The 144,179-nt window shown below is 37.3% G+C and overlaps 7 protein-coding genes and 2 long non-coding RNA genes across 10 annotated transcripts; 4 read left to right on the top strand and 5 right to left on the bottom strand.

The window, feature by feature from the left end:
* Window positions 1-24,641: 24,641 nt before the first annotated feature.
* mtap (methylthioadenosine phosphorylase) lies at window positions 24,642-35,338 on the bottom strand. The gene is made up of 8 exons (XM_051893720.1): window positions 35,199-35,338; window positions 32,955-33,041; window positions 32,677-32,735; window positions 32,140-32,307; window positions 27,931-28,033; window positions 27,602-27,841; window positions 25,152-25,274; window positions 24,642-25,003 (listed from the first exon to the last, which is right to left on the bottom strand). The coding sequence occupies exons 1-8, from the start codon at window positions 35,247-35,249 to the stop codon at window positions 24,965-24,967; spliced, it is 870 nt and encodes a 289-aa protein (XP_051749680.1). The 5' UTR covers window positions 35,250-35,338; the 3' UTR covers window positions 24,642-24,964.
* On the bottom strand, window positions 32,139-40,539 carry toporsa (topoisomerase I binding, arginine/serine-rich a). Its single transcript, XM_051893618.1, has 6 exons — window positions 39,853-40,539; window positions 39,684-39,746; window positions 35,199-39,066; window positions 32,955-33,041; window positions 32,677-32,735; window positions 32,139-32,307 (listed from the first exon to the last, which is right to left on the bottom strand). Exon 3 carries the CDS (start codon window positions 39,061-39,063, stop codon window positions 36,424-36,426), a length of 2,640 nt encoding a protein of 879 aa, XP_051749578.1. The 5' UTR covers window positions 39,064-39,066; window positions 39,684-39,746; window positions 39,853-40,539; the 3' UTR covers window positions 32,139-32,307; window positions 32,677-32,735; window positions 32,955-33,041; window positions 35,199-36,423.
* Window positions 40,540-41,466: 927 nt separating this feature from the next.
* ndufb6 (NADH:ubiquinone oxidoreductase subunit B) lies at window positions 41,467-46,489 on the bottom strand. The gene is made up of 4 exons (XM_051893798.1): window positions 46,194-46,489; window positions 45,933-46,025; window positions 41,866-41,910; window positions 41,467-41,618 (listed from the first exon to the last, which is right to left on the bottom strand). The coding sequence occupies exons 1-4, from the start codon at window positions 46,371-46,373 to the stop codon at window positions 41,547-41,549; spliced, it is 390 nt and encodes a 129-aa protein (XP_051749758.1). The 5' UTR covers window positions 46,374-46,489; the 3' UTR covers window positions 41,467-41,546.
* Window positions 46,490-47,395: 906 nt separating this feature from the next.
* Window positions 47,396-75,285, bottom strand: mxd4 (MAX dimerization protein 4). Its single transcript, XM_051893772.1, has 6 exons — window positions 75,005-75,285; window positions 74,479-74,578; window positions 72,546-72,575; window positions 59,877-59,991; window positions 52,499-52,658; window positions 47,396-51,846 (listed from the first exon to the last, which is right to left on the bottom strand). Exons 1-6 carry the CDS (start codon window positions 75,066-75,068, stop codon window positions 51,689-51,691), a joined length of 627 nt encoding a protein of 208 aa, XP_051749732.1. The 5' UTR covers window positions 75,069-75,285; the 3' UTR covers window positions 47,396-51,688.
* A 6,588-nt stretch (window positions 75,286-81,873) lies between these two features.
* On the top strand, window positions 81,874-102,966 carry pdcd4a (programmed cell death 4a). 2 transcript variants are annotated; one of them, XM_051893666.1, is made up of 12 exons: window positions 81,874-82,126; window positions 82,286-82,359; window positions 87,850-88,149; window positions 88,648-88,745; window positions 90,361-90,474; window positions 95,799-96,020; window positions 96,191-96,288; window positions 96,392-96,506; window positions 98,989-99,096; window positions 99,388-99,498; window positions 101,381-101,520; window positions 101,671-102,966. In XM_051893666.1, the coding sequence occupies exons 2-12, from the start codon at window positions 82,314-82,316 to the stop codon at window positions 101,720-101,722; spliced, it is 1,404 nt and encodes a 467-aa protein (XP_051749626.1). In that variant the 5' UTR covers window positions 81,874-82,126; window positions 82,286-82,313; the 3' UTR covers window positions 101,723-102,966. The 2 variants fall into 2 exon arrangements, with proteins under 2 accessions (XP_051749626.1, XP_051749635.1); XM_051893675.1 differs by lacking the exon at window positions 90,361-90,474.
* A 1,217-nt stretch (window positions 102,967-104,183) lies between these two features.
* gpank1 (G patch domain and ankyrin repeats 1) lies at window positions 104,184-113,417 on the top strand. The gene is made up of 5 exons (XM_051893688.1): window positions 104,184-104,333; window positions 104,558-104,812; window positions 105,946-106,220; window positions 107,041-107,156; window positions 112,661-113,417. Exons 2-5 carry the CDS (start codon window positions 104,620-104,622, stop codon window positions 113,109-113,111), a joined length of 1,035 nt encoding a protein of 344 aa, XP_051749648.1. The 5' UTR covers window positions 104,184-104,333; window positions 104,558-104,619; the 3' UTR covers window positions 113,112-113,417.
* A 2,845-nt stretch (window positions 113,418-116,262) lies between these two features.
* Window positions 116,263-119,398, bottom strand: LOC127512676 (uncharacterized). Its single transcript, XR_007930241.1, has 2 exons — window positions 116,956-119,398; window positions 116,263-116,866 (listed from the first exon to the last, which is right to left on the bottom strand). It is a non-coding gene; the product is annotated as an uncharacterized LOC127512676 (long non-coding RNA).
* Window positions 119,399-120,047: 649 nt separating this feature from the next.
* LOC127512666 (uncharacterized) lies at window positions 120,048-122,136 on the top strand. The gene is made up of 4 exons (XR_007930239.1): window positions 120,048-120,183; window positions 120,496-120,568; window positions 120,692-121,407; window positions 121,531-122,136. It is a non-coding gene; the product is annotated as an uncharacterized LOC127512666 (long non-coding RNA).
* A 1,272-nt stretch (window positions 122,137-123,408) lies between these two features.
* kcnip4b (potassium voltage-gated channel interacting protein 4b) lies at window positions 123,409-143,540 on the top strand. The gene is made up of 8 exons (XM_051893757.1): window positions 123,409-123,640; window positions 128,090-128,214; window positions 128,349-128,418; window positions 129,029-129,099; window positions 129,429-129,536; window positions 129,671-129,775; window positions 142,281-142,343; window positions 142,421-143,540. Exons 1-8 carry the CDS (start codon window positions 123,553-123,555, stop codon window positions 142,466-142,468), a joined length of 678 nt encoding a protein of 225 aa, XP_051749717.1. The 5' UTR covers window positions 123,409-123,552; the 3' UTR covers window positions 142,469-143,540.
* Window positions 143,541-144,179: the final 639 nt, after the last annotated feature.

The following is a 144,179-nucleotide window of genomic DNA, read 5'->3' as shown; positions in this document are numbered from 1 at the left end:
ACCCCCCCCCCCCCCCTCCTCATTGCTTCTGCTCTTACCTCACTACTAGCAAACATTACTGCCACAAACATACACACATACAAAAGGAAGACACTCATGCCAACAAAAACAAACAGATACTGTCATGTTTGAGCAACATGCTTCATATGAAACCAAAAACCCACAAAGATAAATACACAAACTTAAATGCATAGACATCTATCATTTTATCTTACACTAAAATTGTGAACTTAATACTTTGAAAGTCCAACCCGATGTTACAGGAAATCGTAACTAGATGAATTGGCTATTTCATATGAAAGTGTACAATGTGAATCATTTGTAAAAGTATGATTTTTAGAAAAACTTAAGCATCCCTAACAGTCACTGGGTAGATCATATGAAAAAGTATGAATGAGATTGTACGAATTTATAAGAATCAGCCACTAATTCACCAAAACGTTAGTTACAAATTGCTATGAGATTGTGTTGGAAAGTCTTGAATAAATAACATAATTAATGTCATTCAGATAGTATGAATTTGTGAAGAACAATTTATCACCCTCTAAGACTGTCTTGTTTTTGAGATTACTACCACTGCATTAATGAGTTGTGTTGAGTATTTTACCTGTAAACTGATACCAATAATTCATTCCTATTTGTTTCATAAATTAAAGGTGCATTCCATTTCATAATTACCATGATTACGAGATTATGACTTGTAAAAAGCGTTCACGTCCTTGTAGGACTTGTAATTACAACTTGTAATTTTTTGAGAGCTCCAATTTGTACCACGTGACCGCTGTACCTCCTGACCACTGCAGATTCAATTTGCCGTTGATCATGTTATAATTACAGTTATTACGTCATGGCGTGAACAAAGCATAACTTTATTAGCATTTAGAACTAGAATTTAACCTGTCACCCATTTTCGAGTGTAGAGCTGAACATAAATGTTTGTAATTCATGACTGCTTTGGAATACAGACATAAGGTTGGTCTCTTTTTTTAAAAGAAGTTCCAATTTTAAGTTCCTCACCTTCACTCAGTGTTTGTCCGGTCTTGTTTGAGTTAGCATTTGTTTCAAGAGTGTTTGCTGCTACCTTTTGTTATGTTGAACCCTGTGGATTATTATTAAAACTCATGTTGGAGCTTTATTCTTCTTCCTCGTCTGTCTGTGCAACACGTTGCTAACATTAATTTTTTTTAATTATTTTTTTTATACAGAACAATTCTCCCATCTTGTCGTCACCTGCCCCTATGATGATGAGACCCTCAAATCGCTGTTCAGGATCGGGGCCAACTACCACCACCCTGTAGACCTAGATAGCATCTGTCCCCAATCCAGGACACAGCCAGACCCAGAGCCCAGCCCACCACCACCCTCAACCGCGGAGAATTCACTAGAGCCAGAGCCTGAAGAGGAAGGGACAGCGCCGACCATCGCCTCCGGGGCAGCCCCGGAGCCGAAGTTCCAGAGTGAGTCTGACCAGGGTGTGAGCCAGCGACATTGTCCCACCGGCTCCCCCTTGGTCAGTCGTCACTCTACTTTCACCACAGACTTGGGAGCCTTCCGCTGTGCTCAGTCCTCCACTCCTATGGCTGCAACGGGTTCCTCCTTCCCTCCGGCTCCTTTGTCACACTGGCTCTGACTCACTTTTAGCTGTTTGTCATTTAGTTCATCACCATGTGTATTTAAGTTCCTCACCTTCACTCAGTGTTTGTCCGGTCTCGTTTGAATCAAGAGCGTTTGCTGCTACCTTTTGTTATGTTGTACCCTGTGGATTATTATTAAAACTTGTGTTGCAACTTTATTCTTCTTCCTCTTCTGTCTGAGCAACACGTTGCTGACAACAAAATTGGCTCTGTGTAGCTTCAGCTGTTACAGTTTAACCTACTCCATAGCCTGACGTGCAACTCTGTAGCTATGCACAGCACTTTGTAACAAGAGATCCTCCCCCAGGATGATACTGTAGCTTCGCATCCACTGGAAATACACAATCATGGACAACAACTAGTGTTTGCGATATGTGGCGTTGCATCAGCTTAGGGAAAAGAGGTTTAAGACTGGAAATCTGTTGAAAAATCAGTGAGTGAGATGCCCCTGTGAACATCTGACCTACCTCTCAGGATGACCTATCCATGATATATTTTGAGCGTTTAAGAGTTGGAGATATGGGTGTAGACTAGGTAAGGTTGAGTCCTTTATCACAATATCAACACATCATGATTACTTCCTACCTGACAAGATGTGCTACCTACATTTTTACACATTTACCCTGGTGGTAGTACATCTTGACAGGTTTTTCTATGCCTCATTCCAACATACCCAGTAAATATGGCATTTCTAACTACAGGTAGGTCATTCTAAGCAGGTAGATCGGATTTTCAGAACACTGTCACTGGTGTTTTGATAGCCATCAGAAATTGTCTGGTACTAAAACAATAGCTTGCACTATTAAAATTGCACCCTTACGCTTCTAAGAAGAACCTTTAACATCTATAGAAACTTTCCATTGCACAAAAGGTTCTTTATAGTGGAAAAAGTTTCTATAGATTAATAAAATGTTCTTTAAATTTGTTCTTTACACCATTACAAAAAAAATGGTTCTTTTAAGAACTGTTCACTGATCACTGTTCACTGTTCACTGTTCACTGTTCAAGTTCTTTGGGGAACCCAAAATGGTTCTTCTATATAACCTTTTGGAACTTTTATTATTAAGAGAGTATAATAAAAGAGTTCCACTGCTGAAAAATTCTTTTTCAGCAGGTGTTTTTTTCTGTCTCTGCCTGTGTATGTGTTCACTCATGTGCATACACACTAACAAAATAACCTTGTACTTTAAAAACAGTCCCTCTGTCTTTGGATGGCAAGTCACTGAGCACCTAATGGTAATTAAGGATTAAAACATTAGTCTATACATTTCCTGAAACCTGAAGGATCCCCCTACAGTCTTTTCCCACTACAACCTACTAATCACATCCCCTCCATGACTCACCAACCCCTTAAGCCTATTCCCACCATCACCACTCACCAGCTCCCTAGTCTAAGCCTCAGACAACATGAAACACACACACTCATAGACTGTTCACAGACCATCAGACACATACTGCAAACAAAAACACCAAGAGAACTTCAGAGATCATGACATCAAATCTTTGAAAGTTGTTTAGAGTATTAAGATACATATTATATTGTATATTCTGCAGTGTTTTTAGAGTTATGTCAGCAAAATAATTATTACTTGTATAATTATTACAGTCTACACACATTTTCCAATTATTTCTTCAGTGGTTTCTGTATATCCACTTGCAGAAACTATTGTGCCATTATTTGAATGTTGTAATTTCTTTGTTGGAGCCATCAATTTCAGATTTACCTGCCCCTTATATGTCATGTAAACTAACTTCCACTATCCGCTCTCTTTCATTGTTTCAATGTATGTCAGCCTGTAAATTCTGCTATCATTCTGCTATGCTATCACATATCATTTTCAAGAGAGAGAGGACTTTTGAGTGAACCTATTTCTTAATTACCACCTTACTGCCTGTACAGAAGCTCAGCAGTGCCTCTAGAGGTACAGTAAGTGAAGTCAGACACATTATTGAATGCTTTTCTGAAGAACACTTAGGGTACTGTGTCCAGTGCAAAAACACTTGATGGGCCCCCTGCCCCTCCACATCTTACCAGAACAAAGTTAAATACTTGTCAAAGGTGTCTAACTTTGTTCTGGTAATTAATTAATCCTAAATTTATAGATGAATTATAAATTTAGGATGAATTAATTAATCCATTAACCAATTGCTATTTAAATAACCGTAGCATTGTGAGGTGATATATTTATATAAAAATGTATCATGGTTTCCACAAAAAATATTAAGCAATACAACTGTTTTCAACATTGATAATAATAATAAATTAATAAATCAACATATTAGAATGATTTCTGAAGGATCATGTGACACTGAAGAGTGGAGTAATGGCTGATTAAAATTCAGCTTTGCCATTATAGAAATAAATTATATTTTAATTTCGATTATTTATTTTAATTTCAATCATTTTGAATTGTAATTATATTTGTTTTGATCAATTTTTTTTCAAAAACATTTTAAAAAAATCTTATACTTTAAATCTTAAATCTGATCCCAATCTTGATTTACGCAAATGAAAGCTCACCACATCGTAATTAATTGAAGCTTGCCAGAATGCAGAGAGGAGGAATGGAAGAAAGGTGAGGCCATTCACCTGAGACTAGTGCTATTACAAGCTAATGCATAATTAGACAGGTGCAGTGCAAGATCACTATGTCATCTTTATTAATGGCCTGCCATCTAGTGGCCAGCACAGGTACCACTGCATCCATACTGTGATTGCAATAACCAGTGTTTAGCAGTCTTTAAAAGGGATGGAGAGATTTGCTTATTTGACGGACATTTTATATTTAAAAAATTAGCAGATTATGTGCAAGGTGCAGTGTTTGACTGGACAATCTGGTAAGAGTATGACAGAGAGGAATGGACCAAATAAAAGAGAAGTACAGAGAATGTCAAAAATGTGCATAAGACTAAAACACAGACTGCCTTTTATGATTCACTGGGTTTAAATCTGATCTAGGTTTTACAGATTCTTTTTCTAGATGGGCAGATCAACCTTTGGACCAGTGGTCAAAGCCATTTTCAACTTGTTAGCATTCCACTGTACCACGTGTGGTACAAATACCATTCAAAAGAGACCTTAGGAATGCTAAGGGGTTAAAAAGATTAAAAGAACAGCATTCAACATCTTCAGACAAGTCAGCCCATTTGGCAGTTGTGGATCCCTGCATAGGCAATGTACACCATTTTATAAGTGTCTACTATGTACTAACATTTAATAATTTGATACAATGTTTTTACATACAATTACATCTGTAATTAATTTCTGTACACCCATAATGACACTGTCAACTCTACCTCTACTACTTAGATTACCCTTAAACCTAACCATATCATGCAGCCTGTCCCTAACCTTTATCATATCCCATCACAATAGCAGCAGTGTTTTTCAATATATAAAAAACATGAACACAACACATTGTACCAAACCATTTTTACATAGTAGTACAAGTACATAGTAATTAAAGACACCCTAATATAAAGTGGGAATGTAAAATGTACTCTTTTGCAAGTTTTTTTCACTCACATTTTTCAAGAAAATTCCACACATGGAATTTAGTAAAATCCCCTTTACTAAGTTAAAGGTACACTATGTTACTTTTGGCCCTCTAGCCGTTACAAACATTTCAGTTACTAACGTAACCTTGGTTCCCTGGCATAATGGGAACGAGTATTGCATCAGTTACTGATGCCCATGAGCAAAACTCTGTTTTTCTCAGAATACTGAATCCTGATTGGTTCATGTCAGTCTGTGCACCTGCAAAGACGGTGGCATTTCAGCCCAAGAAACAGGTGGGGCCGACTGCCTATTTATGTGACGCTGATTGCCATTTTCGTCCGATTTTTTTTTTTTTTTTTTTTTTTTTGACTGAGGAGCAGGAGCGTCGACTCGTGAGTGAACGTATTAGCAGGGCAAGGTACAAAGGTTACATTAGTAATCCAAACGTTCCCTTTCAATAAGGTTCACTCACATTGCATCAGTTACTGACACTTATGGGGAACGTAATTCAGTAGCGCCGTGCTACTAGTGCAGAACAGAATGTTGTGTAGCTAGCCCGTAGCCCGAGGCACTTGGTGACAAGGGTTACATGAGAGATAGGAACTTAAAGGTTTTTTCCCAGCAAGATGGGTTCAGCTCAGGAGCCGAAGCCCGTGGGGCATGACGGCACAAGAAAAACCCCAGAGGTTGGGGACTGGTTAAGTAATATAAGTAATATCTGTGCCTGAAGAGCAGGGATGCCCAAGTTGTAAAGCCTGGCAAAGGTGGACAGCGAGGACCAGCCGGACGCCGCACAGATATCAGCGATGGAAACTCCGCTAGACCAAGCCCAAGAGGAGGCCATTCCCCTATTGAGAGCAGAATCTGGGAAATGGATAGTGCTTAGCTGAATTCACCTCGGGTTTTGTCTTGGGCTGGGGCTAAGCAGGCGTGGAAGCTGGCTTGGTGTGCTGCAGAGTTGATGACGACTTAGGGCAACTAGAAGCAGCAGAAGAGCTGGCCTGGTGAGGGCAGACGAAGAGTAGTAATGGATGCGTGCTGAGCCCCTAACACTATAATAACTACAGCGTATTAGCACCAGTGACTTGCCCGCTCAATTGCGAGTTACTGTCATTACCATTAGTTACTACAGCCTACATTTTGCTAACTAGCTATGCCTTCGTCATGCATATTACCTGGATATTACCTGGATATTACCTGGTCCTTATTTAAATTTCCTAAAAACAATGATATGAAGAAGAGGTGGGTTAATTTTGTGAAAAGCCATCTTGATAGGGAGTTGACAATCACCACCAACACCCACCTCTGCAGTGATAATTTTACACCGGATATTTTAGAAACTTTCATCAGAGACAACTGGGATTCACTGATAATCTGCTGTTATTGGTGAATGGGGCTGAACCGACTATCTCCCGCCTCGGACTTCATGCTCCCGTCCAGCCGACAACCGATGATATGGGGCCGGACTGACTATCTCCCGTCCCGGCCTTCATTCTCCCGTCTCACGATGCCACAGTCGGCAGTACGTGCCCACCAATGAATGTAAGTTGCCTTTTGTGCTTATGTTATAATTAGTAGGTAGTCCTCAGTAACTCTTCTAAATTTTGCAACCCTCTAATGTGATTCTTTTGTTTATATGCATCAGTATGTTTAACTTATTATACAAGTTGAGAGAGATGGCATCTTTCTCACGTGTGGGTGTGGTTTCAGCGATGACAGTGGACACGCCCCCAGTGTTTGAGAGCAGAGAATACTGCTTATTTTTTCAAGATTTTGATTACTTATTTCATTTACTTGGCATTTTTTTAATCGTTCAAATTTGGCTGGCTGGTTAATAACACACTGTGGTGTGACAAACTCAGAACACATATTTTAATATTGCTTTACACGGACTTTAAAGAAAGCGATCCGCAAGTGCAGAAGCACGAGACTCATGCTCTTGCAGTGAGAACATCTGATGTCTGTAAGTGCAGCCTTGGCGTGGGCATGTCCCAGGCAAGCGATGCACTGGGAGTGCTTGTCCCAGGGAAGCAGGGGAGCCCTGCATGAGCCACACAAACGTCATTTAAAATGTGCTCTTTTTAAGTGGAATTTGCTCTTAAAGATTCACTGGATAGCCACAGAGGAGAAGCGCCGAGTCAGCTGCTTGAGGCTTGACAGCAAGCAGAAAGGCTTCTATCTTCTTCTTCTGCAAAGTGACTGAGGAGTTGATCTTCAAGCTTGAAGGAGAAAAATGCTGATGAAAATGGCAATCAGCACGACTTAAATAGGCAGTCGGTCCGCCTGTTTTTGCGGGCTGAAATGCCATTTGTCTGTGCAGGTGCACAGACGTGAACCAATCAGGCCATTCCCATACCAATCAGGCAATTCCCCATAAGCGTCCATAATTGAACCGTATTGAAAGGTAACAAAACTGCATGCATTTTGCGGAAGAACATTGATTTGATTGTGCTTCAGATATGCGTGACTGTGTGGATGAATATGGTATACTACTGCTCGTAAAATCATTTACTACAAGGCTTAAAGTCCCCCTGTAGTCAATAATTTTATCCCTTAAAACTCATCTTTGATCACCAAAATTACATATTTTAACTTTTTTCTGTGAAAAAAAATTTCTTCATGCCTTAAAATAGCTTCAATTTAACTCTACACCCTTACCTCATTTAGTATACGTGGATCAATGAATATGCAAATTAGTCCCGCCTCCTGTCGCTCATGCCAGCTTAGAGATTAACTCGCTCAATTTACTGAGGTTAATGCAGCACAATGCTATCGGTCTTTATAACATCGGACACATAACAGTAATTAACGTGATTAGCCTTTTGCTTGACTATGTTACAGACACCAGCGATTTTAAACCGCAGGTTTGAGACTGTCTTTTTTCACTGCAGTTTTAAGGAGAAAATACACAGCGATGGTGTTGACATATGAATTTGCACATGGTTTGTCTTAAAGCATATTAAAAACACCACATTGGAACTTTAAAATTTAAGATTAGAAACATTAAAAACTTGATTTTCACCACAGTCTTTAAGATATATAACCTGTTTAGATGGAAAGGATCTCAAGCTGACTAGCTGAAGATGTTACTGTAACTATACCCATTAATAGACATAGTACTTACTTGAAAAGAAAATATACTATCTCTGTATTTCAAAAATGTATTTAGTTACCACTTGGTAACTAAATACTTTTTTTTAGAATACAGAGATCGTATATTAAAAGTACATTTTAGTTCATATTTCATGGTGTCTCAAAATAGCACAGTTGAGTACACTTAGATGTTCTTAAGATTATCTTAAGAAGTACTAAAAAAGAATTTTTAGTATATTAAGTACAAAATTAGTGCAAGAAAATGGAGCACTTTAAGTACATTTATAGAAATTAACGTTTTTTTTCACCTGGGTAGTACTCACTGAAATGGGGTGAGACAGATTGCTGGCTTTCACATCCTTAGCCCTTGGATGATAGGAAATGGAAAAATCATAACGGGTGAAGGAAAGGGCCCATCTGGCCTTCTGGGGTTTGACCTTTATGCCTCATGGAGATATTCCAGATTACAAAGGTCAGTGAGCACAGTGAAGGGATATCAGGCCCGCTCCAGCCAATGCCTTCAATTCTTCCAAAGCTAATTTGATGGTGAGGAGCTCTCGAGTTCCGATGTTGTAATTCTGCTCCGCTGGGGTGAGTTTTCTGGAGAAAAAGGCACATGGATGGAGTTCTGAGGGCTGCCCCTGCTGCTGTGACAGATATTGATGCGTCCACCTCCACTACAAAAGGTTTGTTGGGATCTGTATGAACCAGGAGCGGTGTACAGCTGAAGGCTGTGTTCAGCCATGGTCCAGAACAACACTAAGATGTTGTTGATGTAAACCAGCACAAAGTGGTGAAGGTACTCCCTGAGCACCTCATTCATGTTGCCATGGAATACAGAGGGGGATTGACCAGCCCATACGGCATAATGCAATATTCGTAGTGGTTGCTGTAGGTGTCAAAAATGCAGCCTTCCACTCATCCCCCTCACATATCCAGATTAGGTTATAGGCACTTCTGAGGTCCAGCTTTGTGAAGACAGTTGCACCTCAGAGCTGTTCCAAAGCAGATGGGACGAGAAGGGGATACCAAAACTTTATGGTAATCTTGTTGAGAGCCTGATAATCAGTGCAAGGCTGGAAGCCTCCATCCTTCTTGGCCACAAAGAAAAAACTGGAAGCAGCAGGGGAAGTTAAAGGTTGGATATAGCCTTGCTGAAGAGCTTTTTCTATATACTTCTCTATAGCTTTCTGATGGAGAAAGGATACATTTTGCCACAGGGCACTGGCTCACCCGGAAAGGGCAGAAAACATCACTGAAGGGGGAGTCACAGGATAGTATGTCCATGGATTGTTGCTCTACAGGACTCTTGATGGAGGTGGACTTGAGGGAGAGAATTCTGGACTTGGGAGATCGTCAAGGAGGTTCAGGGAAACAGCCAGGAAAAAAAGTCCTTGCCCCACTTCAGGACTTCGCCACTTGACCAGGAGAGGATGGGATTATGTGTCACAAGCCAAGGATGCCCCAGTATAATTCCTATGGTGGAATTCTCTAGAACCAGGAGGCAAATGTTCTTTGTATGTAGCCTAACGATCTGGAGTTGGAAAGGTCCCACACAGTAATGAACATGGCCTCGGCCAAGCAGCTTTCCAGTCATGGATTGGACCTTGTACAGGATTGGGGCCTTTTTTGGAGCTGGAGTTGGTGGCAGAGGTGTTGCCAGCTGACCCACAGTTGAGGAGGGTGATAATATATCAACAGCAGTGAGTGTTGCCATGGTGGTGAGTGGAGGAGTACTAACATTGGGACTGGGTCAGCCTATGTTCCCGCTCGGCCAGAGAGAGGCAAGTGTGGTTAATCTGCATTAGTTCGTGGCCTGGTTTTTGGAGAGCTGCATAAAGCGCTCAAACCTGATGGAATCCTCATAAGCTGAGAGATGCAGCCACAGAGTCGGTTCCAATCCTTGGCGGTAGGTAGTTAAGAGCGAGCACAATGCACAATGCAACCTTGTGGATAAACTAATTATTGCAAAATAAAATTAAATTTGCATGTGCGTACTGCACATATCTTTCTAATGATTTACTGTTTGTCTAATGATTTCTTATGATTTACAGGTTGTCCAGATCACGGTTGAAAATACCATTACCAAGTGCCCGCGGGGGAGAGTGTGTCACACCACAGTGTTGGGTGCTCACTCTTCCTCGATGCCCTCAAGAAATTATATGTCTTGCTATCCCAGCAAGTTCTGTGTTACATGTTCAACAGTTTCTAACGGGATCCTGACCGAACTGCCCAAATACGGTGCCCACCTCCCTTCAGAGGGCATCAAGACATCTAATAGCCCCTCTAATCATGGGCATCCTCTCTCAACAAGTCTCCAATCGATAGTGTTCGGTTGTTCTGTTTTAGGACACCCAACAGACCAATCCCCCCAATTACAACATGAAGTTCATACAGGTTTGCTTTCGAGAACGAAGCATACTAGTATTGGGTTCTTCCTTTTGACCTAGCCTTATCACCTCACCCCTTCACAAAAGTGCATGGATGCGGTTCTGGCTCCTTTGCAACTCTAGGACATCTGTGGCCCTGGAAGGTTTATCAGAGGCCCTATTTGAACCCTTAGAGTCAGCCTCAGAGTAGTTACTGACTCTTTATGTAGCTCTTCTATTAGCAATTCACTTTGTTTAGAAGAGCAGGAGATCTGCAGGCCCTTTCAGAATACCCTTCTCCTGCTTGGATTTTGCACCCCAGTCCGGATTACATTCAAAACATGCTTGGTCAGTCCTCAAGGGGGCTGACTGTGTTCATTGTGAGCATTTCTCTATATGGCTTACTACTGATGTCTGGCTCTCTTCTCAAGGGATGGGAGTCAGGTTTCTGCACCCTGTGGTTCAGGTTCCATGTCTGCTAAGGCAGCACAGCAGCTTAGATCATAGGGATCACAGGTGACGTTGGAGGAGGAGCTTGAGACAGGTGTCAAAAGCCCTTTCTCTTTTTCTTGGGTATTCTATTAGGTGCCTGATCACAGCCTGAGGCAGAAGTGGTATGTCTGAAAGCTGAAAAATACTGCCTCCGCAGGGAGCATGCAGAAATAGGAAAGCAGCAAGGCACATCCTGAGATACCTTCATCTGATCGATTTTTGAAAACAGCATAGATGTTTCATTCGCTGCCTATGATATCCCACAATCATATGCTTTAAATTCTGTGAGATAAAATATAAGTTGAGATAAACAATCAAATTTGTTGCAGTTGGAGGTCAATTTGTGTGTAAATGTGTTTTTGAACTTTTTCAATCTTTTATTTTCTTTCTAGCGAGTAATTTTTTTAGTGATTAAATATTTGCTTAGCTATCACCAAAGCTCTCTCTATTTTGTTGTAGATCATCAGAACAAGATCTTCAGAAACCTGTCCGAAATCAGTTTCAGGTGGTATCTTTGTGCACAAATGCTGTCTCCGAAGTCATTGCCTGATAGGGCAGCAAGGCAACAAGTAAACAATGATCAGATATCTTATTGTAATTAGGGTTGGGTATCGAGAACTGGTTCCAAATTTCAAAGGCCGGGGCTTCGATACGCGCATTTCGATTCTGTTTATCGATTCCTGACTTTTTTCAGTCATTCTCGCACGGTGAACGGCAGTGAGCATTTTACAGTTTTATCTATCTGCTAGGACCTGCGACAAAGACCTTATCTCATCACGCACATACGCAGTTCATTACAATCGGCACTGACTTTTGCTTCAACACGGCATTAATCTGAAGGAATGCACCGTGTTTGGGGCCGTTCATATGTCGCGTCTAAAAACGCGTGGAAAGCGCGGCCGCGCCACTTTCTCCTCCTTTCCAAGGTGCTTTCGCTCCCGTGGCATCTGTCGTTGCTATGCAACCATGAACTGCGCTCTGCATGATGACGAGGAAGTATCAGCAAAGGATTAATTGATTTATAGCCCTTGCATTAGCTTTACTACTAGATATGGAGATGCGAAATAAAACCCTGCTGAGCTTTTGATGTTGTTACGGAAAGGCCGAAGCTGATCGGTTGGTTCTTGTCACATGACCTGTGGTGCGCTTGAGGCATTCTGAAAAGCATAGGTGCGCCTGGAAACATTTGAAAAAACGCGCCTACATTTGAAATGACGAACTTGTGCGTGCAAAAGACGCAATATGTGAACTCTAATAACTCTCCCAGCCGCGAGTCCTGAAGTACCAGATACAGCTAATATTAGCAATAGTGTCTCACACTCAGGTACAAAAACAGTTACAGCTTACTGGTTATAGCCTAAATGTGGAAAGAATAAAAGGTAAAAAAAAAAAAAAACATTATTCTTTAAGTATTTGCTCTTTTTATCTCTCCATAAAAAAAAATATTGGAATCGAGAATCGATAAGAACCGGATTCGATAAGCAGAATCAGAATCGGAATCGCTAAAATTAAAACGATACCCAACCCTAATTGTAATCATACAGAAAATATTATCAAAATTCTTGTGCATGTGCATGTTAGTGTACTAAGCTTATTTCTAGTACAAGTCGCTTCACATAATCATATGAATTTCATACTATATGGTAGTATGGTTGTGACTAAAATATCATTGGTCAGGTGCTCAAATGAAAAAAAATGTTTTTTTAAAAGAATGTTATGTATACTGTAGAACATTGTTTAATTACAACTATTAATATTAATATTAATATTGCCCTGCAGAGGTGGCACAGAAGCTGCATCTAAAGTGACATTTAGATGTATTTACACAGACTGTTTTTGGGGAACACAGTTTTACCCCATAAAGAGAGTGTCAGAGTTCGCAGGTTCTCCGACTCATTCTGTCTCTCTGTGTGTGCTTGTGGATGACTACTGTTGATTAGCTGATCAGCACCAGCTGGAGCTCATCAGGTTCCCTATTTAATGTCTGTGCTTTTTGCCCTGTATTGTCAGATCATTGGTGTTCTCGTGCTGTGTGTCTCCTGGCTGTGTTTGAGTCTCTCTTGCCTTGTTTATCATTGCAACCGTGCATTGACTACCGAGGGTTGAACAGCATCACGGTAAAGAATACTTATCCTTTGCTGTTGATGTCTTCAGCTTTCGAGCAGAAAGCTGAAGACTTTTTTCCATTTTCACAAAATTGGATCTATGCAATGCTTATCATTTGGTTCACATAAGGGAGAGGGATGAGTGAAAAACCGCGTTCAATACCCCTAGGGGGCACTTTGAATATCTTGTTATGCCTGTCCAACTCACCTGCGGTTTTCCAAGCTCTTGTTAATGATGTGCTGAGAGATATGGTTGATCAGTTCATATATGTCTACCTGGATGACATTTTGATATTTTCCTCTCCAGGAACATGTTCAGCACGTCAGGCGGATGCTCCAGAGGCTGCTCGAGAATGGGCTTTTTGTCAAGGCGGAGAAATGCGTTTTCCATGCACAGTCTGTTCCTTTTCTGGGGTTCATCATCTCATCTGAGGGAGTGTGCATGGATCCCCTCAAGGTTAAGGCTGTGGTGGATTGGCCAACTCCAGATTCCCGTAAGGCACTAAGAGGCTCGTTGTCTCTACACTCACATGGGAGATCAAATCGAAGGTCCGCACGGCCTTACAAGGGGTAATGCTTCTGTCTGTTTGCCCACTGAGTCGCTTATTTGTACCAGAGGAATTACGGTCCAACATTATTCTGGTGGGAATCCATGCCTTGTGACTTTCGGGGATTTGTTTTGGCCTGCTGTGTGTGTGCTCGTTGTAAGACTTCCAATCGACCCCCGGGGGGTTACTTCAACTGCTGTCTGTCCCTTTGAGACCCTGGTCCCACATCGTGCTCGTTTTTGTCACTGCCCTACCTCCTTCCCAAGGCAACATGGTCGTTTTGACCGTGGTGGACCGGTTCTCGAAGGCAGCTCATTTTTTCCCTTGCCTAAATTACCCTCTGCCAAGAAGACGGTGGTTACTGTCACTGACCATGTCTTTTGCATTCATGGCCTCCCAATGGACATGGTTTCTGACAGGGGACCCCAATTTGTTTCCAAATTTTGGAAGGAGCTTTGTCGGTAACTGGGGGCAAGGGTCAGTCTTTCTTCTGGTTTCCATTCTCAGAACAACGGTCAGACCAAACCAGCTAATCAGGACTTAGAAATAGTGTTGCAATGTTTGGTGTCTCGGAGTCCATCCTCCAGGAGCCAGCAATTCTCATGGGTTGAGTACGTGCATAACCTGTTACCAGTGTCGTCTGCAGGCCTCTCTCTCCATTTGAATGTAGTTTAGGGTACCAGCCACCTACAGGTGCTGGTCATATAATTAGAATATCGTCAAAAAGTTGATTTATTTCACTAATTCCATTCAAAAAGTGAAACTTGTATATTATATTCATTCATTACACACAGACTGATATATTTCAAATGTTTATTTCTTTTAATTTTGATGATTATAACTGACAACTTAGAATATTGTGAAAAGGTTCAATATTGAAGACACCTGGTGCCACACTCTAATCAGCTAATTAACTCAAAACACCTGCAAAGGCCTTTAAATGGTCTCTCAGTCTAGTTCTGTAGGCTACACAATCATGGGGAAGACTGCTGACTTGACAGTTGTCCAAAAGATGACCATTGACACCTTGCACATGGAGGGCAAGATACAAAAGGTCATTGCATAAGAGGCTGGCTGTTCACAGAGCTCTGTGTCCAAGCACATTAATAGAGAGGCGAAGAGAAGGAAAAGATGTGGTAGAAAAAAGTGTACAAGCAATAGGGATAACCGCACCCTGGAGAGGATTGTGAAACAAAACCCATTCAAAAATGTGGGGGAGATTCTCAAAGAGTGGACTGCAGCTGGAGTCAGTGCTTCAAGAACCACTACGCACAGATGTATGCAAGACATGGGTTTCAGCTGTTGCATTCCTTGTGTCAAGCCACTCTTGAACAACAGACAGCGTCAGAAGCATTTCGCTTGGGCTAAAGACAAAAAGGACTGGACTGCTGCTGAGTGGTCCAAAGTTATGTTCTCTGATGAAAGTAAATTTTGCATTTCCTTTGGAAATCAGGGTCCCAGAGCCTGGAGGAAGAGAGGAGAGGCACACAATCCACTTTGCTTGAGGTCTAGTGTAAAGTTTCCATAGTCAGTGATGGTTTGGGGTGCCATGTCATCTGCTGGTGTTGGTCCACTGTGTTTTCTGAGGTCCAAGGTCAACGCAGCCGTATACCAGGAAGTTTTAGAGCACTTCATGCTTCCTGCTGCTGACCAACTTTATGGAGATGCAGATTTCATTTTCCAACAGGACTTGGCACCTGCACACAGTGCCAAAGCTACCAGTACCTGGTTTAAGGACCATGCTATCCCTGTTCTTAATTGGCCAGCAAACTCGACTGACCTTAACCCCATAGAAAATCTATGGGGTATTGTGAAGAGGAAGATGCAATATGCCAGACCCAACAATGCAGAAGAGCTGAAGGCCACTATCAGAGCAACCTGGGCTCTTATAACACCTGAGCAGTGCCACAGACTGATCGACTCCATGCCACGCTGCATTGCTGCAGTAATTTAGGCAAAAGGAGCCCCAACTAAGTATTGAGTGCTGTACATGCTCATACTTTTCATGTTCATACTTTTCAGTTGGCCAAGATTTCTAAAAATCCTTTCTTTGTATTGGTCTTAAGTAATATTCTAATTTTCTGAGATACTGAATTTGGAATTTCCCTTAGTTGTCAGTTATAATCATCAAAATTAAAAGAAATAAACATTTGAAATATATCAGTCTGTGTGTAATGAATGAATGTAATATACAAGTTTCACTTTTTGAATGGAATTAGTGAAATAAATAAACTTTTTGATGATATTCTAATTATATGACCAGCACCTGTATTTTCCAGAGTCTGGAATCCGACGTCGTGGCCCCCTCTGCTCACGCCTTCATCCAGAGCTGCCGTCACACTTGGAGGAGAGCCCGACAGACTCTCCTTCAGGTGGGGGCGCGCACTAAGGCTCAGGCCGATCGCCACCGGTCAAAGCCTCCCGTCTACGTCATTGGTCAAAAAGTGTGGCTTCTTCTTCTAAGAACATTTCTCTCCACTCCTTTTGTAGTAAATTAGCTCCTAAATTTATTGTCCCCTTTACTGTCACTAAGATCCTTAGCCCAGTGGCAGTCCACCTCAAACTCCCTCCAGCGTACAGGAGAATTCATCCCGTTTTTCATGTCTCCAAACTGAAACCTGTTTTAACTCACCCATTAATCATTCACTTGTTCATCATTCCTGTTTGGATTATCTTCTTCAAGTCCGTTTGGATTTTCGCCCTGTTGGATTATTCTCTGAGAATAGGTAGCCCATTGTGGTCCTGGTGCTACCAAGAGAGACATTTACCACCAGCACCCATGACATCTGACATTTTCTGTCTTTTCTCTGCAAACAGTTTTCTAATAAACCGTGTTTTCTGCATTCGCAATTGTTTCCTCTTCACTTGACAGAGACCAATATGTTCAATCAATACCAGGAGTCAAATTTGAAGTTCACTTAGTTGACAGAGTTTACTGAACATAGGCTGTAGAAAATGATTAGGAGGATCCAGCATCGAACTATAACTTAGGACACCAGAAAAAAATACTTGTAGAAACTGTCAACTGATCTTCCATATTCCTATAAGTTCTAACAGGTTAACAGTACAGACAATTCTAGTAGCGTCCGAACATGGTGTTTGGTTCTTTACGCAGATATGGTTATTTAATGACAATATCTGTGACACAAGTAAACAACTGTCATAAGGGTCACAGGCGAGTCATAAATTGTGCTAAGAGACTTCATATACACTGCTGTTGATTCATCCTTGAGCCTATTTCTTTGACTTGGTCATATTCCTGTTATAACCCTTGCAAATACACCATTAGGTAAAACACAGATAATATCAGTATCAGAACAATACATCCACAAAGAGCAAACTTGATCTAATATAAACTTCTACTAATGACTTATTGTCACATTTGAACATTTTAAACTGTAAAAATGGCAAGTATGCATAGGCCTAAGTGTTCGTGAATACATGTGGTGCGTTATTGACCTTCATGACACTAGGCACAGTTGTTTTTGCATGTCTCATACAGCTAACATAAAAACAGCAAAGTAAAAATGAATAAGAAAAAAACATCAAAAAACTCTTGATTCATTTGACTGCATGATTGAATGAATTCATTACAAAACAAGTGCATATTTACTCTCTGGAAGCCAGGCTACACTGTTACTGCATTCCTAACATAGGTCAGACCCTCAGTCATTCTTAGAAACCAAATACAGACATTGCTCATTTCATTAATACCAGAATAGATTTAAGAAACCTGATTCCTTATACATAATTAAATAACAGATGAGGGGATTGTAAATTGTTTGATGCATTGTTTAATGCAGCTCAAAAGTGTAATGAATGCATTTACACTGCAATTACAATTGCATAAATAACGTTATGACGTGGATGCTGCTCCACAGGGCACTCAATTTGCTTGAGTTTGGAGACAAAGGAAGTCGATGCGGGGCAGGAGTCCACATTTTTAAAATATAAGTACAATGTAAAAATGTATGTACACAATAACTGCATTGTATCAAATGATTAATTTAAATGTAAGTACATAGTAGTTAAGGCCACCTAATATAAAGTGGGACCATATTTTATTATGCAAATCATTAGTGTTTTAGTATGTGAGTTAAAATTCTGTAATGTGATGTGGTCGCTACCAAAACATTACCATCACTACCGAAAATGTGCAGTCACGACCAAAACACGGGATGTTTTGTCAAAAATAAAGTATACTAAATTATCAAATAGGATGTTATTATAGTGGTTGGTTTAATGTATATTCAATCTAATGAATTCTTAACTTTGAAATCAGTATGATTAACTTTATGCCTTTTACAAAGTTTGGATTCAAAATACAAATCTCATAAATTACACTTGAAATATTGTTAAAATTGTAATTGTTATTGATTTGCCTGTGAAAACATTTTTTTTTTTTTTTTTTTTTTTTTTTTAAATAGCAAAAAATTTATTTACAAGGTAGATGTAAACAAAATCCTAATAGGTCAATATAACCCTTCTTATTAAATTATTTTTTTTCAGTAGTGACAAATTTGGAGGAAAAATATTCCAAAACTTTCTGAAAATGCAATATGAGAATTAACTGCACAATTATTAGAAATGTGTATGATATTATACAATTTGCATACATACATTTGTGGAAAAATACTTTTTTTTTTTTTTTCAAGACGTTTCCAACTCTGACTTTGAACCAATTCTGTAGAATGGCCCATATATAAATACAAACTAATTCTGTCATGATGCTGATGTATATCAGAAATGTTTTTTTTTTGTTTCATTTTTAGTTTTCCCTGTACTGTATTCTACAGCAGATGGGTAAGAAGGAGGGCAGTGTCTGAACGCTTTGTTCACAGACTGTTAAGCAGTGTGCATGTGACTGAATCACTTTCCGTCTGTCTCAAAATTCTCGGTAACACTTACTGCATATGGCCTAGTGCTGCTTCTCAAATGCTCACAAATACCCCATTGTTTCGAAACAACATCATGTTTATTTGTGGGTTTGTATGTATGTGTGTGTGTCAGAACAAGGCAGTACATGGCCGTTTCAAAGAATGGTCAGTGTCGAAAGAGGCCTGATCATTGGCACAAACACGAGCCAAGAAAGCTATATGTCACAACCAATAACGTGTACAACCTCAAGCCCTTCACTAGAAGCTATCCTGAGCTGTGACATGAAAATCAGCAGAAAGGGGCAATATTAATTCATTTTTTAAACTGTTAAGAGCCCTTCAAAATATGAATCAGGCACTATAAAACATCTACTTTAATATAATAAAATGTAAATGTTTCAGTGTTGCTTGCAAAAACTGCTTTGTCAGAATACCAATATTTCTGATTGTAGAAATATGCTTTTTTTCTGGTAGATGGAGTTATTATTACATCGATCACCAAGGATTATTGGAGACATAGTAACGAGCAAAACTTTGACATGAACACTGACACCAAACAGTGCAGATGCACAATCACACAACAGCAAAAAAAAAAAAGGAAAAAAAAGGGTAACACTTTATTTTACAGTGACCTTGTTACATATGTTACATAGATACTTACTGTAGAAATAACAGTAAATTATGCATAATTACATGAAACTAACCCTAAACCAAACCCTATTCCTAACCCTACATGTTGTTAATTAATATTACTTAGTATACCTAAATATTTAATTACACTGTAACAAGGATGCCTTAAAATAAAGTGTAAACTAAATAAATAAATAACAACAAAAATAAGGTTTTTGTTTACAGTTACCATCTATTCCACAAGCCAAAGTGTTCAATAACCTAAAATATAGTAATGTAATAACACATTTCTGTGTGAAATGTTTTTAATGAGGACAAAAGTGTAGCTTTAATAATTTATAAAACATTTATACTATGTTTATCAAAAAGAAAATTATACAGCAGTTCAGAAGAGAGTGAAATTTCTATCCCATTTCATTTTAGTGCATGAGAACTTTGAGGATAAAAGTCATTCAAACAGCTCAGCCATGTTATTTACCACCAGATGCAGGAAATGCCATTATATTGACATGAAACTTTGAGGCAATGAGGAGTGAAGGGATTTTTTGAAAGGGAAAGTCCTGACTTTAAAAGAAAATTATGTAGGATTTTTATGAACCATGAAAAAAAAACTTCTCTCTCACTTTAACTGAAATGTCAGAAACACTATAATCACAAACAAAACATTCTGAAATTTATTGAAAAGGCTCCCCTATATAATGCAAAACTGTACTATTGGGTACGATGCCTGATGGGGCAAGAAGCCCACCTGCCTTAATTTTGTCTCTTGACCACAGATTACACAAAATCTCATCTCAACACATTTAATGAATGATGATGCTCTTCTTAATTACAAATGTTTATCCAAATATGAACATTTATAAGATTTAGTCAGTCAAAACTGTTCTAATTTTGTGTCTTTGGAAAATCTGACATTGTATTATGCTGAATATAAAACCAAAAACTAATTGCTACAGTCTATTTTTTAAATATTATTTTTATATAGCGTACAGCAATGCAATGGAAAAATAGCACTATAAAACTGAAAGTAGGACGAAATACTGGTCAGAATTAATGCAGTAGCCTATCCCTGGAATTCCCCGTCCTTTCGTACAGACACTCATAGCCTATTAAATTGAGGGAAAAAACGAGAAAAGTGTAACGTATGCAAAATGTAACATAAATGTATTTTTTATAATTGATGTGGCTCAAACATCAGATGTGTGTATAGGCGTCCCTGTACTAACAAAATAATGACATAATTAAATAGCTAGGCTACTGTGGAAATCGCAGTGTAAGCAATAGGCCTACTCTGTAGAGACCAATCCAATGCTAAATCTAGTTCATTTAAAGTAATGTGAGATGCTGAGTGCGTCATCATTATTAGGTATAATATCGCGTCTCTTTCAATATACATACTTTAAAAAATGATGTTTTCTCTTTTGTAGGCTAACCATTCTTCCCGGAGAGCATTGACTTCCAAAATTCCACCAGTATCTGATTTCTTTGAATGTGTTTTTATAATTACGATTGTGGACACCGACAAAGAAAACCCGTTCTCACGATTGTTCTTTTTAAATGTCTTTAATACCCGTTTTTAAAACATTAACAGACTCTTCGTACTGCTAGCTGATTCGTGTCGTAGCCGCAAGTCTTCCTGGATCAGCTGTTTGAGTGCGCATGCGCAGTACATACAGTACTGCAGCACGGTTTGCTGTGACGTTCATAAGAGGCAAGTCCGAACAAATATCTCCCTACGTGTAATAAATATTAGGCGCATCAACTTATAAAGGAGCTGATTCAACTCATTTATGCAGCGCAGGGGAACATGTTATGCCTGGTGACAGAGAAAATTGAAATGCAGCGTGAACTGTGATTATTTTCGCATCTTATCCTTATTGTTTTTACCTGACCTGTCAAAGTGAAACTCTTCAGTGGACGGATGATGAAGAGGATGCATGCCGAGGATGAACTGACCAAAGCAGCCGCCACTGGGGACACTTGCCGTGTTCAGCTTTTACTTTCTAACGGAGCGAATGTCAACAGCGTTAACAGATTCGGAAGAACCCCTATACAGGTAGGCTACGTTTTCAGACACGTTCTAAAGGACTTTATTCTTACAACAAGTTTAAAAAAAAAAAAAAAAAAAGTCTACATAAATAAGCCGGACTGCACATATAGGCTACAATATTAATTATCACAATACAATACAAAGGCATTTAGAAATGTTCTACTAAAAGTCAAATTATTTCACAAAATGATGGTAGCCTAATCACTTTAGGATTTTGCTTAGTTCTTTCTTGCAGTTGGTTTAATAGACTACAGGATTTAAGTTTAATTTATTAATTTATTTAGGCTACTTGTTTAGCCTATTTATTTAACTTGGATTTAATAGGCCTATTTAAGTTATCCTTAAAGAAGTAAGACTAACAACATTTTGGCCATATCCTAGTATTTTTAATAGCCTATGGCCCTGTTTATTGGCATTCTAATAACGTTTAATAATGTCATTGAAAATTTTATTTTAAAATGTAGGCCTATTTTTTTCTTATGTAGTCTAAAGAATAGGCTAGTAGCCTATTATCTATTAGGCGTAGTGTAGCCTATTATAGTTATTGTGGAGGTATAGCTAAGCCTAAAATATTTCACTTTACCTTTTAAAATAGCCGTAGATGACCTTTATTTTTAAACTCGTAGGGGAAAAAAACATTAAAAAAAATCTTTGTTGTTTTATTTGTCTTGAATGTAAGATAGAGCTAGGTATATAGTTGTGATTTTAAATTCGACAGGATAAGACGAAAGTGACTAAAGTGATGTGCCTAAAGAACAAAAAAGTGTCTCAATGTCACATTTTAGTAGTTATTAAATCCACTTACTTGATAAAAAAAAAATAAAAAATCAAATCCTATTCCTAAACTGTGTAAATTAATGCCTAAATTTTAATATTTTAACATGGATTTATTGTTCAGTTTTATAGCCTAACTTCTTCGAAATAAATAGCCCCCCATCACCATCCGTCACAAGTAACTGCAAACATTTTAAACCAGACCGTAAAAGCAAACTTTTTTTTTCTTTTGTGCTGCAAATCCTTTATTTTTTTTAATTATTATTTTCCCCCAAACTGTTGTCACGTTATGGGCTAGTAAAGTCGGTTCAACCGATGTGTTACAGCTCATTCCATTTTGCAATACTCTCCATTCTGTACAGGATAAAAAAAGCTGGAGGGGTCAAATAAAGTGCCTAAACGATGTTCGATAATAGTTTCGCAAACTTAAAATGAACAGACACAAAGGCGGCAAAAATTCAGAAACTGTAAAAGATCACCGTATTGCTTTAGGTGTCAGACTAATTGCCTACAAGTGAAATGTTTTAATCTTTTAACGAAAGATGTTTATCACAAGCGCGCATATATGATAGGCCACGCACTTAATAAAACACGAGATAAATGTTACAAAATGCGTCGTTGCATGAAATATATTTAACTGCCCGTGAATTATTTTCATTAGATTATTGCTGCACAAATTATCAGAAAACAATAGGCCTACAATGTTCTTAGCTACTAAACGAAAAAAATCTCTTCCTTAATTATTAAAATAGGCTAATACAAAAGTAGAAATTGCAGCCATTTTTAAATGGAACAAATGCCAAAGGGTAGGCTAGACCCGCAACAACTTTGTTTTTTGTTTTTGTTTTTTTTGTTTTTTCTGGGGGAAAAAAAAACATTTAACGTTTTTCGCAGGTGATGATGATGGGTAACACACCATTGGCTTACCTGCTGCTGAAATATGGAGCGGATCCTAATCTGCCTGATCCCGGGACAGGAAGCACTCCTCTGCACGATGCTGCCAGAACCGGATTCATGGACACTGTGCAGCTTTTAATGCGCTTTAATGCTGATCCCAATGCAACAGATCACAACAATTTGCGACCTGTGGATGTGGCACGGCAGACTGACCATGTGGACGTGGTTGAATTTCTTAGTCGTTTTTAAACACTAACGTTTTTTTTCTTTCTTAAATATATCACAAATGGCAGGCCTATTTAGCCTATTTTAAAAAGTAAACGAAGGAGCGCAGTTAGTTAATGCACTTTGTGTAATGTATTAATTTTTTTCTGTGGATGTATAGCCTATTTGGAGTTTAAACAAGATTAAAACAAGTAGGCTATATTATATGTTTCCTTTGAGAATTTTTTGTTCTTCATTTTTTTTTTCATTTTTGAATAGGCTAGCCTACATAGCAGCATCTACGCATTATGTTTGCTAAAAACTACGGAAAGAAACCCAAACTTTAGTCTGAAACATTAACGACATAGCCTACTAAAACGTGTAGTAGACAAGGCGTAATGATACAAATTATTTACTATATCCAAAATATTTGTTCTTAATTTAGGCATGGTGTATGATGTGGCTAAATTGAGTCAAATCGATGAAATATAACGAAATCAAGTCGTCCGTTTTGTGAGTAAGCTAGCCTATGCTCACAATGCAATAATAGCATGAGATTTATGTACATTTTGGAGAGCCATTTTCTCAGCTCTCTCTCTTTCTCTCTCTCTTTTTTTTTTTTTTTTTGTAAAGATAGTTTCGTTAGAACTATGTTGTTTTATGAATTAGCTTGAATAAAACCATATAGTTTTACTCCACCATGCAAGCTTAAATTATGTATTTGTTCTTTATGAAGGAGAAACTGTTTCACTGGGTTTTATAGAGTACTGCCCCACCAATTATAGAATTCAAAGAACCATTTAGCTTATGTGGAAAGGAATGTCTGATTATTTATATACTTTTGATTGCAGACATTATTGATTAGCCATATATAATTTTACCTCTTGGCTGCTGCAAAAAACCTGTGTGAAATACACATACTGGTATTATGTAAGAGTTAGACAAATAAATGTTGAGAACTAAATAATAAATAAATAAATAACCTATATAAAAATGTAATTATTTAAAGCTTGATTTTGCATGAAGACAATTTACTTTCAAAGTGCCAAAATGTCTGGTTATTTGTAGAATTACCTATTAACTTGGAGTTTATCTCATATGAAATTGTGTAAAATTATTTCTGCAATGTATTATTCAGAATACAATAAGAGGACAGTTTGGTTGGCAACATGTATAGCTGATCTAATCTAAAGAAAAGAACAGGAAAAACAGAATTAGGTCAGAAACTATTGTAGATCAAAGTCAGATTAAAAAGGCCTCCATTATGAAAGCAGAAATATTATTTTGAAAACTATGCATTTTACCATTTTTTGTTACAAATTGGAATCTTTTCTTCTCAAAACTCTGGAAAAACAAATGTGCTGCTGACTCTAAATGGAGAAGTTTTTAGCATTGCTCATTGAAATGTGGCAATATGAATAATATAATAATAGAAATTGCATAGGGAAAAAACAAAAAACAAATTGTGGTTATGAGAGAAATGCATATAGCTTTATATATAACCAAAAACACTACATTTACTACATTTAAAAGGCACTGAAAAAAAAAATTGATAATCAAAAGATCCTGTTCATTCCCTCTACCAATGCTTCCATGCATTATGTCCAACTTTTTTTCTTTTTAAACAAATACTGTATTTTGAAGAACTGCACGTTCATATCACTGGCTGACAAACAAACCCCTTTTCTTTTTTTATTTAGGTTAATATAGCGGTAAGAATGTCACATGTTTACAGATACATGATTGCAGTTGTGGACAACACATCTTCATGGCTCCTTGATGGCAGAGTACTTTAATGTTTGGGCAACATTACTGAAGACTGAGACATCAACTGGACAACAAAAGAAAACAAAAATTATGACATGGAAAGTTTTAACTCAGTATGCATATAATGTTTAGAAAAAATATCTCATCATATAATTACATATATTAAAATAAAAAAATAGCCATTTACTTAGTTTTAAGAGCTTTAAACTCACTTTTTGTGCACTTATTGTGCTCCCCCAGTCCATCTGGCTGATCTGTGGGATTGCTGTGAGCAGGATGCTGCTTGCTTTATTTGCGTTCTCTTTCATGGTTTTCAGAACATTGTCCACACACACCTAGAATAAAAAAGGAGCTAAGTTTGGTATATGCAGGTTTATAAAAAAAATTATAGGAAAAATACAAATAATGGTACAATAATGGTAATGAATGGACCAGCAAGCCAGAGATCATAAACTAATAAGATATAAAGAAGCAATGCATTATGATCTTAAAATGATTACATTTATTACTAAAACTGCATGTTACCTATACAAACAAATGTAAAAAAAAATAAATAAATAAAAAACCCACATAGATTTCAGGCTGTTAAGTCTCACATTTGCCTGTGGCCACTCAAGATAATGCAGATAAGGTTGCCATGAGTCATGTATAACCTGTCACAAGTTAAAACTGAAACTGGAAGACATTTTATGCTCAAGCAACAAATGGACTATTGTCTCTAGTGCTTGACTTTGTAAGTCATAGTTGTCTACAGCTACACTGTGCATTCAAATTCTGCAGGGGACTATTACAGGATCTATAGTTAACCTACTGAATTAAGACGGCAACAAGAAAAATCAATGTGATCAAGAAAGAAATCTGAACTACAGACTATTCTTTTATTATCAATGTTTTCCTTTAGAGGAACTGACTAATTGGCTGGCAGCAAAATGTGTATGATTGTCTGTGCATGAGTCAGAGAGAGAATGAGAATACAGGACAGGGACGGAAGGATGTGGTGAAGTGGGGAGTGAAAACTAGAGGTCAGCAGCAGGAACTCGGAAGGAGGACTGAACTGCGAAGGGAAGTAAACATTGCTTCAAACTGCCAGCCTAACCGGTTGTCCGGCTATCGGAAACCATAATCAGTAGAGAGTTTATTGACTTAAAAAGGAATATCCTATAACAATCCTTCTAAACCAATGGGATACAAACAACTATGAATAAACACAAGAGAAACACATTTGCCCTTTATTATGGCCTTTCTCTGACATGACATCAAAAGATTATATACACAGCGTCACTGTCAAATCTCATATGGTATAATTACAATGAGAATTAACTATTAAAAAAAACTTTTTTTAATATCAAAGGGCTTTTATGTGGCATGTGTAACCAAGAGACAAATGCTTCCATTTATGGCACTCTAATTACATTGTAGAGAAGTAGCAGATGAGCAGATGAGAGAACGGACAAAAAAAACTCAACATTTACCATAAACATAAGGACAGAATACCAGGGTTTGTATGGGTACAAGGTTATAAATATTTATCAAACTCTCTTTGACCCAAAGTAAATTGCTAAATTACTCAAACATTACATAGTGTAGCTTAAAAAAAAACTTTATGAAACAAAGAAAGAAAAATTGTTTATTAATCAGACAGTGTTTGGTAACACTTTGCACTCAAAATCTTTTGAATGTGTATTTTTGGCACAGAATTGCTCAGTTAAGTTTCAGTTCCAAACTGAAAACAAAATGGACTGGCCATTTACATAGCCCTGATTGAAGAAATTTTATGAGTTTGCCTCCTGCACAGAATCTTTTTGGTCTGTGTGGGAGTAACATCAGAAGCGTGCAGCTGTGCATGTGCACAGCTTAGAGGGAATAATGGCGTGAACTCAACTGACTCAACTGAAGAACACAAAAACAAAATGGACTGGATAATGTAAGAACTAATATTAGATTTTTACTTGTAAAGCTACTAAACCTATGTGTTTACATGTTTACTTATCTAACGGCTACATTCTAGAAACTTAATTTACAGCTTATTATTATAAATGCTATAACCTATATAATTTTCAAACGGGGGTCTGCTGACAGAAAACTTACAGTATTTTTACAATTTAAAAAAAACATTTACTTTATTAGGGCTGAGACAATACATCAAATCTCGATTCACAATATGAAGAATCTGGAGCGGTAATGATATTTTTCAATGTATCGCGATTCTCTCTCGAATCGATTCTGAGCTTAGTTTTCCAGTTCCTTTACACACACCACTTAAACCTAAAATAATCATTCATAAAGTTCGAAAAGGTTGAAGTGAATTATAATTCTCGCATCATAAAATCATTCTGAGCCGAGGTGCAAGTATATTTAACCACTTACATGACTGTCCAGCAGTCTTCTTCGTGAGCGTTTGAGAGTGTGCGGTTAAAAATTAGCCTAGAGTGCCATCGGCTGTTAAAACTAAGCTCAGAATCGATTAGAGAGAGAAAATAATTAGGATTGATCCAGATTCATTGTATCGATCGAGAATCGATATATCGACCCAGCCCCATTATTTATATATTGTTTTTACAAACAATATGTAAAAACGGTCCAACCGAAAAAAAATGAATATGGTTAAGTAGGTACACACACAAACATGCACACAGACAGACAGAAGCTTCTATCTGCTCACCGCCTCTTCATGCTCTTTCCAGCAGTCATAATCAGTTGCCATTGCAATACTAGCATAGCACAGCCCGGCCTCCTTGGCAAGAACCACCTCCGGTACTGTGGTCATGTTAATGACATCAGCACCCCACTGTCTGAACATAAGGCTCTCTGCCCGAGAGGAGAAACGAGGACCCTCTATGGTCACCATTGTCCCTCGAGTATGACACTTCACACCGAGTGCCTGGGCAACCTCCATGAGAACCTACAAGAGGAGGTAAGTAAAAGGTGAAGAGAATAAGACAAGATGAGCAATAAGGAGTGGGAGAGACACAGCTGGGAAATGTCACTAACCTCTCTAGTCTTGTTGCAGAAAGGTTCAGCCATAGGGATGTGACACACACCTGGGGGGCTGGTGGGCTGCCCGTCATAGAATGTCTGAACACGTTTTGTTGTCCTTGAATTCAGGGTGGTGTGGGACATTTTGGTGTAGAAATTAAGAAGAAAATGAAAAAGAATATGCATCAAACTGATAAGGTGCATTGTGAGGAACAATAAAGCTTGCACACCAGACGAGAAGCAAGTATCGCACACTGGACACATCATTCTGTACTCGCGTCCTCAAGTTCAAGGTGGTTCTAATCACCATACAGGTGAATGCTTACTTCAACAATGAACAAAGTGGCGTCAATGAGTTTAGAGTTTGATGTATGACAAAACGGTCCAATAACACCAACAGCAGGATTTTAAGCCAAGCGGTGGAGCTGGTGTGTGTGTATAGTATACTAATAGAAAACAATGTGTTTGAATATTACGCCGGTGTATTATTTGCCAGATGTATCCAGTGTGCGACCCTCTTAAGAATTTGTCTGCATGTGTTGTTCAAAATAATGTAATTCTTATGAAAAAGGAAATGTTTCTCTTCTCTCAAAGGTTGTGACATTTAGCTAAAATATAAAATTTATTTTCCTCAAAACACATTTCTAAAAGCTCTTAATTTAACTATCTCTGAAGATATAACCATCAAGAATCATAATTTAATAATAATTCTCAGGTAAAATTAAAATGAAATGGGGATTTTTCACTCCTGGCTACAATTTAAGCAGTTTTGTTACAACAAGAGGCCTGTCACACACAGCTGGTTTCCGTGGCTGCCCAGGTAAGTTTGAGATGAATTTTATCATACTTTCGTTCTCAAAAAGGTGGAGTGGTTTTTACCGCCATGGTAACTTGCGCTACATGGCTAACCTGCTCCGGAATGGTCCACATTAAAAATGCATGATTTATGTGTTGCTCCAAGTTCAAAACACAAACACTGACAGTGGCCACTATACCAATTGTTAAAAAATCAGGTTTTGTCATGGGCAGACGGGTTAAAGCAGTTTGGCCTACTTTTGACATTAATTCACTAAGCATGACCCAATGGGCCAATGAATGTAAAGACTTTCTAATAAAAGACAGAGGTACTTGTCTTTATGCCAGATCACTCAAAAGCAAATAAAATGTAAGCTAACTGTGTTCCCTGAATATTAAAGTTTAATAAAAGATTTGATTTAACTGGAATGGATTAGTTTCCCAGGGAGCACTAAAGGGGGTGGATTCCTCTTCTTATATTATATAATGAATTGGAAATCATATTTTTAACCCCTTAACTGTCACCCCCCTTTTTGAGCATAGACGTGAAAATGCAGCAGATCCCTAATATATCCGCTGACAGACGCCTGCTTTCAAATGCTCCCGTGTGTATCTGTGTAAGCGCTCTGTGAATTTACAACATATTTTTGAAGTGTTGATCATTGTAGCCAATCACAGACATATCTGTTGAGCGCGTGAACACAATGGCCAATCAGAAGTGTTTAAGAATCTGCTCAACAGTGTTCAAAATACTAGGGACAAATGCTGGCATCGTTACATTTTTTAAATTTCAGAACTGACTTGGTACCGAAGTTGGCACTTTTGACAACATTAAAAGGTACTAGTGTTTCAGTGTTAGTTCGAGGCTGGATCCTCTTACTCCAACTACGGCCTTTGGAAGTCTTCAGAACTTAGTCTTCAGTAAACTCTGTGTCAACTGACTGAACTTTAACTCCCCTAAAGCACAAAAGTGAATAGAAATTTTCATTCAAATTTTTGACATTCAAATTAAAGGTGCAGTATGTCTCATTGACAGCTAAAGACTGAAATGGGTACTGCAGTCCAAATTCAAAATATTGGAGAGAGTCGTTTCCCCCACCCCCTCCTCCTTAGACATGATGCTCATGCGGGTTGCCAGTTTGAGGACACGCAACAGGATCGAGCGCAATTGACAATGGAAGGCGAGGAGACTTACAATGCAAGTTGATGAGTTGATTTATCCACATTTTAATATGCTCCCGTTCAAAGAGATTTTTAGATGGATGGTGAGGCATTTTAGGTTGGGTAGAATCTGCGATCTATGACCTAGTTTGTTTGCTGGCTTCCATGCCTGCAATACACTGTGTTTTCCACCAACTGGCAACAAGGGGCGTCGAAATACTACTGGGTAAATTGGCAGTGGGCGGAATCACATAGACCAAAACAAAAACAGACATTCCGACACGGAACGCACATTTCAATGTAAAATAACTGGCTGCAGCATTGTTTTTCAGAGAAACGAGTATGTGAACTTAGCATGTTTCCTATATACTTGCAAACATATTATTTTTATGCTTTAGTACAGTCAAAAAATTACATACAGCATTGTTATTAATCATTCCAAAGCAAAACAAGAAAAAAGCAGAAGATTTTATCTTAAATTTCTGGTTTGTTTAGCGATATCAGTTTTAACCCATTTAAGCCCACTGGCAACTATAGTTGCCGCAGTGTATAGTTGTCATTTTCCTTTTGTAAGTATTTTTCTAGATGTTACTTATGTTTTATGTCTCAATGACATGCAAGCAATCAACCAAATAAAGGATTTCAAGAACAAAAAAAATGGTATTCACTTCATTCCTGTCACATGAGGTTCCTGTCACATCAACTTCCTACCCCTACTTCCAGGAAGCATGGCAAAGGCAAACCCTCCCAAAGAAAGGCAATTTTCATGTTACTAATAATTATTTTTTGTTGACATATATATATCTACATAATCATGAAGGTCTCTAGAATCATCCAAACAAAACAAATCTTACAAGAGATCTATAGTTTTTTGTATACTTAGTCAAAAGTCCAAGCAGCAACTATAGTTGCCGGTGGGCAAATGACTTGTAAGTACATAAATCATGGGGAAATGGGGTATACTGTGTGTAATGGGTTAATAAATCAAGGTTATTGGTCTTGTTTAGTGCTTTTTGCTTTCATTATATGTAATATTGTTACATATTATATATTGTTATTTGTTTGTTTATTTATTTATTTTTTGTTATATGTGACCCTGGACCACAAAACCAGTCATAAGGGTCAATTTTTTGAAAGTGAGATTTATACATCATCTGAAAGCTGAATATATATAAGCTTTCCATTGATGTATGGGTTGTTAGGATGGGACATTTGGCCGAGATACAACTATTTGAAAATCTGGAATCTGAAGGTGCAAAAAAATCTAAATATTGAGAAAATCGCCTTTAAAGTTGTCCAAACGAACTCCTTAGCAATGTATATCCACTCACAAAATGAAATTTTTGATTATATATATATATATATATATATATATATATATATATATATATATATATTTATATGGTAGACAATTTACAAAATATCTTCATGGAACATGATCTTTACTTAATATCCTAATGATTTTTGGCATAAAAGAAAAAAAGATAATTTTGACCCATACAATGTATTGTTGGCTATTGCTACAAATATACTTGTTCGACTTATGACTGGTTTTGTGGTCCAGGGTCACATATATATGTAATTTTTTCTAATGAACGATGTAATTTAACTTTTTGATTCACAGTGCCCTATTGGTGCAAATTAATGGCTGCACTTTTTGGTCTGCACTATGTTCTACCACTTTAAGACAAATTTATTTGTTGGTTGTTGTGTTTTCATATTCATGAGATTATAAGCTAGATGCAGCTTTTTTGGGTTTGCACCGAATGTTCTTTGACTTTGATTGATCTGTTGAAAGCAGTTATTTTGAGTTAGATGCCAGTTCTCCTATTCAAATTTGACATTGAAGGGCTGCATACAACATATTTGCCCACCGGCAACTATAGTTGCCGCACATTCAAATACGATTTTTAAGAAAAAAAAAACATGAAGAAAATAAATGCAGAACATGTTCACATAGGACACTATTAACAGGACTATATGCATGAAACCATTTAGAAAAATTTGGGCAAAAATGGGTTAATATTGTGTCTGGACGAGGAGTCGAATCCAAAAGAATATTCCTTGACTCTGAATAGCTCTAGTGTGGGAGTCGACTCTTAATACCTTCAACAAAGGATGTCTCAGTGTTTTCTTCATACAATATTGTTAAGAAGCTCTGTATTTCCTCCAACTGTTGATAGTCCACCTATTTTGTCTTTAAAATATTCTTTTAAGTGTGAAATTAAAAGTGTAATGTCAAATGATTATAGAGAAATAAACACTTACCTATCAATAAACTGGTCAATCAAAACAATGTCCCCAGGCTGGATGTCCTCTCTGAGAGAACCACATGCTGTGGTGACTAACAGGTGAGTGCAGCCCTCTTCCTTCAATGCCCAAATATTGGCCTGATAATTGACATTTGTGGGCATGATGGTGTGTTGTCTCCCATGCCTTGTGGGGGGAGGGGAGGGGGGTGGGGAGTTCTAGATTAGACTTTTGTCCTTCATAAATATAAAACCAGCAGAAATTTCAAGTATAAAGGCTGATTTACACTTCTGCGTCGAAACTACGCCTGTCGTAGGTTGTCCTCTCCAAAATTGTAACAGCACGTCAATTCTATGCGGACCACAAGGACTGTGGTTGGTCTGCTAGAACCTCTCCCTAAATGTGTAATTGCACATCAACGCGGACAACAGCGCAAAAGTATAAATGAAAACTGCACACCTATGGCGCAGAGGCTACGGCGTAGGTCAGACGCAGAAGTATACATCAGCCTTTAGTCAATGCAAATCTACTGTATATACACACCAGTGTAATTACCTTGCAAGAAGCACACATTCAACATTCTTTATTTTGCCCAAAATTAGAGCATCAGACGGCTGTCAAAAGAGAGAAAATGAGTGTGAATAAATAAACTTCTGGCTCTGCCCATCTGTGATATACTATTGTTGACCACATCCAAGCAAAATCCTAGTTATTTAATGATTTTTTTTCAACTTCTCAGTTTAATTCAAGCAAATGCATACATTAATTTCCAAATGTGCTCTCTTATAAACAAGCATGTTAGAAAGCACAGCAGACAGGGTGCAGACACTCACCTTTCCAAATGGTGTGACTACATATCGTTCTGTTCTTCCCTCCAGGATGTCTGGATCATCAAGGCCAGATCCACCAATTATTCCTATCTATGAAAACATGATATATTATAGACATATCTGAAGGCGGGATGGCGTCTGCAGTTGTTTGCTTCATTTGAAACATTTCCAACACTCGCAATTATTTTATATTGACACAAATCATGTACAGTAGGATGCGGTTTTGTTTCACCATAAAACAAAATGGACAATTCTTGTTTGTGGCAAGTAGGGCAGGGCCAATAGCTGTGGGAACAAGAGCGAGGCCGGTGGCGTGAGTGTTAATGAGCGTCACCTGCGTGCCACACCGGTCTCAAGTCCCACAGAGGAGCTCTGGAAGGATAAAAGGAGGAGTGACTACAGTAAAATATGAGAGAGGACCAGGCCTGGACTTTATGTTGGTGTTTTGTTATGTTTATATGCAGCAGTTGTCCATCAGGGGACAAAAACATAAAACAATTTGGAGACTGTATTGCAAAAATTGATATGGGTTTTATTTAAAGTGAAAAAAGATAAAGACCCTTAGGTCATGCAGAAGTGTGTTATAAAATGTTTGGTATAAATTAATAAATATAGTTATTAGGGATAATACACTGAGGTTTCAGTCACCAGTGAAGGAACCATGAACTAGAGAAAGAGAACAAAGAGATTTTATAGGTTTTTTTTGTTTTGTTTTGTATTCACTGAATAAAAGTTAGTTTAGGGTCAGTTGGAAAAGTGCACTCTGTAGTCTATCCATGGAAGCATGATTGCTCTTTATTCAGTGTACAGTGTACAATTATCAATGTTGAAAACAGTTGTGTACAATTTTTTTTTTTTCAGGATTTTTTAATGAATATAAAGTTCAAAAGAACAGCATTTATCTGAAATAGAAAGCTTTGACATCAACATAACATTATAACATGTAACATTATAAATGTCTTTACTGTTACTTTTGATCAATTTAATACATCCTTGCTAAATTAAAAGTATTAATTTCTTTCATTTCAAAAATTCTTACTGATCCCAAACTTTTGAACGGTAGTGTATTAAATGTTACAAAAGCTTTCTATTTTTAGATAAATGCTGCTCTTTTGAACTTTCTACTCATCAAAGAATCCTGGAGAAAAGTACACAACTGTTTTCAACATTGATTATAATAATAAAAATTTCTTGAGCAGCAAATCAGCATGTTAGAATGATTTCTGAAGGATCATGTGACACTGAAGACTGGAGTAACGATGCTGAAAATTCAGCTTTGCCATCACAGGAATAAATTACTTTGTAAAATATATTCAAATAGAAAACAGTTATTTTAAATATTGAATAGTATTTCACAATATTACTGTTTTTGCTGTATTTTGGATCAAATAAATGCAGCCTTGGTGAGCAGAAGAGACTTCTTTTAAAAACATTAAAAAAATCTTACTGATCTAACATTTTGAATGGTCAGTATGTCAGTAACACTGCAATAAGGTTGCACAATTAACACCAAAGTTTAAAAAATATCTAATAAAGAAATAAATACAAAAGCAGAAGCCCACAAACTGCGATCAACTCCAAACACTAATAAGGCAATAATGGGAATGGATAGCCATCAGTCAGGATTTGGCCCAGAAGCTAATATCCAGCATGCCAGAGAAAATTGCAGAGGTTATGAAGAAAAAGGGTCAACACTGTAAATATTGACTCTTTGCATATATGCAATGTTTTTGCCAATAAAAGCATTTAAAACATATGAAATTATCATTGTTTTACAGTATACAATGGAAACGTGGGGGAGAAAAATCTACAAATATTAAAGCAGCAAACTTGGCGAAATACAAAATTTATGTCACTGCCAAAATTCTTTGGCTATGACTACACAGTGCACACGACCACATGGCGCCCCCTTGAGGTACACTCGCGGTATTGGCTAGCGACATGATCTCTCTATCATGAAGCAGGCAGGAAACACTGTTTAGCGGTGAAGCATGTGGGCATATCAGGTTTTCATCATGCTCTATAAAGTGCGAAACGGGCTGCTGCCTTGGAAGGAAAGAGAAGTGCTGTATTCTAACGATTACAATATAGAGATATTATTATAAACTTGATGATTATTTTAAGAATCCAAGTAATGAAACATTTGGTTCTTTCGCGCGTTGACGTGAAGCACTGCAGTACCCCGTCTTATGAACTTTTTTCTTATATAACTCGTGTCAAATTTCATGATGATAATGTTCACTTTACCTTTACGTGACTGTCCGATGCCATTTTCTTCAATGCTTCCAAGTGTAGCATTAGCCTAAAACATCAGCTTCCTACTAGTTCTTTCTTGTTTTCTTGTTTCCGCTGCGCAAACGAAACAAATGCAGTAGCGCCGCCTACTGTGACTTAACTAAACCAAAGTAATAATTAATTTTAAATAATTTTGAACCCCACAAGTGTAGATCCAAGAGAAGATAACCAGAAAACAATACAGTATAACGACAACGCCACTGTTAGACTTTGTGTTATGGGATGTAATTAAAGCATTTTTTTTTTTTTGGTACCACTATAATCCATAAAATATCTTAAAACATTAAGGTGCACGATTTAGCCCACTAAAACGCCATCAAGAAAACTCGTCATAATAATAATGTCATTAGCATGATTTAAAAAGAAAAACACACTGAAATAATGTGATATGAACGCAATACAAAATGCATTATCTCAGCAAACAAAAATGGATTTTGCCACAGATCACATCAAATGTACTTTTTTTCTATAGCATTTTACATTCTTTTACCTTTAAAAATAATTTATACAGTATATTGTGCACTAGCAAAAAAAAAAAAAATCATACCTCTGGATAAAATCTATGCTTGGCATCATTGATTCAATATAAAGATGAATTTTTGGGGAATTTTCTTAACATATTTTAGAAATCTGAGGGAATACATTGAGTTTGTGTGAACTGTAAAACTGTAAACTGGACCAAAAATTAATATTGAATGCCTGTGCATGAAACTGCTACCAGACTATTTTAAGCAAACATAGGCTACACATAGAAATACAATGTAGGCTATATAAAATAACACGTTATGACAGGACATTAAGAAAATAAATACACTTTTATGATTCTTTTCGATTTATTTGAGATAAATAAAAAAAAAAAAAAAAACATAAAAAAGAACACTAAACCTTGAAAATGGTTGACTCTCAATTTGCTTGCATAGGTGAGTTTGAAATTAATACATTTTCAAAATCACAAATGTACATGAACATTTATCCTATACAATTATACAAAAAAAAAAAATAAAAATAACCCCAAATCAAAATCATCACATTTAAAACGCATCCCTTCTCTATTTATAAAACAATGAAAAAACATTTGGGCATTGCAACAATAGTCCTTTGCTAATCTTTATTTGCCACAAATTGAGGAATTCAATAACAGTTAAATTGAACATACAAAATCACGAAGGCATTGGCGTTAATCAGTCTGGATGTGATTCCCTGCATCACCCACTGAACTATATTCAGTTCCAGCAGTTGACTGTTGCTCCATGTCTAGGAAACTAGACTTGGGCGGATGAGTTTCTGTAGCACTGTTTGCTATTGTAAAAGTGGAGCTAGCTGCACAGACATTACTTGTTGAAGGTTCATTGGGGTCAGCATTGTCACTGTCACTAGTTATTGTAATCAGAACAGGGCTATGCTTTCCCACCCTCCCCTCACTATTATGTCTCTTGCTCTTCCTCTTGTGTTTCTTTTTCTTCTTCTTGTGATGTTTCCTACTGTGACCCTCAGATTTGTCATCTACACTTGGACTCCTACTTTTCCTCTTGAACCTTTTGTGATGCTTCTTGTTTTTCTTTTTTGCACCTTCTTCAGCGGAATCGGCGAACAACTTACTAGGACTTTTCCTTGAGGGTTCCTCATAATGCTTTGTTTTGTACTTTCTTTTCCTGCCATATTCATCATGCAGTGATGTCTGATGTGAGGAGTTGGAGTTGATTCTAGAATTGCTCCTTGAGCGACTTCTATCCTGACAGTTGGAAGAGTTGATTCTAGAATTGCTCCTTGAGCGACTTTTGACCTCACGATTGGAGAAGTTGTATCTTGAACTGCTCTTTGAGTGACTTTTGTCCTGACAATTGGAGGAGCTGGACTTGATTCTAGAACTGCTCCTTGAGTGACTTCTTTCCTGATGATTGGAAGACTTGATTCTAGAATGGCTTTCAGAGTGGCTTCTGTGCCGACGATGTGAAGAGTTGGTTTTAGAATTGCTCCTCGAGTGTCTTCTTTCCTGACAGCTGGAGGAGCTGGACTTCATTCTGGAAGTGCTCCTTGAATTACTTCTGTCCTCACGATCCCTGCTTCGCCTTCTTCTGTGTGATCGAGAATGAGAGTGATCATATACACTTTTGTAGTAGCTGGTGTAGGATGAGCTTGTCTCTGTATAACATCTCCTGCTGCTGCCTTGCTGACTATAATGGCTATATGAATGCCAATAAGAAGAGCTGTGGCGACTTGTCTCCTTTCCTTGGTTCCACTTATGCTTGCTCTCTTTAGACAATGGGTGCTTCCTGCTACAAGAGGAAGAGTGTGTCCTGTTGCTGTGTGAGGATCCTTCTCTAGATCCCGACAACTCCCTTTCATGATGCCTTTTACCATATTTATCTTCTTTTCTAAGGTGAGTAGAGGTGTCATCAGGTGAGCGAGAGCACCTTGTTGGCCTCACCGAGGGTCTCTGAGTGACAGTGGGTGACAAATCAGACTCTGAAGTAAAACGAATGTGTTGGGGTGCTCGAGGGCTTTGCGGCTCTGCATTCTGCTCAGAATGTTCGGAATCAGAAGAAAGCTGGACCAGTTCTGGTGTTCTTTCTGCCACTGGCTTAACATAGCCGATAATAACACAGTCTTCATCACTGCCAGGGGAATCCTCCTCTTCGACTGCAAAAGTGGCAGTATTTGCTGGACGGTCCTGATGTGGTACAGCAGTAACAGACGCTACTGCTTCCCCTACACTACTATCAGAGTCTGAGTCCCTCACATGGAAAGGTAATACCTGAGATGTCTCTGAAGAGTAGGATGGCCCTGGGGTCTCATCATCCCATGCTGTTTGGCTTAAGGTCACCCTAGGAGTGGCATAATCCTGGGCTCCTGACACTAAAGAATCGCTCTCATCCTCAGAGATGGCAATCACAGATGTTTCTGAACTGCTACTCTCTCCGGAGGGCCGAGGCAAGTCATAAACAGCACGCTGGTCATATGCCTCCATGTTGAACGGGGATTGAGCAAAGCTAAGAAACTCATGGAGGAAGTGCTCTGTGTGGGACAGCAAGAAGGGACGAAGCTCATGTAGAACAGCCTGGTCGTCCAAGTTATGTCGAGTAATCAGAGTCATGATGATGTGCTGCACTATATTGACAAGGGAACCATGGGTGCCATACAGAACAGTCAACTCTCGTCTCAACCAAGGTACAAGCCTGTGGAGACAAGCAGGATTTCTTTTAAAGAACTCTGCAGAGGTCTCCCTGATACGGCCACCATCCTGCACGCTTTGGACTCGCACTCCTCTTCTGTACAAGGCTCGTCTGAATTTAACTACTTCTTGTTCATGAAGGCTTTGCACCGACCTGCCCTCACTCTCTCTTCTTTGCCTAACTGCCATCCTCCTTATCATGCTATGGAGATCTCTGTTGTGCCGCTGTGGAAGAGATCCTCTCAGGCCCTCAAATATGACACCATGGTCAGGAGGGGGAGACGTCCTCCTCGGTGCTGGTCTGCGGTCGCCTGTAAGTGTGGTGCGATACCTGAATCTTTGCCCTGCCATGTTGCCAAATGAGCCATTTTCAGATGGCCGCAGGTCAAACCTCTTGTAGTTATCTTCAGATTTAATGGTGTGATAAATTGAATTAAATGGCTGCTTGCATAAGGGGCATTCTGCTTTATTCTTTGACCACTCATGAATGCAGCAGAAGCAAAACTTATGTAGGCACACATCAAGATATGATATGTTTTTAAAGTGATCCAGGCATATTGGGCACTTTGATTCCGGAGATGCTGCTTTTGATATTGTGTTTAACACAACACCTGATGGGCGCTCCTTTATCTGTGGTGATGCCATAATCTGATGGAAGAAACATCTGAATCATTAGGCTACTTGTACTGTTCTCAGCATTCGCTACATTTTTGTCTAAATGTGACTGTTTAGATCGTTTAAATAACGTTATAAATGAAAAGAAAAAGAATGAATTGGAACTCATTTTGATGTTTTTAGGGAGTATAAAGTCAAACAATTTCAAAGTGATACTGTCCTGAAATTCTGGAAAAGAAAACCTTTTTAGGTAGCATAGTATAATGTTCTATTTCTCTCTCTCTCTCTTTTTTTTTTTTTTAAACAAAACAGCTTCACTGCTTAATATTAGAAAACATTTGTACGTCAATTACGATATACTGTAAAAACGATAACATACTAATAGCCTACTAATATATTAGTGTTTATGTGATAGGGTTTACTCATATTAATAATTTTTCTTATTAGTAATGAACTACTTTTTAATAGATACAACAAAATATCGGTATTTTGCGTCGTTACAAAATACCTTACAGAATGTATTGTACTATACAGTGTAATAGTAGCTTTTGTGTTAATCGCAATAAATACATTTCTATAATAAATCTATGCAGAACCGAATAAAGTAGAAATACTAATATATCCCCTTAAAAATGATGTTTTAAACTTACACTTCCTTGTATTTGTTGTAACTTGAGTTCTTAGATCCTCTGGATTCCACTGGAACCATCTCGCTTAAGTATCCGAAACAAAAAAAGGAGCATTATGACTTGTACTGTTTAATGATTGTAATAATGCAAAATCCACAAAAACATGTGACCTGAAAATAATTTAACTTACTGCCTAACAAACCAGTGCCGGTTCAAAGATCAACACGGTATTCAAAAAGTCTGAAATACATTATATCTGACGTATTTTATTGCTACACCTTTACAATTTACTGCAACTATAAAATGCGCTTAATAACAACCAAAAATGACCCAACTTCTCTCTGTCGGTCTATATAAGCAATGTTGATAATGACGTAACAAAACAAGAACATCTCGGAAGTGAAATGCTATCAAACTTTCAGAACTTCCTGTTTTTCACTTCAAAATAAAAGCACATCCACCATATGCAAGACAAACGTCCAAAGTTAGCAAAATGTGAAGCGTTAATGATATAGAGACGTAGTTTTTATTTCATAATTTCAAAATACTAAAACACTCACGAAAACTTTAGGGAATTGTTGACAAAATAGCAACGACCGGGTGTATTATATTATAATTTATAAACAGACTTCGGGAAATCTGTTTTATTTGACATTTAATGCATTCAATTGTTTTGTTTTTTATAAAAACCATGCAGTAACAAATGTCTAAGACTCCTTGTGTTGTTTCTAAATCTTTTTTTTTTTTTTTTTTTTAATAAATAACCTTAGTTTTATTGATCAAAATCTTAGTAATGTAATTTGTAATAAGTACCAGAAAATACACTACTGGTCAAAAGTTTGGAATCTGTAAGATTTTTCATGTTTTTAAAAGAAGTCTCTTCTGCTCACCAAGGCTGCATTTATTTAATTAAAAATACAGTAAAAACAGTAATATTGGGAAATATTATTACAATTTAAAATAACTTTTCTGTTTGAATATATTTTATAAAGTAATTTATTCCTGTGATCAAAGCTGAATTTTCAGCATCATTACTCCAGTCTTCAGTGTCACATGATCCTTCAGAAATCATTTAATATGCTGATCAAGAAACATTTATTGTGTACAATTGTACAAAATATTTGTGTACAATATTTTTCTTCAGGATTTATTGATGAATAGAAAGCTCAAAAGAACAGCATTTATTTGAAATATAATCTTTTGTAACATTATAAATGTCTTTACTGTCACTTTTGATCGATTTAATGCATCCTTGCTGAATAAAAGTATTAATTTCTTTAATTTCTTTTCAAAAAAATAAAAATAAAAATTCTTACTGACCCTAAACTTTTGAACGGTAGTGTACAATGTTACAAAAGCTTTGTATTTCAGATAAATGCTGTTCTTTTGAACTTTCTATTCATCAAGGAATCCTGAAAAAAAAGGTACACAACTGTTTTCAACATTGATAATAATCATAAATGTTTCTTGAGCAGTAAATCAGCATATTAGAATGATTTCTGAAAGGATCATGTGACACTGGAGTAATGATGCTGAAAATTCAGCTTTGCCATCACAGGAATAAATTACTTTATAAAATATATTCAAACAGAAAACAGTTATTTTAAATTGTAATAATATTTCACAATATTACTGTTTTTACTGTATTTTTAATTAAATAAATGCAGCCTTGGTGAGCAGACGAAACTTCTTTTAAAAACATTAAAAACCTTACCGATTCCAAACTTTTGACCGGTAGTGTATATTCAGGTGTAATCTAACCAAAGGGGCGTGTTACTCGAAAGCACAGGAAAAGCATACAGAATCTGTATAATAAATTTTATTGACATAGTATTCACTCAAACATTAATTTTACAACCAGTGCAACAGTCATCATGGTCATCTTTAATGATGACCATGACCCTCTGCTTCAGGAAGATCTGGGACAACTTCCCCCGTTTCCAAAATGGTGTCTCCCTGAAAAAAAAAAAAAAAAAAAAAAAAAAACATACATGCACAAAGAAAGATGTGTATGAGAACATTTAGAAACATCAAAATAAATGATTATTTGAATGTTAATTTACAAAACAGCGTACTGACTACTTTACTATATTCCTTTGTCTATGCTCTCAATTATACGTCACTTTGGATGAAACTGTCTGCTAACTGAATAAATGTAAATGTTTATTAGTGTGATAATACTGCTTGGACCAAATATACTTACAGGAAACAGTCTGGGTTTTAGCTCAACAATTCCATATGGCCTTTTCTGTGGAAACAAGAAATATCAGTCAATTTGAGCTTTAAATTTTAGCATGATAATGATCAACCAAAACACAAAGATGTTTAGTGTTATTTTATCTGTCATAAAGGCTACAGTAATATTTCAGTCCCTTAGTCTTTGTATAGCTTTGGTTCACCAAAATAAAACAATTAGCTTCTAATACCATTATACTGAACATTTAACATGCTAGAAACATAATAATCACTACAATAATGATCCAATCATATACTCTTAAGCATTTGCCTATTTAAATCCAAACAGTGATTTTTTTTTTTTTTTTTTTTTTTTCCCCTCCTCAGGCAGTGTATATCACAATACAAAAATATGTATTGTGAATAGCAACAATATGTATAGTGTATAGTTCACCCAAAATGAAAGTTTAGACAAATTTAATTTAGTATCAAATATGATTAACCCAGAATGTCTCACAATTTTCCTGATACATCATTGTCTGATGAGGTAGGTTACAATAGATAGATACATCTGAAAACAGGCTTTCCTATTCATTGAACGTTATCTTTTATATAATTTAAATTATTTAAAACTTGAAAGCTGTAGTGGTATAGCTTTTTAACACCATGTCAGCATCTGAGGCTATATTCGTAGCAAAAACATAGTTATGAAAATACAAGAGTTGCATAAATACAATAAAAATTAAAACCAAACAAAACAGCAATTAATATCATGCAAGATTAGGGCTGCACGATTATGACAAAAATCATAATTGTCAATTATTCCCTTGAAATTGTAATTGCGATTATTAATTACGATTATCAAAATTTACATTGAATGATGCTTTATACCATTGTTTGAAGCAATAATCATGTTTTGCTTGGCCTGCTCAAAGTCAGGCTAAAGAGAAAATCCAGTGCAAGGTTGAGAGGTCTGTCTATCACTCTTTTCCATGTTTGTAGAGTTAGTTCGTGGAGTAAATATATAGGCTGTGGCGTTGTCACGATACTGGAATTTCTAACTTCGATACGATACCTTGAAAAGTACCGATATTCGATAACATTTTCGATACCACGGGCTGAACAATGAAAAAAAAACAATCATATAGATATTTTTTTATATTCTTTTTTTTTTTGTCCGTCTATTAAAAGTCTAGGCAATCAAAAATTTCTTCTGAAGACATCACTTTATAAGATAAAGCTTTTTAGCTTTTTTCATATATAAATGTTGATCAGTTACCATTACAATTATCTCACAAATATTTGCTAACTCAATGTATTTGATTTTACAATGGGGTAATTTTGTTGCAATATCTTACACACAGCACAAGGAAGCTTGATTTCAAATGGTAAATTGAATTTAAAAAAAGACAAGTAAACAGTAATAAAATAAGAACAAATGAACAAATTACTAACAATAGCACAAATAAATACAATAGAATAAAGATAGAAATTAAATAGACTGCTTTCTTTTTTTCAGTTAGGTCTAACAGTAGTAATCAGTTAAGAAACTGAATAAAGAAACAAAGTAATGAAATGTAAAATAACATTGGATAATATTCATTGTAAAAATGAAATACAGATTAATCAATTAAAGTTACAGAAGTTAATAAGTCAAGAGCAGTAAGTGATTTTCTCTTTGTCTTTTGTTGTTTTATTAACATTAACAACACAGAGAGCGGCACGTTTATTCGGCTACTGTCCCTTTAAGACATGACGAACGCACGGACACATTCTTCCTGAACTGTTTTACGTTAATACTCACCAAGATGGGCATTGTGACATTGTGTATTTGACCATTAATAAGCCGTGAAAAAGAGCTTATTTTTGCACTTGTATATCAGAGCGCAAAATCTGCGGGAATGAACGGAATTATGCGCAGTCCCGCGCCGAAATTCAGACCCGGTCACACCAACACTATTAAACCGGAGAGCATGAGACGATTGGGAGGAGGCGCGTGCGTCTCAACTCGCTGTCAGAGAGGAGAGCAAGAACGCGCAGCTGGTATCAGTGTATCGATACTGCAGGAAGGAGTATATCGTTTCAGATATTTCAGTGTCGAAATATCGATATTTTTGACAACACTAGGCTGTGTACACCGCTTTTTAAAAATGGCGGGTGCTGGCGTTTCGCATGCGTTCGACATATCAGCGTACACCTACCTCACTGGTAGCTCTGTGCTTTTGTGCTGGGTTAGACCTTTTATACTCTGAAGTAGTCCTGATTCGCCTCTCGCAACGTAACATGCTCTAAACACACCTCTTAAACACGCAGAATAATGTAAGTGGATATTTTTCCTTGTAATCGCGCCTTTGAACGAATACGACATCGTGGCATCCGTAATCGCGATTAGAAAGTCGATTAATTGTGCAGCCCTATGCAAGATGATTTATATTAAAGTATGATAAAAATTCCAAAACCTTTTCTGGTAAAATCTCACTTGTCTACTTGCATTAAAAGTGGAACAGTTCAATAAAATATGTTTAAATAATAAAAGAGGTCTTGCAGAACACTGAGTTCGGTCTTCACCTTTGGCAAAAATGCATGAGTCAAACTTGTGTGACCTATGTGACATCTAGTGAACACCACTTGATCAAATCTTGTTTTAAAGGAGATTAAAAGTCTGTTGGGGATACATATCCCATTCTTATTTGTGTAAGCAACACATAATGCATTTGGTTTGTGGGGCTCTGATGGAATAGGATTGGAGAGGGTTTTAAATGTAATTAAAATGTTTATATATTTGTTTTTTGTTTTTTTATATACAGGTTATTTCAAACGTCACTTCTGTATTTATGTGATGGGACTTCAGGTGCCAGCTTTGTATTTCAAAGAAATATTTTTTTATTTTATTTTTTTTTTTTTTGTGAGTGTATATTTATTTCAGAAATTTTAATAGAAATGAAGTATGGTCAAGTGTCAAATAAAATATAAACTTAAAAATATGGAGTTTGTCAATGTCATCACCCAAACAGTAACCAGTTTTGATATCTAAAAAAAAAAAAAAAAGCTTACATTTTAATATTGAACTAATGAAATGATCTGCTGCACATACTTACAATAGTGTTTTCTACATTCTATGAGTAAAGAAAACAAATAAATAAATATGAATGTTTTGATGCTGATGCTGATCTGTGATTATCAAACTCTGGAAACACCTCTGCACATTTGAGCTTCCATGTTTATTAATTATGAATAATAAAGTAAATATACAATATATTTTTTAATAAAAATACATTATTTATAACTTTAAATGTTTGTAGTCAGAGACAGAGTGTCAGCATATCATTTTGTATTTTTAGCCAAGCAGAATGATGAATATTTCTATTCTGGTGTCAGCGTTGCCCTGTACATTGGTGAGTGCAAGTTTAAGCCTATTCAAGTCCACGCCTGATGTAATACCAAATTTAGCATTTTAATTAACAGTACTTTTTGATAACTGTTTATCATATACCCTAGAACTAATAATTTGGTAACAATTTAAAATAAGGTTTCATTTATTAAGATTAGTTAACTACATTAGTTAATATGAAGTAAATAGAGTTAAAATAAAGTAAATTTAGTTAATTTTAACATTTACCAATACATTATTAAAATCAAATTGTAATTGTTAAACATTTGTTGATGCACTGTGTGAACATGAAAAAAAAAAAAACTATAACATTTTACTAACATTAACAAAGATTAATAAATGCTTTAAAAATATACTGCTCATTGTTAGTTCATGTTAGTTAATGCATTAACTAATGTTAACAACAAAGGGCTTTAAAAGTGTTACAAATAATAAAAAAACCTTCAACTCTATTTTGACTTTGTTTAAAGTATCATGATCAGTATAGTATTGAACCGAATCATGACATGAGTGTTGTACCCACATTTTTAAAGTAATTTCATAACTTTTCATAAAATAATGTACATTCTTATGAACACACACACACACACACACACACACACACACAATGACACGAAGGTTATAATTGTCACGGTAATTCTTAGGTAATTGAATCAAAGAAAGCAAGTCACACTTGAAGAAACAGTATGTCAGTATGCACTTACAGCGACGTGGTACTTCATATAGTAATGCACGACCCAGGCTGGGATCAGAATCCGCGTGATGGCAAAAACACTGGCATTATAGGCTTTAAATGTCTGGTTCGTCCGCACAAAAAGAAGATAAGACAAAACTGCATGTTATAATAATATACTGCCGTTAAAATGCTTATTTACAGTTCAATGCATGTTACTTATACACAGCATACATTTTTCCAGATGTGTTTAATGTGGATAAAAAAATCATATATCATGGTATAAACTCACATAAAGTCTCCAGAGTGTCTTGGGCTCCAGGAATCCAGCCCAGAATCGCTCAATGCGGCCGGGTGTTTTGGGTGCAGTGACTGGCTCTCGAGGGCTGAGCTCCTGATCTTTAAGCCATTGACGCCGAAGCTTTGCTAACTGCTCAAAGCGGAGTTTTTCATCCGCTGTGTATCCAGACATACTGGTTTTATATTAATTTTCAAATAAAGTAGAATTTACAATGACATCTGAAGAGGACAAACCTCCCAGAGTGCAAAGCGAACTCAAGAACACTCGACATAAATATCGGGCTTTTACACTGCGACACCTATTGATCTGGAGTCAAATAACCACTGTGATGACAGAAAAAAAGCAATAACCACACGAGGTCGTGCGTTACTCATTAACTGCTTTGCCACTGCCTGCGACAAAAGGTCAAGTTTAGTTGGGTAGTATCGGTAGCATGGCCCTGTTAGACTCTTCTGGTTAGGCTCTACTCTTCATCTAGGCGCCAAAAGCATCTTTGCTGACATATAAATTACAAATATTTCGTTATATCATCGAAAAATTTTACCAGTTCCGAATTTGTCTATATTTTTTTCCTGTCTGCTGCCTTTCAGATCACACCTCAGGAAAGTTACAATGCCATGCTACACTGCACAAGGATACATTTTGTAAACTTTCCTTTTCTTCTATAAAGAAAACAAATTATTTTACTGCTACTAACATTATGAATATCAAACCTCATCATGGCTAGTTTATGGGTATCTTTAAGAAACTCTGAAAAACGTTTAGCACAGTAAGACTCTGGAATGGGATTATGCATTATTAAATTTGATTACATATGAAACAACTAATTTATGTAATTTTCTCTATTTAAAATACAAATGGACACAACACTGCTTTTATTTTATATTTATGGGCTGGTTTGCCTCTATTTTGACAGACAAGTAGAGATAGAAAGGAAACATATATGACTCATAATTAGATACATTAGTTTTACTTATAATTTATACATGCCAAGAGGATAACTTATGTAAATAAAAATAATAAAGGGGTAAAACCTGTATCCCTCTGCCCTACCATTTTTCCAAAGTTTAGTTCCTAAAAATGTCCTAAACCCAGTCAATTTCCACAGAACATGAGAGCTAAAAACTATGACTACATTACAAACATATTTTACAATGACTGTTGCAAATTGCAAATAATGACTGTAGACCCAGTATGTATAAAACATTTTAATTCTTTATATTACAATACAAGAATACATAATACCTTAGAGTGTGGGCTTAAATATAGCCAGCACCAGGTAAATATGTGTACATACACACAGACACACAAAGAAAAAAAAACACCTTTACAATATCATACAACATCTGAATGCATATTACTTGTTTTCTAAAAGGAAATCTGTTCACAGGTCTCTGGCACAGAACCCTCCCTTCGCAGTCTTTCTGCAAGTTTTTCTCATGCTAAAATGCAAGCATTCTGTGAGCTACACCACACATGCTGACCTGTCAACAAACTGCTCCATGAACACAAAACAAATAAAAGCAGGGGAGAAGGAAAGTGAGCAGAAAATATGGGTCACAAACCTAGTCATATAAAGATATAAATCTGATATTACAACTGATGCCTCCTAAAATTGGGAGGGGTTAGAAAAATAAGTCTATATCTAATAGAATCTATATGGCAGGAATCTTTTTTTATGGAAGTTCTTTCTTTCTTCAAGTGCTTTTATGTGTATAACAAAGATAAAAGGAATTTATAGCTATATATTTTCTTCTTGGTCATTCTGTTCTTTAGTAGCCTTGACTCCCAGACTCCTGTCTCCATGCCATCTAGCTTTTCTGCCGCACAGACTTTAAGTAAACTCAATCAAACATACTCTGCGGAAAGCTCAATCTGCAAGGCCCAACAAACACAAAGTATCATCACAACATGGCATCTTTTGTATCTTCTGTACTTTTTTTTTGGAACACACATCTAAGATCCTTGGACACCTGGCTCTTTTCACATAACTATATGTGTACCTGTCTGCTGACATACACTCATTTTAGTGTTTTAAAGCTTTCAAAAACCCTGCAGCCACTGAATAGCCCTGTCTTTGTTACAAAGTATTTCTTTCACCACACTGGAAGCTGACTAGCTTGATTTCACATAGTTGGCATGTGACATGTGATTCTTAGATAATGCCAATGAAAGCTACAATCTCTTAAAGATTTGAAAAAAATCTCATGCACAATTCTCTTAACTCTTGATCAAATCATGTTAATGGGAGGTTCTGTGCGAGAGGTTTTTTTTTTCCTTTTTTTCTTTTTTTAACAATTCACTTAATCACACTGAAAAAGAATGCTACAACAGTCAGGCATATCCATGACATAAATGTAAACTCTTCAATGAAAAAGTAGCTTTAAAAAAAGATATAAAATAAAACATGTTCCCTCCTTTCAGTGTTTACAGAGAATGGAGAGATAAAATAATAACAATAATAAAAAAAAAAAAAAAAAAAAAAAAACACCTCAATGAGTTGGTCACAATATGCACCATAGTATTGAAACAGTGCTGCTTACCAATACACCCAGTCTCCACCCCTTTACAAACAAACCAAAAAAATCATATTGCTGTATCTTTGCTTTTATGGGCAGAGGATCAAATACTACCATCACCTTAAGCACACTTTAACACTAAAACAGGAACTACCATTGGGAGAGGGTGGGGAGGACTCGAGCTGCCATTAATGATTGATTCCAATGCTCTTCTCCCAAGGTCTTCCACTTCATTGTTTGAAATACAAAACACATCTTAGGCATAAAGACAATAAAAGACAGCTATTATAAAAAAAATATATATGAAAAGAGCCTCAAGGGCAGGGTTGATTAGACAACACTTTTCAATGGGGTGAGACGAGCTGCCACAAGAGGAGATGACCAGTGTGATGCGGATGATGTTGCATGGCAGAATGGAAAGCACATTTTAGGAGAATTAAAAGATGGAGGTCAGAGGTGACTAACGAATGTTTCTCGTCACCTTGTGCTAAAGGCCAAAGAAGAGTCTATTCTGAGGATGGAAGCTGCAGGGTGGCTGGCTGGTTGTGGATCTGAGCAGGGCTGGAGGGATGTGTCAAGGAGATGGGGGGAGAAACAGGGATACGACCAGTCAAGGCACAGCATGACAGCTGGAGATAAGGGACAAATGCCAGAGTTCTCCCAAACATTATCCTGGTTTCATGTTCTGTCATTGTATATACTATATATTTATTTATATGGTCTTCTATTTGTCTTTTAACCAAGGACTATTTAGGAAAATATAGTACAAAAGCTACTACAGAAAATAAACTGCATTTGTTAAAATCACAAGTATTTTGTGGCTTCTTTTTTTGTATTGTACATTTGCTTTTTTGCTTTTTTATTTATTTTATTTTATTTTATTTATTTTTTTTGGTCTAACCTGCTTTTAAGACTGGGACTGTCTGAAGAGTTGGAATTCCCAGCACAAAGAACTTTCTTTTATATACTCTGAATATTGCACACCGCACTGCATATTTACTGCTGAAGAATAAAGGCTTCAAAAATTATTGCAAGTAAGTTACAGGGAAAGACATGGGACTAAAAGCATCAATATAATTTTCTGATAGTACCAACACTTCGACAAAGAGCTTTTCCCATCCCTACACCTTCACATGTACAGTCATACAGTTTTGACTTGTCAGTTTCATTGCTGGCCACACACACACACACACACACTTGTACATCTATCTCTGTGAGGACATCTCTAGCTCCTTGCACTAACCCTACCCATCACAACTAAGTGCCTAACCTGAACACTTACCCTAAACCTATCCTTAACCTAATTATAACCTTATCCCTAAAACCAAGTCTTGACCCTCAAACAGGTCTTTAAAAGAGTGTCAGAAATTGAGGACTGGCCAAAATGTTCTCACTTTACTCTCTTTGTCCTCACTCCACTAAAATTCAAACCTGTCTTCACAAAGATAGTTGTACAAGTACTCACAAAACTACTTATCTTCTCAAGTTTTTCAGGCTTGGTGCAGAATCATTTCACTGCATTAGAAAGCTGTAGCTTTCCAAGTTTATTGCTACATAATTTACTACTAAAAGTATTGACAACAGACTGTCGTAGTGATGCATCTGGACAGCACCATTTTTTTTGTTCCTGTCGCAACTGAGTGTTTTAATTAATTACACAAGTAATCAGCCATTAGATATTAATATTCTTTCTTCTTTCACAAAAAAGTAACAAATTAATGAACTTCAAGGTCATTTTAACTGTGTGGTGAGAACATAACATTTTTTAATCTGAAATAGAAACCACTGATTCCTAGAAGTACCCTGAAGTTTTAGCCTTTTGCTCCCTTTCCATTAGTCTATTAAGGAGTCTATTAATGTGCTTAATGCTATGTCTTGCAGTTTCAAGAAACACAAGAATTCTGTTCAAGCCCATTGTGCAAAATGAACTGGCACACAAGCAAGCTCTATTCCCAAAACTAGCAAGCTGCCTAGATAGACAACATTTTTAGATATTATAGTCTAACTTCCAACTTTTTGGAACAGTCAAAGGCTGTGTTTACAGTACAAGGCTTAATGCACAGATGTGATCTTTTGACCATATCCGATTTTTTGTCCCACTTGTTTAGTCATTTAAGACACAACTTGTATCTTGTAACAACTTGTAACTTGGATCTAACCTTCTAAGATTATTTGAATGTATTCGATAAAGAGACTGTGCATGTGATTTACTTGCATCTAGTTTATATAGTGAAGCTGTGAGTTTAATGGCTTCAAAAACAGCAACGTTATCCCCTTTGTTGCTGAAAAATATATTGTAGCTTTCAGTAGTGAAGCTATTTTATTTATAAAATTCACAGGGCAGCGGCTCAAAACAAGGTTCTGTGTTCCTGTGTGTGTGTGTGTGTGTGTGCAATCTTCTATTTATAAATTTTTGCCTCAGTAAAAGAAGCTGCAAGTTTTTGTGTGAGGGTGCACAGGCATGTGTGCTCCACATTAAGAGAAGTTATCTTTGTGGGTAAATGTGTTGCCCTCGCCTGTGGTGGCTTGGAATTCCAATGGGAATTGGATATATTTGATTAAAATGTGAGTTATGTGAGTGATGCACATAAGCAAGCCTATATAGTGTTTTATAATTTTGATCAATTTCAGTTAAGATACTGCCTTAGATGATACCAATGTAGACTGCCAATGTAGATGATAGACAGCAAGGCAGTTACTAGGTTTAGGAACAGAGCCACAATTTCACACAGCAGCAAAACAGACAAGTGAAAACTGCATTACCACACCACATGTTCTCACTAAAACCACATATTGCTTGTCTGTGTGTATTTGTGGGGTTGGAGGGGGGTCTGATATAAAGTGTTGCAAGGGTTGAGAGGGGAGAGAGAGTTTTCTGAGGAGTGGAAATCAGCCAGGTGCTTCCTGCCAGCTGGGAGTGGCTGATGGGTATGTTGGAGGTGACACACTGTTGCCTTCTGACACGGCCTAGCAGATGTGAGCCTGTAATCTGTGGGAATGTGAATGGTGGCCTCCATCGCTGGAGCTGCTCTGCAGGCTGTAGTGGTCCTCACCATCGCTAACACTGTCCACACTATCACCCTCACCTGGCGTGAACTCCATTCCCTCTATGTCAATGTCCACTTCTGTGAACACATAGAAATAACATCTCATCAACACTGATTTTTACACATGAATCAATAATCCCCAGAATAAAGGAATATTCTATTAAACCTGATGTCTTATGGTGGCAAATATAAGATTGTTGATTACCACAGACAATAATGTTGACTTATGTACAAGGGTTATGGTTATGCTTATAAAATAGTGTGTTTATTATTATTATTATTATTATTTGCAATGCTTCTTGCTCACCTACAGGTGTTCCACTATACATGAATTTACTGTAAACCTGCTTCATGTTTGTTTATACATATTAAAGGGTGAAGTGCTATATAAATAGACGTGACGTGACTTTACTAGAGTGCCGTGCAAACATATCCACGTTGCTATGATCAGATTCTTATGCTTTATTTAAAAACAATGCTTGCTGTTTTCTTATTTTCTTTTGTGTTTATTTTGTTATTGAGAGGAAATAACTAAATAAACATTAAAACAAGAACATTAAACTGAAATTTGTTGATAGATATGGGTATATGTATCACAATATAAGTAGCATGTGCAAAAGTATGTGTAGTTGCTGAAAGTGTAGAACTTAATTTTGCTTTTAAAAGTTTTATTGAATGTATGTCCACATATTTCCTGATTTCTCATCAAGATATTTCAGCTATGCTGTACCTTGCTCAGAGTCAGTGGAGATGGTGGAGCCCATGCTGTCAGTGCGAATGCGCTCTAAGCCCTGTACAGAGAGCTGCTCCAGACGCCGTTTGAGGTAGCGATGTTCTCTCTGCAGTTGCTCCTTCATGTTTAGAGCCTTCCTGTCCTGTTCCTCCAGCTTCTGCAGAGCATATGTTTCCACTGATCAAACCACAGAGCACAGAAACACCACACTGCATGACATGTATCATCTACCAGTCAACTTGTGCATGCACAGTGCAAGAAATTCACAATTTTTGTGAGCTAAAAAGAAAAACAATCACATTAACAGAAAGACAGATCTATGGTGCATGACAGGAAACCAGGCAGGGTGAGCTGAAATACTGCTTAACAAACAGGAAAGAAACAAAAGGGTCAACAGAGACACGGTACTGGTTTATCTTAATCTCGCCTCTGTTTCACAGTGTCAGTTTGTTCCACTGAGGCTTACGCCCTTTTTCCTTAGGCAAAATTAAATGAGTTAGTGACATACAAGTGTGTCCATGATTTAAAAAAATTTCAAGAAGTTTTCAATTTAATGACTCTAAAGATGTCATGTGGTGTAACCATCAAGTAAAAAGTCTTATACCTAGAAAACATGTGCCTGCCCTGTACACAGCCCAAAAAATATTTTTTAAAAGATCTTAATATATATTTCAAGTTTAAAAAAATTGTTATTCATTCACAAATACCATTTACATCAGTCTTAGTCTTAGTCAAATGTCTTTTTTTTTTAATCATACAGCTGTTTATGCGAAGCGGCCATTTTAGCCCTTCTGCTACGGTTTATCTGACAAGAATTTTGGATTGTTATTCGAGTGTTTCTTCATCTGCACTTCAGTGACTGCGATAGTGGAACTCAGTTCTCCTTGTGGTGAAGTGCCATAGAGTTTCGTCACTGTATACTGCCGTGTTCTCGCTTCATTGCGAGCTACTGTGAAAATCTCCTCTTCTGTGAAAATCTCCTTCTCAAAACTCTCAAAAACGTTTTTTGAGAAGGAGTCATCCGTTTTTCCCCGTCACGCTCCCGAAGCCGCCGAGGCCTCACGTGAATCCGTGACCTGGGGTTCAGATGTAGAGCTCGAGGACATGGAGAGCGAGCAGACAGGCCTCGCCCTTTCTCTCCCTCCCTCTCCTGAGCACACGTGCGGGGTTTGCCGGTCGAATTCTCGCATGATTATCTGTGCCCTAACCCAGAGGCACGCGAGACGGTTTCCTTCGGGCTAGACGATGTTATTTACGCCCAGCATTCGACTCTGAGGATTTCGGGCCTGCTTTAGCTGACGCTCTCCCACCTGATGGCCAGGAAGCGTGACCTTCTGCGGCCTACTCAGAGCTTATCGACGTGCTTTCGCGCGCTACAGAGAAGCTCGTTATTGATTGGCCCGAAGAGCCCCGCGAATCTCAGTCGTCTAAACTAGATGAGAGTTTTTTGAGCGGCCCCAATTCTAGGCCAGTACGGAGAAAGCTGCCCTTTTTCAGTGATCTGCATAGTGAGATTTCCAGATCCTGGAAGCAGCCGTTTTCCGCCCGCTTGACCAATGCGGCAGCCACTGACTTCATCAACCTCATTGGTTCTGTGGAGCAGGGCTATACCGCCATTCCAGCGAATGAAGACACACTGGCTACACACCTCTCTCTATCTTTGGCTCGTTCTTGGAAATTCCGCCCCCTCCTTCCATCTAAACCGTGCAGGACTACTTCCACCCTTATCGGAAAGTCCTACATGGCAGCTGGTCAGGCTGGCATGGCCCTTCATACAATGGCCATTCCCCAAGCCTACCAGGCGGATGTTTTGAAAGAAATGGACGAGGCCAATGGTCTGACGCGGGAAGCGGTTAAGGAGCTCCGCAGAGCCACAGATTTGGCCTTAAGAGCCACTAAACATACTCCTTCGAGTCGCTCCTGACCCTCACGCCAGAAAGAGGAGAGCTTTCCCTGCTTTCTGAGGTTGGGTCAGACCGTGCAAGCGTTTCCGCCCACCTCTCACTCGCTCTCCTCATCCAGCTCTGTCACATCCGCCGTCCAGCACGTTCCGGTGTGCAGCGTTCGATCAGCCTCACCCCTTTTCGTCACGGGAGATAGGAGACGCGCTAAGCTTTCTCCCCTCACTGCCGATTTGTGTGTTGCCTGCTGCTCGCGTAATCGGAGACACATGCAGTTTTCTCAAGGAGCCGGCAGACCCCATATTGGTCACACAGGCTGTGGGCCCTCTTGTTCCGCGTCAGTACGCCGGGCGCTCTCCTTCGCGGTCAACCATGCTAACCTGCAAGGACCAGTTCGACACTCTAATGCAGGTATGTCCTCTACATTGCGACAGAGTTTCCTCTATCACATTTCTTTTACAAATGGAGGCGTCTGCCAGGGGTATCGCTTCGGATTCTAAAAACAGTGCAGTTCGGTTACACGCTCCAGTTCTGTCTGGATTCCATTCAGATGCAGGCCCATCTGGCTCCTGCCTGGATTTCTAGTCTTGTTACATGTTTGGTCCGCTTCAGGCTAGGCCATCATTTCTCTGTAAGCACCTGTCGCAGGCTCCTGGGCCTCATGCGCTGCCCCTAGGATTTCTTCACATGAGACCGTTTCTTTGGTGGATGAAGTTCTTATGGTGCGTTCACACCAGACACGAATGAAGCGTTAAGCACGAGTGATTTACATGTTAAGTCAATGCAAAGACGCGAATAGACATCCTGCTGCGCGAATGGCGCGAATGACGCAAGTTGAAAAATCTGAACTTTGGCGAATATTCGCACCACGTTAACCAATCAGGAGCTTGCTCTAGTAGTGATGTGATTACGACGTAGGGAGCGGAAGCAGAAATCCAAAACAACAATGGAGGACAAAATCACCGTTGCTGTACGATATATCTTCGCACTTTTATAGAAACAGGAATAAAAAGGATCTTGCTTGGAATAAAGTGAGTGAGGAGGTAGGACAATCTGGTAAGTTGTAAAAAATGGTCTTTACTCAATTTGAGCTATATATATACATATTGAGACTACAAGCTAGCTAAAGCCGGCAAATTGAGCTTATTTGCCGTATTTTACAACTACTCTCCCGCTGACGAGTTGATGTGTTTATTCAGAGGAAGTGTGCAGAAAGAAGTGGAAGAGTCTGAGGGACACATATTTAAAGGAGAGGGAGAGCCCCTCTCATGACGCGAATTCGCGTCTGTTGTGAAGTGAATTTCATGCGCGAATGAAGCGAGTAACTACGCGCGAATAGCACGATTTGCGCAAGTCGCGTCTGGTGTGAACGCCCCATGAGGGGTCCAATCGACAGGACCGGCCTTTTGCCTGTTGAAAGTGTCGCGCGTTTGTTTCCACGCCCTTTCGATATGGCGGAACCCACTCTTTCTTCAAAAAGGGGTCAACATGGGTGCTGTTTTCCATCAGCAAATGATCACAACGGACAACAGTCAACTGCCCTGTGGGTTCAGTGCTGGAGTTCCTGCAAGAAAAATTTGCTGCGGTGGAAGCTGCTACTACTCTGAGAGTTTATGTCACAGCCATTGCTGCTCGAAGGGAGTCAGATAAAATTCCCCTGGGCAAACATAGGTTGGTCTCGGCATTTATGCGTGGGGTTCGGCGCCTGAAGCCAGCCCGCCTCCCTGGAATTCCCTTGTGGGATCTGGACTTCATGCCTGGTCTAGTTAAGGTAACCTTAAGACCCAGGCCAGGATACGTGCCCAAGGTCTTGCCTACATCATTTCGCTCTCAAGTTATCACCCTTCACTAATTCCATCCTCCTCCTTTCGCCTCTGATGAGGATAAAAAACTTCACTTGCTCTGCCCTGTCCGAGCTCTGAAGTCTTACAGAGATCGCTCTAGCGGTTGGAAAAGAACGAATCAGCTTTTGATATGTTTTGGTGCTGGCCGCCGCGGGCTTGCCGCATCAAAGCAGAGAATTTCTCACTGGGTTACGGAGGCTATTTCGCTGGCATATGAGGTGCATGGTCTGTCTTCACCTCTTAGCGTTCGGACACGTTCCACCAGAAGTGTGGCTTCCTTTCAAGCTCTTTTTAGAGGGGTCCTCCTGGAGGACATTTGTGTAGCGGCAGGATGGTCCTCCCCGCACACGTTTGTTAAATTTTATAGTTTGGATCTCAACATGACTCCGGGTTCCCAGGTTCTGTCTGTTTGAACTGACCATGGTTGCTATCTGGTTTTTCATCATACCAGATACGGCAGCGCTTTAGCTTGGCATGTTTGGTATATCGTTCCCATTGCGTCATAGCTACGCAGCGTCGAGTGAACCTATGAAAGAGAACGTCTCAGGTTACTGACGTAACCTATGTTCTCTGAATAGAGAATGAGACGCTGCGTCCGCTGCCAAGCTCCTTGCGCTGCCGACAAGTGCCTAGAGCACCTCCTAGTGGTCATTATATAAAACACAAAGGAAAACCCTACATGAAATATTGCTTTATAACTTAACAGTTTTAACTAAAAATATACACAAGCTTAACTAACAGAAATTATATAATTATATATTATATATAATTATATATCCAACAATGATGTACGGAAACAGTGACAAAATATAAGTCTGAAGGGAGTAAAGCCTATGTTTTGGAGCTCTTTATTTTGAACTCTCAAAGTGCGCCAGATTAATCAATTTATCATTAAAATGTACACAATTTTCTATATATATTGTTAATAATAATTAATTATTTTTTGAAGAAGAACAATTGCTGTGTGATTTAAAGATCTGCAGTGAGCCTCACATACTGACTTGAAACTGTTGATTTTGCATTGAAAACTATTTGAACTTTATTAAAATTATTTTCACTGATTTATTGTGTTGGTTACATTTTGTTAATTTGTGTTTTTTTTTTATTCCTTTGTGCAGTGGCTCAGGAGATGAGTCTTTGAGTCTGTAAAACAGTCAACAAACTTAAAATATAAAACCAAAGATTTTTTGAGGTAATGTAATCTTGTTAAAACAGATTTTATAAAATTGGTATCGAAAAAGGTATCGTTCAGGAATCGGTATCGAAGTCAAGATATCGGTATCAATATCAAAAATTTTTGAACGATACCCAGCCCTAATGTTCAGTTGATTAAAAGTCTGGGAATTTTAGTCTAGTTTTTGTTATTGAAAACCTATTTTAGTCATAGAATATAATGGTTAAACTGATAATTACAATTATTTTGCTCAAAATTGCAATCTTGTTTACTGATCATGATTTCATTTGAGAAATTTCTTTTTACATTTCATTAGAATTATTGCACTTTCACCTATAAGCACAAATCAAGACAATGTCAACTCACACGCATGGTTTATTTTACTCAATTACTCATCTAGTTTCCTGATTTAAAATATTATCATATAAATTAACACACTCTCTACATTATGAAAACTGGTAAAAGTCAAAAACCTCTCTCAAGCTAAACAGTGCAATTCCTAATAGTAATTCCAATAATTTGAAATTGTTAAATTTTTCTATTAAAAAACAACAACAAAAAACAATTTGAATTGTCACACAGATAGGGATGCATGGTATTGGATTTTTGCCAATATCCGATATGCCGATATTTTTCAACTAATTTTGGCCGACAGCCAAATTGTATGGAAATTTCCAATTCCTTTGTATGGAAAAACACAGTCTCTCTTGTGTAGGAATTATAAAGTTCAGTTAGGCTATGTTCACAATGCAAACCTTAGTGCTCAGTTTTGATTTATTACTCAGATCAGATTTTTTTGCTTGGCTGTTTACATTATTTTTTAAATGTGGCCACTATCAGATTTTAAGTCTGAACAGCTTACGATCCTGAACTGACCTGTAAGTGCAAAAGAACAATAACAAGGACGGCACACAGCACAGAACTTTACGGAAGTAAACACAGAGGTTACTGAAATCGACATTTATGAGTTCATTTATACAGTGATGTGCTGTGGAAGCCAGTAAATCTGTGCACAGCCAATAAGGAGGACATAGACGAGGATGAGGAGAGAAAGAGAGCATAATTTTCTCGTACAGTTTATCCTTGCATTTTTTTGCTTTTATAGAGCTGTCACTGTAATACTTAAAGAGTATAACAGCTCACCATCACTCACTGACTAACTTTGCTGCTTTCTACCATATTCATAGAGTGACCAAAGAACTTACAAAATGTAAAATCTTTAGAGTGACTCCCACCAGCGCGGGAATGGTGACAAATGTTGTAAAGTGGCGTAAAAATCACTCTAGATCAAGCATGAATTATGATATGACTGTTCAGATCTGAGTCGCATATGAGCAAAAAAAAAAAAAAGATTTGGGCCACTTTTGCCTGCACAAAAGGTTACTTGTTAGTGCTAAATAAATGTTAATGAAGTTCTTTCTATAATAAGAGTACATTAAAAGCTCTGAAAATAACAACAATAAAATAAATCTTTTTCATACAGATACAGTTGTAACCTAAACATTTTATTTGTGGATTTAACATTTGTAGATGGTCTACAGCAATGGAGTCATCAACACATGAAGCGCGGGTGGCGTGACTTCAGTTGAAGGATGCCGCCTTTAGCCTCAGATAAAAATTCTACAATTCTTTTAGAGCTCCTTGGATTCAAGTTATTTTCATCATCTGTTTGAAAAAAATATATTACAGATTAATAAACTGTATATATAAAATTATTAAATGCACAAGTATCATGTTTGTGATTTTTATTTATCATGTAGGCTATAGCTTCTGTCCATTAAATCAAATCATGATTTTATGACATCGATTACTGCTTGCTTTATTGAGAAACAGAAGTAACTATATCTTGTTTGTGTATTTTACTTTTCATTTTATTAGCCTAACAAGTAGACATACAGCTCACCTCTAAATAAATAAAACTTTCTACAGAGCAGGCACTAGGACCTGAGGGAGGCTGCTGTTGCAGACAGTGTTTGGGCGGATTTCCACCAGGTAAAACACCAGGCAGAAAATGTATCCATTCAAGAGAAATGCTCTGATTGGGGGATTTAAACCTAAAAGACTTTTTTTCCTCCTTGATGATATCAGAACAGTTGTATCACCCTGACATTTTACTTTATACCACCCAAAAATATCAATATGAATCTTAATTCAGAAATTGCCTCACATAATGATGCAATGACTCACATGAGAACTGTCAGACGCATCACATGCATAAACATTTAAATGATAAAAAAAGACTATGGTTTTAAAAATAATTTTAAGTGGAGGTATAATACAATCTCTACCGTGTTAGGAACCGTGGGTCATCTGAGTTGCAACATGGAGAGTGACAAACTTCCTGTAGACAGTTCCTGATTAACTTCCCCTCTGACTGTAACTGCTTTAAGCTGCTCTAACCTCTTTACTGCTGTGTAAACAAAGATATTGTCAGAAAGATGCTGATTTGTTTGTACCTTGATGTGCATTTTGGCGCGTTTGAGCAGGCTCAGTGTGGTGTGACGGGTGCTATCAGGACCCAAAGGCACAAGCTGTTTTAACTGCTCCAGGTACAATCGCAGTTTGGCACGTCTGCAACAAATAAAGAACAGGTTGAATAGGAGTATAAACCTGAGATAAATTTAGAACTTAGAGACTGATTCAGGTTGCTGCTTTGGGCTGCTAACACCAAAGTTGCAGGTTTGAAAGCAAGCAGGGATGACTGAGGAACTAGACTGAAATTGCAGCTTTATGCAAGTGGACTGTTTCTGTAATTAATTTAAATGTAAATTAACCAAGACTCTACAAAAAGTCTTCATAGGGCTCCACAGATACTAAGAAATGTCATGTAATACAACTGAGATGTATTGTTTAACCTATGTTTGGAATTTTGTTGACAGAAAACCTGTCAGAATTGAGGGGGACAAAATGTTCAGTATAAAGGTCTATTCACACCAAACATCAAACCAAAAAGTGAAACGAAACAGACTGAAACTAATATTTGTTGGGATACATGAAAATTAAATTCATGCCATATCAAGATAAGTGTACAAACAGTGAGAAGTCTTAGTGGTGTTGTACTCTTTATAAGCACTCTTAAGCTGCGTTTCCACCGCAGGAACTTTACTCAGGAACTAGGAACTTTGGGGTGGTACTCGGTGTGTTTCGAACACAGGAACCAGAGTCTAAATGAAGTTCTGGGTAAAAAATTCCCCCTCTGAAAGTACCTGCTTGCTAGGTAGTACTTTTTCAAAGTTCCAGAACTTTAGGGGGTGGGACTTGCGCGCCGAACATGATGATTGGTTGAGTTCACACAGCATTTTGATTGTTTGACTCCACGCAGCATTTTACTTCAACCATCGTTTTTTAAAGTCTGTTGCGGTGCATGCAATAAGAGTTGTTTGCTATTTGAATCAACAATGGAGTTTAAAAACACGAACAGTGGACTGACGATGAGGTTCAGGCTTTATTAAGCTTAAGTCGCACGCAGTCCTACGTCACCAGACTATCTTCATGGTACTTTAGACTGCTATGGAAACGCAGCGAGCAATAGGTTTGGAGGGGGGGGGAGTTCCTGGGACAAATTGTTCCGGGTAATTTCAGTGGAAATGCGGCTTTAGAATGCCTAGAATAGGTATTGCCCTTTTTTTTTTTTTTTTTTTGCTCTATATGAGCAAAGAAAAAAACATGTTAACTGTTTTCATTCTTCATCTGTGATTTTGATGTTACTGACAAACTGTTGTCTTTTCCACTTGAAGTATATAAAATATAGCTATAGAGTGAGTTGCAAGATAGTTGCTGAATAAACACAATTGCCTCAAATAGATTTTGATACAACCCAGCAGAATGAGTCGACTGAGGCAGACTGGGGCTCTAAGGAGGAAGTGACCCTCTTTGGAGAAAGAGGCTATTGACTGCAATGTGTTCAGCAAGGCCAGCCCTTTTACACCTCTCAAAAGGAAGAGAGCGAGAGCGAGAGCGAGAGAGAGAGAGAGAGAGAGAGAGAGAGAAAGATGCTTTTTATATACTGTATATCCACATACAACTTACAAAAGTAGATCTTCATCTGCAAAAAAGCTTACAAATGTGAATGATATGAAATGGAAGTGGATGGAAATGTCTTTCTGTGGATTTACCTAACCCAACCTGAGAAATGTGATGACTCTACAATGTACTTGACAAATGTACACCTAACAAAGTTACACATATACTTATTTTTACTTTAAAGTGGGCTTGATGATAATTTATTTAAAAATTATATGCTAAATTTATGAACATTTTTTGTTTGCCCAAGTTAATTTGCAGTTAGACTTATTATTGTTCTTCTCAATCAGTTTTATTCGAGCAACTGATATCACATGAGTTACTGCAAAATTGGGTCCAGTCTCTTTTGCAAGTATACTGCAGTATTGATCAGAACAATATCTCAGCAGCAGTTAAAGAAAGCCTGCGGAGCAAACTATAAAATGTAGTGGGCCTGCTAACACAGAGGCTATTTGAAATAGGCCAGGCATCACATCATCATAACTCTGTGAATGATTAACATGAGCTAAACTAACAGGACACTGTATCTTGAGCTTCTCTTTCTATTCCTGCACTGTTTGTTTTTCACATCAGTAGTGCATATGTATAATTTCAATAATGTTGACTTTGCATGCAAATATATGTACCTTTCTAATTGAAATATCCAACTCCTGAAATCCAGATCTCACTGAAAGTGCAGTGATCTGATTTCTGGGTCAAACAGCACAAGTCAAGTCCGTTTTATTCATATTTCACAATACATATTGTTCCAAAGCAGAACATGGAGTTTTTAAAAACCCCAGTGAAGAAAGTGTAATTTGACTGTAGCAATGAAAAATACCCTATGATGTTAGGTAGAATACGGAATAATTATTATTATATATTTGTAATAATTAAATATTTGTAATATTTGTTGTAATATTATTTGTTAGTTTACCCAAAAATTAAATGTCTATTATTAATTACTCACCCTTATGTCGTTCCACACCTGTAAGACCTTCGTTCATCTTTGGAACACAAACTGAGATATTTTTTTATGAAATCCAAGACTTTTTTTTTTTTATCCCCCATAGAAAACAACATAATTACCACATTCAAGATCCAGAAAAGTAGTAAAAACATTATTAAAATAGTCAATGTGACTACAGTGGTTCAACCTTAATGTTATGAAGCAACGAGGATACTTTTTGTGCGCAAAAAACAAAACGTGAGCAGTATAACGCATGCATGTGCTGTTAACGCAGGAGCCGGCCAATAATGAGCCGACGATCTGACGTAGAACCTGGAAGCGCTGGACGTAAACATCGTAGGAGAAAGACAGGGGAGAGAAGAAATTGTTGAATTAAGGCGTTATTTTTGTTTTGTTTTTTTGCGCACAAAAGGTATTCTCGTCGCTTCATAACATTAAGGTTGAACCACTGCAGTCACGTTGACTATTTTAACAATGTCTATACTACTTTTCTGGACCGTGAATGTGGTACTTCCGTTGCTTTCTATGGGGGATAAAAAAAAACTCTTGGATTTCATCAAAAATATCTTAATTTGTGTTCTGAAGATGAACGAAGGTCTTACGGGTGTGGCACGACATGAGGGTGAGTAATTAATGACAGATATTTCATTTTTTGGTGAACTAAACCTTTAAATATATATTGTCACAACTTGATGTCATCATCTGCAATCAAACAGTAAATTTGTAAAATAGACTCTGTTTATGTTAAACTACTTTTATTAGTATTGCTAAAACTGGGCATAAATGCTTTGCTTTTGGTTATCTGTTCTTTAGAACTTACAATTGTGGCTTTTACAATGTTCCCTCAGCATTCACCACAAACAACCCTCCACCTTTCCTGTCTTTGACAACTGTAGCATATGTGAGCTGTACTTCAGTGTTCATGACCTGTATTTCAGTGTTCAGAGATCAGCCTGGTTTGTCTCAATGCCTACCAGCCATGGGCATGATTACATGTGCGTGAAGATTTGCGGTTATTCAGGTCATTGTTGAATGTCAGGTTAAATTCTGTCAAAACAATAACAAATGAACTATTACACGACTGAAAATACACAAATACAAAGCAATTACTGTACAACTGTACAAAATGAACTGCTCAGAAAGAGTCCACCTGCAGATCTGAAAATGATACAGGAATGCTGGGTAACACATGAAGTACAGGCACAGCATGAATTCCATTTCAAATGCCTACAGTAAAGTTGCAGGTTCAGGCACATCTTCAGTGAACTGGATTACTGTGTCAACACAGATCTTTGCTGACCATTCCAGCATAGAGATTACTCTTTAAATGTAGGCTACTGACTAGGGATGGGCCAGGATATTCCACCATCTAACTATTTATTTTAAAAGACTGACAAGTTTATTTAGATATTTTGTGCTTTCTGTTTTGACTGACATTTTTAGTGGCAATGCTGTAAAACAATGGTTCTCAACCAGAGGGCCAAGGGCACACTATAGGGTCTCAGCAAACTTCCAGAGAGGCCTCAATAAGTGAATGTCCCCTAAGAAATGTGTCTGAGCTTCAGACAACCCACTAACTTGATTATCAAAATACACAGTTTTGCACATCCATATTTAGACTCCCATGTAGGGATGTGCGATATGGCAAAATATATCATAATTTTTTAAAGACAGGATCACGATCCATAAAACACTGCACAGACTGTGTGAATTAAAAATACAATGATGCTACTGAAGTTATTTAGTCAAGAGCAGTGAGTGATTTTCTCTTTTCCTATATATTGTTGTTTAACATTAATGACACAAAGTCAGCAGGTAAGCTGCTGTCTAATCTCAGCCTCAGACATCACACCCACAGACTGTTGGCTGAACTTCTGATGCATAAGGAACACAAAATGGGAAAAACTTCTGAGTTTCAAAGTCATCATTTGTTTGGTTGAGTTATACAGGATTTCCTAGAGACTGGTGTGTCGCGTTTTTTAACAGTCCACCTAGAAACAAAGCCATTGTGATGCCAAACCCCCTCATGGAAGAAGAAAGCTTGTCGTGTTTAGAACTGTGACAATAAGCGCTTATCAGGATCAACTAAACACTGGATTTTCAAAAGTATGTAAAGTTTTCGCCGCCATTGTTGCAATAAACTTGCACCACATTATTGAATGAATAATTTATTAGATGCACACCAGTCTGTTATCGCAAAGACAGATTTTACATTTTCAGTCCCCTAAACAAGACGCGGAACAAAATGAACTGTGATTGGTTGCTTTATATTTCGGTCAGACGTCCTCTTGGGTGGTCCTTGGCCAATTAAAGTTGCAATGTCCACACCTTCTGCCGTCAGCTCTGGCTATGTGAGACTAGCTTCTGTCACCTCATGCACGGATCCAATATGCTGACACACATCCAATTTTCTCCCAACTGTTTACATTCATTCAAGACATATCCGACTGTGTAAGCCTTTTGTGTTTTTAACAGTTTAAGTGCAATAATATGTGAAAGAGAACTCGTGCTGTGTGAAAGCTAGCTTACTTTGTGTGCGCTTCCGGTGTGTGTGCCCTGAAAAGCGTATGTTCGAACAGCATGCAAGTAAAATCTTTTAAAAATTTAAATGGGCAAAGCTTTAAAATACATGCAAATAATAAACTTTCATGACGACAAAGAATTGCAAAAGTCAGTGAGCGTAACCATGTCTACCAGTATATACGCCCAACCCTACCACTACAGTGCTAAACTTGATGTGATTGTATGTTGGAGGCTGAAGGCTTTATTTTAAACTTTGAAACTTTGAATTTACAAAAAAGACAAGTAAACAGTCAGTAATAAAATAAAAACAAATAAGCAAATTGCAAACAGCACAAATAAATAAAATAGAATAAAAAGACATGAAATAAACATTTTTCAGGTTGTTTTTTTCAGGTGGGTGTAAAAATACTACAGAAATTAAATGAAGTTATCAAGTAAAATAACACTGGATAGTTTTCATTGTAACATTAATTACTTTTTAATGCTTACGATTAAAGATACAAAAGGTACTCAGTCAAGAGCAAAGAGCAACTTTCTCTTTGTCTTTTGTTCTCTGATTAACATGACAGAAAACAGCAGGCTTATTTGGCTGCTGTCACTTTAAGAGCTTAAGCACAGATCCAATATACTGTTGCACAACATTTTTCAACAGTTTTCTTTCTCAACTATTTACATTTCAAAACTGACTGTTTATCGGAATACTCTCCAAACCGGACATAATTTTGTGTGTATTTGACCATTTAAGCAAGCAAATGAAACAAGTGAGTGAGGGTGGGTGTCAAACTGTCAATTCGCTGTGTGAGAGAAGAGAGAGTAAGAACACACAGCTGGTATAGGTGTTCTCAATACTGCAAAAAAGTTGTATTGGAATCATTTCAGATATTTCAGTATATCAACATAAATGACAAATTGTCGCTAAACTAATGACTTGTGTTCAAATGCTGAACGTTTCAGACCAAGCCTACAAGATCCTGATGAGTCAGCAGAGTGAAGCAACTCTAAAAATGGAAAGAATGGAAAGGGCAGACATGAAGTAAGAGTGTGGAGGGTGTCTTCCATCTCTGCTCTGTGTAACAGACAGGACGAGAAGAGTACATGTGTCTTCACTCATGACATCAGCACCACAGCATCACAGCACAGTTTCCCAAAGCAAGAAAAAACACTTCCTGAAACCTAAATAAAAACCCCAAAGAAATCCAAAACTACAAACTCCCATAATCAAGCAGCCCTAGAACAAAGTCACATTTACATGTGAGAAACTGAATTCTTGATGCACAAGTTGCTGAATTGTGACACTGGAACAGGCATGTCTTTTGGAAACATTGCAGAAACACTGATTTATAATACAAACAAATATTATCATATATAATCTACATAGATCAATGAGCAGAAAGCAAGTCTTTAGTGTATAGTGAATGATTGTGCATTTTTAAAGGTGTGATGTATGGAACAGCTGATAAACAACAAGTGTAAAGTTTACCACTTGATTTTCATGGTTTTCTTTATGTAACAAACATTTAGTCCCAATACCATGTAAAATAAATGACAGATAATAATAATTTTCATCATTTTGAATTCAGATGTAGTTACTTAAATATATTGTGAACAATAAACCCATTTTGTTTGTTTAGACTCATGCTTCCGACTTGATATGCCATAATAATGAATACCAGACTCGGAGGTAAGAGTTTCCCAGGTGCACTTGAAGACATATAGGTGGAAACAAGGTCTAAAACATTTTGTGATCTAATCACTAAAACCACATACAGAAGTAGTCAAAAGTGTATGTCACCACATCATATTTGTAGTGGAAACACTAATCTGTCCTGAATGCATCCCAGACAGCACTGAAGAAACGTTTTCTCGCAGCCACTCAATCTCACATTAAATGCTTTAATTAGGGATGCACCGATCATGATTTTTCATTGCCAATTCCGATTTCAATTTTTTCACAAGTTAACTGGCCAATTCTGATAATTGCTGTAGCCATTTTAAATTACAGGTAACCACTGAATTTAATCATTATCCAAACAAAGATGCCACAAACAGAATTGTCTGATTTTAGATTTATGAAATGATGGTATATAAGACACACCTGCACAAAACAAAAACAGCAGAAATACAAATTCACTCTCCGACAGTGGGTGGTGTTTATGGAGCAGCAATATAGCATTTCCTCAGTTACCGCTGTACACAAAGCAGTGCTGCACTTATAAACAGGCATTATACAGAGGTAAGAGAAAACTATAATGTCACCGAAACTTCTCTGAAGACAGTCAGTTCTCTTTAGAGATACATTCATATAAACACCCACGCCAATTCAATATTTATATTTTTCTTCCTATAAACAGTGAGCTTGTTGTGACTGGTACAATATTTGCTCTGCTGGTGCGTCTCTGTTCTCCTCTTTGCATCCGTCTTCAGCGTGTTTCATCTCTGGCCTCTGTTAACGTCATTTTTACAGACTTCATAATATTTCCACACAAATTACATTTTGGGAAATTATTGTAATGCAGTTAGTGTGCAAGTCAGGACTAGAGAACAGTGTTTGGAGCAAAAACCATCTGGTTCAAATTAGTGTTGTCAAAAGTACCGACTTCGGTACCGAGTCGGTACTGAAATTTCAAAAAATGTGACGCTTTGATCACTGTTGAGTGAATTCGTAAACACCTCTGATTGGCCACTGTGTTCACGCACTCATCGGATGTGTCTGTGATTGTCTACAATGATCAATGCACGGGAGCGTTTGAAAGCACACAGAAGTGTTTGAATTTGAAATCATTTTAAAAGTGGGAGCGCGAGCATTTGAAAGCAGGCGTCTATCAGTGGACTGGTCCATGATAGATGCCTGCTTTCAAATGCTCCCATGTGTATCTGTGTAATCGCTTGATGAAGAGTGTCATTGATGACTATTTACAACATGTTTTTGAAGCTTCGATCATTGAAGCCAATCACAGACCGATGAGCACGTGAACACAATGGCCAATCAGAGGTCAGGGTTCCCACTCTTTTTCAGCGATCATTTTCCAGGACATTTTCAATTTTACGATAGCAGGAATAAAAGACAAGGATCACACTCTAAAGTAATATATTGCTCTCTAAGTCTTTAAAAGGCGTAGCTACAGTTTGTTGCCATAACTTAACTATAAAATTAGTGACTTTATAACTCGCAATTCTGACTTTATAACAATTGTTTATATCACGCAATTCTGACTTCATATCTCAAAATTCTGACTTTATATCTCACAATTCTGACTTTATATCTCACAATTCCTACTTTATATCACAATTGCGAGTTTATATCATGCAATTCTGACTTTATATTTCACAATTCTGACTTTATATCATGCAATTGCAAGTTTATATCACAATTATGTAAGCCCGCAATTGTGAGAATTTTTTTGAATTTGTGAGATAAAGAGTTCCCTTTTAAATCACTGCAGCGCAATCTCACGAAGTTCTGCACTGTTGTGAAAAGCAGTTAATAGCATTAGCTAACTGCTGCAAGTGGCAACACAAGACTAAACAACATTGAAAATAATACTCTCACATGTCAAACCTCAGCTTTCCGGAACATCGCACTTTCTGCAAGTGATTTCTGCAGGTAATTGTTTTTGGCCAGTGATAAACTCTTTGTTCTTGGCTAAGAAAAAAACTGAAGAACTTTTTAAAAAATAATTTTCAAGGACAACAACAAGATTTTCCAGGACATTTTACATTTTCTCTCATTTTCCATGTGTTTTCCAGGATTGGAAAGTTTGTCATCAATTTTCCAGGTTTTCAAGGTTTTCCAGGATGAGTGGGAACCCTGAGAGGTGTTTACGAATCTGCTCAACAGTGCTCAAAGCATCACATTTTTAAAATTTCAGTACTGACTTTGTAATGATTTATGACTGGTCAACCGGTGCATCTCTAGCTTTAATAACAAACACTAAATGCATTTCCCATCTGAAATGTCAAAAATTAATTATATGTGCAGCACTGAATCCTGGTCAAAGCCTGTCTATAGTTTTGCATGAGTTTCACGTAAATCACCATAGAGAGACTGTGTGTGCACACTACAGCTTGCTACAGAGGCTAGAAAACACTGGATAGTGAAGAATGGATCAATTGGATGAGCCACTGGGTGAATCTGTGTGAATCTGAATTACACAGAGAATTTTTTTTTATTCTAAAATGCTAATATGGTAGACATCTCACAGCTAGACAGCATTGACATTCTCTGTCATGAAAAAACTGAAAGGATGAAGTCTAGTTTATGTTTATTACCAACAGTGGCTCTGATATTAGAGAAAACCCTGACCTTGTTTGCCTTCAGATATTCTGAGAGATGACATAACCAAGGATAATAATAACTCTAAAGGCAGTGTTTCTCAACTCCAGTCCTGGGGGCCCACCTACCAGAATGTTTTAAATGTCTTGCTAATGAAAACACTTGATTCAACTCATCAGCTTTTTAGTGTGTTAAGAGACATCCAGAGTTCGCTGATCACATGACGAGAGTAAGTGTCGAGATGACTGACAAGACCATGGCGGAGGATTCGTTGCACAACAGAGCCTAAGCGTCTGATAAATGCCTTATCTTGTAGAATGTGCACTCAGCACCACCGCCCCCTATTCACAGAGTATGTGTGATCGCGAAATCAAAAGCCAAAAGCGGGCACGCATTCAAACACGATTTCAATATCCAGCATTTTGAAAGCGGCTCTATGATGCATGTAAATATCTCCCAATATGAAGGCTATCTCAGGCTGAGCTGTGTAGTTGTAACCATCTCTTAGCTCTATATCATGCTTGAAGAAAGAATTGGTCTCTGTTTGCACTTTGAATATTGAGAGAGTACTTTGAATTATTGTTGCACTTATTGTTTGCACTTGATAAGACTAAGAAAAAACTGTGTTATTCATTTTTTATTTATACTGTTTTTGTTTCTATGATCAATTTGTGGAAAGGAGTTCAGTTAGGAGGACAAAAGTTGTAGAAGCTCATAAATCATCTACAGTTCTAAGGTCTGAAGAGACATGAAATCATACAGGAGAGAATCCAGTCAGTTGAGTTTGTGGCAAAACCTTTTACAGTGCTTGAGTATTGTTGTCTTTTACTGCATTTGATAATTCATGCTCAGAAAGTAGAACTGAAATGACATTCATTACAAAATGATTAGTTAAAACATTTCAAATGTACCTGCAGACTATTTTTCTAGTCATGTATTTAATCATTGAGGATTTCTTAAAAATACTGTGTAAAAATCTAATCTCGTCTCTTGCGCTAACTGTCTCGTCACACCCCTACAACTTATATTTGCACAAAATCACGCACAGATGAACTTGAAGTATGTAGTCAGACTCACAATGTGTAATTCCTGCTGTGGAATCGCTCTCCCCACAAAAAACACGATCCATTATCTATTGGCTTTAATATATCAGTCTAATTTTCTTATCAGATTGATAACAATAACATTAAAAATGACTATTTATCGGCCGATGCGATATGTTGACCAATATATTGTGCATCCCTAGTCTTCTTCTGTTGCAAAACATGCATCGAGAATCATTTTATAATCAAATTGTCACCCTCTGAATCGTAATCTAATCAAATCGTAAGGCAAGTGAAGATTCACACCTCTAGTCACAATAACGCATTTGGTGATTGGTCAAAACACCCTGCACAATGCATTGTGGTATCATGGGGAAAAAAGTTGAATATATTTCCTATAGATATGGGCTTTGACTTGTTGTGAGCCAAATTTGTTGCTATTACCAGGGATTTTATGGTATAGTTGCTAGGCGATTGTTTTGGAACCTTCAGAAAACTTTAACTAGTCCAGAAATTACTTCCTCAAATGTCCACATCACAATGTGAAATATTAGCATAATCCCCGCCCAAAGGCATACGCAAAGAAAAAAGACGAGGCTTCATGTTGTGTGTGGGTTTGCACATGATCTGTGTATTAAGTCTTGGAGTATAAATGCAAAAAAATTAGACCTGCTACTTTTTCTATGTAATGTGTTGCTTTGTTGTTCATTTTATTACTAACTTTTATCTAACTACTAACAGTCACTCAGTAATTTTTTTTTTACATATAAATTAAATAAATACAAAATCATTCTAAGCACTTTGTTTTATGATCTGTCCTGACAGTGATTGTATTTCCCTTAATAAATAGGATAAGTTAATATTACAAACTTTTTTTGCATTTATTTTGGATTAAATGTCAGTACTGGGCTCACAGTTCACATGGGTAGGGTACTTTGTACTGTGTGCGTGAATTACCCTGTTTGTCCGCCACCACTAAAGACCATTTTTGACCCAGGAAAAACTTTCACAACATGTACTTACTATAGGGTTAGGGTTAGTTGCATGTAATTAATTTACTGTCATTACTATAGTAAGGACACTGTAAAATAAAGTGTTAGCAAATAATCTTATTATCAAATCAATTAAGTCTGCACATAATAATCGAACAACAATCTCTAGCCATGACTATTTTCACAATATAGCATGGCCTCTGGCCCCTTTTTTCCTTAATCATTACCTTTCACAGCATTAACTCAAAATTTGATCTCCCTACACAAAGGTACAGTAACAGGAAGTTGCATGACATTGGAATGTTTTTCTCCTTTGTATTTCTATATGTCCCTTTAAAGATGTCATAAACCTGCCCATATGGTTTTCCTGTTTGTTTCCTGGTACTCTGCCTAGTGTTGTCAATGGTTCAGAAGCTCTATTCTGAGGAAGGACATTACTGAACATATTTCTCACCAAGCAGCAGTAATCAATTCCTCAAACTTAAGCATGTGACTGGCATACTCCAAGATATCAGCACAAGGGACACAATTCTCACACAAACACGCCCAATCTCTGGCACAAACACAAACAGCACAAAACTGTCTGTCACATTGTAATTACTTTATATTCTTATTTAGCAAACTTTTTCACTCACCAGCCAATTATTATTATTTTTTTTTTTTACCAATCATGTTTCCTCACAAAAGTAGTAAAGCCTCTATTCCAATTACATATATTCAAAAAAAGCCAACCTGTTCTCATTCCCAAGGCTTCCGATAATGATGCCCCAAAAATCATGCCCCAAAATATCATGTGATAACAAAATTATACCAATACAATTTCATGATGATAATATTCACATGCTCTTTGAATCAATATATTGACAGCAAATATATCTCACTGAATGCAGTAGGTTTAGCAGCAGCATCTCAATAAAAATATGGCTCCTGTGTAATCAAACAAACATAATTTATGAACCATAACCTGCCAAATTGGATATTAAGCTGATCATGGTTGATTATCATGTTGTTCTGTTGTGTCTGTTGTGCAGCACTTTGGTCAGCATTCATGTTGTTTTAAGGTGCTATGTAAATAAACTCGACCTTGACCTTATCAATGACATTTGGAGGATTAGTGAATGTTAATTTCAAGCCCTGCTCATCTTTTATATATCAATTGAATACATTACTACAAGACACTGACTTTTAAAACCATTATTATATCCACAATTATAACCCACAAGCTTTGGATGGTTCCTTCATATAAAACTCTTAAAGCCCTCTTAAAGGCATTTCTTAAATGACAGTTCATTTGAATTATAGGATATCAGAAATGTTCTTACCTGTGTTTTTCCAGCTCATTGTGTGATGACCTGAACAGAAAATAAATAGAAACACAGATGAGTTTGTTTTAAAAATATATATTATTAATAATAATAATAATAATAAATTATAAATAAATTATTAAATTAGTAATAAGAACACTGACTTTTTACTTAAAAAAAACAGTACACTGACTATTCACTAAAGCATATAAAAAAGGGGCAGAAGTGGAGAACTCTGTAGCTCTGAACAACTGCCATAGGATGTTTGTTCTAATGATAGAGTGATGTTGTTACAGTCTACTGTAGCAAAATAAAGTGGTGTGGAATAGTGATGTTCTTTATGTAATGATGTGGTCCAAAAGGAGCATCAAAGAGCTGCATTTGTCTGTTAGCACACATATGCACTCTTGTTTGGCACTCAGTCAAGATGTCGTTCATTGTGAAAGAACAAAAATGCCCTTGTTGTCACGTGTGAAGTATAAATATTCAATAAATTATCAATGCACCCGAAGAAGGTAATGCAATTCATTTTGATTTTGAATGATGAATAAATTAATGAATTATGCTTTTGATCCCTGGCCCCTTCCCACACCACATGCTGTTATGCTCTGAATTCTATATTATAGACAAAACACAATAATTTTGCATTCCCTTACTGTGTCTATTAGGCCAATATCACTGTAAGTAAAGCGCTAACAGCATGCACTCAATGACGCCAAGGAAATTCAGCACGCTACAACGAATTGCTATTTTAGTCCAGGGTATGAATGCTGGGGTGTACGATAGGGCAATTACACTTTCTCCAAATAAACAAACAAAACAGAGAGATTACAGTGAATGCAAGAAAAAAAACAAAATATATGGGTCATAGGATCAGCTGTTTGTTGTATGTCGAAGCTGCAGTGTGCATTTTTTGCACCACTAACATTATCATGTGGGACTGCAAAAATAATGATTTCACCTCTCCCTAAATATGGAGGTATCCCTGAGTATGCATAACGAAATTAATGCAAATGACAGGTATGTGGCTGCAAAGATGCTATAAGCTATGTTCATTATAAAAACATCAGCGTGACCAAAAATACAGGCACAAGGCTGCAGAATACATGGTGTTGGGAGGGAAAAAACTTTAATATTATACTACTGAAAGTCCACATTTTCATCAGATGCAAGTTTTGGTAAAAAGTAAAAAAATAAATAAATCACATTTTCTGGAAATCCCTAATTCCATAGATTTCCCTCTTTCAGTACTTTCTATGCTTATGTGGGGGAAGGGCAGCACACTAGGCTCCTGCTGTTTTGCTTTGACATTGCAAGGAAAGGGGGCTATGCAGCACAACAGATCCAGGGGTCAAAGCTCTCCAGCAGCTGACTTAGGTCTATTCACACCACACCCAACAGTGAGAGTTTAACCACACCTAAAGTACACTACTACAAGCACACTATCTTGACATGCATGTGCTACATTAATGCTCATATTTAATAAAGTAAATAAAATGCCAACTTGTGAGCAAAAAACATTACTTCTGAAGTTACTGTTTGTTTTTAGTGTACAAGAATGCATGATCAAAAAAAATGTTTGACAAATTTTAAGCATGCAAATTTTATTTGAAATAAGTATTATGTAATTTGAAGTATTTATACATTTTCAGCTACTTCAAGCATTTATGACAAATCCCTAAAACGTACTGACGTTGGCAGTCGTGTTTAAATAACAAAAAGTTATGGTTAATTAAATATATAGTGCTTTTACATGAAAAAGATTGAGGAGAAGGGAGATGACAGCAGTGGAAAAGGGAAAGCAGCAGCAGCAGCAGAAAGTTGACGCTGTACGCGTGGCAATGTTTATACACAGCCAAGCCCATCAACAAAAATGGCGATTACATGTAGAATAAACAATGTTTAAATGTATCCATCCATTAACATAGCAATGTCCTTGTATTGTATTTACCTATTGTTGTGGTTTTTTCTTGAAATGGGAGAAGATTTAGTTTTCTTTCTGGAAAAGTCGCTATCATACGGCAAAACAGACGCATAACCGTGTTCAGCTTCTAGTGAGAAAGTAAACAAAACCAGCATTAAATACAGACTTGTGTGATTCAGTGAAAAAACAATTATACGGTTAGAAAGTTAGACACTAATATGTTTTCATGTCAAGACGTTTAAAAATTGACGAATTGTGCTTCTATCAACTTACTGTACAGCAAACACCCCCTACCCATAGGTTACATTTGACGGAAAATGAAAACGAATCAACATTTTAAGAGAGGCTGGGACGAATGACATGCATGTAAGTCATCTTATCCCGATAACTGAACATTTATAGACTTTAGCAACTCACAGTAGCTCCTTTTGGGCTTGAATTAAACTACACTTGATCAGCCGGCATGTTTATAAGTGGCATTAGACCCAAACAACGAAATATTGCAAATACGAAGAATATGTTTTTAGTTGACAACACAGACATCATGATATACCTCTGTCTCTTCTTTCCAAATACTCTGCTGCCTCAAGAAGAAGTAGAAGAGAATTAAGTTCCATCCTGGTGTATTTACAGAAATAAAAACAATACAAAAAACGTATTTACACTGTTTAACAACAAATTTAAAACAAATGGATGAAACAAAAACAAAACAAATAAAGAAAAAAAAGTGATGACGCTCGATATGAACAGTTCAATTCCGAGTCGTAGAGACTCTCGACAAAAATTAATGCAGACTGCAAGTAAACTAAAATCTGGATATCGATTGATGGCTTCTTCCCCCAATCAGATAACAGGAAAGTATGAAAGGCGGAACTTAAAAACATTTGTATCCAATCAAAGACTTCAAAAAGAGAAGTTCACAGGAAAGATGTTGACACATTGCGAAATGTCATATGATTGGTTAGTCAGTGATAGTAACAAGATTGAAGCCATGCCCTAGCAACAGTACGTGTGACTCAACCCCTAAATCGCTCATTGGTCTGACGTACCCTGTACTACCTGCTGATTGGCCAAAGGAAACACAGGGCGTGTTTTCTTATAACCTCGTTTACTGAACTATGCTGGCAGTGACAAAGTTGTCTCTGGAAGAACTCAGCGAAAGGAAATGTTTTTGAAATTCAAGTTTCTGATGCTTTACTGAGGCACTATCACATTAAAGTACTATTGCAACTCGCTGATTTACGTTTAAAAATAAAATGTAAATTAGCTTATATTTTTTAATTAAATGAAACCATCAAAGTTGACTGATACCCACTGATAGAAATGACGCAAAGGGCGCGGTCGACTCTGAAATGGTCATCCGTGTACTATTTCTTTCAAAGTGGCTACTTTCCTGAGGTTCAAAGCAGGCTATAACACGGACATTTTTTCTCAAATTAAGTGTTTAGGGGGAAAAAAATATATATTTTGTGTGTATATTTATAATATTTGCTTTAAAAACAATTTACAACAAATATTATGTTTTTAATTAATTGCAAAAAATGGCTAATAGGCCTAATACAATCCCACAAAAGCCTTTGATTTAAAATGATAGCTATCACAAGTTTTTCTTGCATTTTTTTCTTAGAAAGAACTTAGTATACTTGTTGATACTTTAACAGAAATTGCAAAACAACAGTTTTTAAAACCAAATGTTTATTTTGCAAGTCACACATGTATTTTATTAATTTCTCAAGGCTTTTAAAATGAAACATAAGGAATATGAGTTAAATTCATTATTTTTCCAGATTTATTTATTTTTATTTTATTTTTCATTATTAAATAAGCAGGTCACCCAAAACTGGAAATTCTGCCATTATTTACTCACTCTCATGTTGTTAATGAAGTAATCGTGGTTATGGTTTTGTGAACCATATCAACTGCTTCATTACAAAGATCAGACTCAAAATAATGATTAGGCCTAAGTCATTTCTGCCAAGGTGAGCTATAGGGTTTTAGTGAATACATAGTTTAAAAGAGTTAAAGTACCTCATGAAATAATGTCTTTTGTGTTCCTCAGGAATAAAAATCATACCGTTTTGAAATGACTCGAGGTTGAACATATAATGACAGATTATTCATTTTGGCTGAACTGGCCTATTCCTTTTAACAATATATTCCAGAAAGAGTATAAATATTGAGCTGAGGTGTTATCATCTATAATTATCATAGATCAGTGAAAAGGGTCAGTAAACACAGTATTTTTTAGACTTAGAAATGAGAGAGGGGAAAGAAGCTAGAGAGAAACAAGAAGAAGAATGAGGCAGAAAGCAGAAATCGCTGGCCTCTGCTCACTCTGTGGACAAAAAAAAAAAAAAAAAAACACAGCTGTTTCTAATTGGTAACTCGGCACCGACTGCTGACCTACATTCTGCTTTAGATTCTGAACTCAGCAAAGGAAAGAGAGAGGGAAAATAAGACAACACAGCGGTGAAGAAAGATGAGCATTGATTTGTGGAAAAGCTGAATAGGAGGTGACAGGAAAATATAAAATAAGAGAATTATTTGTCTCATTTATTAGTATAGAAATGATCTAAAAACAGCTTGAGTGATTGTTAGGATGAATGGGGGATGAACACTTAATTAACCCAAATGTTCACTTTCTCCTTGGAACTCACTCCAGCTCAAGACAACAATGTTGGCTGTTAGTGGGCAGTTAGATAGCACACTCCAACAGGTATTACAGTTCCCCTGGACACACTGGTCAGCTCGCCCATGTTTGAAAATCTTTATACAGCCCTGCATGATGCCCAAATGTCCATTTGGTTAATCCGGCCCTGCGTTTGTCATCTGTTATCCAAATGTGCTTCATTTCAGTGAAATCACAAAGTAAAATGCAATCAAATCAGCCATTGTTACTGTAAGGGAAATATTATTTTCTTAAATGTATCCAATCACTATACCACTTCTTATACATGATTAATGTTGTTCATTTTGCATGAGGTATGAGGTTACCTTATATAATCCTTTTAAGTGAAAGATACATTTGGTTGTGAATGAGCACTCGGTTCTAAGAACAGTCCCGACGTTTGTCCCTGAAGGAAGGATGTGTTTATCATTTACAGTATATGTTCTTTATGTTTAAGTTTTAGCTTTTTGATTTTATATACTGTTTGTTTTTACATATATGTGTGTGTGTGTGTGTGTGTGTGTGTGTGTGTTTCTCTCCCTCTCACATGTTTCAAGTCTAATCTACGACAAATGCTGCGAAACAGAAACTATCGAACAATACTTCTTTCTGTAGTCAAGGTCAGTGTGCCTTGGAAGAGACTAACGAGTCAGATAAAATGTTTCCAAATAAAAATTATTTACATGCAGATGTTGAGGAAGACCAAGGTGGATGAAGATGGACCAGAAGTGTACAGGTAAAAGAAAGTAGGAGGCCGTATGATAATTTGTTTGAAAAGTTTGAAAGTCTTTGTTCAGTGATAAGTGAGTGTATGATTTTACTGAATAAATACTCACTCATACAAAGTTCACTTTGGTAGCTCTCTGCAGAGAATAAAGCTCTTTGTTTGGAATAAACTTTGCTTAATTTTTTTACTATTTAGTGGCCTGATATTATTTTACAGTTGAATTTCCACCACTTTATTGATACAAATCTACTGACAAATAATTTGTACCAGTATTTGTTTATTTAATTTTTATATTCTGTCAAGCAAGATACAAACCTCTGACAGTTTAGGGGATAGTTAACCCAAAATTGTTGTTTTGGACCGCATCAAATTTTATTATGTTGATAAAAAAGACATTTTTCAAAATTTCTTCTTTTGTATTCCACAGTAAGAGGTTTGTAACAACATGAGGTCAAATGATGATAGAATTTTAATTTTTGGTGAAATATCCCTTCAAAACAAGAAATACTCCACTGTAAAACATTTTTAGCTGGTTAAAATTAGAAATAAAAAGTTCACCTGCTGCCTTAAAAATGTGAGTTAACTCAACTAAACATAAGTTAACTCAACTTATAGATAACCTTTGTTTCAACTCACAAATAGTCAAGACAATGCATTACTTTAAGTTTAACTTTTTTTTAACTATTTTTGAGTTGAAACAAAGGTTATCTTCAAGTTGAGTTAACTCACATTTTTAAGGCAGCAGGTGAACTTTCATTTCTAAGTTTAACCAGCTGAAAATGTTTTACAAAAATTGACCAAATGTTTGTGTGATTGTGTGAATGATTTTTTAGAATGTATCCAAATCTACTGCTATAATTCTTGGGATGTCTAGTTGAGGTCATGTCAAATCTCAGTCAGTTTAAGGTCACAACTGGGCCACTCCAAAAGGCATATTTTCTTTTGATAAAGCCATTATGTTGTTGATTTACTCTTCTGCTATAGGTTGTTGTCCTGTCACATCACCCAGATTCTGTTGAGCTTCAATTGGTGGTCAAGATGGCTTCCTAGAAAATGGCTTATTCTCCCCAAACCATAATGGCCTTCCAACCGAGTTGGGATGAGGTTTTTTATTATTTATGATTTTTATTATTTATTTATTTGGGTAGTTAGTTAGTTAGTTCCTCCCACTAAACACTCTTCTTGTTTAGTGTTTTTATAAACATAGACATCTTCACAGAAATTCTGCACTGTGCTCTTGCAGTCATCTTTGCAGGACGCCCACTCATAGAGAGAGAAGCAACAGTAGGCCTACTGAACTTTCTCTATTTTTAGACTATTAGTCTTACTGTGGACTGATGAACATCAAGGCTTTTAAATATACTCTGTAACCCTTTATTAACTTGTTCTGAGAACACTTTTGTTAGAAACATGGTTCACAAAAGGCTATGCTTCTCACAAATAGCAAACTAAAATATGTGTTTTACAGTGCTAAACACCTTTAATCTCACCTCATTTATTGAACTCCAGGTTAGATGACTCCTGATTCAATTTAACTTTTGGAGAAGTCATTACCCTTTTTTACATCGCATATTTTTTCCCACCATATACTGTTCTCACCGTGGATTCAATAAAAACATGGAAACACATTGTTTGTGTGGTGTTGTGTAAGCAGACTGTTTTGGCTGTTGTTGTGACTTTAAGATCAGATAATTTTATGACTAATTTCTGCAGAAACCAGGTCAATCGAAAGAGTTGCTAGGGTATTGTATTGTAACCATGCAAAGACAGGTTAGGGGGTTATTTTTTTGTAAAGGCATCCCTGTTAAAAAAAAAAAAAACAGCATATGCTGGTTAGGTATGTTTTGAAGCATGGCAGCTGGTTTAAGCCGGTTTATGCTGGTCCTTAGTTGGTCATGAGCTGGTTTAAGCTGGTCCTGAGCTGGAGCTAGTTGCTTAGGACCAGCTTAGGACCAGCACTTGACCAGCTTAACCCAGCTCATGACCAGCTAAGGATCAACTAATGCCAGCTTAAACCAGCTCAAACCAGCTGCCATGCTTCAAAACATACCTAACCAGCATATGCTGGTTTTTTTTTTTGTCAACAGGGATATGAGGAGACTGTAATTTGCTAAATGAAAAGTCATTTAAAAGTGAAACTTAAAATATATATTTTTTTAAGTTTTTGAGCATTGTATTAGTCATATATGTCATCACACATGGTCCTACTATAAATATTAAATTACTCAATGCTGAAGAAAAAAAAAAAAAAAAAAAAGAAAAAAAAAACATAGGCAGGGGAATGACTTGTTACTAGTAAGTGAAAATGAAAAGAGAGCTAGAGCCCCGCAGGCTTTGCCTGCCTGGGAATGTGTTTCTGCAGCCCACAAGTGCAGCTGTGCACATCACCAAATAGGGGGTGGGGCGTGGGGGCTACTTAATGGACTCAAAAAATACAGAGGAGAAGACAGCACATAACTTTGCTGTTGCTATAGACAACCATATTTTTCACAATTTCTTCTCTTGATTCCTACATGATGCCACTGACCAAACTTCTATGAAGTGTCTACTTCTAGTTGAAAGGAGTGGAAAATCACACAGAAACTTTTAATAATGCATCTTCATTTCCTTGTTCTTAAAAATAAATAAACAAATAAATAGGTTAATAATTACACATTTACTAACAAAATCATAGTATCAGTGATAGTGTTGCATAAATATCAGAAACAGTTTTCTAATATTTATACAACTCTATCAATCAATTTATACAACTCTATACAACTATGATTTTGTAGTTATTAGCATGCCACTATTAAACACATAACCTAACATAACCAAAACACTGCTTCAGAGCTTTACGAATCGAATCAGTGATTCAGATCTCCTATCAAACGGATAAACTGCTGAAATCACGTGACTTTGGCGCTCCGAATCACTGATTTGATTCGTAAAGCTCCGAAGCAGTGTTTTGAAATCGGCCCATCATTGTTGAAAAGTCGTTATTTTGTTTTTTTGCCGCACAAAAAGTATTCTCGTCGCTTTATAATATTAAGGTAGAACTACTGATCTCACATGAACTGTTTTAAATTTGTTTTTAGTACCTTTATGGGTCTTGAAAGAGGAAGTACCATTGCTGTGGATGCAGGCCTCACTGAGCCATCGGATTTAATCAAAATATCTTAATTTGTGTTCCGAAGATGAACGAAGGCCTTACGGGTGTAGAACGACATTAGGGTGAGTAATAAATGACATTATTTTCATTTTTGGGTGAACTAACCCTTTAAAGAGCAATACTTGCACCACAGTGTGTATCATGTGAATTACCTATCTACTGGAATCAGGTGGGAAAGTTGTAGTGGACAGCGACGTCTGGTGGTGAAATTTAAAGGCTCTAATAATCTAGTTTTCTCTTTCAATGCGTTCTTGTAATCAACAATATTTACTAGAAAAACACATAGATCTCTACTTCAAAAAAAAAAAAAAAAAAGACAAGCGTGCTATGTGGATGGATGAGTACAAAGAAAAACTATAAAGAATGGAAAATTAATCACATTTAGAAGGACACCGTCTGTTTGATGTCCAGACGCGTTCAGAGATAGGAGCTAGGTTATATAAAAATCCTGCAAACTATAGTAAGGCTAAAATTTACCAATTAACTAAATTACATTATGGCCTAATATTTCAATTTTTAAGTAAGTATAATTTATTATACCACACACAAATGTACACAATTCCATAAATTGAATCGTGTTTACCAAAGAAACAAACTCGTCAAACTCCGCCTAGTTTGTCTTTGCTACGGGATTGGACAAAACGGTGTCATTCCTGCCCCTTCATTCACCACTCCCCGTTCAAGGCAGTCGAATCCAACACTACAGCGAATGTTTCTCTCATGAATATTATTTAGTGGCGCTGACGTTGCTTTGTAGGCTTCCTGGAACGTTGGACCAGTTACGTAACATATTTAATATTCATGAGTCACAAGCTTCTTTTATTCGTCCACTTTAGAACAGTCCTATTGGACGAAAGACAAGTTACGTAATTAATATGCATGAAGCTCACGCTACTCATGTGACGTGCTCTGAGCTGTCTGAAGTTGAAAACACTGTTCATGTTATTGCTTCCTCTGCAACGCGCGTGCTGCACTTCTAATGCAAAAATATATATATTTTGTAGACAATTTTTATTTGAATTATTAAACAAGATATTTTTACCGAATCTTCTAATTTTCCTCAAGGACTGTTTACACTACCAGCTACCTTACTGCTAGATTTAAGTGACAAGCGAGCCTTCAATTTAAGGTGAGGCTAAGCTCAATGCATTTACGACTGAAACGTAAATTAAAACGGTCAGATCATTCCCTATGATCAAACATTATGGATTTTTGTTGTTTATGTACATCACGTGATTTTGCATGTTATGATATTGATGTGGTTACTACTTGTTTCCGTGAACTGCAGGCTTAGGAGGACGGTAAACAAGCGTATAATGGCGACTGAGATTGAAGCATGGACCACTGCTCCCCAAAACGATGGTACGAACATTAAACCTCTTATTGACTTAACAACTACTCATTTATGTATTCAGCCTGCATTTGGCTAAATAATGCATATGGTAGTTGGTCTTTTACCGTGTTGTTTTTGCAGACGATATGAGCTGTAGTTGCAGTCATGTTCCACCATGTGCTCTAGCAGAAAGGCATGTGTGGTATAAACTTATAGTTTCGGTATAATCGGTGCATTATTGCATCAATACCAAGATTTCACTGGTTGTTAATGTGAGCGCATGAAGGCAAGTTAACTCTTTCATGCAAAACTTTTTGCGGATAAGCATTTTTTCTTTCTTCTTCTTTTTTTTATTATTTTTTTTATTATTATTATTATTTTTTTTAAATGTCTCTGATACAGATAAAGTGGTCAAATACAAGCAACATTTTTTCCTCATATTTTACACAAATTAACTATCGTTCAAAATGTGAACTCTAGAACTGGGTACCAAAACAGTTCATTGCAACGAACTAGCATGTAAGATGGTAGCTAATGTTTATTGCTGCAAAATTGGCGAATAAACAAACCAATATGAAATGACCAATAGTGTCATTAAATACATTTCTTTTCTAATTACATCTATTTATATTTGATCTTGTATACGATAAAATCATTACGCTTCTTTGTTAACGAAAATTTGCTACAATATTATACACTACGCCCCCTTGCTGAGATACCCGGATGTTTTTTTCTTGCCACGTGAGTTTGAATATGAATATTTTGTAGATTTTTTCATTATTTGTTTTCGCGACTTTCTTTCATAAATACAGCGTCCAGATCAGTGCTATAAAAGTACTGTTATTATAAGTACGTGCCATGGTCATTGTTTTTGATTGCACACACAACTTGGCTTCCATGAGTTTCTCTTATCTACATCTTATCTATATCCAATGTGTGATTATGTAATATTTATATCGTTATATTGAAAAATATTGTGCATAAACTAAATTAAAATTGAATAAAAAATTTAAATGTTAAAAGTTTTGGAAATATTTGACCAATACACAAACACACAAACTACTGATGCGCTGATTCTGATATTTTGTCACTAAGTCTAATTTAAACTCTTAATATCACTTTTGTGCCTTTTTAAATGGTCTTGTATTACAATAAACACAAGTCAATTACACGCATACATGATACAAGAGCTCATTTTTATGGTTGTTCACATTCAGTAATTTCCGTTACTGGATTGGATCTATTAATTTGAATAACAGGAGAAGGCCTACATTATGATGCAGACACAGAGAACAAAAAAGTAAATACATATTCTAATATGACACTTTACTTTGTGGTTGCTAAAATTTGCACTTTCTAAATAATAATTTTCTTTTTTTTCTTTTATTATTATAATTATTATTATTATTATTATTTATTTTTTTTATTTTTTTTTACAAATAGTGATTTTGGTACAAATTATTTACAAAAATAAACAAAAAAAGAAAACTTTCATTATTTTACACATAAATGAAGTTTTTTCATAGCTTACTGTTTTTATTATCCATGTCTTGAAATGCAGCCAGAGTCAAAAATGTTTTTTCATACCTGCCAATAACAAGATAAATTAAGCAAATTTCTAATATATTTTATTGATGTATATATTTTGTCCCTATGACACTGTTGTTATTTAGCTGTTTTATTCCTTGCATATTTGCAGCAGACAGTAAAACGTGAAACGTTACCTCTCATAAAAACATTTATGCAAGTAGTATATCACGTGTCACCACGTGCAGTTCTGGAGGAAAACAAGCTGATTATAGCTTATAGACAATAAATGCACTTGATTACTAATTATTCATGGGTTTTTAATATCTACCTACCTATCTAGCTATAAGCAGTGTTGGGGGTAACGCATTACAAGTAACTTGAGTTACGCCATCAGATTATTTTTTTCATTTAACTAGTAAAGTAACGCATTACTTTTTCAATTTACAACAAAATATTTAAGTTACTTTTTCACATTTATTGACTGACAGCTCTCCTGTCCCAGAGGCATTGTGTTTGGTGTAAACATGATGGTTATTGTAGTTCTAGACTAAATGTGAACATGCATTTACTCATCTCACTTGTATAAAAACATTCAGTATTCCTCAAAATGAACAAAAACAGTGAAATGCAAACTCAGAATTTTACTCAAACCTGTAATAATTAAATATATTAAATTAAACAAGTATACTTTATGTATTTAATCTCACTTTATTAACCAGTGTCTTTGCTGCTTACCTTCAATGATCCAATTTAACCATAATAACAATCAAAAATCACTTTAGATTTAGAAATAAGAGTGTGGAACTTCCTTCTCCTGTATCCTATTCTTCTTTAATTCAGAATGGCACTACATCTGAAAGCTTTGTTTGAGCTGCTCCTCTACTGTACAGGCGTAAATATGCAAACTATGAATACCTATCAATTTTTATATCCCTATATTTGTTAAACAATCGTAGTACATAGTATGTAATGCACAGGCTAGAAAGGCAAATGTGTACTACTGACTGTATGTGTTGTTGTAAGGTGGGTCTAATGTGCACCCCCAGAAGATGTCAGAGGTGAATAAGCCATAGTTGACAAAAATAGATAAGACATTTTCCTTTTATCATGGCATATGTTCCTTATTGACAGTTAAACTGCTGGTTAAACACACCCAAAACCCCTCCCATTCTCCTGCTTACTTAGTACTTAATACAAAAAAGGAATCAACATAGGGTTGTTATTGAGAGACTTTTTTTTTTTTTTTTTTTTTTGTGATGCAGTTCCTCTGTAGCCCTCTGGTGGTCTAGTCAATAACGTACATACAACATTTTAAAGTAACACTTCTGATTTGGCCCTGCTGTGCCTATTTTGTGTTGCTGTTCCTTGCACTTATGCTGGTTTAGTGTGGTTTCTCGTCTGACCATAGCTAGTATTTAGGACGGGAGTATTTATTACCATGAAGGCCACTCCTACTCCTTCTTTCTCCTGTGAATGTGTACCCCACCCCACCCATGTAGACTGTACACTGCCATATGTAGTCAGGCTTGGCAAGAGCACCAGAGAGGCATCAGAATAAGCAACGTCAGCTTTTCTGCCTTCTTGTGCTGCTGCCCTCTTTTATCTCTTCATTTGTGTAGTCCGGTGAAAACAGAAAAAAAAAAAAAAAATTGTTGGGTTTTACATCTTAATGTTGTTTCAAACCTATATGCATTTTCATTTTGAGTCTATACCTTTATTAGCTTTGAGACCTTGACTTGAAAGTGCACTTTTACATGGAATCACTATTTGCAGTATGAGAAATACTGCATCCCATTTCTCATTGGGATATACTATAACGTTATTAAATTGCACCTTCATAACACATCGTGCCCTTTATGCATCCCGTCTGTGTTAAAATGTCATGATAAGCACTTAAAAAATTAAGCTACCCTTAAAGTCAGCAAAAAAAAAAAAAAAAGAAAATTCTAAATCTATTTTCCAAATGCATGTTGATGATCTTATTGTGAACAATGCTTCCATGCACGTTTCAATAAAAAAAAAAAAAAAAAATTAAAAAAATATTTTAATAAAAATTTCTTGATCTGAATCAAGAAATTTCTCTCTGGTGACATATGCTATACTTCTCCAGTCATTGAGTTCACTTAAACCCCGCTGCTTTCTTACAATCATCTGCGATCTGCCTTTATTTAATCAACAACCAATGGTAAGAATCAAATCCCTGCCCTACATTTTTTTCCTTTCGATAATCCGTTTCACTTGGATGTATGTCACTGTATGTAAGAAAAGATCTGTCACTACTTCCGTTTTATCGTGAATTTAATTTATTATTCTTTTAGTTTACCCATTCCTAAAGGAATAGTTCGCCCAAAAGTTTAAATTGTCATACTTGCTTTTTTTTGAGCATCAAAGTAAACATCAATAAAACTTGTGTACCATATACCAAGTATTCTGAAGCCATACAATTGAACTGTGTGATTAACAGACCCAAATTTAATGTTATTCTCTGAAAATCTTGAAGCATTGATTATTGTTGCCAATCAGACTATTGAGCATGTGAAAGCAAGGGCCAATCGGAGGTGTTGAAGTTGGTAGGAATCTTAATACCACTGGAGTTCACCACACTTGCAAATTCTTTCATTATAACCATAAAAGTGTAAACATGATGTAAATAAAAGATTTGTTGTGCAGTGTAGACCGCTTCATTGATTTACAGTGATTTACAGCTTCAGTGATTATAAAGTTAGTGCTCTTTGCTTGCTATCTGTAATAATCTTTTCAAAATAATAAAAAAAAAAAAAAATTATGCTGAATATTCAAGTACATAATGAGTTTCCTGAGTGATAACCGTATTTAAAATTGTGGTTGAATCCTAATTTGTCATTACTGATAGTGATAACCAAAGCACGTGGGGGAAAAAAAAAAAAAAAAAAAGTTAAATAGCAGTTACAGTACTTTTTGCTATAGTACCAGTATAGGTACAGCGAACCTTGACAGTATGACCCGTCATTGTATGGAAAATAACTGTGTAAAGATTCTTCAAATTCTTTGGTGTTTCATGGTACAAAATGACATCATACGAGTTAAAAAAACACTTAAAGGGCAAGTAAAAAAATGGCAAATTATTTTTGAGTGAACTATTCCTTGAATTTCATTTACCTTGGCCTTCCATATTGGTGAGACAAGAAGCAGTGTATTGTTAAACATCCGCCACTCAGTTAATGACAATAAAGACTGCAAGAATTTTGACTTACAGGTCCAGGGCCTGAAATTCAGCAAACAAAATATCTTAAATTAAGATAGTTGCATGCGTTTAGGCCTCTGAACTAGAACATTGTTTTTCAAGGTTTATCAGATGTGAATATGAGACCTGACCAGGTGTGCAGGAAAGACAAACATTTCTGCATGATGAAATGAAAGCAGATTGATGATTAAAATGCTTGGGTTGATAGTTGATACATGTCTAATGTCACTTGAAAATGTCAATATTCTTAAGTTTTTGCAAATGTTTAGTTCTCTTACCCCCGGTTTCACAGACAAGGCCAAAGACTAGTCCCAGACTAGAATACATTTTAATTGAAAGCAACTTTCACTGACATATCTTAAAATGTCAGTGCCATTGTTTTGTCTCAAGATGCACAAAAGTAATGTTGTTGTTTTTTTTGTTTTTTTTTCCACCTAAGGCATGTTTATAAAAGCTACTTAAATGTCCTAATTGAACTAAGGCCTAATCCTGGCTTAATCTAAACCTGTCTGTGAGACTAGGTTTTAAATTGGTATGCCTGATTGATGTTTAAAACATTTTTTTTTTGACATATTTAAATTGCAAATTTTCTTTTGGTCTTGTATTTTTCAGGAGCCTTAATTGTATATTTACATTTAAAGCAGTTTATAAAAATGAAAACCAACAATATTCATAGTACACAATGCTAAGTTTAAAGTATTAGCTAGATTAGTACACAAACTAGGAGTATCTAAATAGTTGTCCATTCTGTCTGTGTTTGGTACAGGTGTGTTCTCGCTTGAGAAAGAGCAGGATGAATTGGATGGGTCTTATGGCAGTGAGGATCTGAATGAGTTGGAGGTGAATGGGAACTGGACCCCTCAGGAAAAGGCCCTGCATGAGGCCAGACTGAAAGCTAAGGCTAAGCGGCGCCTGCGTAAATCATCTTCCCGGGATTCCACTCGGGAATCACTTTCTGAATCAGTTTCAGGAGAGCTTTCTACCGATCCGCACAGTCCCAAGAGTAAAAATGCTGTAAATGACCGAAAGTCACGGACCGGAAAAGGTCGAGGACTGCCCAAAAAAGGTGAAATTATGAAATATGAATTTGTTCTTTAATTATTTGTTTTTCCAATATATCAATTCATTAAAGGAAGATGGATACCAAATTTAGGTGTTAATATAAACCACAAAGCAGGATCCATTTAGCCTCAAGTGCCACAATCCCAATTTTGATAGTAACTTTAGTTATTTATGTGGTACATGGTATGACCAAAATCTTACATCACAGTTACAGTATTTATCATCATGATATAGCAAAATTATCCCCAAAATATATTATTATATATCGGTGTTGTAATTCCTGTTAATTTTTAAATTTTGATTTAAAAATGAAATTTATCTAAATTAATAATTGCATGTCTTGTTGGATCCAAACCAAAAAAAATATATCATAAGATATAATAGTCACCTCTTATGTTCTAGTGTCTATTGAATAAATGTTTTATATTTTAAAGTGCTTCCTCCCTACCTTTTGGGTTTGGCTTTCTTGTAGCTGTTTTATACTGATTGCTCTTATGAATAGGTGGAGCGGGTGGTAAAGGTGTGTGGGGAGCAGCGGGTATGGTATATGAGGTGGAGGAACCTGACGCTAAGGACCCCAACTATGATGAATCTGCACAGGTAAGTGTACATCTACTATTTAGCTTTGCAGCCTATACATGTAGAACTGCAACTGATCCAGAATGCTGCAGCAAGATTGGTCTTTAAAGAGCCGAAGAGAGCACATATCACACCTCTCTTCATAAGCTTGGACCGGTTGCTGCTCACGTTAAATTCCAGGCACTCATGTTTGCCTACAGAACAACCACTGGCTCTGCACCCTATACCTAAACTCACTACTTCAGACTTATGTGCCCCCCAGAAGCTTGCGTTCTACAAGTGAACAGTGCCTTGTGGTGCCATTCCAAAGAGGCACAAAATCACTTTCACTGACCTTTATCTTGATTGTTCCAAGCTGGTGGAATGACCTGCCTAACTCAACCCAAGCTGTTGAGTGTTTATCCATTTTTGAGAAACAGCTGAAGATGCATTTTTTTGTCAGCACTTTACACATTAATACTAACACTATTTTATATATCTATTAAAAAACACTTTACGACATGTACTGTGCGACACTAACTGGGACTAATCACAGCACTTGCAGATTGTTGCCCTATTGTTGGTTTGATTGCTTCTGTTGTTCTCCTCATTTGTAAGTCGCTTTGAATAAAATCGTCTGCTAAATGATTAAATGTAAATATAAGAATACTAGTACACTTTACACTATATATATATATTTTTATGGAAAATGAATGTTTAAATTCACAGTGCCATTCAACACATTTAGTACAGGTGTTAATAGTTTAAAGAGAAAGTTCATCCAAAAATGAAAAATCTATCATCATTTACTCACCCTCATGTCATTGCTTATGGTTTTCTTTTGCCTGCAAAACACAAGTTTCAAGCTTCAAAAAGGACATAAAAAGGTTTTATGTCCAGTAGTTTAATCCAAGTCTTCTGAAACAATGCGATGACCTACTACTTCCGACAAGATTCTGAAGTGCGCACCCACTGAACACTTTACTATCCCCTGAGTCCATGGTACTGGATTTGTGAATGGCAGTGAAGTGTCGCAACATGATGCCGTGAGTCACGTGACAGTGACCACATGGCAGATGTAGTATGTCCGAATTTCATTCGTACTATATAGAACATGCTTTTTTTTAATGGTCGTGAAGTAAGTTTCAAACCAAATGTTGGACCTGATATACAGTATGCGATTTCGGACACAGCTCATGTATACAGAGCTCAAATAAAATATGGTGATGTCAATGTGTCATGACATGACCACCAATGAAGTTTGATGTTTGGAATGGCATGAGGGTGAGTAAATAATGACAGAATTTAAATTTTTTTTAACCTATCCTTTAAGAATCATCCACTGGAAAACCCAAAGGCCTTTTTCAAAGAGTCAGTGTTTCTCTTGTTCAGTTGAGTGGGATGTGAGCTAAAAGTGGTTCTGGCAACCCTGCTGGTATTCATGCTGTTTGAATACTGCTATGATGTTAATCAGTGCACTGTATCACCCAAGTGTTTTACAAACACAGATGGGCTGTAGCAATGACAGTTTACTGGGAGATCTACAAGGGCAAATACATGATGATGAATTATTTAGTTTTTTTTTTTTTTGATTGATTTGTTGTCCCTTTATGTTAAAGTTGCTTTTTCTAGTGTCAGACTCTTGTTTGTTTATCAGGGAGACACAGTATATGCCACAGTAGTACCGGAGCTAGACGAGGGAGAACTCGAGAAGACCATCAACCCCATTGTGCAGGAGTACTTTGAGCATGGAGACACCAAAGAGGTGGAGGTGAGCTATAGATTATCACAAAGCCAGATTCCAAATAATAGAACCTTTTGTTTAAGTAGAATTGGATGCAGTGAGTGCTAAACATTCCATTCCCATTCTTTGTAATACCATTAGAGCAGTGATTCTCATCCATGTAGCTGGGGCCCTGATTGAGAGTTCCCTAGCGGAAATTAAACCAAGCCTTAAAATAATAGGGCTAGGACAATAAATCGATGCATCGCGAATAGAGAAATGATTCTGAGATTTTCCGAATGCATTGCAATTCTCTCTTGAATCGATTCTGAGCATAGTTTTTAACAGCAGATGGCACTGCGTGCTTTAGAAACAGCCGTACTCTGCTTGCTTCCAATTCCTTACACCAGTGCCAGCCCGTGGGGTTGTGGGCCTCCTAGGCGAGATCATGAAAATAGGCCCCGCTGGAGTAAAAATTCTCATAATTTTATGAATGAAGAGAAAGCACATATTTAAACAGATTAAAACAAAAGTGCAAATGAGCTTGAAAAATGAAACTAAATACATATACATGAAACACAAATAAATAAATTAAAATGTGTGAATTGTACATAAAAATTAAATAAAATACAAATAAATTATATATAAAAATAAAAAATATAAAGCTCGGTCAATATTTAAGTGTATAAATGTGTATTAAGTGTAACATTCAACATACATATGTAAAAATATTTTAACAGATGTAAACAAATAGGAGTGTAATCGATCCTAGTCCACCTGCTCCGAGTGAGATTCTCACTTCATCTAAAAGGCCTGTAGGTGGCACGCCACCTTCATTTAACCAACTATGATAACTTCATCAGACAGTAAATCAATAAAAAAATGCATGAGTAGATAATTCGGTAACGCTTTACAGTAAGGTTCATTAGTTAACTACATTAGCTAACATGAACTAATAATGAACTGCACTTGTACAGCATTTATTAATCTTTTTAAATGTTAATTTCAACATTTACTAATACATTATTAAAATCTTGTTAACATTAGTTAATGTGCTGTGAACTAACATGAACAAACAATGAACAACTGTATTTTCATTAACTTAAGTTTACGGAGATTAGTAAATATGGTAACAAATGTATTGCTCATGGTTAGTTCATGTTAGTTAATACATTAACTAATGTTTAACTAATGAACCTTACTGTAAAGTGTTAGCGATAATTCTTGAACTTAGCATGCTGAATGTGGTCCAATGTTTCCCTCATATGCAATTAATAATGTGCCATTTATAGCTGTCAAAAGAGCATACCTTTACTTTGAGCTTGTCTTTCTTCCTGTGCTCTTCTTTTTTTTCTTTTTCCGGCTCTGTAAAGATAGCGTTTGGATGCCATTTCTACCACAACTTCACTTTATCTATTCTTATTTTTATTTAAATTAACTAAAAATTGCATTGTGTATGACGAGACGTCATGGCGTTATGAGAGACTATTCCAAATCGATATCCAAATCAGTGAAGTCGATATTACCATAGATATTAGAATATTTGGAATTTTTATTTTTGACATGAGCATTTTGGAGAGAAGTGTGGTGGAATCTGTTTATGAATACTGTGATAATTACAGTAATCGAGTTCTCCACTATCACAGGCGGTATTAGGCAAATTAGTGTGAAGTGCAACTGTGTTTGTTTCTTATGTTTTCGGATTTTATTTATTCTTGTTATTCTTGTTTTTATTCTTGTTCTTTATTGAATGATTAATGAATAAAAAGTTCTTCTTGATTTCAATATTTATTGAAAATAAATGCCTTTCCAATCTTATGAGATGGAAAAAAAGCAAGAAGAACTAGTTCAGCAAAATGCGGATTCAAACTGTTGTTGATTTGCATCAAAAGTATCTGCTACGCCGGTTGCTTTACTCCCTACGCCACTGTTATTGACAAGTTACAAACGGTTTTTATACCTTTGTGCTAACCCGACATGGCATCTGCCAGCAAAGTGGGCTATTTGCACTTTAGGCACTCCGATTATTCTAATAGTTTCACAGCCGTGGGGCCCCCAGATAAGGCGGGGCCCTAGGCGGACGCCTCTACCGCCTGTTGGACAGGGCCGGCTCTGCCTTGCACACACCACTTGAATCACTTGAAAAGGTTGAAGCGAATTACAAGGGTGTTTGCACTGGGCTGTTTACATTAATCTCAAAACATTCTGAGGTGCAAGTACATTCTCAGACTCAGCCGAATGCACGAGCGCTCTTCTTCATTAACATTTAAATGTGCGGTTAAAACTAGCTTAGAACGCCATCTGCTGTTAAAATCTAAGCTCAGAATCGATTTGAGAGAATCGTAATGCATCTATCCAGAATCATTTATCGATTTGCGATACATCGATTTATTGTCCCAGCCCTATAAAATAAGATGAAAAAAGTAAAATCTAAATCAAGATATTTCTTATTTTTAATTCAACCCCTGTTCACACTGATGATGATCAAAAAGTTTTATCTTTGTATTTGACCTCCTAAATAATTTTTATTTTTTTTGTATAATAAATTTTCTAAGGTTAGGTGTGTGAGCTCCTCTCCTTGTTGAACTTTTGATATGTTTTTGAGCTTATGCACAAGTTCTGTAGAGTTTAGTTCCAAACCTGTTCCAACACACATACCTGGGCTGCATCCGAAATTGCATACTCTTTTGAGTAGGTACTTATTTTGAATAAGTATTTACTTCACGACTACTAATAAAGTATGTTCTGTACAGGGCTTGACATTAACTTTTTTTGCTCACCAGCCACTTTGGCTAGTGGTTTTCCAAAGTTACTAGCCACACAGCATTTTCACTGTCCACAATTTTGACATCGGTACTGTGGGGAAAAACTGCCATAGATATTTTAAATATAATCTCATAATTTGGCAGCAGGTATTTTAGGCTGCTGTCACTTTAAGACCTGATGCACAGATCCATTAAACTGTTACACATGCGTGTTTACATTCACTTACAGTCCCCTTGTAGTCAATAATTTCATCCCTTAAAACTCATCTTTGATCACCAAAATGACATATGTAGATTTAGAAAATTTATTCATGCCTTAAAATAGCTTGAATGTAAAGGCCACAACATACTCACAAAGTTCTTTTTTGTTCTTCGTTTAGGGGTAAAACGAATCATTACGGACCAATGGTAGTACGAAGGTGTTTTGCAGCTGGAGCAAATTTTCCTGAGAGTTGGCTTTTTTGCAAGCTGTTTCAAACTCCCAAAATGAACTTTGTTTTGGCCAGACTTCAAAATTATGTCACATTAGTTCGTTCGTCGTTTTCGTTTGAAGTATATCAAGGCCTTACTCTATACCCTTGCTTGATTTAGTATACACGGATCTATGAATATGCCAATTAGCCCCGACACCACTCACTCGCACGAGCTCAGAGATCCACTCGGTCAGTTTACTGAGGTAAACGCTACACCTTTTGCTTGCCTTTTGCTTGACTAAGTTATCAAACAGCTAATAATGTGTTGTTAATGTTACACAAACCAGGTTCCCATTCACAAGTGTCTTCTAAAGATCAGTATCCTTAGAAACACTTTGAACAACTTAGAACGTCAGTGGAGAAAGGCAAATAGTTCATCATAACATCGTAATATACATCATACAAACGCCATATTGCTAAATCTACCCGATTTTTCATATCAACAGAAAAATATACTGGGATAACCTTCTCTTGAGACTCCACTGCTTCAGATTGGTCATAGTTAATGATATGCTAAAGCCCGCTGACACATTGACGTGATTGGTTACATGGTAGTTTGTGATTTCACAAACACCAGCGATTTTCAAACTGCGTTTTTTAAACTGTCTTTACGTGTTTACGTGAAAACCTGCCAAGATTGCCATTTTGTCATTATTTTGTGTGTATTTGACTGTTTAAGTACAATATATAAGCAGATAAAAAGAACTCAATTTAGTACGAGCCCGTACTACAAGGCGGATTATGCTCGCACACTTTGGGTGTGAGCACAAATTCTGCAGGAATGAGTAAAATTATTCACAATACGTGCAATTCCACACTAAAATTCAAGCCCTGTAACACCAACAATATTCATCCGAAGTAAATGAAACGAGAGAGTGAGGGGAGGCGGGTTTGTGTGTCAACTCTCTGTCTGAGAGATGAGAGAGCGAGAAAGTGCAGCTGGTATCATATATCTGTTCTGCAGAAAATGAGTATTGGAAGCGCAGTATCAGTATCGATATATATTGGAAAAATCGATATTTTTGACAACACTACATTGCACATAGTTTTTTTTTTATTTCAGATGCCTCTTTAAAAGACTACAAAAAATGTATAGCCTATATTATATGTAAAATTCAACCGGCCAAAGTGGCTAGTAGGAGTGACTGCATTACACACCACTGCTGAAATCCACCCGCATTTGGCGGTTTCGTGGGTGTTAATGTCAAGACCTGGTTCTATATAGTATGAGTGTGAGTAGTATGAATGTAATCTGGACGTACTACATTCGCCATGTTGTCATTATCATGTGACCTACCAGCATCAGTTACTGTCGATTCACTGCCATTCACAAATCCTCTGCCGTGGCCTCATTGGATAGTAAAATGTCTATCGTATGCACACTTCAGTATCTCACCAGAAGTAGTAGGTCATTCGGGTACTTTTTGCCTACTCATGTGAATTCGGACATATTACTTTTGTCACATACGTTTTTTTTGTTTTGTTTTTTGTCTATAATGTAGTAGGGAAGTATATGATTTAGGATGCAGCCCTGTAGTTTTCAAATAAGCCTTAAGGACTTGATTAGCTGGTTTCCTTCAGTTTGGGCTGTTTTTGCTGTAATTCACCCCCGTAACAATTTTATTTTTATTTGAAGATCCAGGGTTCCCACCCTCTCGGACAACCAGGATATGAGGGAAGCCTAAATTTAAATGTGATTTAAGATGGAAAAGTTATGCAAATTAATAAATTTTTTGTAATTATGTATAGCTGTGAATAAAAAAAAAATGTTAAAAAAAAAAATCCTCATCTTAATTTAATTAAACGAGTTTTTAAAGCTCTAAAAAGCGAATCCATCCATCATAAAAATTAAAATCCATACGACTCCAGTGGGTTAATAAATGTCTTTTGAAGCGAAGCGATGCGTTTTTGTAAGAAAAACAAAAGTTTAGAAACTTTATTAAAACTTTATAAACAATAATCACAGCCTTCTGGCAACAGCTGTACACATGTTCACAAGAGTCGAGTTGTGTTTATTTTCGTTATTTTCATTTTTGGGTGAACTGTTCCTTTAATTCACCTCCCAGCAGCTTTTCACAGTCTTTGTAAGTTGTTGATCTAGACTTTCATCTCTGCTTCCTTCTTTGTCTGGTAGATGCTTCTCAAAGAGCTGAACTTGGGCCATCACAGATATGAGTTCTCCTCTTTGGCCGTGTCTCTGTCTCTGGAAGGCAAGGCCAGCCACAGGGAGCTCACATCACGTCTTCTCTCAGACTTGTCTGGAAAGGTGCTCTCTGAGAGGGACATGTCACGTGCATTTGACAAAATCCTTAAAGAACTGCCAGACCTCATCCTGGATACACCGGAGGCCCCACAGGTAAGGAAGAAATGTCATATGACATCATAAAAAAAAGCCATAAAAAGGATATGATTATTAAGAGTTCACTCAAAAATGAATATTCTGTTTTGATTTATTCATCCTCATGTTGTTTCAAACCTGTATGAGCACATTTTATAAATTTTGCCTGGTACCTTTCTTTTCTTCAGATGCTTGGTCAATTCATTGCACGAGCCATTGCTGACCACGCTTTACCCATGAGTTTCCTTGACTGTTACAAAGGCAAGGTGGATTGTGACCATGCCAGGTGAGCTTGATGTGACAGTCTTGGGATATTCACCAGCGGTCTTCTGTCCAGATTAAGACATGCTATTCTCATGTTTGTGTGTTCATGCCTTTATTACTGTTAGAGCTGCACTAGACAGAGCAGCAGTTCTGCTCTCCATGAAGAGGGAGATCATGCGGCTTGATAATGTGTGGGGAGTTGGTGGCGGCCAGAGGCCTGTCAAACATCTCATCAAAGAGGTAAAGTCATTACCGAGGATGGTCCTAATTAGTGCTGTCAATCGATTAACATTTTTAATCGGATTAATCACACTTTTGTTGTGTGATTAATCGCACCATTAGCGTGTAATTAAGCATATGCCATTTTGTTATAATTTGCTATATCCAGGAAAGTAAACAATTAGATTGAAGGGTGATTTTCACAAAACTGTATTTTCTGCAAGCTTCATGGACCCTTGGAGACACCAAATAACCAGATGATAGGAGTCCATATTATTCTGTTATATAATAAATTTATGCACACCAAAGCATCCATGAAAAAACCTTTACAGAATTCAGTGTATAGTATGTGTACAGATCAACAACAAAGAGATTTTCATGACAGAGCTCGTGTTTTAAAGCAAAGCACACACTAGAATGAATAATTCACTAAAAACACGATGAGTCTCTGTTCTCTCTGATTCTCTCTTTACATTACCACTGTTTTGGACTGGTTGTTTAAATGAATTCGATTACTGGATCACTGAAAACTTTCCCAGAGTTTAACGGCTTAAAATGATCTGAGTCTGATCACAATGAGAGAAGCAGAATTGGGTTACATCCTCTTACCAGGGTTACAGGTGCTTGTAGATGGTTTGTATTTGTTGTCTTATGCTTGTCTTAAACTCCCGACTTCTAAGATCATCTAACTGCATGATGTAAAAACATGAACGAAAATGCACAAAATGATGTCAAAATGCCAGTATTAGGAGAGATTCAAGATGAGAATGAACATGCATGAAGAAAAAATATTTTGCCAAAAAGTAGTGCAGTGCTAAGCTAAAAGAATACATGTGAAAGAACAGAATCGAATGTACTTGGCATATCACAAGCCATTTGGACATTGTAACACGCTGGAGTTGGAAACTTTGCTGCTTATTGTGCCTATTTGCCACATCGAGGACACATTTGTCTCAGTGCAAAGGAGAGCTTCCAAGGTGAGAATGTACCTACAAAAGCATTAGTAACTGATTTAGCATGTTAAGCTAGTGTATTAGCCATTAACAAAGTTTAAATGGATGAAGAGCCACATTAGAAAAATTGTAATTTAACTAATGGTTAGCATACTAAGCTAACATAGCGTAAGACAACAAATACAGACCCAGTCTGTAACTACGGAATGTTGTTTCTATGTAACAAAAGCAAATATCAAACATCTATTTGATCATTTCCATGTGGCTCTGTCCAAAGATCTTCTGAGCCGATTTTGGACAAAGTTGAACAAGATTTGTTGTAGGAGTTGACACAAAAACTTTAAAATGACAGATAAACAAAATTACAGAAAATGACAAATGGGATATTGTTGGAATCAGGCAATCAGCATAACCCATGGAATATAATGACACAAAGTGAAAGTGACATGTGAAGGCCAAGTCAGTAACCCATACTCAGAATTTGTCCTCTGCATTTAACCCATTCAGTTAGTGCACACATATTAGGAGTAGCAAGTAGTGAATATACACATTGCAAACTGTGGACACACACCCGGAGCAGTGGGCAGCCATTTTGCTGTGGTGCCCGGTGGTTAGGTAGGTGCCTTGCTCAAGGGCACCTCAGTTATGTCCTGTCGGTATTGAGATTCGAACCTGCAACCTTCAGGTTACTAGTCTGACTCTCTAACCATTATGTAGTGCTGAGTAGTAACTGATTACATGTAATCTGGATTATGTAATTACATTCCAAAAATGAAGTACTTGTAATTAGATTATATTAAATTTTAAAATGCTCGTAATCAGACTACAGTTTCTTTTATATTGATTACACGATTACATTTTATTTACACAATGGCAGAAAATCATTCATAATTTATTGATTCTCCGCAATTCTTCCTTTTCTCTCCATAACTCCTTCTTCATCTTTTTTTTATTTTTTTATTTTATTTATTTTTTTATAAAGCTTATGGCTTATATATGTTCAGAAAGTCTTCTAGTTTTGTGAAACTGCACACACAGACCAGCCACTAGTCAGGTGGCAATAATTAAATTTTTCCTTGACAAACACCAGTTTGGGAAACCCTGACTGAATGTAATGTTTAATGCACTTCATGTTGTTGATAACAAAGGATAGAATATATTTTCTTTCTCTTTGTATTTTTATATCAGTACGGTATAATATTATCCTATTCAATTCAATGTGATAAACAAGTTAGGTCAAAAGTAATCTAAAAGTATTCAAAAAGTAGTCAGATTATATTATCTTAAATGTGTAATGTAATGGATTACATTACTAAATTTTTGTCAGGTAATTTGGAATCAGTAACGGACTATAATTTGCAAGTAATCTATCCAGCACTGCCATTAGGCCACGACTGCCCAAAGACAATATTGTCAAAAGTTTTGGTAAAAACACTGAACGCTAGGTGGCGCTATCTTGAAACGTCTTAGGCACAAAACATTTAAATGAAGTTCAACATCCTGCACCCTATTTGCCATTTATATATATTATGTTGCTGTTTGTTTTACAGATGAACCTATTGCTAAAGGAGTACCTGGTGTCAGGTGAGCTCTCTGAAGCTGAGCACTGTCTGCGAGATCTAGAAGTGCCACACTTCCATCATGAACTGGTCTATGAGGTATGGATGAACATTTTACATACAGAAATAGTCAATATATTGAATGCACATAAATTGTAAATTGTGAAAAAAAAATTTTGTACTGCCAGTGTCATGTCTGAAGATTATAGGTCTCACCTTGGGCCAGTACATTTTCAACATAAAAGCATATATTATTAAAATGTATGTTTTTATATTCGATTATAAATTACACTTTTGAGTTACACAATGCTTTTCATGCTTTCTCTCTCAATTATTTCGTATTCCTGTCACTTTCCTGATATTTCTCACCTGTTTTTCTGGTTGATATAGGCTGTGGTTATGGTACTAGAGTCTACAGGTGACACAGCCATACAGATGATGGTCAAACTCCTCAAGGCGTTCTGGCAAACTGGCTTAATCACTCTGGACCAGATGAACAGGGTTTGTACAAAATTTACATTGTTTTTTTTTTTTTTTTTACACTGTGATTTTACACTGTTACCATTATCAAAACATTTTACCATCATTCTTCTGGCAATTCCAGATCTTAATGATTGTTTATAATTATTATTATTTTAATTATCAGCCAACAGATGGTACTGTTTAAAATGGCTTGTTATGCCATTTGAAATGCAATATAAATTTGAAAGATGAAACTCACTCACTGACAGACAGCATTTGCTTTAAAATCCTCATGTGTGCAATCCCTCACTGCCCTTATCTGGAAAACTTTCAGATACTTAAAGTAGGCATGAAACAGAAGTTCCTTTTTTCCTTTTTGTGTTCTATATCCAAGTGAAATGTCTTCTCGACCAAGTCAAGTCAAGTCACCTTTATTTATATAGCACTTTTTACAATGCAGATTGTGTCAAAGCAGCTTTACAGTGATAACTGGTATATAATTTTTGGCTGCACAGAAACCAAAAAAGAAAAATGTAAGAACTTGATTTTGTCTATTGAGAATTGATTGAATGATTGGATGGTTGTGGTTTGCTATTGCTTTGATCTCTTGTGAGCTGGTTGACAGGTTGCCCCGCTCTCGCACTGAAAAATGTTGCAGAGAAGAGAAGAGATGTTGCTATAAGTGGGAGGGGAAGTTATTTTGGTTTTAACTTCACAAGGGCACATGAATTAAAAAAAAATAATGGTAACACTTTACAATAAATTCTCATTTGTTAACATGAATCCATTAGCTAACATGAATTAACAATGACCAATATTTTCTTATAGCATTTATTAATTTTTGTTAATGTTAGTTAATAAAATGTTCATATTAGTTCACAGTGCATTAACTAATGTTAACAGAAACCACTTTTGATTTAAAAAATGTATTAGTAAATGCTGAGATTAACATTAACTAAGATTAATAAATGCTGTAGGAGTATTGTTCATTTTTAGTTCATGTTTACTTATGTAGTTAACTAATGAAACCTTATTGTAAAGTGCAATATTCCATTTAAAAAAAAGGAAATGTTAATGTTGATTTCATGGTGACTTAAAAGCACTCTCAGATACTGAAAGCAGTTTTGGTTATTGCTTGTAATATTTTTCTTTGTTACAAATTACTTTGTATTTGCTTGTATGTTTTAAAGCTATATTTAATTACTTAATAATGAACTTAACATACTTAGTACTTATGTTTTTTGTTTTTTTTAAATAAAATTCACAAATAAAATTGATATTAAAAGTCGGTAAACTCATTAATTAATAGGAAAAAAAGTATCATTTTAGAATCAGATTGTGATTCCTAGAATTGGAAACAGATCGAATTGTGAGGTGCCTAAAGTTTCTCACCCCTACTACGATAGTGAATGGTGATTTATTCTAACCACTCACCTACTGCCTTTTTTGTAAAGGTTTTTTTTTTTTTTCCAGTCATCACCAAATTTGCACCTGTCAATCTTTGGACCATGCTTGTGTTCAAAACAGTTTGCTTGTAATGTCAGCAGAAGTTTCTCAGTGAAGCTTGTGTATTGACATCCACCTTGACCTGGTAATTTGAAGGTTGCAGGTTCAAACCCTGCAGAGGACAGACTGAGAGCCATTGTGAGCAAGGGACATAAACCCACATAGCACAAGGGTATCCCTGTAGTCTTTTATTTTCTTCATTCATTCCTTCATTTTTCATATTTTTAATAATCTGGCATTAAACTTATAATATTTTTAGCTCAGAACAATGATTTTCAAATCAATAATTGAATTCCACATAATTTGGATCTGATCAGGTTAAATATGGAATTGCTTCGACACGGTTGGCAACATTTTTTGTACCGTGACCCTAGTTGTTTGTGAGAGAATTAATGGGTTTGTGTGTTATACACAGGGCTTCCAGCGTGTATACGACGAGCTGCCAGAGATTAACCTGGATGCGCCTCATTCACATTCCATTATGGAAACCTTTGTGGACCTTTGTTACCAGGAGTCAGTCATCACTAAGCAGCTGAGGGATTTCTGTCCAACCAGGTCAGAGACTTCCAGAGGACTTCCATCTTCACTGTTTACTGATGTTCTGTCGAGGATAAGAATTTTAAATTTGTTACTGTCTGATATATAATGGTAATTCACTTCCTGGAAACACTAGAATTATAACAGATGTATTCCTGTGGCCAACAGGGGGCGTAAGCGCTTTGTGAGTGAGGGTGACGGAGGGATTGTGAAAATCTAGAAGAATCAGGAGAGCTCCGGCAGGACCCTGATGCTTAGCAGGCTGGGATCTCCTACACATCCCTGGGAAACTGTCCTCACCCTCTTCATTGCTCATCTTCCGAGTACACAGAAATATTCAGCCTCAGAAATGATATCATCATGTAGAAGAGTGACAACTGAGAAATGCTATTCTCTCCTCTATTACAGGCTTTGTTTCATTTGTTTGTGAATTTATGTGTTTGTTTGCAGCGTAAAATGCAGCAGTGAAAAAAAGAAGTGAGGGGAAATCAGCAGCTTCAGATGGCCATGAAATACAGTTTGGGTTGAGGGATTAATTTTGCTTTATCGTTTTCAGCTTAAGTTGTTTTTCTGTTGTTGTTGTTGTTCACAAGTGTTCACTTGTTGGTGTTCACAGTGATCTCCCAATGTTTTTTTTTTTTTGCAATGTAATGCATAAAATATGAAGCACTTAAATTAAGGTATTAAAAGAAGTTGCTATTCAAATGAAGTGCTTAATCAAACTGTTGGGCCAAAATACAATATTTTATGAAGCGATTTGGGACACTTCTAATGGTTTTCATTTTATGGCATGCTTATCTTCAAATTTATCTTGTATAAAGAAACCATATGTTTACAGATTCACAAGGATCTGGGAGATTTCTTGGTTAACTGCATACAGACTTTTTTTTTTCTGTTGGTTTCTCGATGCTTATTCATGGTTTATGCTAAATGCATGTCAAGAAATTCTTATTCTTATGTTTCTGATTAGTTTTTACATCAGGAAGGGCCTTTTTAAGTTTTAGCTGCCAAAGAATGGAGGAGAGAGCATCATCACCTCTCAGTCAGGCTGATGCTTGCGAGACCTCGAGCTCCCATTTTCATAGCAGCCTAAAGTTTTGTACCCTTGTTTGATGCTGAAGTTCAAAACAATCCTTTTCATTTTTAGTCCTTGCATTTATTTGGACAAAGAGAAGGCAACTGAGCTAACAATTGATGAAAATATCTTTATCATTTTTGTAGTGGTAAACTTTTCATCAAATTACCACCTGTCTCAATCAATATTTTTTGGTCTCAATTATAATATGATGGGAGGAAATGACTAAATATAACCAAAAGTACTTTTGTACGATCAGTCTTTGTATCTGCTTGTTCATGGGACACTTTTTCAAAGCAAAAAAACATTTTGTCAACCAGCAGTTCCAGAGTTCCAGCGTTAAATACATTTTGACACTAATTATTTCAATAAAATTCATAATGCTCATATTTCTTTGTGTGAGTTTTACACTTTTTAGTCTATGTAGAGATGTCAAAATAAAGTACTGATTTGAAACTTGGAGAGAAATTATGTTGTAACATAGAACTAGTGATAAAATCGCTTATCTACTATTATTATACACTACCATTCAAAAGTTTAGGGCAGGTAAAGATTTTAAAATGTTATTTGAAAGAAGTCTCTTAGCTCACCAAGACTGTATTTATTTGATCCAAAATAAGCAGTAATATTGTGAAATATTATTACAATTTAAAATAACCGTTTTATTTTAAGCTGAGTTTTCAGCAGCCATTACTCCAGTCTTCAGTGTCACATGTACTTCAGCAGTGCTGATGAAATTACATACAAATTAATCCATTACCGAATACAAATTACATGACGAAAATTAGTAACAATCTATTACATTACACATTTTAGGTAATATAATCTGATTACTTTTGACCTTACTCATTCATCACATTGATTTGTATAGAATAATCTTGTAGAATATTGATATAAAAATGCAAAAGAGAAAAAAAAAATATTCTACTCTTTGTTAACGTAAAGTGCATTAAACATTTGTCAGGCTTTCTCAAACTAGGGTTTGTGTAGGAACTGCAGGGGGTTTATAAATCTACAAAAAGCTTAATTTAGCTTAAAATTAATTAAATTAAATAAAAACAATCAAAATAAAACTCTAACTAAAAAAATATATTTTACTTGTTTATGCTGTGTGGCCTCTCAATTTTCCATGTATAGCTGCCTAACTTGTGGCCCCTCTTGTGTGTGCAAATCCACAAAACTTCAGGACTTTCCGAACATATAGGCTTTTTTTTAGAAAGGAAAATTTAAAAGATAAAATTAGGAGAATTATGAAGATTATTTGAATTATGTGTTATTTACTGCCATTTTGTGAATATTAAGTGATCATGTAATCAATAAAAAAAATACATGTAGCCTGGTAACAAGTATTTTAAAATGCAATATAATCCAATTAGAAGTATACAGGGCTATTTCATTTTAGGAATGTGATTACATAATCCAGATTTCATATAATCAGTTACCCAGCACCTTCAGAAATCATTCTGCTGTCTAATGTGTTGCTCAAGAAATATTTCTTATTAACAAGAAATAAGGCATCGTGATTTAAACAGTTCATTATTCAAAAAAGGCATCGACAAAAAAACGAACATGTTGTGAGTCCACACAGAAGTTGTAACGCTTCATACTCCAGACCAGTTGGTGGCAATAGTACACTATGGGTGCCAATAAACATCACTATAAGAAGAGGAACACAGTGTTTACCGTACGTCTAGTGGGAGTTTTTTTTTTTTTTTTAATCATCGTTTGTTTCATTTTTCTGGATGTGCTCACGCAGGTATTAGTCCCAAATTCGCTTGGAATATTTTTTAATTTAATTTTTGTTTATTTTATGTAATTATACAGATTGTACCTATTGTACATCTCTCTGAGTTGTGGAATGCTAAATAGCACATAACTCGATTACTAAGAACACTATTATTATCCAAGGATGTTCATTTAACTGACCTGAAAATGAGAGGGCATTCAGTATTTTAAACTTATTCTTTCTCTTGTTTTTAGTCTCAAAGCAGCAGCCCCATCATCTCTCAGATATTTACTCTTTAGCAGAGACTGTGTTAAAGATGAGCAAACCAGTCTACTTTACCAGAGCTAAAGAGGAGGAAACTCTCTGGATAGAAAGAAAGAGAGAAGACAAGCAAACACTTACTGGTGAGGAAGCCAGAGACTTCTACCAAACCCTGCTACAAGACAGAGATGGAGAAAGGCCAAAAGAGGGAGAAGCAGCAACCATAAGGAGAGTGAGAAGAGGAGCAGGTAGAGATGGATATAATAAGTAGATTGAGAATTATCATCACAGCAACTAAAAAACTGATCTGCACTGTTTAATTTTTATTTTGTTTCCTTCTTATTTCACCTGGTCACAACTCAGCTGAAGTTGCATGATTTGAAAGTTAAAGAGGTCAAATGAAAAATCTAGTTATCAGCTGACACATTGTTACATTGACAACTGATGATTGAAACTGATAAAAGTTAGAATAATAGTGTAGCGTTATGAAAATATTGAGTAACACTGTTTTTTGAAACAAAGCTTATGAACACATTAACACATGACCACCAATATTTACCCATCTATTATTTCTAAACACTGATAAGAATTGGTTAACCATATTTTTCTTTAAATATATTAGCATCTGCGGCAACCATTTTACAAAGATGTTTTAAAGACAGCACCAAAAAGCGGCCCAAAAAAGTGGGAAATGGTCATGAAAAACTAAATTATGATAGACCTAGTTTCTGTAATTTATTTTAAAATTGTTTGCAGTCTTTGCGCTTGTTACTTCATAACTGTTAGAACATTCAAACTGAAATCCTTAAAGGATTTTTCCATTTAAAATTTGTCTACAAGCATATATGTTTAAATTATGTCTCATAATTTGATATATTATGAGACATAGTATGATTCTACAAATTGATTGCAAATAAAATTTAAAGTCACGTTGATATTTGTCGTAAATATATTTACACAATTAGTGGTACATTGTGGCTTCTACTAAACTGCCTTTTGCATAAATGGACCTTATGTAGCCATGCCCCCACTAAACTATCATCCTCATTAAACATTACAATGCTCATGATGGCTTTCGTTAACTCTACAGTAAGTAAATCCACTTTACCAGGTAATTACTCTTCTACAGCAATGCCATAGAAATATACAGAGCTACCCCAAAACTGTAAGTTCTAACACAGTACTAAACCACAATACTAAAGATGGCTGTTCACTTTTCTGGCACATAAGTCTATACAGTACTTTTGCTTGCCAAAATTCTATGCAGTATGAGTATTCTGCTTTAATAAATTTAATCTTTGCATATTTATAATAATTGTAGATGTTTAAGATGCAATGCTCTACAGTTTTAACATAATCACCCATTATCTTTTGACATGAGGACCCAGTCGAAGAAGAAGAGAAGCACAACGACAAGAAGCTTCTTATATCCAACCAGTCAGCACCTCAGAGCGTGATGGACACACACTCCTCCGATGTGCCCAGGAGGGCAACACTCGGGCCTTGAAGGACCTCTTGCGGCGTGGCTGTGATGTCAACTTCCGTGATGATTTTTACTGGACGGGTGTGATGTGTGCAAGTAAGGCAGGAAAAACAGAGGCTGTCCGGCTGCTCCTGCAACACGGCGCTGCTTGGGTGGGAGTGGTGGACAAAGAGGTGCATAACATTAAATTCTGAAAAAATCTCTCTGCCTCTTCCTTTTTGAAAAAGTAGAGTGGATGATTTGCTTTTTTCCCCCCCATTGGCTTATACTTATTTAACAATTTGTCAATATGGTCAGTTGATTGATAGTGGAGTGAAGATAAATAGATCAGATTGTACTGTTGGCCAGTCTAACTACTAAAGTAGTTTTTTGATGATTATTTTTATCTGATTATAATTTATGCACTTGAAATATCAGTTACACATTAACACCCCAACTGGGCTTATGTGTATTATTACTAATAAGAAAATAATACTAATATTATTAATAATAATATGATGTTTTCTCTGGGAGGTGTAGTAAAAACTTTTTAGTAATTTTGTTATGTGCTTTTGTCATTTTTTTTTAATTTATTTACAATTAGTAATTTTTAGTGTTTCATGTTTAGTGTTTCATTTTAGTTTGTTTTTCATTTAATATATATATTGTATTTTGTCTTTATTGCACTTTCTTTTTATTTAATGATATTAACCTTTACTGTGCCACTGAATGGATGTCAAAAAGAGAAAATGAACATTTAAAACAAGGGAAGTAAAGCATTTACACAATACATTGATATTCATAAAAATGACTTTAAAAAGTTATATGTCTTTAAGCTAAACTAATTAAGTCAATCGAGATGATCCCTAATGGAAACTAGTCCTTCTGCTTCAAACTCAAAATCCTATTGATGTAATACTTTGCAAATCATTTCCTAAACATTATCTCTGGTTGTTTCTTGTTTTGTCTCATTCCCTCTTGTTTTGTCACCTTCCTTTTTTCTTTCTCTCTCAGGGCAGAGATGCTCGGGATCTGGCCCTGCTGGCAGGTCACCAGGATGTAGTTAGAGAACTGGAGCAGTTTAGTGTGTCAGAGATTACACACACACCTACTACAAACAATGCAGACAGGTTAGATGGTTTACAGTTAACTTGGTGTCCAGATGTGCAAACACAGCAGAAATTCACAATTAAATATAACAGTTATCATTATCATTTGCATGCATGTTTTTAACCCAATTAGGCTTAAAGGGGTCATGAACTGTGTTTTGTTTTTTTTGTTTTCTTTGTTTTTTTTTTTAAAGCAGTGATCTTGTCATTCAAACTCAATTTCTGCACACTAACGAATGCTTTCATCGTAGCTAACTGTGCAAACGCGATATAAGAGATTTGTTGAATAAAACGGGAGTTTTGGCGTGAGTCCAGAACTCAGTCACTGAAACTCATGCTGTTTGATTGACAGCTCCAGTGTTCTTTGATATAATTTAATCACTGTTTGAATAACAGATTATTTTCATCCTACTAACAGAAACAACGTGAAGTTGACCATTTAGTCACTGGTTTGATTTACTGACATATAGACAAAGAATATCTGACTGTATGAATCATTACATATCAGATCAGGCATTAGAACAGTAGGAGTAACACAGTTACTAATATGTTTTTGGGTTACTGTCAAGTCCATACCGTAAAAGTCTGTTTGTAAAGCCTGCGCCGAAATGCGATTGATTTACCAAAGTATCCACAGCGAAATACCAAATACTAATAAATAAAGCTCAACTGAGACATTCACATTGTTGAAAATAAATAACCATATTCCTAGCATAAGGATCCTTTGAAAGGTAATGTTATTTTAGTCCTGTATCGCTGTGCTCTCCTCCTCATCTCACTAACAGGCCAGTGGGCGGGGCTAACGTTGCAATGATGAAGTAGGCGTTGATTTCTTCTGCGGAGGCAGGGTTTCACCTATCTAAGATAGGCACATTCTGGGATCAGTCGTTCGCTGGGCCTGGTGTCAATAAAAGCTTTTATGGAACTAACAAGTTTTTAGTTTTCAGTTCTGAAACTCTGACCTCTTATATCAAAAGCTCAAGGAAAAGTTGATTTCTTGATTCATTACCCCTTTAAAGGTACACTATGTAACTTTTTTTTGTTACACACATGAGTGTGTACACATCATCATTCTCTCTTCCAAAAAGTGTTTTTTTTTTCTTACCCTGATTCACTATGGTAAGCCTATTATAAGTGTGTATATTTTAGAACTAGCGGGTATTTGTGTACATGCATCATTGCCCGTGCTCTGTATGGTATGGGAATGGCATAGGTTAGTTGTCACAACGATCGAGAAAGTTTGATAGAGCATGGTAAATCTCAAACCTCTGGGGTATCACCCATTTAAAAAAAAAACGCAGAACAGAGGAGAGTCTGCTGGCAAAAAGAGAATGCAACAGAGCTTGTAATAAAATGAGAATCAACATTGGCTTGGCTTTTTGGAATTTATTTTTAAGTGTTCGTTATGGGTATATAGATACTGTAACCTAAGCTAGTCAGCTTGAGATTCTTTCCTTCCAAACTGGTTTTATCTCTTAAGCCTTGTAGTGAATGTTTCATGAGCAGTAGGATAACCATATTCATCCGCACAGTCAAGCAGAGCCGAAGCACAACCAAAACAATGTTCTTCCGCAAAGTGCATGCAGTTTTGTTTTTAACCGCTAGAGGGCCAAAATTTCCATAGTGTACCTTTTAAAGTGTAATGAAAACCCCCTGCTTTAGCCTGGTCGTTCACACCTCTGAGTTGAAAAAGTCTCTAGAAATGGGCGCTTAAATCTGTGGAAAAGTGGGAGAGTAGTGGGTGGGAAAAGGGGAGAAAACAACCAAAAAGCACAGACCTGCAGCACACTCATTATATAGACAGATGAATATTAAAGTATGACCACGGAGAAGAAAAACGGTTGAATCAGTGTCCTTATTTGCACATATATTTTCATAAATGAAGATGTGATTAAATGTATAGTCGCATACACGGTACTGGTTCATGTTTAGAGTATGTGAAATATGTCTATAAAAACTTGAAACACGCCTACTCCCGTCCGTATAGGATGCACTTTTAATCCACATTGCGAGCGTTGTTAAACTTGTTGCGGTATTCCGTGCATAAACCGCTCTCATGCGCGCTCTGCATGCTGTTACATGGTGTTTGAATTCTCCGCTGTAATGCGATCTTATGCGTAATACAGCGCAGTGATTGGGTTGAAAGAGTTCATTCTCATGAATAAATACAGAGAAGCGCTCAGAACCGGGTGACATACTCGGTCACACACTCCGGAGGCACACTTATACAGTACGTCAAATTCCGTGATGTTGCCTCAATTTTGCTTTTCAACCCGGAAGAACGAAATTGGTTTGAAAAATGCAAAAAATAACCAGTTCCCACTTATTATTAAAATGAGTGTTTTTAGTGTTTTCTGTGATGTGCAGCCTGTGCATATCTGTTAACATCTCAAAAAATGTGTTTTGGGGTTTCATGACCCTTTAATAAGCCGACGGTGAATGTGGTCAGGGCCTGGATTATCTCATATTGTGACATAGGCAAAAGGATTTTTTGTCATTAGAAGAGCCGCGTCTGAGGCAATAAGTGCATCGCATTGCATTTTCATCAACTCACAGGTTATAAAATTTACTGTAGCTATGTGGGTGAAGAGTTTTTTTTTCTTCTTTTTTTCTTTTTTTTCTGTCATTTGGCCAAAATCTTGTAATAAAATATGAAGTGCTATGAACAGACTATTTAGGACCGTATTGGCTATTACTCGATGGCAAATTCTAGACTACTCAAATACATAAAACATTAGCCTTTATATATACAGTGGGTACGGAAAGTATTCAGACCCCCTTAAATTTTTCACTCTTTGTTATATTGCAGCCATTTGCTAAAATCATTTAAGTTCATTTTTTTTCCTCATTAATGTACACACAGCGCCCCATATTGACAGAAAAACACAGAGTTGTTGACATTTTTGCATATTTATTAAAAAAAGAAAAACTGAAATATCACATGGTCCTAAGTATTCAAACCCTTTGCTCAGTATTTAGTAGAAGCACCCTTTTGATCTAATACAGCCATGAGTCTTTTTGGGAAAGATGCAACAAGTTTTTCACAGCTGGATTTGGGGATCCTCTGCCATTCCTTCTTGCAGATCCTCTCCAGTTCTGTCAGGTTGGATGGTAAACGTTGGTGAACAGCCATTTTTAGGTCTCTCCAGAGATGCTCAATTGGGTTTAAGTCAGGGCTCTGGCTGGGCCATTCAAGAACAGTCACGGAGTTGTTGTGAAGCCACTCCTTCGTTATTTTAGCTGTGTGCTTAGGGTCATTGTCTTGTTGGAAGGTAAACCTTCGGCCCAGTCTGAGGTCCTGAGCACTCTGGAGAAGGTTTTCATCCAGGATATCCCTGTACTTGGCCGCATTCATCTTTCCCTCGATTGCAACCAGTCGTCCTGTCCCTGCAGCTGAAAAACACCCCCACAGCATGATGCTGCCACCACCATGCTTCACTGTTGGGACTGTATTGGACAGGTGATGAGCAGTGCCTGGTTTTCTCCACACATACCGCTTAGAATTAAGGCCAACATGTTCTATCTTGGTCTCATCAGACCAGAAAATCTTATTTCTCACCATCTTTAGCAAACTCCATGTGGGCTTTCATGTGTCTTGCACTGAGGAGAGGCTTCCGTCGGGCCACTCTGCCATAAAGCCCCGACTGGTGGAGGGCTGCAGTGATGGTTGACTTTCTACAACTTTCTCCCATCTCCCAACTGCATCTCTGGAGCTCAGCCACAGTGATCTTTGGGTTCTTCTTTACCTCTCTCACCAAGGCTCTTCTCCCCCAATAGCTCAGTTTGGCCGGACGGCCAGCTCTAGGAAGGGTTCTGGTCGTCCCAAACGTCTACCATTTAAGGATTATGGAGGCCACTGTGCTCTTAGGAACCTTAAGTGCAGCAGAAATTTTTTTTGTAACCTTGGCCAGATCTGTGCCTTGCCACAATTCTGTGTCTGAGCTCTTCAGGCAGTTCCTTTGACCTCATGATTCTCATTTGCTCTGACATGCACTGTGAGCTGTAAGGTCTTATATAGACAGGTGTGTGGCTTTCCTAATCAAGTCCAATCAGTATAATCAAACACAGCTGGACTCAAATGAAGGTGTAGAACCATCTCAAGGATTATCAGAAGAAATGGACAGCACCTGAGTTAAATATATGAGTGTCACAGCAAAGGGTCTGAATACTTAGGACCATGTTATATTTTAGTTTTTCTTTTTTAATAAATCTGCAAAAATGTCAACAATTCTGTGTTTTTCTGTCAATATGGGGTGCTGTGTGTACATTAATGAGGAAAAAAAATGAACTTAAATGATTTTAGCAAATGGCTGCAATATAACAAAGAGTGAAAAATTTAAGGGGGTCTGAATACTTTCCGTACCCACTGTATGTGTGTGTGTGTGTGTATATATATATATATATATATATATATATATATATATATATATAATATAATATATATAATAATATACATACACTTTATATATAAAGGCTTGAGTGTTTCTTGAGTAAAGACAATGCTGTACTTATTCAAACAACCAGTTTTATTTACCCTTGCAAACTGCGTGCAGCACTTATTGACGATAGAGTCATGGTGTAGTTATGAGGTTTTACCGACAGTTTGAAGAGCCAATGGAATTACGAGTTTAGGCACAAGCTCTTTTTAAATACTTTTCATTGGTTAAAAATGTACAAAACCCACAGATATATGTAAAGGGTGACCAATAGTAATAAAAAATAAAATGACAAAATATGGTATGATATGAGGTTTCTGCCTAAACAGTGACAATATTTTAAAGTTTATTAATTTAATAATAAACTAAGTGAGATATTATTATTATTATTATTATTAATAATTTAAAAAATATATTATTTCTCCTAATTGTAATTGGGGCCCCCCCTGGATGTGCAAACATAGGCACATGCCTAGAATGCCTATGCATAAATCTGGTCCTGCATGTGGTCATGTAAATGCATTAACCAGTTTTCCTTTATCAGAGTAAGGTCATAAACGGCTTAAGAATAAACCAGTCAACACAGCTAGATGTTTGCCCCTTACCCGATTTCGCCTGGCGTGCTAACACATTCTGCATTCTGTCGGTTTATTACAGTGTGCATGTGTGATATGTGACAGGAAAGCATCCTTACTGTCGATTTAAACACATCCAGACAGAGCGAGCGTTTTGTGGTGGGGGATTAGGAAATATCACAAACACCGACTCTTCCTTGAACCATGAAAATATAAAAAATGTTTTCATTAGAAAAGATACTGCTTATTTAACATCAAAATTTACAAAACAAATGGAGTCACAGTCATGTAAATGCAGTTTACTTGCATTTCCAGGTTATCAGTGTGTATGTACAGTAAACATGCTCAATGCTGTGCTTTTTATTTGAGTATATTATTTCCCATGTATAACATATTTGACATGATGTTCCATTATATTTATAAAAGGCAAAAATATTAAGTACCGTCTAAAATTCTATCTAATAAGTCTTAGTTTTTTATACCTATTTATACTTATGTGTGTCTGTTTCCACAGTGTTCATTCTCAGTGGTGTAATGTGTGTGCTGTGCATTACACAGACAGTACTGAAGCACACAACAGGTCCACACTGCATCAGTTCAGTGAGCTCCGCCCCCCAGCCACCCCTCAATACTGCCTGCCCTCTTCCAGCACTAGCTATAAAATGATGCTCCGCTTAGGGTGGGACCCCTCCTCTGGTCTTGGACCTGTCCATTCCGGCCGCAAAAACCCAGTAAGCACAGTATTAAAGAGAGATCAGGCGGGACTGGGATATGGTGTGACCCCGCAGCCTAAAGTCACTCACTTCAAGGCCAAAGATCCTCAGGCAGTGCAACACATGCATAAAGAAAAAAGACTGAGACAGCAGAGAGAAACAACGCTCAGTGCCAAACAACTTAAGAGGAAAGAAGAGAGAGACAAGATATGGGAGAGAGACTACCGTTCTTCATTTAACTTTGACTTCTGACCTACCATGGCTCTGTGTGAAATTTCATAACACAAACTTTTTATTTTTCAGTGAAAATCAGTGGTTTGTTTGTTCAGCATTTTCAGAAAAGTAAACAAACTGTTGCTTTGGGAGTAACACATTTTATTCAGCCTAAGTGGTGTCTTGGGGGGGAGAGAGAAAAGAGTATAAATGTGTTTACAGAGGACAATACAGTTGTCGGACAATAAATAGAACCTGGATGACACTTTAAAAAAAAGTTGTCAACAAATTACATTTATATAATTGGATTAGAAAACATGATTAAACATGCATTTTTTATATTTACATGATTTTTTGTATTTAATGTTATCAAACTCAAATTTTGAATTATCTTTTGCATTCTGTTTTAATGCATTTGGTTCCTGTACTTTCTCATGACACTCATTACACATTAGACAAAACAATGGCACTGACACATTTTAAGATATGACAGTGCAAGTTGCTTTCAGTTAAAACAGCTCAAACATGCATTTTAGTCTGGAACTAGGTTTAACCCTTGTCTGTCAGAACCTGCTTTTTTTTATAGCATCAAATTAAATAACAACAACAAAAAAACTTATTTAAAGAAAAGACCACTTGAACTAACATAAACATGATAAAAAAAATAAAAATAAAAAAAAACGCCTAAAATGACAGAAATATTTGATGTGTAATTTGATTTTTGAATTGTTTAGTATGTCTCATGTCTGATTCCAATGCATGGAGAGGGCGGGGTTTATGACCTATACTGCATCCAGCCACCTGGGGGCGATCAAGACGCTTTGGCTTCACTTTTCAGGACTCGTGTGACATGCTTAGGCCCGCCACACATAATTATTGCATTATAATATAAAATTCAGTAATATTCTTCAAAATGAGATACTAGTAACACGTTACTGCCATGGATATTCCAGATCATAGCAACCAAGAATCTCAGCTGGAAAAACGCTGTGCCTCCAAGGCGCTCTCAAGCGCCCCTAGCTGGACGTTAGGGTTAGGAACCAGGCATTTTTTTCAGCTGACTAAAAACACTTTGGAGGACAGGTTAATTTAATATTTATTGTTTTATTTATTTTTTTATATTATTTATTATAGGCATATGGCCTATTAGTCTCTTTTGCATTTATGCAATATAATGGAGCCAAACATGAGAAAGGAGTCCAGAAGATTCCAGTTAGCTGTAATTGATAGGCGGGGATTATGCTAATTGTGAATGAGTGTGCACACGCCCTGTTTACAAATGATTGGAATTCATTAATATATACACGTTTAACTATCAAATCTGTTGTTTATGATCACTTGTGAATCTGGAGTCGAGTTTTCGGGAAGGTCCGTTTTAAGCACAAATTATGAATGAGGCCCAATGTGTTTAGATGAAATACCATAAACAATATTTTTACTTTTTACCATGGTAGTGAGGTGCCATGTGTGGTTTTACCTGTGGTGATCTATGGAAGACCAGTTGTTAAAGGGTTAGTTCACCCAAAAATGAAATTTACTCACCCTCATGTCGTCCCAGACCTGTAAGACCTTCGTTCTTTTTCGGAACACAAATTACATATTTTTGATGAAATCCGAGGGTTTCTGAACCACACATAGGCAACAACGTCATTGCACCTTTTGAGGTAGAGAAAGGTAGTAAAGACATTGTTAAAATAGTCCATGTGACTACAGTGGTTCAACCATAATGTTATAAAGTGACGAGAGTACTTTTTGTGTGCAAACAACGTAAAACGTAAAATTAAGATGTACCACTGAGGACACGTTGACTGTTTTAACAATGTCTTAATACCTTTCTGGACCTCAAAAGATGCAATGAAGTTGCTGCCTATGTGTGCTTCAGAAACCCTCGGATTTCATTCAAAATATCTTAATTTGTGTTCCGAAGATGAACAAATGTCTTAAGGGTTTGGGACGACATGAGGGTGAGTACTTAATGACAGAAATTTCATTTTTTTGGGTGAACTAACCCTTTAATTTAAATAAGAGTAGAGTTTTAACTCATTAAGATCATTTAAATTTTACCCTTTAAAAATGAGCTTGTTAATTTTTACTGTTTGTGTTAATGAAAATAAATTTACATCTGTCTCCCACCTCAAGCTGCTGCTACTGTCAAATGCACATTTCCAAGAGACAAAACATGTAATAATAATAATATTTAGTTGATCTCAAATGTTAGTCTGGAGCCGTGTGTGTCTGTGGTTACGGCCTATAAGTGTCTAGAGGGTTTTTAAGAGCAGAACTTAACAAGATTAAGGAGAGCATTCATCTGGGCCCTGCCACAGCATCACAAGAAGTCTTTTTAACAGTTTAATTAAAGGCTCACAAAGTATAGCAAGATTTCTTGTAAATAAAGCATACAACTTGGGAGGGAAACAAATACTTCAGGAGGGCGCAATACCAAAATAACAAACAAAAGTTTAGTCTACCTTGGGAGTTAAATTCTTACTAAGCCTTTCAAAAAAAAAAAAAAAGTATGCTCTGACCCGATTTAGCCACAAACCAGGAGAAAACGGAATTAACAACTTAAGTGGTGAAGCATTTTGGGGAGAGAAAAAAAAAAGAAAAGGTAAATGAAAAATGCAAACAGTCATACAGATCCACAAAGGTGCACAGTAGCTTCAACAACTGGATTGGGCAGGACACAGATCATGCTCTGGAGAAAAATTCTCATTGGCTGAGAGTTCTGCTCTGATTTTACACTGCTTCCCTCCTGGGCTGCATTCCACTTCGCTTTTAGACACACACTCGCAAACTTCCCTGAGCACTTCCCCTCGGGGGAATCCCTGCCGCCATTTTGAAGTGCGTTCCACTTCGTGAAGTGGACGAGTGAAGTTTATATGGAAAGACCCTTGACCCCTTGATTTTGACTGAGGGAGCGTGCAACGTAAGCAATGACGTACATCCAAGTTAACGAGACTGAGGGAAGTTAGCGAGAGAAGGGCATAAAAAAAATGAACTGGAACGCAGCCATAGTTGTTAAGTAGGTGCAGCTGGGGGTGCAATCAGCATGCCAGAGTAAAAGAGTGGGAGGAGCCAGAGGAGAGCAGGATACACAGAGGAAACGTAACAATATAAATGACGTAACAATATAAATGAAGAGGAAAAAGTATCTGGCCCCCAGGAGTGATTATTCTGTCAGTTTAGAACGTTTTTAAATTTCACTTCAGCATATTTATTTCACTTTACATCCAAATAATACATGTTATAAGCAGAACATAAATTCTGAAAGTCATTTAAATTTCTGAAGAAAATGTATTCTGGTAAAAATAAAAGTGGGACTCTTTCACGTGGCAAATGTTAATAACAAAATTAAATAACAAAAGTTCAATGTGAAAAAACATGTTTCAATCACGAATACACAAATTCTATAGCCTACATGTATTTGTATGTTACGTTACAGGTTTTTGGCTAGAAATAGCCTATCAACATAATACATTTTTAGGGATGCTAAAAGCCCTCTCTGAAGGGGAACTTGTGGCTGGTATGCACCAGTACTTCTTTCCCACTTTTGAGAGCCTTGGGTAGACCTTTTCATTTTCCTTCCACCATTTTAGTGGATCCCCTTCACTATCTAGGTTGTGTGACTGTAAGTAGGCCTGCAGCTCACAAGTTACACTTAGTTTCTGGTTGATAGGTAGGCTTGGCAAGTCTTGTTCAATAGTTTTAAAGTAGCAACCCAACGTTGTCTTCTTTCTCTTTGGAGTACATTTAGCACCCTCAGTGTTTTCTCCTGGTGGTTCTGGGGGAGACATCTACACACAAAATAGAAGAAAAAAAACCTTAACAAATCAAATCAAATCAAATCACTATATAGATCACAGTGCAGCACTATTATAATTACCATCACTGCCACAGTCATCATTCCAGATTTCAGTCTGGCTTGTATTGATGTTATGCTGTCTTCAGTTGTGTAACTCATCTTAAAACGTGGATTCACAACTGCACAATATGAAAAACTGCACAATTACAAAATTTTAACAAATATTTAATAAAATGTGAAAAAAGAGTGAAGATGTCAATTTTCCTAAGCTGGACATCACTTTTGCTCACTACCTTATTATGTGGTAAATAGACATTTTTAGTTTACTTTCAGTGACTTGAAAAGGAAAGGGAGTAGGGAGAGGGAGGCTCATAGATTTTAGAGAAGTTTGGACAAGGTGGCTATTTTTTTTAGATCTCCTATGTGTCATGGGATGAAGGTAGACAAATGCAGATTCACAATAATAAACAAAGTTTAATTCAACAAGCAGGCGGAAGTGCAACAGGAGTAACACACAAACAATAACCGACAATGAACAGGAAACAGGCAGGAACTTAATACACAGAGAATGAGGAAACTAAATGGGAATAGCTGACAAGACTTAACTAATTAGAAACCTGATGCAAAAACTTGAGAAAATGAGATCCAGGCAGTCCAGCAATGATTATGTCAGAGATCAAATTTGAATAAGGAATAACAAATTTATTAATTAAAAATTATAGAGACAAATAAATTCATTAAGTAATTAACAGTTAATAATAAAATTTAGAGTATTGTAAAATCCAGAGTATTGTATCTAATAGATGAAGATCAGAGTATACAGAAAGAAGGAACAAAATTAAAGCATTTGCAGAATGAAATGAGAGATAGAAGAGAAGAAGTAGAAGAGCAAAGAGAAGCAAAGGAAAAAAGCTAAACTATTAAAGACCCTGTCCGTTTTGTACCATAAGCATATAGGAAAACATCCCACTCAAACTTATGTTTTGTTCTCATAAGAAAAGGTCAAATGGATTTATCCATTATGTTAAAACTAGATAAAAAAAAAAAAAAGATATAGGGGTTGTTTTGACACCCTTTAGGGAATTTTGCAGATCTTGCATTATCACATGTCAGCAGAAATAGAAATGGACATATTTTGATACAAAGGTACATCGAGTTCAAACGAGCAACTAATTCCGAAAACATCGCTTCTGCAGTACTTGGCAGACGTCCAATATCTAACCACAAACGTGTCAACATGATCTGTCATATTGGAACACTTTGAAGAACAATTGAATATAGCAAGCATAGAAGAATAACCATAAAGGAGTACATGAATATATGAAATCAAAAGTAATATCGATAAATCATAAGCCATAACTTATTAACATAAAATATGAATAAAATGAATGAATATGAATATTGACTATTTTGGATCCACCAAAACCATAGTGACTAATGCCGCGAAACAACAATGGCAGCCCCTATGGATGCGGTGTTTATGCAAGTGCACGGTAAAATAACGTAAAATAAAAGGTATAACAGCTTATCTTGCTTTATGTGCCGTTTTTTCTCCTCCGTTTCCCTCAAATAAGCAAGGAGTAAGCACCTTTGGCGATAGAAATAATTGTAAATGAGCATAAGCCCCATATGGTCCGCCATGCTGGTGTGTTTACACTCAGGCAGTTTTTCGTGACTTGCCTGGAACGCTACAAAGTCGTAACTAGGACTACGCGTGTATGGGTTGATATAAAACTCCGGAAAAGTTTTCATGCACGCGTTCCTTTTTAAGTACAGTCGTACAGTCTGACATAAATGACAGCTGAGATGTCGTACAGTCTGACAAGCAACAATCGTAAAAGACTATTATAAATCGCACAATGTGCATTGTTCAGTGACTGTGAGCTGCATTACACGCAGGACTGAAATGGTGACTAACAAAAAAAATCTCTAGTGTTAACTTTGATCACGGCTTGTCTTGAAAAACGAAGACAATTTGACGTTCGTCGTAGGAGAAGTCACACTGCTGGACTGTGCGCCAAATCTTCTGACATTTGATCGCAGCGGTCATTAATTGGCTGTTGGTGAACATGTCAACTATACGATCAAAGACTACAGATTTTAGCCTAGGATCAGAGGAATCTTTTAAGATTCTCAAAATTTGTCTCAGACGACCAAATCGTGGCCAAAGTCGCATAGTGTGCACCCGCCTTTATGCAGACAAGACAGAACTGAGCTAAACAGAACATACACATGACACTATGCAAATTTGTGGGTTTATTTTTTTTTAGCATGCTGTATGTTTCTGAGAATTTCTTTGTGTTCAGTCTCATAAGGAAATTCAGTATTACAGTTCTTCCTTTGGCCCTGAGTATTCCTAAGGGGCAACTTTTGGGCGTTTCCAAATATTGACTGTTACGGTCAGAATATTCATAGAGCAGACATCTGTAGGCAGTGATGTGTGTAAGGAGCATTTCCTGTGAGCTTGTTTTTTTTTTTTTTTTTTTTCATAACAAAATAAAACCTGTAGATGTAGTATTTTGATTTTTTGCCAAATAATTACCTTAACCAAGTTTAGTGTTTACTTAAATACTAAAAAAAAAAAAAAAAAAAAAAAAAAAAAAAATATATATATATATATATATATATATATATAATATTTTACTCATATGTTGATGGTTTATTCTAACATAGGGTAATTAAAAACAAACATCCCATCTGGACATCACTTTTGGCTACTACTGTAGCTCCATGCTTAATATGTCTCCAATTTCAAATAATTTAAAAATCAAGAGAGGCATTATTATAAATTTAGTTCTGTTAATGAATTAAGATATTTGATAATTTTAATATTCTTTTACTCTTTAATTGTTCATTCATTAGGGACCCGGTGTCCTAATCAGATACCAGATAAATGAGTAGTGTTGCAGTGTTGCAGTTTTTTCTTTTTTTCTTTTCTAAACTTAAGCAAATATACTGAAGATTAGTGGACAGGGTATCAATTCATTATTAATAATACAATAATAAAATCTCTGCACATGGCTGACAATTATTAGTCTACCACATTACACCTACAATACCATCACACAACCTTTTTTATACAATTGTTGTATACTTCGTGTGTTTTTTTAAAAAAATGTTCTACTGTGTGATTCTGCTCAGTGCTGATCACCTTAGTGAAGAAAAATACAGGAAGGAAAAGGCAGAGCACAGCCCTGATAAGCTTTCCTGTCATTTGCTTTTCTTTTCAGTTTGTGGACACCCCGCAATTCAGTCTTTTTACTTTCTCCATGTTTAACCAACCTTAAAAATACCAGGCATCTTAAGACGGTGAGTACTGCGTTATTCACTTTGTCTTTGTTAGATTTTTTTGTTTTTGTTTATTGATCACATCAGAGTTATCAGCCATTGGTTTTAGGCAGATGTTTCTGACAACATCAAATGCACGTACCATGCACAACAATTATTTTTTGGGATATCACAATTTGTGTTTCATGTTAATTTTTACCTCGCTGTTTTTTTTATGGGTTTGTGCTTTTGTTCTGTCAGTGCTGAAAAGGATGCTTTTTTAAAATATATTTTTGTCAAGCATGAATTCACCAACCTTATTTTTAGCTTGTTGTCCATGTTATCTTTGCCCAGACTTGTGCACATACCAACTTATACAATGGGAAGTTTGCAGTTTCCAACATTTCTCCTGGTGCTCTTGTACACAGTAAGCTCTCCATTGAACATTTATAATCACTACTTTAAACTGTTTAACTTAGAGAAGTCATTAAACTTTGTGAAGCTTATAACTATTTGATTTTTTTCCCTCCAAATTTTCTTGTGCTTTCAGGCTGTGGTGCCTGGAGAGGTGATACACATGGGCATGTTTCCTGAAGTTCCAGATTACTCATTCTACAATTGTCGGAAAGAGATGCTGCAAATGGTCACAAAACCTGGAGGTTTGCTGCGTACAGAGCTTAATAACAATACAGATTTTAAGACTTTGTGGAAAGATAAAGCAACATGTAAGATAGCCATTCCAGAGGCTACAGCGGAGCACATGACTGCACTAAAGAGCTATGCTGAAGCTGATTCTAAAATTCGTAAAATTTTTTTAAAAAAGCTGGTTCAAACTAAAAGCAGGGGCAGTTCAACTTACCGAGATGATTTTCCTTTCAAATCTTTTTTCTTCCTGCTGACAGATGCCATGCAACTCCAAAACGATTGTTTTACAGTGTACTTTGGCAAACAGGAGGAATATAGCACCAAAATTGGGGACAAAGTACGTTTTGAGAAATTTTCTACAGCAAAACTGGAATTTACTGATGCAGTTGAAGATGCAATGTTAGGTGATGACATTGGGACTGTTTTCAATATCAGTTCCTGTTCTGTGATCAACCTTGAAGAAATGTGTAGCTCAGATGACATAGAGCTGCTAATATCACCCACTGAAGTTTTCACAGTTACGAATATCAGGACTATTAGCACAAGTAATGATTATTATAAAGAGATCACCTTAATGCATTCACACTTTCACAACTCCTCCAACTGCAGTGGTCTTGTCAGGTAAGAGAGGGCAGTAAAGATTTATTTGATTGTATAAAACTCATGTTAAATTAATACTAATTTATGATGAACTGAGCATGACTAAAATAAGCCTGACGTGAATTTTCTCTTTTCTGTCTAAAGCGTATCTGAAGAATCTAAAGGATCATCTTCAAGTTTCCCGAGTTTCAGTTTACTGAGTCTGATGGCTTCTTTACTCATGACGTGCTTTAATGTGCTGACTCTGTAAAATACTCTGTATTTTCTCAAAAATGCACAAACTTATGTGGAAAAGTAAAAGAGGCATTCATTTTCTTAATGACTTATAAGGAAGAATTTATCATAATTATAGATTACATTGTTTCAATGCATTTTCTGTTTAATCCTTACGACTACTTAATGTAAAAAAACTAAAAACTTAGGCCCATCTAAATGTATATAATAGCCTATATAATTGTTTTAGTAAACCTTTTATGTGCTTTATTGTTTTTGACATTTCTTTGAAAGTCTTTAGTCCATAAATACATTTTACATGCATAAAAAGTAGAGTTGCTAAAAAAAAAAAAAAAAAAAAAAAAAATGCTTTCAAGGGTCATATACTGTACTTCATATATAGCCACCATTGAAATGGACCTCACATGACTTGCAGTGAACTTTGTCATTTGTGCCATGTTGAAAATGTATTCATGGGATACAATTCCACTTTAATTATGAGGCAAAAATTTAAATAAAATGTTTCTTGTCTAGGTATGTTGTGTTCTGTGTTTTGTCAATGCCATACATTTTACAAATACCAGACCTGTAAGTTTTAGGGTTGGTGGAAATCCTCAGGATCATCAAGTCATCATCAGGAGTCTCAGGAGTCTTTTCAAGCTGGGCAGTTTTCCTGGAGCACAGTGTCAGGCACACTATGGAAGAACAGCACTGTGAACCCTCCAGTTGTTGACTCATTCCTTTATCTTGCAGTCTAATTTTTTTTTTTTTTTTAAAGTTCCAACTTTGACCACAATCAAAGTAAAATAACAAAAAATATTATCCAATAGTTGAATCAGCACATCAGTTTTCTATATTAATGTGGCAAGTCACAAACCAGCTTCTGTAGAGTTTTATATTAAGACAGTCCAGAATTTCCATAAGCACTACTTTATGCATTGTACTTAACGAGAGGCTTCACTACTGCTTTTTGTCACACAACCCTCCTCTAGTCTACATGAGCTTGTCCACCAGAGGGAGTTGTAAAACACACAATGTGCCTTTTACTCAAATTCAGAACTTCCTCCTTGTTGCGCCTAGGGGTACAGTCACTCCTTTAAAATGTTTTCTCACTTATACTGAGAAAATGCATGATTTTCATTGGAATTGCAGGCATAAAGCAAAGGTTTTGTTGACTTTATGAACTTTTATTTTATTTTATTTCTTATTTGTATTGACATTCATTTTTATTTTTATTGTTTGAATAAATAAATAAATAAATAAATAAATAAAATACTTAATATTACATGTAAATGGTCTGACGTATAGAGACAGTAGCCTATACCAAAATAATGGTCATCTGTCATGAAATGTTCTTGAAAACAAGGGCATAGCCTATACACCTAAGAAAGCTAAGAAGAGATATAAAGACATAAAGTTTCACAGCCTAAGCATTATTGGAAGAGCTAAAACTCAGAGAAAACAATGAATGAAAAAAGTGTGTGTGTGGTCCATGGTAAACCTTACCTTGTGGGGACAAAATGTCCCTAAGAGGAAAACCGTTTATACTAAATTAGCTGTTTTATAAATGCAGAAAGCTTTCTGTGAGGGTTGTATTTAGGGGTACGGTTAGGGGACAGAATACACCGTTTATGTCTTATGGAAAATCCCCATAAAACATAGAAAACCCAACGTGTGTGTGGGAATTGTGTTTGCGTTTGTGTGTGTGTGTGTGCGTGTGTGTGTGTGTGTGAGAGAGAGAGAGAGAGAGAGAGAGAGAGAGAGAGAGAGAGAGAGAGAGGGGAAACTGATTCGCTCTCAGATGTTTTAACGCTGACGCGCATTTACACCTTTCAGCGTCACTGTCCATCCATGTAGCCTACCTGATAGGAAACTGAAACCAGCGAAATTCAACTTGATAGCACATTGGAATAAATCGGAAAACTTGCTTTTTCTTCCATTCCTTCTCTGAAAATGAGCAGCCGACGGCGACGATGCAAGCGTCAGTTGATCAAGTTTACCCAGCATATTGCTCGATTAATCACAGGAACTCTGAACTCAGGTATCTTTCTGGATATAATTTACAGCAGTACACAGTATGAGATTAAAAAGTTGCATTGTTTGATTGTCGCTTTGTTCTGCTAAAGTTCATGAGCCTATATCTTTTGTTCCAAAACTGTTAATATTAATTGTTAAATAAATGCTTTACCACAATTAAATCATTACCTTACCATATACATTAGAAATCGGGTAATAGGCTACATTACAATAAATGTAATTAATAGATTAATTACAGATCAGTAGTTCATGAATATTCTAATATGACTACTGTGTATGAAAATATATTATTAATTTTAATGACTTTTCTTTGACTTTTCAAGAACAAAGACATAAGACATAGCCCATTTTGCCATAGGCCTACAATGAAAACAATTTTGTGTTGAAACAATTTTGATTCAGAAATTGCTTACACATATGGCAAGTAACACAAAGAATTAAAAATGAAATATTGTTGTAAAACTGAAATAGTATTTTCTTGTAATGTACTCCAGTAATCTTTGTTTTATTTACAACTTTGAAAAATCAAAGTTATACACACCAGTCAAACAGACCAAGGGCAGTTTTGACATGGGAAAGTTGTATTTACATTTATGCATTTGGATGGTGCTTTTATCCAAAGCAACATTGCACTAAAGGTATAGTCTATATTATAAGTCAAATCCATGACCTTGACAATGCTAGTGACATGCTCTAATGTTTTAGAAAAACAATACATCTGTTGTAGATTAATTCAATAATTGCAATTTATGTGGGCTAATCGAATTGCTTTACATTTTCCATTTTTCTGACAACCATAGTCTGTAATACATTCTAATACAGATTTCCTTTTTTTTTTTTTTTTTTTCACAAGGATTTCATATTACAAGAAAAGGTATTAAAATCAGTGTGTATCAACAGTATGGTGCCATTATGAATATATGTATATTTTTGTTTGTCCTATTGTCCTTGCTGTCCTATAACAGTAAAAAAATGCTCAATAGGCATGTGTTTAAACTGTTTAAACTGTTTCATATTTCATTTTCAAAAACGACATCAGGCAATAAGTAACCACACCAAACTAAAAAATGGCCATGAAAACAACATTATACACTTCAATTACAATAGCGTAATTAAAAGTTATTCAGAATATAATTCACTACAAAAGCTTTGATAATGAATGAGGAAAATGTAATCACAATAATAGAAAGGAACACTTTTTCAGCATTTCAACACAAACTGTCTGTGCAATTATCTATTTTTTATTTGTATTTTTTAAAGATGTTATTAACTATTGAGCAAAGTAAGAAACTTATTGGAAAGTTCCACATTTGTTACTATTATGTCAATCTAAATGCAATATACAATATTAATACATATCACATTGCAACACTTATGCTAATAGAAAGATCAACAGGTGTTTAAACTCCTTCCAGGCTGTCTTGTAAATTCATGCCTTACACCTCTTTTTCTTCCTTGACTCTTCAAGGGTGTAATTACACATTTTACTGAAATACTTAATATTTAATGGCAGAGTTGTAGATCAAATACCTTGCCAAGGTAACACAGAGCCATGTTTCACTTCCATAGAGGTTGGCTAATTGTCTAACATCTTTTAGTGTAAAAATAGCACAGACATGTATACCATAATAATGTAAATCCACCATAGTGTTAATTAAGGTTTTAATATACACTGTTCTTTCATAAAATTGTACTATTTATTCACACAGTGTAATTATTAAATTAGATTGTGTTATGTATTTTGTTTGTATTCAGTCATCATTGTCTATTATTTAAGTGCAATAAAAATAATATAAATAGTCGTTTACCCCACCCTGTATGGGTTATTATTGAAATTACAGTGCTAATCATTAATGGTCTTAACTTTGTGGATGAGAGTTCTAATTAATTTCATTTTTCCCTTGGCTATGCTTCATATCCTTGTGGGACTAAATATAATTACACACTCCATCATTCCATAGCCGACCATAAGACACTGATGATCCCTTAATAATGCCATAAATTAAGTACTGCAGACACCGGTATCTTTTTCAGGTAATTTTATCTGCCACATTTCACATTTCATTTTATTTCATCATTTTTTCTGCATTTGAGAAGTTTTTGTGCTGCTGTTTTATCTACTTGAATATACCTTCCTACCTGAATATCATGCATGCTGAATACTTACATTTAGTATTTGATTCATTTAATCCATTTGATTGGTTTCCCACTGGAGGATTCACTGCTCAGTCCATATTTATGCCTTAAAAGCATCACAAGACTAAAATAGCTACAAACCATTCAATCTTTTCCCCTTTCAAAAACAGGCCACAGCAGACATTTATGAAAGTCATACTGTGTCATGTCGCCACTCAGCAGGAAAAGAATGATTACCACACTCCTCACGACATATTATGCCAACGAGTGGAAAAATGAAAGAAATTACATTAAAATTAATCTCTTGAAATTAACATATGGTTAACTTATGAAGATGTAAAAAAATTTGTTATTTTCATATAAATGTTACCAAAATAGAAAATGTTTTCTTCTATCAGCCACCATTTACTCTTTCATCTGAGCCGAAGTTTGTTGTTTTGTCTCTGTTTCTTGTGTGCGCATTGAATTATTTTAGGTTTCCTCACAACTGTATTCTCAGTCCTAAAATAGATTGAAATACCATATTCTGCCATGTAAATTAAATTTAAGGCCAGTGATTTCACATAAATCATTTTCACATCCTGCACAGAGTTTTTAATAGAACACCTTCATCATCAGTTGCATCGTAATCATAAATGTTTAATCTTTTTTTATAGGTATGCATAGTATATGTACTTTTACAGTCAAACCAAAAATTATTCAGACATTTTTGATATATTTTTACTAGTGGGTGCAGGACACTACAGTTCATTTATGTAAGTGAGGATAGCAAAATAAAGTAAACTGACATATTATACCCAAAAATTCTTCATACAGTGGACTACCAGTAAAATTGATAAAATTTTGGAACCAAAAATTATTCAGACACTTTGACCTCACCATGTTTTGCTTAAGTGTTATCTGTCATAATGAAGATTCATTTTTTCTGACACAGTTTAACTCTGAGATCTTGTCATATTTTATTACCATTTTTTAAACTATAGTGAATAAACTGTATTAATGAATGAAATGTTCAAGGTGTCTGAATAAATTTTGGTTTGACTGTATATATTTAGGTTCATTCCATGTCAACTCAACCAGCGGTCCTCAGAATTTTTTTTGATTTTGATAATTTTTTTCCCTGGCTCCAATTTGGCTCCAAATCTCAGGTGAAAATTGTCATTCTGACCACCCTCTACAAAATATTGGATTATTTGTAGCACCACCTGTGAAATGTGACCAGTGAAGTGGTGGGTGCTGTGACTTGATTGATTGTGTTCTAGGAGCAGCTTGTAAAATCTTGACCAGTCATTAAGTGGGTCATTCTTGCACCCCAATTTTAGCATGTATTAATCCCCTTATACCAAAACAGTTGTTAAACAAGAACATGTTGAACTACAAATAATAAATAGTAGTATAGTTCAAGTAAGACTGGATGTTTCAAAGAACGGTTTTATATGATAATCATTGTGTTACCTTTTTTCTTCTGTATTTTCTTCAGAAATGGTTTATATTTCTCACGGACAAGGGTATTTAGAAATGAGGCTAGAAGTAGGACGTTTTTAAGCACATGGACTATAACTTGTGAAAACCAGTGCTTCTGTAGGACTGCAGGCATCAACCTATGCACCAGGACATTCTCCATGAGAAACTGGGACAGAGGTATTATGCATGTCCTAAAGGAGACACCGCTCAGTGTTTTTAGTTACCTGACCTGCTAAGGCACAGTGGTGAATATTTAATAAAATTCATGGAAACAGGCCAGTAGACCCTTTAAGGTGTTTATGCTATGAATATTGACCCCCACATACTGTACACAATAGCCGCTAAATAGTTTAAGTATTTTATGAACAGCTTTAAATAGCTTTAAACAGCTAGAGGAGTTATACAAAAATCAATCAAAAAGCAATATAAAATACAGCACTGGACAATTGCACAATAAAGCTAAATACTTGTATGTTCCCTAAATATATTTTGTTATGATCTATTATTGAAGTAAAGATCACAGACACAAAATCTGTTTTGACCCTAATGTAGTTTTTCAAATCACAGGTAATGTGTAAAAGGAAACATGGGCTTGACAAATCCATCAATACATGTCACTCTCTTTACATTATTCATCTAAAAGACAAGTGTTTGTGTAATTAGTGTCACTGTACCTGCTAGTGCCAGGATTCTTAATTAAAGATAAAGCTCTAGGTGTCATTGGACAGTTTGCAAGCAAGGGTGTGTCTGAACACCTGCATGTATCACAGTAAATAAAAAAGACTGATTCTTTGATACAGGAGCTGTATTGCTCATAAAAAAAATAATGGCAGCTGTGTGTGCTATGTTGTAGATAATGAGGACGAAGAGCAAGAGAGCACAACGGTGCGGTATCACCCTGAAAATCTGGAGCAACTGCAGTCGCAGACCCATTTCTCAAGACAAGAGCTGCAGTTACTCTATAGAGGATTCAAGAATGTGAGAGTTCAGTTAAACCCCACCTGCTGGGGGTAGAAATTAAAAATGATGTTGTCATTTTTGGGTTTCTGCTCTCTTTGGAGAGATTCCAGTCTCTTAAATATTGCTTTCTTGTCTGATCCTGTTTTTATTAGGATTGTCCAAGTGGAGTTGTGAATGAGGACACATTTAAAAACATCTATGCTCTGTTCTTCCCACTGGGAGGTTGGTCCACTTCAAGTTTATATTATTAAATATGTTTAGCCAAAAAAATAAATGAATAAAAATAATGCCTCTTTTGATATAGTTCTTAGTAGGAAACTAAGATGCAAATTCTCTATGAAAACAAGTGTTAAAGATCTATTGTGCAGGCATTAAAGGCTATTAGTAAATTACTGTATTTAAAAATATATGAGCAGATCACAAGAAAATACATTGTAATGTGACAGTTTGAAGACAGATAACATTTTTCGCACACTGCAGTCAGTGTCTCCTCCTTGTGGTCTGATGTGAGATTTTTCACACAATATTATGGCTTTTTAACAAAACGTTACAACTTACAATATAATATGATTAAACCAGTATACCTTTTTATCCCCTTTGGAATTATGAAGTGTGCCATGTTATGACCAGATTCAGTTAAAATTCTTATTTTATTAAGCTATGGGACAGGCCAAACCAATTAAAATACATGTATAATAAAACTGGCTGCCATTCCATTATAATACTATGTCTTTGACAAGTTTTTAGGTCTATATATGTGTCACAGAAACCTATAAATCTAAAGCATCACATTTTTCCTGCAGTGGTATAATTATATTTATTATTTTCCCAGATTCATCAAAGTACGCTCAGTTTCTCTTCAATGCATTTGATAAAGATAAGAATGGCTCTCTTAGTTTTGAGGTAAGGATTTTTGATTAAATTGTTTTTGTAGAACAGGACAAATATTTGTGTGGAAAAAATATGCATATGAAAAAAGTCATAATGTTTTGAATGGCTTCAATGGTTTGGATACAGTAACACTATTGATTATCCTTTATTTATGAATTTGATCGAGACTTTAATGTCTTCAGATGTTGAAATCACACTGGATAAAAGATTAGGAGGAATGTACAGACACTTATTATGTCCATTCTTTACGACTGCAATAGCTTTAATGTGTTTCTATGTGTTTAAATGCAAGTATGATATTTATGCTTTTTTTTTTTTTTTTTTTTTTTTTTTTTTTTCAGGAGTTAGTCTGTGATCTCTCTGTTTTGTTGAGAGGCACTACTGAAGAGAAGCTGAATTGGGCTTTCAATCTGTATGACATCAACAAAGATGGACAGATTACTAAAGAGGTCTGAAAACTGTAATGTAATTCTCAAGATTATGTGTTTGACTTTTTAGTTTTCAGCCAGGACTAAACAACTTGTGAGGTTTGGTCTGTGATGTACTGAATGCAAAGACTGTGTATTTGATCTTTTTGTTTCAGGAAATGTTGGATATTTTGAAGTCTATTTATGATTTGATGGGGAAATCTATCCATCCACGGCTTAAAGAGGAGGCAGTGAGGCAACACGTCAGAATGTTTTTCCAAGTACTGCTATTATACACTATTATAAAGGGAAAATGTAACTATGCATACATTTTTGGAAAATATGTGCAATTTTGCTATGTATAGCAATTTTCAGATGTAATTTCCACAGGGTGGCGCTAGAAGCACTATTTATTTTAATCCTGTGTGAACATTGGGTTATTTTACCCTTTTCGTGAAAACTCCTAATACACTTTATGAAGACTTTTAGGGTGTGTTCACACTTGTCATGTTTGGTTAAAACGAACCCTAGTGCAATTGCTCTGTTAGTGCGGTTCATTTAAATGTGTGGACGTTGCCATCCGAACCCTTGTGCGCACCAAACAAACTGACCGAGACCACTGAAAAGATGGGTCTCGGACCGCTTCTAAACGAACTCTGGTGAGGTTCAAGTGATATATGAATGCAACACGGACTAAAGACATGTAAACGAACTAAAAACAGGAAGATGAGACCCTAAAAAGGACAGAATCCTCACGCACAGCGGTTTTTCTCATCATGGTTGCGAGTTTGCCCATCACAGGCATCAGACGCGTGTCTCCACGCAGCAGAACATTTGTGTGTGTGACGGAGGGATTCTTGCCACTGTTTTGACTCCTTTACACATTTTATAAGCTCTTCACGAGTTCCCAGCTGGCCAAAATACCACCATATGCAGGCAACGCACACATAGCAAGCACATTTATTGCGCACAGAATTGTTTTGGATGTTCGGTAAGTTCCGTCTCAAAATAGGCAATACGTCATAAAATCAGACCAATCAGGTTGTGAACGTATCCCTTTGCCTTTAGGTTCAGTATCTTTTAGTTCGGTGATAAAATTGCCAATCTGAACGCTAATTGGACCAGGACTAAATGTTTTTTTTTTTTTTTTGGTCCGGACCACACAAACCAAATGAACCAAACTACAAGTGTGAACACACCCTTACACTCGTGACGATTCAGATAACCTCCAGTTGTCAATACAATACATACAATACTTCACGCAACCTCCAGTCGCTAATACATACAATACAGTGACAGCATTCTGTCCACAGGATCAGACACAGGATCATTAACACTAACTCACAGTGTTACTGTCTCACCCTGAGCGCAAGTCATTGCAACATAAGCACATTCTTCCAAAGCAAAGGCAAGAACTAATAAAAAAAATAATTTGCATGCCTGGCTACTCCCAAGGACACATGGGTATAAAAGTAGGCCAGCATGCTGCAGACATTCAGCTTTGTTCTTCGGACCTGAAGCACTGCGTCTCACTTGAGAAGCAATCTATTCATTCACCTAAACCTGCTGGATTCTGAGCACATTCAGCGATCTCTATCTCAGTATGCAAGTATTGTCCCTGTCTCCTTTTATCTTCACGTAAGTTGCAGAGGCTGCCCTTGCCCCGTTATGAGAGATGGGCATTCGCATCCTCAACTACCTCGATGACTGGCTAATCCTAGCCCACTCGCGAGAGTTGTTGTGTGCGCACAGGGACTTGGTCCTCGAGCACCTAGCCCGACTGGGACTTCAGGTCAACTGGTAAAAGAGCAAGCTCTCCTCCGTGCAGAGCACCTGTTTTCTCGGTGTGGGACTTTATCGCCATGACAGCATGTCTTTCACTAGACCATGCTTCACTAGAATTGTGCCTGGTCCCACCTCCCTGGCATGCAGGACCTTGAACTCCTACTCAATAGATTTAATGAGGAGCCTCAGTTTGCAGGTATTTCCATAGAGAGTGATGCTACTTAAGCTCCTCGACAGACATAGCCATCTCCTCAAGTAGCAACTATTTCTCCTATCCAGATCTGAAATGGTGGAGATCAGGAACTTGTAGAGAAGCAATGGCCACAGGATCCTTGGTAGAATCCCATGCTGGCAGATCCACGCCTTGAATTTTCTGGGAAGGCCTGACTTATAAACTTCTTTCAGCCACCCCTCTACCCCCTCACAGGTCTTCTTAATGGATAGTGTATCCTTAACCCTTTGACGCGTACGATCACACCGGTGTGATCAGTCTTGGCTGGTCCCTGGAGTGTACGATCACACTAGTGTGATTAGAACGTTCAGCGCATCACGTGATCAACTGCCAAATTCAAATGTGCTTGCGCGCTTTGGCTGGCGCCAAGCTAGAGCCAGACACGCTCAGCGCTTTTCATATCACAAATATGCAGTGTTTTCAACCACATAATGTTTATTTTAGGTTTCAGACATTTAAATACACATGAGTAGTAGCAAAACAATACATTTAAAGTTTGTAAAATACACACTGATGTCTATAGAAGCGGCAATAACAGTTCTTTCCATTATAATTAGACGACATGTTTTATTCATATCAGATACACATTGTCTAAGTAACTTTAAAGTTTACTCTATTCTTCCCCAGTTCACAGACACTTTCATGTATTTCGGAAGAAGTGGATGAATTCACATGTTGTAAATCCAACAGATCCGATTCTCTGTGAGGCACAAAACTAACATGGCAGCACCCATCGCGCATATAGCTCAACTAACGCGATTATTATAAAGTGTTTAAACGGGCAAAACACATCCACTTGCACATATTTGTCAATCAGAATATCAGATATTTCATGCTATAGTTAACACATTTATGAATATTTTGAATAAAAAAGGAAAAATGAAATAAAAGCAGACCATCAGTCATACAGGCTGCAGTGTGTTATGTGACAAGCAATGACGTGTCACCATGGAAACAATAAAGTGATACGTTCTAAATAACGGTTGCCTTGAAAAACTCACACTGGGGGCTCAGCCAGAATATTTTAAACTTATGTGTGAAAGGATTAAGGCTACTGTCAAAGATCTTCCCCAGACTTTTCACAGGCTTCTCTGAGAGGGTAGGGGTTGGTACTTCTGAGATAGAGAACCAGAACATATTCACTGCTCTATCTTTCTTCAACACCAGGGATCATGATTTTGTTGTCTTGAATGACATTCTGGCCTGTCCCATCAGCCTCTCTGGCCTCTTCAGGACCCATCTGCATCCAGTGGCCACTGTTAAGTCATCCATGTAGACACTAATTGGTGGTTGGTGAATCCCAGACTTAGACTTGGGGCCTCTGCCCTCTGGTTCTGCAGATTTCACCTGCATGTAAATCGCAAAAGCAAACAGGATCACTGAGATGGTACAGTCTGTGACGATTCCCACCTCCAATCTATGCCACTCTAATGTTATTGATACTGAAGAGATTCTCAGGTTGAAGTCACTGTAGTAGTCTAGGATGAGGTCTCTTACTAAGGTTTGTGGGCCATCAAGCCATATGTGTTGGCCAGGTCTAACCACAGTACCACCAGATCCCCCATGTTCCTATTCAGTTGGTCACATTCAACGTACGTCGGACAGACCGACGAATAGGAATCTCGCTAGAGAGACCAATCTGCTTCAAGTGTAACTAAAACGAGCCAATACACATTGGCATGCAATCATATGCAGCAGCTGCTCGCCTCGCAGTGCGGGTATTTGATGAGCAGCAGGTGCGTTGCATCTTCAGCTTTTCGCTTCAGAGCCGAACGGTGTATGTTCCTGTCTGAGATGAGTCAGCTCTTCAGGACGAACGTCTCTCTTCTTCAGTGCGGGCGTACAGCACAGCAGCGGGCAAAAAGCTGTTCTTTCAGCTTAAAAAGGCTGTTCTCAAGGCCGGTAACGGCCTGATTTGGATCCGGAGATGATGGCTATGCTTTCCCCGGCCGCCAACAGGGTCGGGCTCATGTGGAATCCTCCATCGTGTCCTGAGCCCTCGAGGTTGGACGATTGGTATCTCGGGGTGGCGTGTGCTGGTTCTCAGCCACCCACCCCGGTTCCTCACCGGTACGTGGACGGGACCTTTTACTGCCCAAAACCGTTCCGGTGGGTCCTCCTCCCTCACCACTCTTAATGGCAGTGTGGCGAAGGGTTTTACACCAGAGATGTTCACGAGTCTTTTATCTGGAGTCCAAGTCTGAAGTCTTTAAGCTGGAGTCTGAGTCAAGTCTGAAGTCTTTATAATTCGAGTCATTAAAAAAATAAAAAATAAAAAATTCTCATAATAAAATCCTATTTTTTATCCTAGTTGTATTATATAGACAAAATAATATGATCTTTCCATCATCTGTTTTATTTGAAATTAAGGTCCTCTGTTGTAAGGGATAATGTACATCCAGCTTGTTACTTTATAATCCATTACAATGTACAAAACAATCATCCTGGCGAGTAGTCATTTTCAATACAGTCGCTAAGTGGATGCAAGATGGCGCCAGTGAGTCACGGTTTGTTATACAGCTTCGTTGTTATTGACAACAGTCATTATCAGAAAATATCAAACCTCGGAATGTTTAAGAATGTCAATTGAAAACTCTATACATGCTGATTGCGATACGTTAAAATATGAGCTTTAAGTAATAAATGGATTATCATCTCTTTGCATATAATACGAAAAGATTGATAAAACGTAGTGCTAGGTTTAAAGGCTAGATTTTTTTTTGTTCATATTTTAACAGGCTGGCAATCCAAATGAGCCATGCAACTACACCACAGTATAATAGCTAGCTGTCTGTGTAAGTTAATATGACTAACCTTTGTGGATGCGATGTCTCATAAAATTGTTTTCCCGCATTCTGTGCATCTAACCGATCTGGCATGATAATAAACCCAAACGAAAGAACATATGGCACGCTGGCTCCCGTCATGTTTTAATGGGACTCTTATGACATTTCTGAGTTTACGCGCATGGACATACGTAATCAAATTCTATGACAAGAGTCCGGTCTACCACGACAGATAGGGAAATATATGTGACGCAGATATTATAAAACCATTCAAATAAAACAAAAATTCTTTATTTATTATATCAGTAGTTAAGGGTAAAAGACTTGAGTCATTTTTAAAATATTCACGAGTATTTTGTGTCGAGTCGAGTCAAGTCTGAAGTCATTTCAGGTCGAGTCCGAGTCAAGTCTGAAGTCTGTTAAAATGTGACTCGAGTGCGACTCGAGTCCAAGTCACTAACTCGAGTGCCCATCTCTGTTTTACGTGCATCCCCCCTGTGGAGCGGGCCATTGCTATGCAACTGTGCCCTAACTCCACCTGGTGGGGGGAGCCGTCTGCCCTACACGCTATGGAATTGTTGCAGGTCCATCAGGCCAAGGCACTGAAGAACCTGCACAAGGGTGGTCACGATCCACAAGTTCTTCAGGAACTTCGTGCCACGACGGACCTCACGCTTCACGCGACGAAGGTTACGACGCAGTCGATGGGTCGTGCGACATCCACTATGGTGGTCCAGGAATGCCATCTCTGGCTGTGTCTGGCCGACATGAGGGATACCGACAAAGTCAGGTTTCTTAATTCCCCCGTGTCCCAGACAGGCCTCTTTGGCAATGCGGTCGAGAACTTTGCCCAGCAGTTCTCAGCTGTACAGAAGCAGTCTGAGGCCATCAGCCACATCCTGCTGCGGCGGTCAGCTGCTGTGTCCACCCACCCATCCGCCGCCAGCAGAACCTCAGCCTGTCCGTCACCAAGGGCGCCCCCCTGCAGTTGCCCCCGCACCGCAGCAGCAGCCTCCATCCAAGCGGCGCTGTGGAGCCAGTCACAAGCGGGGTGCCCAGCCCGTCCAGGCCCCCGTCAAGAAGGCCGGTACAGCCAAGAGCAAGAGGCCCTAGGACGGGCGACCCGGAGATGGATGGGACTGCTCTTTAGGAGATGGTGACCGCACCACTCCTTCCCCCGGAGGAGGGCCGGGTGGTAAATCCTGTACTTCGTTTTGTTTCTGTTCTGCCGTTGGCTGTTTATACCCAAATTTTCAAAAAAAAAGAGCAGTTTCCTTCATCTCCGGGTAGTGGGAGTGGGAGGAGAAAAACCTCTCCACTCTCATCCCCCTCTTCTATCGCCAGCGGGCAGCAGCGCGCGGTTCGAGAAGGCAACCAAAGCCTCTCCTGCACCCTCTGTCCAACCGTGAAACCAGGTAGGTGTTGCACAGCACACTCAGACCCCCCTACGGGCAGCCTCGCAAAGAGAGCCTCCCGAGCCGCGTCCCTGCGTTCCACCTCACTGCCCCACTGCGGGTACGCCTACGGTCCCTTTGATCCCACTTGTACGGTCTCTTCGAGCCTGGTTAGCGCTCCCCAGTCCGTCTCGCTGGCTCATTCGGACCATCAGGCTCGGCTATGCGATTCAGTTCACCCGGCGTCCCCCAAAGTTCAGGGGTGTCCACTTCACTGCAGTGAAAGCTGTCGATGCGCATGTCTTGCATGCAGAGATTGCGGTCCTACTGGCGAAGGAAGCGATAGAGCCGGTCCCTCCAGCTGATATGAGGTCAGGGTTCTACAGTCCCTACTTCATTGTACCCAAGAAAAGCGGTGGGTTACGACCGATCTTGGACCTGCGAGTTTTGAATCGGAGCCTCCACAAGCTACCATTCAAAATGCTCATGCAGAAACGCATTTTCGAGTGCATCCGTCCCCAAGATTGGTTTGCAGCGATCGACCTGAAGGACGCGTACTTTCATGTCTCGATTCTCCCTCGACACAGGCCATTCCTGAGCTTTGCGTTCGATGAGTCGAGCATATCAGTACAAGGCTTCGGGCTGGCCCTGTTTCCCCGCGTCTTCACGAAAGTCGTGGAGGGAGCCCTTGTTCCCATGAGAGAACAGGGTGTTCGCATCCTCAACTATCTCGACGACTGGCTCATTCTAGCTCAGTCTCGGGATCAGTTGTGCTAACACATGGACCTGGTGCTCAGTCACCTCAGCCAGTTGGGCCTTCAGGTCAACTGGGAAAAGAGCAAACTCTCCCCTGTGCAGAGGATCTCTTTTCTCGGTATGGAGTTGGATTCGTTCGAACAGACAGCACGCCTCATGGAGGAACGTGCTCAGTCGGTGTTGAACTGCTTGAATACGTTCAAAGGCAGGACAGCAGTCCCACTGAAATTCTTTCAGAGGCTCCTGGGGCATATGGCAGCCGCAGCGGCAGTAACCCCACTCGGTTAGCTTCGTATGAGATCGCTTCAGCACTGGCTTCATGGCCTGAGTCCCTAGATGGGCGTGGCAACGCGGCACATACCGAGTGGCAGTCACTCCGGAATGCCGCCAAGCCTTCAGCCTATGGTCGGACCCCTTGTTTTGTGCGGACAACACTGCGACCATTGCGTACATCAACCGTCAGGGTGGTCTCGTCCGCCATCTCCTCCTTTGGAGTCAGAAGCATCTGAGGTCGCTTCACGCCATTCATGTCCCCGGTGTGCTCAACCGCGTGGCCGTCGAGCTCTCACGAGCTGCGCTGCCGGGAGAGTGGCGACTCCACCCCCAGGTGGTCCAGCTGATTTGGAGAGAGTTCGGAGAGGCTCCTGGCACACAGCTGGCCCCGGGGCCTTCGCAAATATGCGTTTCCCCCAGTGAGCCTACTTGCACAGATGTTGTGCAAAGTCAGGGAGGACGAGGAGCAGGTCCTGCTAGTTGCACCCTATTGGCCCAACCGTACCTGGTTCCCGGAACTCATGCTCCTCATGACAGCCCCTCCCTGGCGCATTCCTCTTAGGAAGGACCTTCCTTCTCAGAGACGGGGCACCCTTTGGCACCCGCATCCAGACCTCTGGAAACTCCATCTCTGGTCCCTGGATGGGACGTGGAGGTTCTAGGTGACTTACCCCCCCGAGGTACTTAACACCATCACTTCGACACGTGCACCGTCTACGAGGCGTGCTTACACCTGTTCGTCGACTGGTGTTCTTCTCACCGAGAAGACCCCCGAAGATGTTCGATCAGAGTCGTGCTTTCGTTCTTACAGCAAGGGTTGGAGTGTAGGCTGTCTCCCTCCACCCTCAAAGTTCATGCTGCCGCAATATCCACATACCATGACCACATCGATGGCAAGTCTGTTTGTAAGCACGACCTGGTCGTCAGGTTCCTTAGGGGGGCGAGACGGTTAGATCCTCCTCGACCCCCCTCCATACCCTCTTGGGACCTTGCTCTGGTGCTTCGGGCAATCCAGAATGCTCCCTTTGAGCCTTTGTAGTCAGCAGACTTAAAGATTCTGTCTATGAAGACTTTGCTGCTGGTTGCATTTTCGGTTGACGAATCATGCCTAGAGTTCGGGCCGGGTGACGGCCACATGGTACTGAGACCCTGGCCTGGCTATGTGCCCAAGGTTTCTACCTCTCCCTTCAGGGACCAGGTAGTGAGCCTGCAAGCGCTGCCCCCAGAGGAAGCAGACCCGGCCCTGGCTTTACTATGTCCAGTCCGCGCTTTGCGACTGTACATAGACAGAACTCAAAGTCTCAGGACCTCAGACCAGCTCTTTGTCTGTTACGGAGGCCAGCAGAAGGGAAAGGCTGTCTCCAAGCAGAGGATGGCCCACTGGATAGTGGACGCCATTGCCTTGGCTTACCAAGCACAAGGCTTGTCCTGGCCGCTCAGGTTGCATGCTCACTCTACGAGAGGTGTTGCATCCTCCTGAGTGCTGGCTTTTGGCGCCTCGCTGACAGATATTTGTAGAGCTGCGGGCTGGGCGACACCTAACACGTTCGCTAGATTCTATAGCCTTCGTGTCGAGCCGGTGTCCTCCCGTGTTCTCACCTCAACCGGTCAGAGGCACGGAGAGGCCCCAGCTTAGTGTCGGCTTGCTGCGCTTCATGCATTTATTGCTCCAGAGAGTCCTTACAAGGCAGACCCTGTTGAGTCCTCCGATTACCCTTCGGCAGGTGGACGTAGTGGAGCATCTGGCGCCAGGCCTATACTCTGTTGAATCCTTGAGAACCAGATTTAGGCTGGGTTCCATATGTGTGACCCTACGGGGAACCCATATGTGTATTCCACGGCTGCTCCTAAACGAAGCCCGTGTCTTTCTCTCTGGGAGAACCCACCTCTCATCGGGTTGGAGTCACCCCAGTTCTTCCATGTGTAGTACAGCCCTACTGGTTAGTCTATATGTACTTCTCCACATAACTCCTTCAGGGAAGGATGTGGCTTCTGCAGCGTTCCTTTCCAGTGAAAGGGTACGCTTTCCCAGTGTTATCCAATAGTCTCACTGAGTGGGTTTTTTGGGGAACATCAGTGATCGACACTCTCTGTGTTAGCCCCGTCCCACCGTCCTTAGGCAAGGAGGTACAGGAGGCTTGCAACAGAGCGCTGGAAGGGGGCAGCTCCTGTGGCGCTTTGGTAGGGATTCATATTCGGTTACAAAGGTAACCCTCGTTCCCTGAAGGAGGGAACGGAGATGTACGTCCTGTCGCCACAGTCGCTGGACCCCGCTGATGCTGTCGCCTAACCTGTTTGGCTCCTCAGTGAAAACCTGAAGTTGCAATGCACCTGCTGCTCAATAAACACCTGCACTGTGAGGCGAGCAGCTGCTGCATATGATTGTATTGTATTGGCTCGTTTTAGTTACACTCGAAGCAGATTGGCCTCTCTAGCGAGATTCCTATTCGTCGGCCCGTCCGACATACGTCTCTGTTCCCTCCTTCAGGGAACGAGGGTTACCTTTGTAACCGAGACGTTCTACTTAGCTTGGTACCCCTGGTATGCCTGGTACCCCTGGAATGCCACCTATCTGCACTGAAGTGTCAATATATCCATTCTTGAGGAAGGAATCATCCATTCGCTTAGCTAAAATGCTGAAGAAAATCTTCCCATCAACACTAAGCAACGAGTAACTTATAGAACTTGTGCACCTTATTGTCAGGGTTCTCCTCTGAAAGTTCAGTCTGTTATGTTTGTGTTCAATGTATCTTTGTTTGTGTTGTGCTTGAGCACATGGCTCTGTTTGTGTTTGTGTTGGCCATGTGCTCCTCTGTTCCCGCCTTCATGTTTCCTATTACCACGCCCCCTTTGTTTTGTTGTTGATTATTCCTCGTTTGTCTAAATTGTTTTCACCTGTGCCTTATGATCCTTGCTCCCTTTCTTGTTGAGTCCTTGTTAGTCTAAGTGTTGTCACCTGTTCCTCATGTTCCTTGCTCCCTTTATATTGTGCCCTCTTTCAATCATGTCTTTACCAGTTCGTTAAACATTGTTCCTCTCTTATTCCTAGTACTTTTTTTTAGCCTAAGCCTTTAGTGTGTTTTTCGGTAGTTACTTAGTTTTTCTTGTTATTCTAGTCGAGTTTTGATTCTGAGTATCCTTGACATTAGTTAGTATCATTCCTTTTGTGTTTTCAGTTTTTTACTGTAATTCTTAAATTACTTTAGCTTTCCTTCATCTAACTTTATTTATTTGTCTTTGTTTATTATTCTACTAGTTCTCTATTTTACTCCTAGCTTAGTTTTCTGTTTTCATTCTTTAGTTTATTTCTTTAGTATTAGCTCTTTTCTTTATCCAGCATTGGTTCCCGTTGTCAGTCTTGTCATGTTGTGTCTTGTCTTGTTTGCTTTGTCTCTGTTCTCTCCTAGTCCTGTTCAGCAAGCTGAGCTTTCCTGGCCGCTTTGTCTATCTGCTAAGCAGCCAGACTGGTGCAGTGCCTGTTTGTGCCCAGAGAGTCACTCTTCCTGTGCTGTGTGTTCCTGCCTGGTCCTCTCTGTTCTCCTCCAGTCTTGCGCTGCTGTTCTAGTACTGCTCCCCAACCTACCGTCATCTTGGGTTGGACTCAGTGGCCACTCTCTCAGCCTGCCTGTCATTGTGCCTCATCCCTGCCTGCTGTTTGGACTGTGTTCCCTTCCTCACAATATCTTGTTTTGTCTGCTGTTCTGTTAATAAACTCCCCTGAACACTTATTCTGCATCTGATTCACCACATCTTGAACTTCTTTTAGGAGTGGCCCCTTCAGGTCAAATATCTCATCAGGCTCTGGTGGTCTTATCACAGCCTCACACTGCCCCAAGTTTTGGTCTCTGGTCTCTAAAAGTGTTGTGAAGGTGTTGATCATCTTCCTCCTTCAAGGAGGCTTGGTGCCTAAAGCGTTTCTACCCAAGGAGCTGCTTAATAAACCCAAATGGGTTATTAATAATACCAGTCCACTTCCTAGCTCTCTCCCTCCGCCGCCTCCTATGTTACTCAGCTCTGTGCAGGGTTAGCCACCCACGCCAACCTGGTTGCCATCTTTTTGAGCTGCCCTCTGTCTCTCTAGATGTCACTAAACATTCTAAATATCCTCCACAACTGTCTGTGAACTGGCATTCATACACTATATTGCCAAAAGTTTTGGGACGCCTGCCTTTGCGTGCACATGAACTTTAATGACATCCCATTCTTAATCCGTAGGGTTTAATATGGAGTTGGCCCACCCTTTGCAGCTATAACAGCTTCAACTTTTCTGTAAATGCTTTTCTCAAGGTTTAGGAGTGTGTTTATGGGAATTTTTTTACCATTCTTCTAGAAGCGCATTTGTGAGGTCAGGCAGTGATGTTGATGAGAAGGCCTGGCTCGCAGTCTCCACTCTAATTTGTCCCAAAGGTGTTCTATCGGGTTGAGGTCAGGACTCTGCGCAAGGCCAGTCATGTTCCTCCACACCAAACTCGCTCATCCATGTCTTTATGGACCTTGCTTTGTGCACTGGTGCGCAGTCATGTTGGAACAGGAAGGGGCCATCCCCAAACTGTTCCCTCAAAGTTGGGAGCATGAAATTGTCCAAAATGTCTTGGTATGCTGAAGCATTAAGAGTTCCTTTCACTGGAACTAAGGGGCCAAGCCCAACCCCTTAAAAACAACCCCACATTATAATCCCCCCTCCACCAAACTTTACACTTGGCACAATGCTGTCAGGCAAGTACTGTTCTCCTGGCAACCGCCAAACCCAGACTTGTCCATCGGATTGCCAGACAGAGAAGAGAATACATCTCCACTGCTCTAGAGTCCAGTAGTGGCGTACTTTACACCACTGCATCCGACGCTTTGCATTGCACTTGGTGATGTAAGGCTTGGATGCAGCTGCTCGGCCATGGAAACCCATTCCATTAAGCTCTCTAAGCACTGTTCTTGAGCTAATCTTCTGCACACTGTACACGTCAGCATGCGCTGACCCTGTTCTGTGATTTTACGTGGCCTACCACTTTGTGGCTGAGTTGCTGTTGTTCCCAGTAGTGAGGAAATTTCACGAATGGACTTATTGCACAGGTGGCAACCTATCATGGTACCATGCTTGAATTCACTGAGCTCCTGAGAGCGACCCATTCTTTCACAAATGTTTGTAGAAGGAGTCTGCATGCCTAGGTGCTTGATTTTATATACCTGTGGCCATGGAAGTGATTGGAACACCTGAATTCAATGATTTGGAGGGGTGTCCCAATACTTTTGGCAATATAGTGTATCTGCCTCCAATTAGTTAGCAATGCCCAACCTACTACGGTCCAATCAATTCCCAAAGGACAAAATCAAGTCCCACCCTACATATTTTTTCTTGTTTCAGAAGAAGACTATTGCAACTTCCATTCCATGTGTTCATTCACATTTTTATTGAGATCAGGCTGGTTATGCAGCAGTCATATTTATTAGAATCACTGTCAAAAGTTTTGTTATGCATGACTAGATTACTTCTCACTCCTCACATTGGAAAGCAAAACTGCATTTGAATCATATTTTTGTTTTTCTTTTGTTTTTCTCCCCTAAGAAAATGGACATAAACCAGGATGGTGTTGTAACTATTGATGAATTCATTGACTGCTGCCAAAAAGTATGTCTCATTTTAATCTTTATCAAAACATTTATTACTTTTAGCAGATGCATAATAATACCACTTTTGTTTTGCAGGATGAAAATATCATGCAGTCTCTTAAGATTTTTGACAATGCAGTTTAGATGTTAATCAGGAATTCCAACAGTACTTTGACAATTCTGAGCAACACTCATTGGATAATTTCATCTTTTCTGTGCTGCTGTTCTGTTCAGGACAGAGCTGGACAACTCTGGACTGCTCCAGATGCCTGTGAAGTGACTGCTAAATGTATACATACCTAGGGACAAGTTTGGGGGCTGTAGTGTGATACAAATGTAAGGTCAATGTTAGTGGTAGAACAGCAACTGCTTTTACTAAACAACATCAGTGTTCTAGTATTATGTGCTTCTGTGGTTACTGACATGGCTCATTTTTGGGTGCACTAACTAGCTATTTAATATTAATTGTATCACACATTTTCTTTTTCCACAGCTGAACTCTAAGTACTCTTGGTATACTTAGGTAGAGATTAAAACCATGTTTAACCCTAAACTTTTTAATATTTATTCCAATAGATGAATAATTTACTGTTTTTACTTGAAATTCTCAAGGTCAAGCTAGAACCATGTATCTAAAGTGAACACTCACTTTTCTTGACGTCAAATACGCACATCGTTTTTAAAGTAACACTAGATTTTTCAGCCAAAAACTAGTTCTGAGGTTGTAGTGTTTTATTTTTATTTTAATTATCTCTATATATTGTACTTGCATATGATGCAAAAAATTTAATTCTAATTAACAATGTTTTCATAACACAAGGCCTATAATACTCGAAAGTGGTAGGGACACATTTTTTTTGGTAACCAAAACACAGTGAAGACTTATTTTTGAAAATAAATATTCCATATGCATAAAAAAGAGGAAGGCATCTGTCAATACTTCAAAAGCAGTTAGAAGGTAGAAATTGATTTGTATTATTTGTGGTCATTTTGCTTGACCTGAGAATTTTGCTTATCAGAACAATGATTTGTTTTTCTTCTAAAGCTGTTAGCATGCACAGTGTACAGTGATGATGAAATTTGGCTTCTTTTCTCCTTAATTTTCTCCTTAATTTTATTTTGGTGCTATTTTCTGTTCTCTAAGTGCAGAAATGCTTTGATTCATTAAATTCTTTCCTTATTGTCCATATCATTAAACTAGCAATTATTCGAAGAACAGATCCCATAAATGAAATTTAAAGCTGCTGTCGGTAACTTTTTTTTTTTTGGTTAAAAATGATCCAAAATCAATTATTAAGCAAGTACATAACCAATCAGTGTTCAAAGCTATCTCCTTACCTTAGCCTGATTCACAATGGTAAGCTTGTAATAATGTTTTCTAATTTGAGTGGTACTGTTAGGTTTCCATGGGAAATACAAGCTTGCCGCCTTTGTGTCATGATGTCACGTCTGTATACATAAAGGAGTCCCGGCTAGTTGGCTATATCGCATTTGTGGATGCTGCAGGTGGCAAGTCATTTGTTGCCTCTTCTTGCAGCAGCTGGAATAAATAATAACTGGTAAATCACCAGTAGTAAAAAGCAAAAGACTTTGGACAGTGGAGTGACTGAAATTAGATTATATTCAAGTTTTAAATGTGCATCTGATTACAGATATGTGGGATTACACTGTACTTACAAAAGATTTGTATTTCAAAGAGAACAAATTCTAAGGAACATTAAATTGTTTTTTGAGTTTAAAAGAACAATTTCTTTAGATGGAATTCAAATGGTATGACAACTAGAGATTAGACAGTACAGAAATTGAAATCTACAGATAACACTAATACACACTAATTAACATGTAGTCATGCAAT

The sequence above is a fragment of the Ctenopharyngodon idella genome, chromosome 1 (genome assembly GCF_019924925.1).
Source record: "Ctenopharyngodon idella isolate HZGC_01 chromosome 1, HZGC01, whole genome shotgun sequence".
NCBI lineage: Eukaryota > Metazoa > Chordata > Actinopteri > Cypriniformes > Xenocyprididae > Ctenopharyngodon > Ctenopharyngodon idella.
Note: the sequence above shows the minus strand (reverse complement) of the source record. Positions and strands in the feature narration are given on the sequence as shown.

Bases quoted from the DNA above. Each gene is read 5' to 3' on its own strand.
- ndufb6 (XM_051893798.1), bottom strand. From the start codon at position 46,373: ATGTCTGGATACACAGCGGATGAAAAACTCCGCTTTGAGCAGTTAGCA. The intron at 41,911-45,932 runs GTAAGTGCATAC...TTGTTTCCACAG, and splicing joins ATATGAAGTACCACGTCGCT to AAAAGGCCATATGGAATTGT. The intron at 41,619-41,865 runs GTAAGTATATTT...TTTTTTTTTCAG, and splicing joins TAAAACCCAGACTGTTTCCT to GGAGACACCATTTTGGAAAC.
- gpank1 (XM_051893688.1), top strand. From the start codon at position 104,620: ATGAGCAAACCAGTCTACTTTACCAGAGCTAAAGAGGAGGAAACTCTC. The intron at 106,221-107,040 runs GTGCATAACATT...TTTCTCTCTCAG, and splicing joins TGGGAGTGGTGGACAAAGAG to GGCAGAGATGCTCGGGATCT. The intron at 107,157-112,660 runs GTTAGATGGTTT...CTGTTTCCACAG, and splicing joins ACTACAAACAATGCAGACAG to TGTTCATTCTCAGTGGTGTA.
- mxd4 (XM_051893772.1), bottom strand. From the start codon at position 75,068: ATGGAACTTAATTCTCTTCTACTTCTTCTTGAGGCAGCAGAGTATTTG. The intron at 59,992-72,545 runs GTAAGAACATTT...TATTTGTTGCAG, and splicing joins AATGAGCTGGAAAAACACAG to ACGTGCCAAACTGCGATTGT. The intron at 51,847-52,498 runs GTACAGCATAGC...ATGTGTTCACAG, and splicing joins CTCCACTGACTCTGAGCAAG to AAGTGGACATTGACATAGAG.
- toporsa (XM_051893618.1), bottom strand. From the start codon at position 39,063: ATGGCATCACCACAGATAAAGGAGCGCCCATCAGGTGTTGTGTTAAAC.
- kcnip4b (XM_051893757.1), top strand. From the start codon at position 123,553: ATGAGCAGCCGACGGCGACGATGCAAGCGTCAGTTGATCAAGTTTACC. The intron at 128,419-129,028 runs GTTGGTCCACTT...TTATTTTCCCAG, and splicing joins TCTGTTCTTCCCACTGGGAG to ATTCATCAAAGTACGCTCAG. The intron at 142,344-142,420 runs GTATGTCTCATT...TTTGTTTTGCAG, and splicing joins TCATTGACTGCTGCCAAAAA to GATGAAAATATCATGCAGTC.
- mtap (XM_051893720.1), bottom strand. From the start codon at position 35,249: ATGCTACACTTGGAAGCATTGAAGAAAATGGCATCGGACAGTCACGTA. The intron at 32,736-32,954 runs GTGAGTGTCTGC...CTCTTTTGACAG, and splicing joins TAGTCACACCATTTGGAAAG to CCGTCTGATGCTCTAATTTT. The intron at 27,842-27,930 runs GTTAGTGACATT...CTCCTCTTGTAG, and splicing joins TCTGCAACAAGACTAGAGAG to GTTCTCATGGAGGTTGCCCA.
- pdcd4a (XM_051893666.1), top strand. From the start codon at position 82,314: ATGGCGACTGAGATTGAAGCATGGACCACTGCTCCCCAAAACGATG. The intron at 88,746-90,360 runs GTAAGTGTACAT...TTTGTTTATCAG, and splicing joins ACTATGATGAATCTGCACAG to GGAGACACAGTATATGCCAC. The intron at 96,507-98,988 runs GTAAAGTCATTA...TTTGTTTTACAG, and splicing joins TCAAACATCTCATCAAAGAG to ATGAACCTATTGCTAAAGGA.